This window comes from Xenopus laevis, chromosome 8L (genome assembly GCF_017654675.1).
Source record: "Xenopus laevis strain J_2021 chromosome 8L, Xenopus_laevis_v10.1, whole genome shotgun sequence".
NCBI lineage: Eukaryota > Metazoa > Chordata > Amphibia > Anura > Pipidae > Xenopus > Xenopus laevis.
Window position 1 is genome coordinate 114,303,774 of NC_054385.1, and position 121,414 is coordinate 114,425,187.

The 121,414-nt window shown below is 39.9% G+C and overlaps 4 protein-coding genes across 5 annotated transcripts; all 4 read left to right on the plus strand.

Annotated features, from left to right (window-relative positions):
- The first annotated feature begins 7,925 nt into the window (after positions 1–7,925).
- Positions 7,926–21,040, plus strand: LOC121397175 (embryonic protein UVS.2-like). The gene is made up of 14 exons (XM_041573428.1): positions 7,926–7,994; positions 8,209–8,236; positions 8,809–8,868; positions 9,989–10,048; positions 10,752–10,886; positions 11,012–11,129; positions 12,053–12,231; positions 13,451–13,532; positions 14,743–14,867; positions 15,414–15,529; positions 15,822–16,047; positions 17,650–17,768; positions 20,446–20,665; positions 20,838–21,040. The coding sequence occupies exons 1-14, from the start codon at positions 7,926–7,928 to the stop codon at positions 20,843–20,845; spliced, it is 1,545 nt and encodes a 514-aa protein (XP_041429362.1). The 3' UTR covers positions 20,846–21,040.
- A 20,490-nt stretch (positions 21,041–41,530) lies between these two features.
- Positions 41,531–62,118, plus strand: LOC121397312 (embryonic protein UVS.2-like). Its single transcript, XM_041573931.1, has 13 exons — positions 41,531–41,683; positions 41,899–41,926; positions 52,476–52,535; positions 53,665–53,724; positions 54,431–54,565; positions 54,691–54,808; positions 55,735–55,913; positions 57,122–57,203; positions 59,347–59,471; positions 60,017–60,132; positions 60,425–60,650; positions 61,678–61,796; positions 62,062–62,118. The coding sequence occupies exons 1-13, from the start codon at positions 41,615–41,617 to the stop codon at positions 62,116–62,118; spliced, it is 1,374 nt and encodes a 457-aa protein (XP_041429865.1). The 5' UTR covers positions 41,531–41,614.
- Positions 62,119–74,484: 12,366 nt separating this feature from the next.
- On the plus strand, positions 74,485–86,702 carry astl3a.1.L (astacin-like metallo-endopeptidase 3 gene a1 L homeolog). 2 transcript variants are annotated; one of them, NM_001087752.1, is given in 14 exon segments: positions 74,485–74,589; positions 74,805–74,832; positions 75,099–75,158; positions 76,902–76,961; positions 77,715–77,849; positions 77,975–78,092; positions 79,030–79,208; positions 80,567–80,648; positions 81,878–82,002; positions 82,938–83,053; positions 83,326–83,551; positions 84,634–84,752; positions 86,096–86,315; positions 86,488–86,702. In NM_001087752.1, coding segments are annotated over 14 exon segments (1,545 nt in total). In that variant the 5' UTR covers positions 74,485–74,520; the 3' UTR covers positions 86,496–86,702.
- Positions 86,703–96,021: 9,319 nt separating this feature from the next.
- Positions 96,022–107,258, plus strand: LOC108705791 (embryonic protein UVS.2-like). Its single transcript, XM_041573429.1, has 14 exons — positions 96,022–96,090; positions 96,307–96,334; positions 96,603–96,662; positions 98,417–98,476; positions 99,230–99,364; positions 99,495–99,612; positions 100,125–100,303; positions 101,523–101,604; positions 102,838–102,962; positions 103,508–103,623; positions 103,901–104,126; positions 105,221–105,339; positions 106,625–106,844; positions 107,018–107,258. The coding sequence occupies exons 1-14, from the start codon at positions 96,022–96,024 to the stop codon at positions 107,023–107,025; spliced, it is 1,545 nt and encodes a 514-aa protein (XP_041429363.1). The 3' UTR covers positions 107,026–107,258.
- The last annotated feature ends 14,156 nt before the right edge of the window (positions 107,259–121,414 follow it).

Below are 121,414 nucleotides of genomic sequence, written 5' to 3' on the forward strand. Positions count from 1 at the left end.
GCGGAGTTGCGCTAGCGTTGATTCGCTATATAAAGCGAAGTTACGCTAGCGAAGGCTAATTTGCATACGGCGCGAAATTCAAATTTCAATGGAGGAATACGTATCTGCACTACAAATGCCTAGAAAACCTTCAAATCAGCAAATAAAAATTTTATTTTGCCCTACACATGTGCCCACTGTCTAGGTAAGTTGCCATGAGTCAGGAAATGTAGGGGGAGGAAGGGGAGCCCCAAAAAATTTTCGATCTTTTTCAGCCTATCAGCCATCATGTAGAAAACACGCCAGCGTTTTTTGGGACTTAGAAAAAATTTGACTTTTTTTTAAACAATCCCTATCTACTCTATTGCGCTTCGCCGGGTCTGAGGTGGCGAAGGAAGTCTAGCGTAAAAGGTAGCGTTCAGTACACTGCGCAAGTTAGTGAATTTGCGTAGTTTCGTCGCTATCGAAAATTCGCCTGGTGTAAGGTTGCGAAGTAACACTAGCGAAACTACGCCAGCGTTCGTTAGTGAATTTGCGCAGTAGCGAAAATGCCAAACGCTAGCGAATTAACGCTAGCGTTCGGCGCTTCGCGGCTTAGTGAATTTGCCCCTCAGGGAGAGACAGATGCGTAGTAAGATGTGCAGGGCCACCATCATAGGGAAACTGGGGGAGATAGTTGTTCTGGGCTGACAACTTCTATATGTTAAGGGTGGCCCAGCCATGCTGCATTTCCTGCATTAGCCGAGCCCCACTTGACCTGCTGAAGTAGGAGCTGAGTTGCGCTGAAGTAGGAGCGGAGTTGAGTCAAAGAAGCAGCTGAGTTGCACTGAAGCAGTAGCTGAGTTGCGTCGGAGAAGCAGCCGAGTTGAGACAAAGTCGGAAACCGAGCCATGTCGAACACCAATTTTTTATAAAACCTTTTTTGCACTACAAATAAGATATGTGCAGTGTGCCTGGAAATCCGTTCATGTTTTTTTGGTTTTTTTCAACTTTCTGTTTATTGAAGTTAACACACAACTTGACAGAATGCAGTGTTTTGTCCTGTTTATACATACATCAATAAAAACTTTACTGAGATACATTCTCGCCTATCTCATTATTTCACATGTACAAACCTATTTATGTGTTAACAAATTTGCAATATTTCCTTATAAAGGGGGAGAAGGAGAGGGGAAAAAGGTGGGGGGGTGGGGTTGAGTGAGACCTTTCGGTGGTTGAGGTATTATATTTGTCTTAGTAACAATCCTTCTCTATAGAGCCAAATATTCCATACGTCCTCAAATTTACTAAGCCTATTATTCAGTAAAGCAGTAAGCGTCTCCATTGCAATAGACCACCATAATTTGTTTCGGATTTCCTGCATCGTTGGAGGGGGGCCCTTCCATCTTTTAGCTATTAAACCTCTTGTGATTAGGCAGAATTGAACACATAGTTTATGTACATTGTATGTCATTTGTTCGGGTTTAGGTAATAAAAGAGCTAACCAAGGGTCAAGTGGCATTAATGTCGCCAAAGTGTCATGTATTGTTTTAAATACGTCCTACCATAACCTGTAAATTGTAGGGCATGTCCACCACATGTGCATTTCATCTGCTACCTCCCCACATCCCCTTGGGCATAGATCAGAAGAATTAAACCATTTATGCAACTTCTTGGGAGTCAGAGCTGAGTTAATAATACCTGTCATGATATATCTTATACGCATTCTCTTTAATGTAGGTATTTATAGAAGCTTTTGCCATTACCCTGTGAATATTCTCCCATTCCTCTATTTCTAGGGGCTCCCCTAGTCTTTGTTCCCATTTAAGCATAGTAGTTGTTTTCCCCTGTGTACATGTGGCTTCTACAAGACCAGAATATAAAATACTGATTTTATGTTTGTGTAAAGGATTATTGCATAAAGATTCGAACTGTTCATGTTTTTTGTCAAACTATAGTCCAGCCCCCCACCAGTCTGAGGGGCCGTGTATCGACCTGTTTACAAACATTGTAGATATACACAGATTCTCTTTATTAAAGGAGTCCCAAACCAAACCCCTCTCCAATGACCCTCCCTTCTAGTTGCACAGCGCAGTTCTCAGGTGTATCTTACACCACTATGGAGCATTACCTGTTGAAACTGATCCAGGCCTGGCTTCAACTGTGTATGCTCCATGTCAGCAGTTGCACAGAAGTGGATAATTGAGATGGTTCCAATCAAGCAGGCTGTGCCTTTTATAGTCAGGGATAGGGACATGTGTCAGAGTAACAGGTGTTGCAGGGAGTTGGTTCATCAGAGGGGACCTGGAGTTGGGGGGGGTGTTTTCAGAGCTTGTGGTCGCCATCTTCGAGTCATCTTTAATAAAGCGCCCTATTGGCACATGTGCAGTTGGAACAGTCTTCCTATTCTTACCGACTGCACATGCGCCAAAAGTGGAGGACCAGAAGAAATCCAAAGACCCAAAGATGGCGCCCACGAGTACAATGGACGTATATGTTGCAGCAAATACATTACACTACACAAGCCAAGGGAACCTTAATAAAATGAAATAGAGTTGTTGTATTGCCCTACACATGAGCCCAGTGTATAGTTTATGTGCCATATGTTAGGAATATAGGGGGGAAGCCGGTTACCCCAAAAAAAATTACGTTCTTCTGCCGCCTATCACCCTGAAAAAAGGAAAAGACGCCAGCATTTTTTGGGACTTAGAAAAATTGTCAACTAAATTTTTAGGAAGTCCTATCGACTCTGTTTCACTTCGCCTGGACTGAGGTGGCGAAGTCAAGTCTGGCGCAAGAGGTAACGTTTAGTAAAATCCGCATCTTAGTGAATTTGTGCAGTTACGTCCCTTCGCCAGAGCGCAACTTCGCCTGCCGATTGAGTGCGAATGAGCGCCAGCTTCAGTCTCTATAGTAAATTTGCCCGATAGACTCTAAAACATAGTTCAAAAATTTGAAACAAGTCGCATGAGAAAAGACCCATAGACTTTAGTGCGTTTTGCAATTTCTTTGCCATTTCACAAATTTCCGGTAAAGTGAAATGGGTGAAATTCGACCATTGCTATGATGCTATTTATTATTTTGCCATAAATGTATATAGTATGCCCGATGCTTTTACATTTCCTATCTGATTCCCCATTTGTCTCTGTGAGGGGGCTGCCATATTTGTGTAGCAGTAGTCTGATAGCATTAGAAACGTACCGATTGGCAAAACAGTCGGGTTTAGGAATTTCGAGTAACAATGATTTACAAAAGCATCCCTATTAGGAAAATGATCAATATGACCTATAGCTAATGTATATGATTATAAATTACACTGGGCTGTGCATTGGTGAATAAATACACCTTGTATATCACTTTAAGCTGTACAAATTTAGACGACTGTAATTAAGAGAAAGGCATTCAAGCATTATTCACCTGCCTATAAACACCTGCAGTGTCACAGTAGAATACCTTCTTTAAGGGGTTATTTATTAAGGTTTGAATTGTATTTTTTTGAATTTTTGGTCAAAATTCAGATTTTCAGGTTAAAAAAAAACTTGAAGTTTTTTTTAAAAAAAAAATAGCTCAAAGTTATTGAGATTTGTTATACCCCAGCACTGGAAAAATCTTGAATCTGAAAATATACCATCTAAAACCTGTTGAGGTCATGTCAGTGGAAGAAGGTCCCTTGAACCATTTAAATAACCATGATATTCAAGTTTTTTTTCATATGGTTTTGCCTGAAAACTCAAATAATGCAAGAGATTCAAGTTTTTTTTCAGCAGAAAACTCGATTATTTTTCGGTTTTCGGGTTTTGCAAATCGAATTCGCATAATCGAGTTTTTAACATTCAAATTTTTTCTTGAATAAAAAACTATTCCAGTTGTGAGTTCAATAGAGTTGATTCAAGTGCGGTCAAGATATACTCTAAGGAGCAGATTTATCAAAGGTCAAGGTTGAATGAGAAAAATTCTAATTTCTATTTTTTGTGTACTTCGACTAGGGAATAGTCCTAATTGGAATTTAAAAAAAATAAAACATTTAAATATCGAAATTTATCATGTGCTGTCTCTTTAAAATTTTGACTTCGAACATTCGCCATCTGCCGAATTGCTGTTTTAGCCTATGGGGGACCTCCTAGAACCCATTTGTAGTCAATTGTTTAACTTTGAATCAGATTCGATCAAATGCGCTATTCCTTCGATTTGTACTATTCGAATTCGGACGAATACGGACCTATTTGACTAAAAAAATTGTTGACTTCATTTCAGTTGGTCTTTTTCGAATTTCGAAAGTTTTTTCAATTCAAAATTCGAAACCCTTGATAAATATGCCCCTAACATTTCGACCTCTGATAAATAAGCGCCTAACTGTGGCAAATGCAGCAAATTGAATTAGACAGACAAGGGGAATTGTGTAAATAAAATGAAATGAGTAGCACTAATTCTGTCCCAAGGTAATGAAGCATGATATCATGATTAGTGATGGGCGAATCACGAAGTCTATAGGCAACTAAAACATTTTCATGTGTGAGGCAGGGCAACCAATTTTTTTGTGTCACACAACAAATTTTTTCATCCATTGGAGTTTATGGGCATCGTTTTTTCAGCGAAACAAAACAAAACAATGTCGCTCAAGACTACTCATGATCAATTTGCATACATTTTTGAATCACTTTCTATTTTTTTATAAAATTGTGGCTAAATTACATGATGTCAATTTGTTTTTTTAAAATTTGAGTTTTCCAAACTTGCATATTTTAAAATTCAAGCATTTTTATATTTCCGGTGTATGGAATCTCTTATCTTGAAACCCGTTATCCAGAAAGCTCCGTATTACAGGAAGGCTGTCTCCCATAGACTCAATTTTAATCAAATAATTACAGATTTAAAAAAAAAATTGATTCTCTTGCTCTGTGATAATAAAACAATGAACTTTCTTTGACCCCAGCTAAGATATAATTCACCCTTCTTGGAAGCAAAGCTAACCTATTGGGTTTAATTCATGTTTGATTTTTAAGAAGACTTGTCATGGGAAAACATGTTTTTTTCAAAAAGTATCAGTTAATAGTGCTGCTCCAGCAGAATTCTGCACTAAAAACAGATTTTTTATATTTAATTTTGAAACCTGACAATGGGACTAGACTACAGTGTCAGTTTCCCAGCTGCCCCAGTCATGTGATTTGTGCCAGCACTTTAGGGTGGAACTTCTTTCTGGCAGGCTGTTATTTCTCCTACTTAATGTGAATCAGTCTCAGTGGGACTTGGCTTTTACTATAAAGTGTTGTTCTTAGATCTACCAGGCAGCTGTTATCTTGTGTTAGGGAGCTGCTATCTGGTTACCTTCCCATTGTTCTTTTGTTAGGCTGCTACTTGCAGTACAGTGGTAAAGAGTGACTGAAGTTTATCAGAGCACAAGTCACATAACTGGGGGCAGCTGGAAAACTGACAATATGTCCAGCCCCATGTCAGATTTCAAAATGAAATTAAACAAAATCTGTTTGCTCTTTTGAAAAATGGATTTCAGTGCAGAATTCTGCTGGAGCAGCACTATTAACTGAAGCGTTTTGAAAAAAAACCAACACATTTTCCCATGACAGTATCCCTTTAAGGAGATCCAAATTACAGAACAGACCCTTGGAATATATAGATTTTACTCTGCCATTGTTTCTGAGAATAAATGCAAGCCAGTTTTTCTGGTTCAAGTTTTAATAAATATGCCGGCAAATGTGAAAAAACTATATAATTTAGTGAACGTTTTTATTTCCTGATCAAATTTGTTTAAAAAATCAAAATGACTAAATTTGCCTCTCAGTGGAAAATGTTTTTGTATGTTCTAGCTTTGCACACTTTCCTTCATGCATTGAACATTGCAGGTGATTTCTTCAGGTTCTAAAGAATATTTTTATCAAGTACGCTCTAAAAGTGAAAATTATAAGAAACCAGAATTTCATCACTATTGTACTCAACTGGCCATAACAAATCTGACATACACACATACCATGGTTAGAATGGATAAATATTCCAGAGTCAGAGAAGCTTACCCAATAAGCAAAATAATTGCAACTGTGTCCCACCAACAACCAATATTTCATTTGCATTTCCTGGGGCTTGCCAATGACTTTCATAAAATCATATTTTTTTATAATTTAACAGCCCTGCAGATTGAGTAGATTCTATATCTAATATCTATGCAACCTTGTGGTTAGGCAGGAGACTTACTCCATTCCACATGGCTGCTTAGCAAATATCTCATGTTCTAAATCTTAAAATAATCTGGGAACAACATTTTGTTTTAGCCAGACCATATGGTATGTAAATTCTTGTGTCTCACAGTGAGGAAACTAGTTATGAGAAATAAGGAAAAATAAGCTCCTTGCACTACTGTACTGTTATATTGCCTGAAGTTGTATATATAAATTAAGGTTTATGTTTAGTATTTGTAGAAGACACCCCTCTTCGAACTCCTTTTTGTAGGGGTGGGACAGATGGGAAAACCCAGATAATACCAATCATCAAATGATATAAAAGGTTATGGGAATGACTGGTAAAAGGGAAGAGAACAGAAGAGAAAGTGGTTGAAACATTGGGAATTGGAAAGATAAATTCAAAGTAGAAGAGAATAGAACAATAAAGAAAAAGAAAACGGCTAAGAGAGGGAAGGGAAGAACGTAAGAGAAATAGAAAGGTGACAAGAACGAGCATAGACCAGGAAAAAGAAAGGGTAGAATGGAAAAGGTAAAAAAAAAGAGAAGAAAAAACATACTTGCAAATGTAGTGCAAATTAGCATTCCCTTTTAAATCTGCTTCACTTTTTATAACAAAGTGAGCTCATTTTTAGTTTTTATCTAAATTGTGATTTCCATTAAAGGAGAAGGAAAGTCATCCTGCACAAATGTTAGGCACCCCCAAGTGATTGTATTGACTTACCTGAACTGAATCCGGGCCAGTGCTCCTATCAAAAGAAAACTGCACCAGCCCGGGGTTATACCAGTGAGCACCACGGAGCGATCTTCTTTCGGCTTCTTCTTGCTTCAAATTTTCCTGGGCAAACGCATGTGCAGTTAAATGAAATAGCCAACTTCTTAGCTAAAGTTTGGCTTTTGGTTCTACTGAGCATGGACAGCCGCGCGAAGAAAGAGGAAGAGGATGGCTCTGTGGTGCTCACTGGTATGACCTTGGGCCGGTGCCATTTTCTGCTTATAGGAGCACCGGCCCGGGGTAAGTCAATACAATCACTTGGGGGTGCCTAACATTTGGCACCCCCAAGTGCAGGATGACTTTCCTTCTCCTTTAAAGAGAGTAGAGACCTGGAAATGTTCCCATGAATATAGTGCTGCCTGTGTAGATGTCCCCCCCTCCTGCCCCCTACCCTTCTGATAACTTGTGCATCTGAATGTGCCACAGGCTGCCCTGTATTTACTACCTGCCTAAAGCATAAAAATCTGGTGCAAGGTGCAGAGCAAGACCCTGGACAGAAGTGCTCCCTGAAGGAGCATTAAGTGGAGGGCTTTTATGCCCCTTAGTGATCTTGCACAAATGACCCCCCTTATGGCTGCTATTTTGCTGTTTACTAAGATGGTAAACATATCACACACACCAACGTGTAGGAATTTGTATGGTAGTGAAGCACCATGTACTTCCACATCTCTATATTACACCAAGATTCAGTGAAATTCAAGCTTTGATATTTATCAAACTTCAGGATACAATTAGGAAGTTTCATGTGGATTTCCCATTGTCCTTTCTGTGACTAAGTAGATAAAACGCAGGTATGGCTCGTTAGTAAAGACCATCATTATCTCACTTACCCTCCCAAAGCCAGTCAATTGATTATAACATCTACAACTGCCAGAACAAGACCCGTTAGGCACACTTTCACATCTCTTTCTGGATTGGCTGGGCTCAGGTATAAAAAGTGACTCTAATGTTGCATTGGGACACAGTCGCAGAGAGAAGGAGAAATATACCGATACATCTTTAAGATGGATGTAAAAATATCAGCCATTCTGCTGGCCTGCATTATACAATATGCTGTGAGCTCACCTATACAGGTAAACACTGATCTAAGGAACCATCAGAATAATTTTCATTATGTTTAGCCCCTTGTTTTTGAACAGCTTGGAGGTTTGTTATAAATAGGAGTAACTGGAAGTAGAATCAACATGTTTTTAAATTAACAGCTAGAAGAATATTAACAACCAAATATTAAAATAATTCAATACATAACCTGAAAAAAATGTAAAAGTGTGTGATATTTTTTTCTAGGTTTTCTACTCAGGTGCTAAAATACTTGGTAAGTAAAATGTTTTTTCTTTTCATTTTAAAGACGTTTTTCATCTAAATGACAACACCATTTATCTTTAAATGCATGTGAGTAGCTTTTGCTGAAATTAAATGGAGGATAAAACCTGAAACAAACAAAGTGATATTGCCCCATTAATAACCCAGCACTTTTATCTGCTATGCTACACTTCATTTCATTATTACCTCATTTTATAGTTACATTTCATTATAATACACAAAAGCCATGAATATCTTGTAAATGATATCCTTATAAACGGTGAGTTCTGATGTCATCAGTTATAAACGGTGAGTTCTGATGTCATTTCTGTCACATGACTCACTGAAATTTGTGTATTATAATAAATAAAGTACCCCCAGTTGTAAAATATGAGGATATTAGAAGTTACCTTGGAGTTCCTCGGAAGTCGTGTTTTTATATGGCCTTCGGCCTCGTGTTTTTATATGGTCATGAAACTCCTCGGTAACTTGTAATATCCTTATATTTTACAATAGGGGGTACTTTATTCACTATATTAATTTGTGCGTCTCTTTCTTCAGCTAACCATGTCTTCTTGTTTTCAGCTGAAGAAGATGCAATTGCCAAGGAGGACATTCTCAAAGCAATAGAAAAAGCAGATCCAGGTACTAAGTTCTGACTTACTAATAGTAGCCAATGACTAGGAAATATAATGTACAGTGTTAGAGTTCCCTATCCAGTGTTCTAACACCTCTCAGATTACATGTGTTTGGATAGTTTCACAGCAGCACAAGTGGGACATTAAATAAAAACAATTCTAGTACATTGTTTACTCTAAAGAGGATAATGTTGGGTGATTTGTTCTGGCCACCACAGGTCATCAAGCAAAAAACAGTGGTGGCCATGATGCCTTGGTCCTCCTATTCACCACTTCCTAAAGGAATCTATGGGAAATGCTATTCCTGAGGCACATGTAGTGATGCCACAAAAACTCTACCAAAAACACTCATTTCTTGAATGCTCAGTATTTTATTTGAAAATGTGCCTGCTTTTAGTAGGATTTTTGTTCATAAATAGGCATTATATGCTACTGAACACAACAGTCCAGGTTAATTTTTAGACTGCTTATCCCCAACCAGTGGCTGGTTGGGTTTGTCAACCCATTGGATGTTGCTCCCAGTGGCCTCAAATCAGGTGCTTATTTTTGAATTCCAGACTTGGAGGCAAATTTTGGTTATAGGCTGCCAGTCCACATAGGGGCTACCAATAGCAAATTAATCTATATCTGGTAATTCCATAAACATTATGTTGCTCTCCAACTTATTTTTACATTTAAATGTGGCTCATGGGTAAAGAAAAGGTTGGCCAACCCCTGGTTTAGAAAATAAAAGATGGCTAAACACAGCAAAGTCAAGTATAGACTATGTATGATGCAAAGAAAACCAGGTTTTCTACTTGGAAAATGATATAGACAATATATAAATAGCTTGTTAATTGAATTAAAAATGTTTATGTGTGGAGCTACTGTCCATTCAGGTGACACCAGGTGGAGTAATATTCAGCCTATCTTCCTGTAGGCCAATAAGCCTAAGAAAACTGGTCCCAAGTAAACTGATCTGGACTTGTGGACATTTACACCAACAATACTGCAATTTTGGATCTCAGTTTATTGTAGCAAATAGAGCAGAACCTCATTCTGCTTAAATATAAATGTTTTGATATGAAATCCCGTTGGACAGCAAATATGTGCCAGTAAAGTACGATTACATTACAATTTACTTGCAGGAAGTGTGAAGACACAGGACTCCATGGACATACTCAGTCAGATATTAGAGGCAAACAAAGGTAATCAGTCAAACAACATTATTGGTTTGAATCAACGTGTTTAATTAATATAGTTAGTTAGTGATATTTCTGTTTCTATGTAATATTAAAGGAGAACTAAACCCTAAAAATTAATATGGTAAAAATGCCATATTTTATATACTGAACTGATTGCATCAGCCTAAAGTTTCAGCTTGTCAATAGCAGCAATGATCCAGGATTTCAAACTTGTCACAGGGGTCACCATCTTGGAAAGTGTCTGTGACACTCACATGCTCAGTGGTCTCTGAGCAGCTGTTGAGAAGCTAAGCTTAGGGGTTGTTGCAAATTATCCAGCAGAAAATTAGGTTGGTTTGTAATATAAGCTGATGCTACAGGGCTGTTATTAAATTCTTATGCTAGTTGCACTGGTTTCTGTGCTGCCATGTAGTGATTATCTGCATTAATTACTAATCAGCCTTATATTGTGACATTTCTATTCTATATGTACTGTATATTGTGAGTGGGTCCCTAAGCTCAGTAAGTGACAGCAGCACAGAGCATGTGCAGTGAATCAGCAGAAAAGAAGATGGGGAGCTACTGGGGCATTTTTGGATACACAGATCTTTACTGTTAAAGGGCAGTGGTTGCCTTGGACTGATCCAGAAGCCCAAAAGAGTCATTTCTGCCATTCACTATGCATTTTGATACCAGTAATTTTTATTTGTTTTATTTTTATATCCAGGTATTAAGCTGCAAACCCAAGAAGGAGACATTATTCAAAAACAAGGTCGTAGCGCCATAAATGATGCAAGATTCCTTTGGCCTAAGTCTGCCGATGGGATTGTCCCTGTGCCTTACAACCTCTCCTACAGCTATAGTAAGTTACTTCTTCTGTGTTAGGCGATAGTACGTTTTTTCTTCAATGGTATACCAACCTCTATTATAATATCCTTCTTCATGTTCTGGATTGTTCACTCATGCATAATTTAAATTCTGTCTCAGATGCGGATCAGTTAGCTCTCTTTAAGAAGGCCATTCAGGAGTTTGAAGCCTTAACCTGTGTGAGATTTGTACCTTGGACAACAGAAGTCAATTTTCTCAACATCATGTCTAATGGCGGGTAGGTTTGGGAACAATTCAGTATATAAATTACAGTATATAGGGATAATCATTGTAGGGGCAGTAAGCCTGATAAGCCAATTGGTCATACATGGTACTGTCCACACCAGATCCAACTTACTGTATATTTTCACAGCCTAGATAAAATAAATCTGTGCTATCATAACTATTCCCTATGGTTTAGTAAAAGTTTGTAGGAAATTCTGATCAAATGAGTGTTAAGTTGAGTGTCTAGGTCAAGCTAATTCTTATGTTTGCAGGGTAATAAAATGAACAAGACCATCATAGTTAATAGTTGTGTTAAAAAAGGTCCATCAAGCAGGGCCGGGCCAAGGGGTACGCAGAGTAGGCATGTGCCTTGGGTGCAAAGCTGGGGGGGGCGCCAGGCACGTACCTCCTCTGTCACCTACCACATTGTCCCATCACATCTTTTCCTGTGTAAATGCGCTTCTGCGCACACCGATTCGCACTTCCACGCATGCGCGCACATTGATGCACGCCAGCATCAACTCTTGCATGCTTGCAGAATTACCAGTACACGCAAGCGCATGCTCAGCCGGCGCCGGGCCAGCAAAGTTGCCTAGGGCGCCGGTCGGGTCTGGCCCGAGTCTGCCATCAAGCAACCCCTCCAAATGAACCCCAGTGAACATACTGTATATACACATACTTATACATACTCTGACTTATATTAACTATTTATACCAATATCTATACTAATTGAAGATTTTAGTATCACTATAGCCTTTGATATTATGTCCGTCCAAAAAACCATCCAAGTTACTATTAAAGGCATTTATAGAATCTTCCATCACAACATCACCCGGCAGGGCATTCCACAACCTCACTGCCCTCAATAACCAGTTTGCATACTTAGCACTTACAACTAAATCATGTTTTTCTATTGTGGCTGGTTGTTTTTTCTAGTTGTGGATCTTTTATTGGGAAAAATGGAGGAGCTCAGAGATTGGAGTTGGATGCAAATGGCTGCATGAATATGGGGATCATCCAGCATGAACTGAACCATGCCCTGGGCTTCTACCATGAGCAGAACAGAAGCGACCGGGATGACTATGTCATTATACATACTGAGAATATCATACCAGGTAAAACAGTGCAGAGAAAATATGTATTTATGTGTTTATTGTGCAAACTAATAACATGCTGCTCTTTAATGATCAAGTGTTGTAATTCATGTAGATGGAGGCATCACTATTTATGATCACCTTGCAGCATCTTTTCAGATTTCAGAATCCAAGAATTTCCCTCTTAACTGTTCTCCATTCTACTGCCAAACAGTTGGCTCATTTGGAACTTTTCATTACCCATGAAGGTGCATTTAAAGGGCCAGTATACCCTCTTTTTGCCTATCTTGTGTTATTTTTTGCACTAAACAGGGCATCATTTGAAACTAACTAAAGTCATATTTTACTTTGTGATCCTTATGGATAAACCTCTCCCTTACCCCAGACACAGCCTTTGTAGATAATGCTTATGAAACAGAGGCTTCTCAGTGGACTGATGATTTGTTTGATTTTGCTAACTGGGATCAGGAAGTATAATTTAACTTTAGTTTCATTAATTTCATTTAAAAATGCTGCTCTGTTTAAAGAAATAAATGAAAAAACATAGATATTCCCTAATTAAACAGTAGGCACTAGCCCTATTAATTAAATCTATGTTAAAAAAAGGGGGTTATGGAGTCCCTTTAATATATTTCGTCAAAACATTTGCATCCATTATAACAGGACTGCAATTGCACTTACAGTCATAAAGTAGGCGTAGAGACCACAGACAGAAACCGGCACATTTCTGGGCACATGTAGCCTCCTGCCCTGCAGGTTGAATTGCCTCAGGTTTCTGCACTACAAAATGGAGCACAGAGACCTGTGTGTGTGTCCCATGAATACAGTGTTGCCTATGTTCAGTAGTGCTGTATCTAGAAGGGGAAGGGAGAGGGAGACATGAAGGTGTCTCACCTCCTAGCTGTATTGAGTGACACACAAGTTAAGGAAAACCAGTGGGAGAAGGCCATAATGGAGTCCTATATTTACTGTCTGCCCTATGGCAAGGGGGTAAGATTGAGGCTGCCATGAGCCTGCTGGCACTGAATCCAATGGGTGCAGAGCACAGTCAGACCCCGGACATCACAAAACAGATTACAATATGGCCAGATTGCTGAGATCCTAATGAGAATTTGTCAAAACCTTTTTTATTACAGCTGTTTTGATTGTAGGAACCCAAGCACAGATTGGTAGGCAGAAGCAATTTTTAATAAGTCTGATTCATTATCCTTATAATAGTCTGATATTTACTGGTTTGCAGACTTTCTCAAAATGTTCGACAAACTCAACACCAATAACCTTGGGATTGAATATGACTACGCTTCAGTGATGCATTACTCACGGTAAGACTGACTGTGGTCTCACCTCTAGATGCCTTTGTGCCTCTCTCATGCGCATTATGCTTTACAGTTATAACAAGCACTGCTAAGGTACCAAAAGATCAATTATGGTTTCCAGATCCATCACTGCTGAAGCTTCTCTGATGCTCAAAGCAAATGGACAACTGACAAAGTCGGCAGCTTATTGGCCAGTGTACGGGGCCCCCTGACGGCCTTCCCCGACTGATATCTGCTTGAAAATCAGCCATATGAAGATTTCCAAAGGATCGAGGACTGCATCATGAACTGATGTGGTCCTCAATCCAACAGAAATTTTAAAGCTACCCACCTCCACCACCGACATTCCTGGCTTTGTGATCCAATCTTTGGGCCCTGATCAGATCAGTCTGATATTGCCCACCAAAGGTGAACATATCAGTGCAAGATCTGCTCATTTGCCCCTCCCCCTACTGTGAAACACCATTGTTAATTCATAAGGGATCCGCTCGGCGCCCATGCGTAACGGCATCGTTCGGCACGCATGCGCAGGCGGCACTGCGCAGCGCTGGAATTATTTTTTCTCAAATCCCAATATCTGGAGAGGGGGTCTGGCCCGGGAAGGTTTTTTTTCTTGGTGTCTGCCGAGCCAGTCCAACATTGTTTGGCAATCTCACCAAACAAGCAGATCTACCCATGTATGGCCACCTTTAGTCAAAGGAATATTTATGAAAGAGTGAATTTAGAGACCGGCAAAGTGAAATTCTGCCACTCTCCTTTGGCATTTTGAAAGGCCTTTTTATCAAAGGGTGAACTTTCATTTTCACTCACTGATAAATACTCTTTTAAAAAAAATATTTTTTATCTATTTATCCAGTTTTTATTTTTACACTGAACTGTTCCGTTAGTTTGGCTTCTAGCTGTGGCCTTAGCAAACAACCAATTTGTTTTGCTAGCAAATTAGTTAGTTCTTTGCTAGTTGCTTAGCAAATAAACAACCAGCATGAATCTACCAAAAGTTTTTTACTGGAGGCTTGTGCAGGTGGTTGCTGAAGCTGTGTGATAATCATTGACTGTGCCATCACTTTTATGTACATAATGCTTGGCATCTAAATGAATTGTTTGATTCTCTTATGCTCATCATTTCATTGTAACACAGTGTTTTTTTCCCATAATCCTTTACAAATGAATGGCATGCTAAAATAAATAACAAGATCTATTTTTATTTGTCCTTCAGTTATCACTATAGTATCAACGGAGATATCACCATTGAGCCCAAGCCTGATCCAAATGTTCCCATTGGACAAAGGGATGGACTTAGTATTCTGGACATTTCTAAGATTAACAAACTATATGAGTGTAGTAAGTGCCCACGACATACCAGTTCTGTAAAATCAGAACATACATATGTGTTCAAATGTATTAATTTGGAAAAATTAGAAATCTCGTCCAGACTGTACCAATTTGTTAGAAGGAATTAGAATGAATAGAATAATTATGAGCACATTAAATGGAATAAATGGAAAATCGATGGCGGTCTAAATGGTGATGTATGTGAGAAATGTTTAGATTTCTAAGGTGAGATAACATTTAAAATTGATTTAAAATTGTTATATCCTGTTGCAATAAATGCGTAGAAATCTATTTACTTTAAATGATTATATAAAATACTAGCTGTAGGGTTATCAGTTTGGATTTTTAAAGAATTCCATTAACTAGTTCTAGACTATATGAGTGCAGTGTGTTCCCACAACATACCAGTTTTGTAGAACCAGAAAAAGTCAATGTATCTCTCCAAATGTATTGAACTTAAAAAAAAATTAAATCCAGATGTTAACAAGTTAAGGAATTAGAATGAATATAATTGATTTGTGAAGAATTTCATTCAATATTTCTACTTCCTTTTAGATGTGTGCTCCAATCTGCTCCCTTACTCCAATGGGATGATGATTTCAGCCAACTACCCCTCTGCCTACCCTAATAATGCCAACTGTGTTTGGTTGATTAGAACTCCATCTGGCCAGGTAAAGAGCCACAACTGCCAACAATTGTGAAACTGTCTATATGATTTAAATGTCGATTGAACACCCTACTGGATTATTTACTAACACTGGTGTAAATATGAATCAGTGAACATTACAATCAAATCAGATTTTTGCTTTCATTACCTGTTTAAATACCTTGTAGACTATCCCTATGAGTGTGCTTAGTTGCCACATTCTCTTGAATATGTTTTTATAAACAGCAATATTATTAATATATTATTTTATTCCCAAACTAGCTAGCTTTCCCTTATTCTCATGATTTTATTTGTAGGTGACCCTGCAATTCCAAGCCTTTGATATCCAGTCATCTTCGGGCTGCGTCTCTGACTACATTAAGATCTATGATGGTCCTACTAAGGCATTCCCTGTGTTAGTAAACAGGGCATGTGGTACAGGACTGATCCCTCTACAGATTGCCTCCACTAACCAGATGCTGGTTGAGTTTGTCAGTGATAGAGCAGTTACTGGGACCGGCTTCAAAGCAACATATGGATCAAGTATGTAGGCAGTAATTCCTTTCAATTACCGTTTCCCTCACTTGAAGTAGAACATTGTACCTGGAATGTAAATATTATATTATTATTATATTATTCTTTACCGAGACCAACATTTACACACCAGCAATAATATTCCACAATAACTCACACTGTTCTTCACAGCCAGGCATTCACAGAACAGTTCAACACTTAGGGGCAGATGTATGAAGGGTCGAATATCGAGGGTTAATTAACCCTCGATATTCGACTAGGAACTAAAATCCTTCGACTTCGAATATTTAAGTCGAAGGATTTAGCGCAAATGCTGCGATCGAACAATCGAAGGATTATTCCTTCGATCGAACGAGTAAATCCTTCGAATCGAACGATTCGAAGGATTTTAATACAACGATCGAAGGAATATCCTTCGATCAAAAAAACGTAGGCAAGCCTATGGGGACCTTCCCCATAGGCTAACATTGACTTCGGTAGCTTTTAGCTGCCGAAGTAGGGGGTCGAAGTTTTTTTTAAAGAGACAGTACTTCGACTATCGAATGGTCGAATAGTCGAACGATTTTTAGTTCGAATCGTTCGATTCGTAGTCGTAGTCGAAGGTCGAAGTAGCCCATTCGATGGTCGAAGTAGCCCAAAAAACACTTCGAAATTCGAAGTTTTTTTACTTCGAATCCTTCACTCGAGCTTCATGAATCGGCCCCTAACAGTAGTTGCACAATTTTGGCTTATTGCTCACAACCAGTAACGGGCAACTTTGACCAGTTTAGCTTCATCAACAATTCAAGAAATGGTGAAAAATTCACCAAATGCATTAACTTCAATGGGTGACATTTTTTTTTGACGAGCAACACTTTTTTTTTCTCTTATTGTAGTCTATGGGCAAAAAACATTTGCTCATCACTACTCACAACCCCTTCACTAGTTCTCTCCCCATCCTTGCGACCAGCCTCCAATCACTACAAGGAACCTGTTGACATATTTTCCTTTACAGGGCTGAGCTCAGGACACCAGAATTGCCAGACACTTTCGATGGATCCCAACACCTTCTTAATCTCTCCTAAAACACTCCAGGGACTACCACTACCTAACCATCTAGACTTAAACCCTACTTGTGGGGTTCTCACTGGGCACTGCTCACTAGTCCGATCAGTCTCACATTACTTAATGTGATATAACACAGCTATGGTCGCTAGACTTTACACTTCGTACTCTGGTGCTGGTTGATCTCTTCCCATGGTGTCCTGTCTCCTCTTATACCCTTCTAGCTCCACCATTTCAGATCCTTCTAGCTGTTTCCCCTGCTGGTTGAACACTAAAATGACAACAGAAATATATTTAACTCTACACTACATCTAGTGGTCAAATATAATAATTACACCAAAATAACTTTTGTGATTTCTTACAGAAAATCTCATCATTTTAAGGACAGTTAAGAAGGTTATTGCCATGGTATACTACATTCCATACATATACCACCTTGTCAGTGGTGCAACAAATACACTTTATTTAGAAGCAACAATAAGTGATATGCAAACAGCAAATCTAAAAACATCTGTTTTATCTGTACTATTTCTAAATATGAACTTGATTGTCTTCCCTGTTTTGCAGTTCAGTGTGGTGGAGCTTTCTATTCCTCACCCAAGACTTTCACATCTCCGAATTACCCTGGAAACTATACAGCGAGCACAAACTGCACCTGGACAATCACAGCTCCCGCTGGATTCAAGGTAAGACAATGCAAATGAGACATGTTGCAGTTGGTTGCAGCGGTCACATGAGAACTGTGATTATTTGTGGTAGATGGAAAGTGTTTTTAAGTGTTTACAGATGTAAACTGCTTGAATCTTTTATGAAATGAACCTTTCATTTTGGAGAGGTTTTCAATTAACAAAAAGGAAAATATGAAAGAAATGGGAAAAGAAGCTTTAAGCAATTGGTTTTTTATATGTAGTTTTCATGTGTAGTACATTTTAACAACTTCTTCAACCTAAAGGATATTAAGTTCTTCACTTTAACTGGCCTTAGCAGGGAACACAAATTTAATCAATAAGTGTCACGAATCGGCACCCAAAATCCAGAACCAATGCTAAGCTCCCCTGGTCTCAGCTCTTGCTTCTGCCTTTAACAGCCGCCTTTCACCTTGGGAGAAGCCCTCGGCTAATTGGATGCCGCCAGGTCTTATAAAGAGGGGAGCTAAGCTAAGGGTTCTGGACGAGCAGAGGGGCACGATCGTTAGCAAAGTCTTTTTGGGCAGAAGGTCACAATACAAGGAGCAGACAGAAAACGTAGTCAAACCAGGCCGGGTCGGTGCAGGCAGAATTTGTGCGAAGTCAGACAGGCAAGTTTCAAAACCAGGATATCAATCACAGGACAGGTTATGGATTTCGGAATAGTAGGATAACAGGCAGAGGTCAGGAACACAGAAGTCAGCATAGTCAGGCAGGCAGGGTCAGAACAGGAATCATAACACAGAATGAATCTAAATAGCACCCAGGAACTCACACAAGATGAACCTAACAACGGGCAGTGAGAAAATCTAAAAGGTCCCTTTAACTAGTTTAAATTTCGCGCCACTTGGTGTGATGACATCATCACGCCGGCGACGTTACAAATAAGTCAAGGAGATGCGCGTCATAGAAGAGTCGGCAGCCAAGCAGGAAAGATCAATACGGCGGGCGTCCCCACCGGCCCACTAGACCACCAGAGTCCTCACAATAAGTTAATATTCAACAGACTATTAAAAGTACAAACGAACTGCTGAACAATACACTAAAAATATGAAAACCTCTGAAGCCTGTAATAATTTGAGTTTTTTTGGACAATTACTAGAGAAAAAACCCCGAAAACCTCTAAAAGTCTGAATGATGGCTTTTACTTTCCTAAGTTTTGTATTATAGTTTTTCATTGTTTATAAATCTCGAGTTTTAGAGAAACAAAAAAAAAACCACACATTTTTAGAGAAAAGTTCAGATACGTAAAAAAAAAGAAATCTGAATGTTAGTAAATAGTAGGGATGTAGCGAACGGCGGAAAAAATGTTCGCGAACATATTCGCGAACTTGCGTCAAAAATGCGAACGTCGCGAACCCCATAGACTTCAATGGGAAGGCGAATTTTCAAAGCTAGAAAAGACATTTCTGGCCAGAAAAATGATTTTAAAGTTGTTTAAAGGGTGCAACGACCTGGACAGTGGCATGCCAGAGGGGGATCAAGGGCAAAAATGTATCTGAAAAATACATTGTTGACACAGCGCTGCGTTTTGTGCTGTAAAGGGCAGAAATCACACTACGTCACTCAGGTGATGTTTCTGGACACGGAATGTGAAAAAGCTCACACAGCTAGGTGGCACTTGGTTAAAGACTGGGCAAACAATGCCTGCAAGGGCAACGTATACACTACAGCAGTGGATACGGAATATATTATTGCTGCTTGAAAAACGTCACTCAGGTGGTGTTTCTGGAGACGGTATTATTATTGATATTTAGACAGAATGTGAACAAGCTCACACAGCTAGGTGGCAGTTGTTTGAAGAACACACTGGGCAAACAATGCCTGCAAGTGCACTACTATTGGTGCACTACTATGAAGAACAGCAAACAGCACTGGACACGTTAAAGAACAGTAAGATAAGTAAAATAAAAAATATATATATGTATATTAAAAAAAAAAAATTACTCTGGTTGGTGCTGAACTACTAGGAGCAGCACACCAGTCCCACTCCCCAACACAGCTAGACTAATAGCACTGGGCTCTTATAGTAGCAAAGTAAAAAAACAAAAAAGAAAATAAAAGCAGTCCTTACAAGGACTATTGGGTTACAGGCAGCAGTCAGCAGATGAGAGATCAGCAGCAGAACAGCTGCCCACAGCAGCTACACACAGAGCACTGTAGTAGAAGGTAGATTACTAGCCAGCAAAGCTACCTAACCTAAAATGTCCCTCAAATCCCTGCAGAGTTCTGTCCCTCCAATACAGAGCAGTATCAAGTCGATTACTAGCCAGCAAAGTTACTATCAACTGTCCCTCAAATCACTAACAGCTCTCTCCCTACACTAGCTCTTCCAAGCACACACAGGCAGAATGAAAAAACGCTGCAGGGCTTCAGTTTATATATGGAAGGGGAGTGGTCCAGGGGGTGTGGGGGTGGTCCAGGAGGGAGAGCTTCCTGATTGGCTGCCATGTATCTGCTGGTCTGGGATTTTTGAGAGGTCAAAAATAAGCGCCAGCTAAGGCGAACCCAAATTGGCGAACGTTGCGCGACGTTCGCGAACATTCGGCGGACGCGAACGGTCGATGTTCACGCGAATTAGTTCGCGGGCGAACAGTCCGCGACATCCCTAGTAAATAGGCCCCATAGCATATGTTATATAACCTCTGATGTGTCTGCATTTACCATTCCTGAACAGGTATCACTGCGCATCACTGACTTTGAACTTGAGATCGGAGCTTCGTGCAGATATGACTATCTAAACATTTACAATTCAACTCTTGGTGCTGTCATGGGCCCATACTGTGGCCCCATAAATTTCCATTCTGCTATTGTTTCCAAATCAAATTCCATGATGATCACGATGAACAGCGACTTCTCGAAGCAATATAAAGGCTTCAGCGCTACCTATACTTTTGGTGAGTTTTCTGATTTGTGATAAATGGACCCAGACGGTACTTCAGCAATGATTGAAAAAATTATAAAATCTTAAATCCTATACAAAGGTGGGGGGAATATCATTTGTAATGATAATCATTTGCAGAAACACAAACTTTCACAAAATAATACATATTGATTTTTTTTCTACAGTGAGGTAAAGAGAATGGAAACGAAGGAATTCATTGTTACTGAACAAGGAGAGATGGGCGTCTGCGGTATCTTGTCCACATTAAATTAAATAAGTGGGAAGACTCTACAAGAAATTATACAGTTAATCATTTTTGGGAAGGGTTGTTGCTGTGTGATGATATAATTATGTTTGAGGAATTTTAACAAGACTAAATAAACCATGATTTTGTAAATATTTTGAGTAGCCATTGTCATTCTACCACTCATAAACAAGGGTACTAATTGATTGAGGTTGAATATCCATTGTAGTTCAGCATTTTGGACCCAAGTACAACAACAACACAGCAGTTTAGGTAAAAAAAAAACATGTCCATGGTGTTCATCCTTTTTGTCTAAATAAAACCAGCCTAACTGCTAGATTATCCTGAGGAAGGCAAAAAACAAACAAACATCTGAAGCCCTCAAAGGAAGGAAAATGCCTTACCAACTCCAGAACCTGGATTAGCTTTGTCTTTGATTTCAATAACTCAGTATTTCTTGAAACAATCAAATGTATCTGCCAGTAGAACAACTTCAGGGAGAGAATTCCACAACTTCACAGTTTTCACTCTAAACAAACCACTTTTCACACCTTGAGATGAAACCTCCTTACTTGTAATCTCATTGCATGCCCTCATGTCTGTTGGAAGGCCTTACTGGTAAAAAAAAGCATCAGAAAGTTTTTTGGATGATCCCCTTATGTATTTAGTTATAACATCTCCCCTTAAGCACATTTTCTCCAGTGGAAACAACCTCAACTTGGCCAGCTATTCTGTATAACTGAGACCTTCCATACTCTTAACCAGTTCAGTTGCTTGTTTGGGGTTTCTCTATTTCAGTAATGTCCCTGTGAACTCCAGTACTTATAGGAGGTGACTGACCTTCTCCACCCATGAATCTATACCCTTTTAGTACAGGACAATACCTTGCTGGGCTGTTTTTTTTGCTGCTGATCGGCATTGCTTGCTATATGTTTAATATCTATAACCAGGGATGAGCGAATTTGTTTGCTACGTTTCGCCGCAGAAATGAAGCCCATAGACTTCAATGGGAGAAACAAAATGATGCACGTCAAAAAAAAAAAAATGATGCCCATAAACTTTAATGCGTTTCGGCGAAGCAAAACGAGTCAAATTCGCCCATCCCTATCCATAAGTACCATATCATAAAAACGGGACAGTCATGATTTTGACAGCTCAGCCCACAGTCCCCGGTTTCTTACTGAAATGTCCCGAAAAGATACAAAGTTTCTGAAACAATTAAAATAAGAGGCTTTTTGGCAGAGAGCCCAGCATACTCAGCAGCTGCACTTTGATACTTTTGTAACAATTTAGAATAAGCAAAGAAACAATTGTAACTATTTAAGATAATTGCAGGTCTCTTGGGAGAACTGAAATTAGCAGCTTAAAGGGCAATTCGCTTTCATTAGCAAAACTATTAGAACACATAAAACATTGCATTAAATTTCCAGAAATATGTTCAGACTGTTATAACTGCCAAATTTTGTAAAATTGACACGTTAATTGGGGGGTGTGGCCATAAAATGGGTGCGGCCAAAAATTTGCTGTGTTGCGCTCAGCACAAGTTTTTGTTCCTTTTATTGTTTTTGAAATGTTGGGAGGTATGAGTACATCCAGGTCCTTCTCCATCAAGGATGTTTATAAATGAATGCAATTAAGTGGCAATTAAGTTTGTTCTTACCATGTGCTTTTTCACATCTTTTGTCCTGTAATGTTTCCCTGGGAAAAATTCTAAGAGAGAAGGAAATGTCTGGCAAAAGGTCCCATGTGTCACTGTATTACAGAAATACAGGTACAGGTATAGGATCTGTTACCCGGAAACCCATTATCTGGACAGCTCCGTGTTAAGGAAAGGCTATCCCCCATACAGTTCTAATGAAATAATTAAATTTTTTTAAAATGATTTCCTTATTATCTGTAATAAGAAAACAGTTGGAGGCAAAACCAGCCTATTGGGTTTCATTAATGTAGACTTAAGATATGGAGATCCAAATTACAGAAAGACCCCTTATCCAGAAAACCCTAGGTGCCGAGCATTCTGGGTAACAGGTCCCATACCTGTATATATACTGTAGGTATATTGTTGAACTATAACAAAAAAATGTTTGGATTCAACATTTTTGTTATTTCACAGCATAGATTTTCTATGGAACATTATAAATTGTCTTCCCTGTGTCTCAGGGTTAATTTTGTTCTATAGTTTGAATTCAGCTGAAGTTACCTAGCAGTACATGATAGTAATAGAGAAATGATTCCCTCTGTATAAAATATACATTTCTTTGGCAAAAAACAGACAAAGTATGTGTTTAACTTTTATTAATGTGAAAGTGTGACATTAGAAAGTGCGACTTTACTCGTAAAGTGTGCGAATCAGAAATCTGTAAATAAAACAAAGGCATGAAAGGATTATTCAGGTGCCCACAGACACATGTATTGTTACAGGTAATATACACAGTATATCAATATATTGTAGCAAATGCAAGTGCAGCCGGAGCCCACGTAATTCTGTAAGTAGAGAGTAAATAAGATAAAAGCATTGCACTTTACATTATACAATAATAAGTTATATCATTTAGGAAGAAAGGCTCATTCCTTATACCACAGTCCTTTATTCATGGGGTCCCAACATTGTTTAATACCCATATCAAGTCCCTGGGAAGTCAAATAAACTAGTTTCTGATCTCTTATCTGGAAAGCCGTTATCCAGACGGCTCCATATTACAGGAAGGCCATCTCTCATAGGGGCAGATTCACTAAAGGGCGACGTGGCTGTCGATAGCGAAAGTTCGCTAGAAATCCAACCTGCAGGGACACCGGCAATTCACTAACAGGCGCAGGCAACAATTCGCTAGCGAAAGAGACCGTCGCAAGCGTTCGTTCGCATGCTATCGCCAGGCGACTTTTCCCTATGGGGAATGGTCGTTGCTCCGCTAATTACATAGTAACATAGTAACATAGTAAGTAAGGTTGAAAAAAGACACATGTCCATCGAGTTCAACCTTTTTTTTTTTTTTATTAACTACCTATCTGCCAGTTGATCCAGAGGAAGGCAAAAAACCCATCTGAAGCCTCTCCAATTTGCCTCAGAGGGGGAAAAATTCCTTCCTGACTCCAATCGGACTAGTCCCTGGATCAACTTGTACTATGAGCTATCTCCCATAACCCTGTATTCCCTCACTTACTAAACACCATCCAACCCCTTCTTAAAGCTATCTAATGTATCAGCCTGTACAACTGATTCAGGGAGAGAATTCCACATCTTCACAGCTCTCACTGTAAAAAACCCCTTCCGAATATTTAGGTGGAACCTCTTTTCTTCTAATCGGAATGGGTGACCTTGTGTCAGCTGGAAAGACCTACTGGTAAATAAAGCATTAGAGAGATTATTATATGATCCCCTTATATATTTATAAGTGATAATATCCCTGCGGATTTTACTGATCGTTACCTCTTTCGCCACAGTTTCCTTCGCCACTTTAGACCAGGCGAACTGCTGAAACGAAGCTACATCTTCCTCAATCTGACGTCAGTGACATCATATCCTGTACTCCGAAAAGTCGTAAAAAGTGTAAAAAATGCTGGTGACTTTTCTATTTTTAAAGCCTTCAAAAGTCCGAACTATTAAAGATTTTTATGTGATTTTTTTTTTTTAACACATTTGATGGGCCTGCCACATATATTTTAGGGTGGGCTCATGTGAAGGGCATTAGAGGAGCTTTTATGTCTTTATTAAGCTCCCTTGGACATTTGTAATAAAAAGTGGCCACTTCAAGCATTTACACCTACACCTGTAAAAAAGACGTGTATACGGTTTTTATGCGCCTCCCCTATTCAAATTGACCTAAGCGTAAGATTACTAGCGAATTTTCACTAGGCAGAATGAACGCTAGTAAATCTTTACTATGAAATGGTCGCACTGAAGAAGTATCACTAGCGAAAAGTGCCCAGGACGCAATTTTGTATTTTAGTGAATTAGCGGAGTGGTAACGAATTTGTACCTGGAGAAGTGGTGCAAAGTGTGCGACGTGTGCGAAGTGGTTGCTGGCTATAATTCGCCCTTTAGTGAATCTGTCCCATAGACTCTGTTTTAAACAAATAATCTACATTTTTAAAAATGATTCCTTTTAATCTGTAATAACAATACTTTGTACTTATTCCTAACTAAAATGTAATAAAAAGCAATCCCACTGGGTTTGTTTAATGTTTAAATAATTTTTTAGTACACTTTGGGGGGTATTTACTAAAACTCAGCTTTTTCTCACTATGGGGCAAATTCACTAAGCGCCGAAGCGCCGAACGCTAGCGTTACTTCGCTAGCGTTTGGCATTTTCGTTACTGCGCAAATTCACTAACGAACACTGGCGTAGATTCGCTAGTGTTAATTCGCACCCTTACGCCTGGCGAATTATCACTACGGACGTAACTACGCAAATTCACTAACGCGCGCAGTGTACTGAACGCTACCTTTTACGCTAGACTTCCTTCGCCACCTCAGACCAGGCGAAGCGCAGTAGAGTAGATAGGGATTGCTTCAAAAAAAGTTCAAATTTTTTCTAAGTCCCAAAAAACGCTGGCGTGTTTTCTACATTATGGGTGATAGGCTGAAAAAGATCGCAAATTTTTTTGGGGCTCCCCTCCTTCCCCCCTACATTTCCTGAATCATGACAACTTACCTAGACAGTGGGCACATGTGTAGGGCAAAATAAAATTTTTATTTGATGTTTTGAAGGTTTTCTAGGCATTTGTAGTGCTGATACGTATTCCTCCATTGAAATTTGAATTTGGCGCCGTATGCAAATTAACCATCGCTAGCGTAACTTCTCTTCGCTTAGCGAATCAACGCTAGCACAACTTCGCAACCTTACGCTACCCCTGAGTGCAACTTCGGATTTTAGTGAATTTGCGAAGCGCTGGCGAAACTACGTCTGGCGAAGTGTGGCAAAGTGCGGCGAAGTTACGCCTGACGCAACTACGAATCTTAGTGAATTTGCCCCTATATGTTAAACCAAACTCCCAAACCTGAATCCCCTTAATTTACCAATAAATCTGAAAGACGTGCAGGAAAAAGTCATGACAAAATCATGCATTAAAATGAATCATGCAACTCGTTTTGATGCCCGAAAAACGCTACATTTCGATTTAATGCCTGAAAAATGTGACATTTTCAGATTATCGACTGAAAACCAGCCCTTTAAAGTATTGCTCCCTTGTTCTGAGCAGGAGGATAGGTGAGAAACTCTCAGATGTCAGAGGTTCTTAAACAAGCACTGTCAAACATTTCATGGTTATACTCACGGAGAACTTTCAGCACTGTGGAGACACGTTAGGTTAAAGATACACCTTTAAGGCTAGTGGTCCAGACCCCCTCCAGTGGAAATGTTCTGGGAGTAGAATACTAAACCTTAATCCCTTTTAGTTCTGTGGTCCCTTCACTCAAGGGAAAGCTTTCTTCAGCTATCAATCCTTAGGTGGAGCATAGGGCTACTCTTTATAAGTCTCATTATCTTAAATACCTACAATGTACTGTGATAGAGCTAGTCCTATATCTGACTAAACCTAAATCACAGGGTCCCTGATCCCCAATTTCTCAGAAGGGGTTGGCCCTTTAGGGCCGAACTCTTTACTGGACCTTGTCGACACTAGGCTCCCCAGCAGACGTCCACCTCAGCCAGAAGATGGAGGCCAAAGAGGATGATCTGGGGTTTCCAAATCATTACATTGAAGTGTAACAGGAAATGGTCATACCTCCCTGGGCCAATAGGGAAATGACTATACCACCCAGGTAACTATGGATACAGGTTCTGGGAGTTATCAGCATGGGAATTTCCAAACTATTAGGGGATTTCCAAGCTATGAGGAAATGAATCCTATGAATCTCTACATTCGCCATCTGCTGAATTGCTGTTTTAGCCTATGGGGGACCTCCTAGAACCTATTTGGAGTACATTTTTTAGGGGAAAAACTTTGAATCAAATTCGATCAAATGCGCTATTCCTTCGATTTGTACTATTCAAATTCGGACCTAGTCGATGAAAACAGACCTACCGTATTCAACCTAAAAAATTTTTGACTTCATTTCAGTTGGTCTTTTTGAATTCGAAAGTTTTTTCAATTCGAAATTCGAACCCTTGATAAATATGCCCCTAACATTCGACCTTTGATAAATAAGCGCCTAACTGTGGCAAATGCAGCAAATTGAATTAGACAGACAAGGGGAATTCTGTAAATAAAATGAAATGAGTAGCACTAATTCTGTCCCAAGGTAATGAAGCATGATATCATGATTAGTGATGGGCGAATCACGAAGTCTATAGGCAACTAAAACATTTTCATGTGTGAGTCAGGGCAACCAATTTTTTTGTGTCACACAACAAATTTTTTCAGCCATTGGAGTTTATGGGCATCATTTTTGCAGCAAAACAAAACAATGTCGCTCATCACTAATCATGATCACTTTGCATACATTTTTGAATCACTTTTATTTTTTATACAATTGTGGCTAAATTACATGATGTCAAATTTAAAATTCGAGTTTTCCAAACTTGCATATTTTAAAATTCAAGCATTTTTATATTTCCGGTACAGGTGTATGGAATCTGTTATCTTGAAACCCGTTATCCAGAAAGCTCCGTATTACAGGAAGGCTGTCTCCCACACAATTTTAATCAAATAATTACAAATTTTAAAAAAAAATGATTCTCTTGCTCTGTGATAATAAAACAATGGCCTTTCTTTGACCCCAGCTAAGATATAATTCAACCTTCTTGAAAGCAAAACTAACCTATTGGGTTTAATTCATGTTTGATTTTTTAGAAGACTTAAAGGGATACTGTCATGGGAAAACATGTTTTTTTTTCAAAATGCATCAGTTAATAGTTCTGTTCCAGCAGAAATCTGCACTAAAATACATTTCTCAATTTTTTCTCAATTTTTTTATATTTAATTTTGAAACCTGACATGGGACTAGACATAGTGTCAGTTTCCCAGCTGCCCCAGTCATGTGACTTGTGACTTGGAACTACTTTCTGGCAGGCTGTTATTTCTCCTACTTAATGTGAATCAGTCCCAGTGGGACTTGGCTTTTACTATAAAGTGTTGTTCTTAGGGTTAGCTCACACGTGGCGATGCATTTTCCATAGTCGCCCAGAAGTTGCCTCCGTGTGAGGCAACTTCGGGCGACTATGGAAAACGCATCACCGCGTGTGCTTTAGCGCAGGCGCCTTTTCATTATAGCCTATAAGAAAACACGCTGAGGCAGTTCAGGGAGATTCTCGCTCAGAATACGAAGCGATTAGTCGCCAGGCGACAATGTCTCCCTGAATCTCCTTGTGTGAACTAACCCTTAGATCTACCAGGCAGCTGTTATCTTGTGTTAGGGAGCTGCTATCTGGTTACCTTCCCATTGTTCTTTTGTTAGGCTGCTACTTGCAGTACAGAGGTAAAGAGTGACTGAAGTTTATCAGAGCACGTCACATGACTGGGGGCAGCTGGGAAACTGACAATATATAACAATATATAACTGACAGTGCCATGTCAGATTTCAAAATTAAATAAAACAAAATCTGTTTGCTCTTTTGAAAAATGGTTTTCAGTGCAGAATTCTGCTGGAGCAGCACTATTAACTGATGCGTTTTGAAAAAAACATGTTTTCTCATGCCAGTATCCCTTTAAGGAGATCCAAATTACAGAACGGACCCTTGGAACATGTAGATTTTTCTCTGCAATTGTTTCTATCTGAGAATAAATGCAAGCCAGTTTTTCTGGTTCAAGTTTTAATAAATATGATGGCAAATGTGAAAAAATTATATAATTTAATAAACTTTTTTATTTCCTGATTAAATTTGTTTCAAAACTCAAAATGACTAAATTTGCCTCGCAGTGGAAACTTTTTGTTTGTATGCTCTAGCTTTCAAACACTTTCCTTCATGCATTGAACATTATAGGTGGCTTCTTCAGGTTCTAAAGAACATTTTTATCAAGTACGCTCTAAAAGTGAAAATTATAGGAAACCAGAATTTACTGGCCATAACAAATCTGGCATACACACATACCATGGTTAGAATGGATAAATATTCCAAAATCAGAGAAGTTTACCCAATAAGCAAAATAATTGCAACTGTGTCCCACCAGATGATCTCCCACCAACAACCAATATTTCATTTGCATTTCCTGGGGCTTGCCAATGCCTTTCATAAAATCACATTTTTTTTAATAATTTAAGTTAGGCAGGAAACATACTCCATTCCACGTGGCTGCTTAGCAAATATCTCATGTTCTAAATCTTAAAATAATCTGGGAACAACATTTTGTTTTAGCCAGACCATATGGTATGTAAATTCTTGCGTCTCACAGTGAGGAAACTAGTTATGAGAAATAAGGAAAAATAAGCTCCTTGCACTACTGTACGGTTATATTTCCTGAAGTTGTATATATAAATTAAGGTGTATGTTTAGTATTTGTAGCAGACACCCCCCTTCGAACTCCTTTTTGTAGGGGTGGTGACAATAAAATAATGATATTAACAATAGAAAATTGAGAACACCCTATTCCATGACGGGTAATGGCTGGTATTTAGGACTATTAATATAAATTAAAGATCAAGACCCCTTGTCCTGGTACATACAAAGGCCAGACCTAAGGCAGATAAGGGGGAAGGGAAGGCTGATGATAGTGGTCTCAGGTGATCATACAATGACATGCTGACCAAAGGTCAAGACTCTGCAGACAGAAGTCAAATAATAGGTAGATACAGAAGTGTTGCTTCAGAACTGCAAACACCCATCCTGTCTCAAACTAGAAGACATATATTTTATGGTTTGTGTATATTGGAATCAGGGAAACATAAAATGATGTAACAGGTATTGCAATATTTACTATAGTAAGCTTACATGTCTTCTAATATAGAAGGAGGGCTTTTGACCATGTATGGTATTTCCATGTACCATTTGCTCTTATGGTAAATGCTCTGTAAAGGTATAAAAGCTTGTTGTAAGAGGAGTGTCTTTGGGAAGTTCTCCTGTCACACTTAAGTACTATGCTGTGGTGTGGTTGTGACAACTTCCTAGGCAAAACTCTTTTCAAAAGCCTTTTCTCTGAGTTTTGCTTTTATAAACGAGGTCTTGGTATACAAAATACCAACATTATATGGTGACCCAGACGTGATAGTAAGCCAGTGATCCAAGAGGGACACTGATGAAAGTATAAGCCGGTTGTTAAACGACTGATGAAGTGAGCCAGTGGTCTAAAGAGACTTTAATGTAAGTAATCCTGCAGAAGACTCCATGAAGTGAGTATACATGTTTTCTTCTTTCTTTCTTCTTTGTTTCTTGTTTTGTCAACTGTTGTTTGCTTTTCATGATAAGAGTAGGCTTTTTTCCTTACTTTTTTTTTTTTGTTCTTTATATGTATCTTATTCCTTATCATGAAAAGGTTGACTAGTCTAAAAACATCTTGAAATAGAAATTACACGTGTTTGCTGATTGATGAATGAAAAGGATCCTTGATTGTTGTATTGTATGCTTGAGGTTGAAACTGGATTCCACTCCCAGAATCAGCCTGGTGTGTGAATAAATGTAGTATAATTTGTAATTTGTGTGACATCGCCCATAAGGGATTCGTGGCTCTTTCACAGAGTCTGTTCGCAGTTCAGGAATTCTCTGCGTTTCCTGCTTAGAGGGCGACCTAACAGGCCAGAGTTTGGAAAACTAGGTTTTCTAAAGGGAATTCTTTTAGTGGGTGGAGTGTGAAAACCATTTTCCTGCAGGTGACTTGAGTCTATATATATGTTTGTCTCCCCTGTCTGAGTCTATATGTATGTTTGTTTCCCCTGTCTGTTTTTATAAACTAATGTAATAATAGCTTGCTGCTATATTTTTTGAATTCTTACATTGTATATAGGTTGTAGCTTATGTGTATCTGCATGTCTGAAACAGGACTTGACTTGACTGGACTTGACGGTTATATGAATTTGATGTGTCTGTAATGAATACATACTGTTTTTGTTCTCTTTAATGTTATGAGCTTTAATAGGGACCAATTGTAATATTTGTTCTCTGTGTCTGTAACTAACATTGTCTTCTTTGTTATTATTCTCATAGTAATTGTAGTTCTCTTGTGTATTTCTCTTTATAAATGAGTTACTCATGAATAAAGATAATACACTTCAATTGTCTCTTTAAGTGTTCTCAAACTAACTTTACTTTTATTTTGTCTTTATGGATTAAATTGGTAACTCTTTTTCTATTTGAAATTAAGTATTATTTGTTATCTGACAAAACTAAGTTCCAATGGGTTATAACATCTAAAACATCCTCCTAGCTATTATAGAGGAGTGCTCTAAGTTTTAAAGCCCTTGTTAAGTGTAACAGCAGAAGGGATAAGTGGGACAGAATTCTGAGTATTCCTGGCCAGAAAACTATAGTATTCTTCCCTTTAGAACTTGAAAGGCTGTTATAACAGACAAAGCATAAGTGTAAGGACAAAAATATTTTACTATACACATTGCATGCCATTAGATCTAGCAGGCTTATGCCAACCAATAAAAAGTTGATACCTCCCACATATGCTTTAGCTGAGCCATTACATCTATTCTCTGCTCCTTGCTCATCAAGCCATTACCCAAATCCTTAATATGGATGCTCAAGAGCAATTAAATGCCATCTTAAATATGCCTATTGGCAACCTTAGAGTGGCACAGGGTTACACAGTCTCAGAACTTTTGGTTCCACAGACAATGCAGCCCCCAGTAAGCCCTAGTAATGAAGATTCTTATTGGGCTAATGTTTTAGTACACCTTAAGCTTACTAAAAGTAGTAATTCTGCTGAATATTCTGAAAGCAAAAGTCCTGACGACCAAATAAATCATGGTCATGGTCAAACACCAAGGCACCCTAACACTGAAGTCCGAAGACTTAATGGTGCATCAATTTTACAACACCCTTTTAGAGGAAATCTTGTTCATTGTAGGAACAATTACAGGAAAAATTTTACCTGCTGGAACTGTAATAAACCAGGGCATTTGTTCCAAGAATGTCGTAAACGTAAACACCAGTTCAATGCTAACTCCAATTCCCACAATTCTCAGTTGCATAATATTTCAAATACTTAACTTTTCTCACTGTTTTGTAACTTCCTGTCTGCCTGTCAATTGGCTGGGTCAGGATCTTTTAACTAAAGCTAATGTTATTTTTGACTTTGCCATTTCATATTCATCTGTATTTTTGTTTCTGCTTCTCCTAACGCTGGAACGTTTGACCCACATGAAGGTAAACTTGATGCAGTTTGGACACATACCCGATTTACTCTTTGGTACAGGTTAACTTTTTTGATTATTCTTCAGATATGAATCTATTGTTTCATGTGTTTGTTATTAAATATTGTTGTGCTGCAGTTGCAACTTAACAAGAGGGGAGTATTGTATTGTGGGTTCTGCTGTGTGGGTTCTGCTTTTGTTACTATTTTTTATTTAATACATTTTCAGTTCATGAGAGTGCAGCATATGTGCTTGTGCCGCTGCTGCAGTAGAGAAAAAATCATCTATGCTAAATGTGTTACTAGAGGGGATTTGTTAAATGTATTTCCTAGTAATGATTGATCCCCATTTGTTCTGTTATAAGAAAGAAACATCACAGGTTGTATTTGTCAGTTTACACAATGACATTTTCCCCAGACACGGTATTCCCCAGTTCATTGTCTTAGACAATGGAAGTCATAAAAAGAACCTATTAGTAGTAGTAATAGTATTTGCAAATTACACTGATATTAAGTGGAGTTATGTGTCTTTGTACCATCCCACTTCCAGCAGCACAATTACTGGCAGTATTTGGTTGGATTTACTCCCAGCTGCCCTGTCAATTCTCTGCAACAATCCTATCAGGTGTTGTGGACTTTTCTCCATTTGAATTAACCACAAAAAAAACAAACGTCCTTCACACATCATAAATATACAATGACTTCTCATTACTGACAGTTTGTACAGCTTCATTATAACACACTTGGTTACTCAGGTCAGTATTTCGAGAGAGCAGCAGATATTGTCACATTTTCTTTTTGTTTCCAGGTTGATGATCTGATTTACAAGCAAAACTACATCAGTAGCTGTTGAGATTATCCACTATATCTCAATCCTTTTTAAATAGACCAGCGATCATTGATCACAGCACACATTGAAGGAAATTCTGCATGCATACAAAGAGCAGTTTGCCATTCAGATCTGTGATATTGGATCCATGGACTGATTATGAACTCTTAAAACTGTACAAGACTACTGTATTATTTCTTCATATGCCTATCCACAGCCATGATGAACGGATGGACTGATACTGAAGCGGGTTATTTTTAGTTTTAGTTTCATACAGTATTGAATATGTTATAGTTAAATTGTGTGAAAAAGAAAAAATGGAAGTGTGATAATGAAGTGGTTTCTCTGTATGTTTACTTATAGATCAGTCATAAAAACAACAAAGGTAAAATTGTGTTCATAGCTGTGAATATAGAGGTTATCCAAATAAATAAAAAGCCATATAGACAAGGTTTTAGAGATGCAACAATAAGTATAATATTTCTAAAGAAGGGTTTAGTTATTTCAGATGATTAGATAATGTTTACAGCTGGTTAAACAACTTAATTGGAAGTTTCTTTAGGTCTATCCTAATAGTCCTAGTATTGGTACTTAGTCTATATTTACTTGTAAGTATTATGCTTCAGGTCATAAGTTACTGTATCTCCTCCCCAGTTTCTGAGCTCATTTGATCTGCATATATAAGGTAAAGCTTATATTAGTTGGATATGGGGGAGGTTTGAAGAGAAAGGAAAAAAAAAAGACCTTCTGTTTAAAAGTTGCATTATGATCTTTATTATATATTATCATTAGAATCATTAGAATTATGTTTTGTTCATATGCAAATATTTTAAAGTATCATATGCTTAGAATGATATATATATGTTATATATATGTTATAAATGTTGCACCTATATACTTACATATATACTCATTATTGTTAGTTTTACTTGTTACCAACATCACTTGACCAAGACATTTCCTGGAGCAGGAAGTACAGTTCGACCCCTATCTCACTGCTCTATTTCATAACCAGTTTTCAGCTGCACTTCTGTACTTGTACTACCAAAGTAAAGAACTATAGCTCAAAAGCCACTGTCTTAATTATAACAAGCCTCCCTCGTTCTCAGGGGCCCCCTCTTACCCATATGCTAATATGAGGCGTACAGAGACGCCTCAAGAGGGGAATGACAATAAAATAATGATATTAACAATAGAATATTGAGAACACCCTATTCCATGACGGGTAATGGCTGGTATTTAGGACTATTAATATAAATTAAAGATCAAGACCCCTTGTCCTGGTACATACAAAGGCCAGACCTAAGGCAGATAAGGGGGTGTAACGATCGCCGCCCGGAGCAGGCCCAGGAGCTCCGGGCGGCGCGTCCATCTTCGCCGGCGTCGCTCCCAAAATGGCGGCGCCCATGGCCGCCACGTGGGTAGCGGCGCCGGGCGATGACGTCAGCGCGCCGACGTCGGCGCAAGAGCGTCAATGACGTCAGAATGGCGCCAAATTTGAAAATAAAAACTCCAACTAGACGCCAGAATGGCGCCCAAGAATAGGATTACTTTCCTGAAGCATATCCTGGGTTCCCTGTGTGCCTTATTGCCTAATATTGTTCCTGCCTTGTATCCTGACCCTTTGCCTGGACTTTGGACTTTGATTGTATTCTGCCTGCCTGTGAACTCTTGCCTGATCCTGACTATTCTCCGTTTAACCCTTTGGATACCGCGACCTTGTTCCCTCAAGAGGGCTTCCTCCTTGATCCAGACAACCTCCCTGGAGGGAGCTCCCGGCTCCCTGACATTATTCTTGGGCCATGGATCCTTCTGAGGAAGCCACACCTCATGTCGGACGAGCGCTCCGCGGACTGGCATCCCGCATGGAGGACTACGAAAACCAGCAGGTTCGCATTGGGCAAGCACTCGATGTCCTGCTGGCTCAAGTGCCTTCTGCGTCCTCCACTGCTCCACCTACTGGGGATCCCCCCATGGCGGCAGCCCCCACGAACACAAGCTACCCGACAGGTGAGCCTCGCATTCCACCTCCCCCTCGTTTCAGTGGGGACCCACAAGCCTGCAGGGGATTTGCCACGCAATGCCAAATTCAATTTGAGTTCCAACCCACACAGTTTCCAAGCGAGCGTTCCAAGGTGGGGTATGTGATGTCTCGATTGGAAGGCAAGCCACTGGAGTGGGCAACGTCTCTTTGGGAGAAGAATTCCCCGCTGACTTTTGATGTTAAAGACTTTCTCCAATCTTTTCGTATAGTCTTTGATGCTCCAGGTCGGGTTACGAACGCCCCTGCCCGTCTCTTGCAGCTCCGGCAAGGAAGCCGCAGTGTCAATGAGTATGCTATAGACTTCCGAACACTGATGGCGGAGACTTCCTGGTGTGATGACGCTTACAAGGCTGTATACTACCAAGGCCTATCCATCCGCATCAAAGATGATCTCGTCTCCAGAGAGACTCCTGACACCCTGGAAGGGTTGATCGCTCTATCCGTTAAGGTGGACACTCGTCTCAGAGAGCACCAGGTGGAGAGAGAGCGCAGTAGACGATTTTCTCCCATGTTGGCCCCTCGCTTTCAAAGGCCGATTCTGCAAACACCCGCTGTTCCTGTGACCCATGTGTCGACGTCTCCCTTGGAGGAACCCATGCAAGTAGGAAAGACTCGCCTCTCCGAGCAGGAAAGACTCCGAAGACGTATGGCAGGTCTCTGTTTATACTGTGGTGGGCATTCCCATTTTGCCAACGCCTGTCCTGCCAAAGCCAAGAGTTTTGTACCCCAAGGTATGTCTCAGGTTTCTTATGTAGGGGGCATCACTCGAGGTTCTCTGGAGAAGTATCAAGAAAATTCACGCAGGCTTCTCCTTCCTTTGCAGATTCACCTGGCAAGTAAGTCTATCTTCGAAAGGGCCTTCCTCGACTCCGGAGCGGATGGCAATTTCATGGATGCCTTTTTGCCGAACGCATGAAGATTCCTCTGCTTCCATTGTCTTCTCCCCTGCGAATCACTGCCATAGATGACAAACCCCTGGAGTTTGAATTCGTCACAAAGTTCACGGCGGAACTATCTGTACAAGTTGGGGCGCTGCATCAAGAAAAACTTTCATTCTTCATCATCCCCTGTCCTTCTACTCCAGTGATATTGGGTCTTCCATGGTTACGTCTGCATAACCCCACCATAGACTGGTCCACTGGGCAGATCTCTCGTTGGAGTTTATTTTGCCTGCAACATTGCCTTCCGCCAAAACCCCTCGAGAAGGTGAATGTCTCCTCTGCGGAATTAAAGACTTTGCCCTCCACTTACAAGGGATTTTCCGATGTGTTTTGTAAAAGTCTGCAGAGTTCCTTCCCCCACATCGCTCCTACGACTGTCCGGTTGAACTCCTGCCTGGAGCTATGCCCCCCAGAGGGCGCACCTACCCTCTCTCTCCTGCAGAGACTACCGCTATGAAGGAGTACATCCAAGAAAATCTCCAGCGGGGGTTTATCCGCCCTTCTACCTCTCCTGCAGGGGCTGGGTTCTTCTTCGTGGAGAAGAAGGACGGAGGCCTTCGGCCTTGTATAGACTATCGGGGTCTGAATAAGATCACCGTGAAAAACAGATACCCTCTGCCCCTGATTGCCGAGCTCTTTGACCAGCTGAAAGGGGCCAAGATTTTCTCCAAGTTGGATCTCCGGGGGGCCTACAACCTCATTCGCATCCGGGAGGGTGACGAATGGAAGACGGCATTCAACACTCGGGATGGGCACTATGAATATCTCGTTATGCCCTTCGGCCTATGCAATGCCCCTGCCGTCTTCCAGGAGTTTGTGAATGATGTGTTCCGAGATCTCCTAGGAAGGTTCGTAGTCGTATACTTGGACGACATCCTGATCTTTTCCAAGGACCTTGAAAGTCATCGCTCCCAGGTGAAGGAGGTACTCTCTCGTCTGAGGAAGAACTCTCTCTTCGCCAAGTTGGAGAAGTGTGTTTTCGAGGTATCCAAGATCCCCTTCCTAGGATACATTATCTCTCCAGAGGGATTTGAGATGGACCCCGTGAAAGTGTCGGCCATCCAGGAGTGGCCTCTCCCACTGAGTACCAAAGCAATCCAGAGATTCATCGGATTTGCTAATTATTATCGACAGTTCATCCGGGGGTTCTCTTCCCGCATTGCACCTATCCTGGCCCTCATCCGAAAAGGGGGTAAACCCAGCCTGTGGCCTCCATCTGCCTATAGAAGCCTTTCAGTCCTTGAAAGAGGCCTTCACGTCCGCTCCTGTTCTTCGACATCCCCAATCCTGCCCTACCTTCTGCATCGAAGTTGATGCTTCTGAAGTCGGAGCCGGAGCTATCCTGTCTCAGAGACATTCCTCTGATGGAAAATTGCACCCCTGTGCGTTTTTCTCCAAGAAGTTCTCATCCGCAGAGCAGAACTATGGACGTCGGGAATCGAGAACTCTTGGCAGTCAAGCTTGCCCTTGAAGAATGGCGTCACCTCCTGGAGGGTTCTGAAATTCCTGTCCAGATTTTCACTGATCACAAGAATCTGGAGTTCATACAGTCCCTCAAGAGGCTAAATCCCAGACAAGCCAGGTGGGCCCTTTTCTTTCCCGATTTAACTTTGTTTTGACTTATCGCCCAGGTTCCAAAAATCTGAAGGCCGACGCCTTGTCTCGTAGCTTCACTCCGGTGGACCGTGACCCTGAGAGACAGGAACCAATCATTCCACCAGTCAAGATCATTGCCTCTCTGTATCCCCAATTTGCCGACCAGATTCTGGCTGGGCAGTCCTCGGCTCCTCCAGATACTCCGATTGGCATGGCCTTCGTCCCTCTAGAAACTTCGCCTGGCCATCCTGCAACAACCCACTGCTCCAGGCAAGCTGGACATCCTGGTTCGGCTAAGACCCTTGAACTCTTGAGGCGCCTAGTCTGGTGGCCTGATATCCGCAAGGATGTAAAGGACTTTGTGGCTGCTTGTAATGTCTGCGCCACTTCTAAGCCTAGCCATTCCCGCCCCAGTGGGTTGTTACAGCCTTTGCCGGTACCCTCTCGTCCATGGACGCACCTCTCTATGGACTTTATTGTCGAACTTCCTCCCTCCGGTGGGAATACTGTGATCTGGGTTGTTATTGATCGCTTCTCCAAAATGGCCCATTTCATCCCTCTGAAGAAGTTGCCCTCTGCGGTGGAGTTGTCCCAGCTTTTATCCAGTACATCTTCCGCCTGCATGGTTTCCCCGGTGGAGATCGTCTCCGATAGAGGCACCCAGTTTACTGCAAGTTCTGGCGTTCCTTATGCAAAGACCTGGGAATTGTTCTTCAGTTTTCATCTGCATACCACCCGCAAACGAATGGGGCAGCCTGAACGTGTCAACCAAGCCCTGGAGCAGTTCCTGAAGGAACCACGTATCCCTCTGCCAGGCATGACTGGTCTGATCTCCTCCCATGGGCGGAATTCGCTCATAATAATGCTTGTCATTCCTCTACAGGAAGGTCTCCGTTCATGTCGGTGTATGGTCAGCATCCTCAAGCTTTTCCCCAAGACTTTGTGCTATCTGAACGTCCCGGAACCGCTGACGACTCCGCAGCCCATATGTCTGCTATTTGGGCTGCGACCAAGTTTGAACCTAGAGAGAGTGCTCTTGTTCATAAGACTTTCGCGGATCGTCGTCGAAGATCCTCTCCTCTCTACAAGGTGGGTGATAATGTCTGGCTCTCTTCCAGGAATATCCGGTGAAGATACCATCTCCCAAGTTGGGTCCAAAATTCGTGGGACCATTTCCCATCTTGGAGATAATCAACCTGTGGCTGTCAGACTCCAGCTTCCACCAGAGATGAGAATCCCCAACGTGTTCCACGTGTCTCTGGTGAAACCCGCCAATCACCAACCGGTTCTCTGGCGGTCAGTCTCCTCCTCCTGCCATCTCAGTGGGAGGGTCAACTCGAGTACGAGGTGGAGAAAATCCTAGACTCCAGAATCTCCAGAGGTCCCTTCAGTACCTCATTCAGTGGAAGGGCTTTGGCCCTGAAGAATGCTCCTGGGAAGGACACCGTGATGTTCACGCTCCTCGTCTGGTGAGGGAGTTCACATTCCAAGTTTCCCCAGAAGCCAAGTCCTGGTGGTCCAGAGGGCCCCCCGTGAGGGGGGGGGTACTGTAACGATCGCCGCCCGGAGCAGGCCCAGGAGCTCCGGGCGGCGCGTCCATCTTCGCCGGCGTCGCTCCCAAAATGGCGGCGCCCATGGCCGCCACGTGGGTAGCGGCGCCGGGCCGATGACGTCAGCGCGCCGACGTCGGCGCAAAGAGCGTCAATGACGTCAGAATGGCGCCAAATTTGAAATAAAAACTCCAACTAGACGCCAGAATGGCGCCCAAGAATAGGATTACTTTCCTGAAGCATATCCTGGGTTCCCTGTGTGCCTTATTGCCTAATATTGTTCCTGCCTTGTATCCTGACCCTTTGCCTGGACTTTGGACTTTGATTGTATTCTGCCTGCCTGTGAACTCTTGCCTGATCCTGACTATTCTCCGTTTAACCCTTTGGATACCGCGACCTTGTTCCCTCAAGAGGGCTTCCTCCTTGATCCAGACAACCTCCCTGGAGGGAGCTCCCGGCTCCCTGACAGGGGGAAGGGAAGGCTGATGATAGTGGTCTCAGGTGATCATACAATGACATGCTGACCAAAGGTCAAGACTCTGCAGACAGAAGTCAAATAATAGGTAGATACAGAAGTGTTGCTTCAGAACTGCAAACACCCATCCTGTCTCAAACTAGAAGACATAAATTTTAAGGTTTGTGTATATTGGAATCAGGGAAACATAAAATGATGTAACAGGTATTTCAATATTTACTATAGTAAGCTTACATGCCTTCTAATATAGAAGGAGGGCTTTTGACCATGTATGGTATTTCCGTGTACCATTTGCGCTTATGGTAAATGCTCTGTAAAGGTATAAAAGCTTGTTGTAAGAGGAGTGTCTTTGGGAAGTTCTCCTGTCACACTTAAGTACTATGCTGTGGTGTGGTTGTGACAACTTCCTAGGCAAAACTCTTGTCTTGTTTGTCTTTGTCTAATAAATAACCTCACTTATTTGAATAGCCTTTTCTCTGAGTTTTGCTTTTATAAACGAGGTCTTGGTATACAAAATACCAACAGTGGGACAGATGGGAAAACCCAGATAATACCAATCATCAAATGATATAAAAGGTTATGGGAATGACTGGTAAAAGGGAAGAGAACAGAAGAGAAAGTGGTTGAAACATTGGGAATTGGAAAGATAAATGCAAAGTAGAAGAGAATAGAACAATAAAGAAAAAGAAAATGGCTAAGAGAGGGAAGGGAAGAATGTAAAAGAGGGAAGGGAAGAACGTAAGAGAAATAGAAAGGTGTCAAGAACGAGCATAGACCAGGAAAAAGAAAGGGTAGAATGGAAAAGGTAAAAAAAAAGAGAAGAAAAAACATACTTGCAAATGTAGTGCAAATTAGCATTCCCTTTTAAATCTGCTTCACTTTTTATTACAAAGTGAGCTCATTTTTAGTTTTTATCTAAATTGTGATTTCCATTAAAGGAGAAGGAAAGTCATCCTGCACAAATGTTAGGCACCCCCAAGTGATTGTATTGACTTACCTGAACTGAATCCGGGCCGGTGCTCCTATCAACAGAAAACTGCACCAGCCCGGGGTTATACCAGTGAGCACCACGGAGCGATCTTCTTTCGGCTTCTTCTTGCTTCAAATTTCCCTGGGCAAACGCATGCGCAGTTGAATGAAATAGCCAACTTCTCAGCTAAAGTTTGGCTTTTGGTTCTACTGAGCATGGACAGCCGCGCGAAGAAAGCGGAAGAGGATGGCTCCGTGGTGCTCACTGGTATGACCTTGGGCCGGTGCCGTTTTTTGCTGATAGGAGCACCGGCCCGGGGTAAGTCAATACAATCACTTGGGGGTGCCTAACATTTGGCACCCCCAAGTGCAGGATGACTTTCCTTCTCCTTTAAAGAGAGTAGAGACGTGGGGATGTTCCCATGAATATAGTGCTGCCTGTGTAGATGTCTCCCCCTCCTGCCCCCTACCCTTCCGATAACTTGTGCATCTGAATGTGCCAGTGGCCACAGGCTGCCCTGTATTTACTACCTGCCTAAAGCATAAAAATCTGGTGCAAGGTGCAGAGCAAGACCCTGGACAGAAGTGCTCCCTGAAGGAGCATTAAGTGGAGGGCTTTTGTGCCCCTTAGTGATCTTGCACAAATGACCCCCTTATCGCTGCTATTTTGCTGTTTACTAAGATGGTAAACATATCACACACACCAATGTGTAGGAATTTGTATGGTAGTGAAGCACCATGTACTACCACATCTCTATATTACACCAAAATTCAGGGAAATTCAAGCTTTGATATTTATCAAACTTCAGGATACAATTAGGAAGTTTCATGTGGATTTCCCATTGTCCTTTCTGTGACTAAGTAGATAAAACGCAGGTATGGCTCGTTAGTAAAGACCATCATTATCTCACTTACCCTCCCAAAGCCAGTCAATTGATTATAACATCTACAACTGCCAGAACAAGACCCTAAGGCACACTTTCACATCTCTTTCTGGATTGGCTGGGCTCAGGTATAAAAAGTGGCTCTAATGTTGCATTGGGACACAGTCGCAGAGAGAAGGAGAAATATACCGATACCTTAAGATGGATGTAAAAATATCAGCCATTCTGCTGGCCTGCATTATACAATATGCTGTGAGCTCACCTATACAGGTAAACACTGATCTAAGGAACCATCAGAATAATTTTCATTATGTTTAGCCCCTTGTTTTTGAACAGCTTGGATTTTTGTTATAAATAGGAGTAACTGGAAGTAGAATCAACATGTTTTTAAATTAACAGCTAGAAGAATATTAACAACCAAATATTAAAATAATTCTATACATAACCTGAAAAAAATTTAAAACTGTGTGTTATTTTTTTTATAGGTTTTCTTCTCAGGTGCTAAAATACTTGGTAAGTAAAATGTTTTTTCATTTCATTTTAAAGACATTTTTCATCTAAATAACAACACCATGTATCTTTAAATGCATGTGAGTAGCTTTTGCTGAAATTAAATTGAGTAAAAACCTGAAACAAAAAAAGTGATATTGCCCCATTAATAACCCAGCCCTTTTATCTGCTATGCTACTTTATTTCATTATTATCTCATGTTATAGTTACATTTCATTATTCATTTGTGCTTCTCTTTCTTCAGCTAACCATGTCTTCTTGTTTTCAGCTGAAGAAGAGGCAATGGCCAAGGAGGACATTCTCAAAGCAATAGAAAAAGCAGATCCAGGTACTAAATTCTGACTTACTCATAGTAGCCAATGACTAGGAAATATAATGTACAGTGTTAGAGTTCCCTATTCAGTGTTCTAACACCTCTCAGATTACATGTGTTTGGATAGTTTCACAGCAGCACAAGTGGGACATTAACCCTTTAAGTGCCACAGAACGTAGAATCTACGTTCTGTGGATCAAAGGACCAAAGTGCCACAGATCGTAGATTCTACGTTCTGCAGCACTTCCGGGTTTGCGAGCGGAGGAGCGGCTGTTAGAGCCGCTCGCTCCGCTCCTTCACGATCCCCTGCCCCTAGACAACGAGCAGAGCAGGGGATCGTGTGGCCCCTGGGGTGCGATCGCCCAGGGGCCCCAAAGCAGCAGCAGGGACGCGTTTCCTATGCGTCCTGCTGCTGCCTGCGCTGCACTTCCGCCCAGCTCCGCCCCCCACATGGCTGATGACCGTTGGAGCTGCAGATCTGCTGCGTGGAGCCCTCTCTCATCGATCTGAGGCATCTACCCCAGGTAAGTGTAACATTTACACACACAAAAACACACAAACACACCAACACACACTTATTACAGTAATATACACTTACATTCACACTTACACACACTCACACATAGATTTTTGGGGATTGGGGGGGGTCACACACACTCACAGCACCCATGTACACTTGCACACGCGCACACGCGCAAATAACATGCAATTTACCCGTTGTGCACACGCATATGTACATATATGGCTTTTTTTTTTTTTTCTTATCGCATCGTCTCTTTTTGGGCTAAAAAAAATGTTTTATTGCCGTTCCAAATAGCGTATTCGCTAACCGTACTGTGCAATAGCTTTTGTATGTTATTTTGGTGGTTATATTGCAATTTTGGGTATTTTGGTGCATTTTTAGCCATTTTATTGAATTTTTAGCCATTTTATTGCATTTTCAGCTCTGCATTTGTGTTATTCACTTGTTTCTGTCCGTATAATCGATTTGGCCCAGCTAAAATATTCAAACGGTAATTCTGGTGGCCGATTACACTAGTGTGAAAAAAAAAAGCATTGATTTTTGTGGTTTTATTAGTTTTTGGTGATTTATTTGCATTTCACACTGTTCTGTGTTATTTTGTTTTGCCTATGTAAATTTTATCTACTATATATCCATTTGTGGGTCTCTGTGCGCCACATAGTTTGGTATATCTATGCATATTGGGCATCAAAGTGTTCAGTAGACGCCTGTCGTTCATATTTAGGATGTTTTATGCTGAAACGTTACGAAATGTGGGGCACATAATGGGGTAAAATTCAAGCTTTGTGACGATTTTCAGAAATTTGATAAAAACCGTTATGTTCAGCATTGCTTTGCAGTTTGGCAGTTTGCAGTAGAAACACTTATTTACCCATTTTGGATTCGTCAGAATGTGTACTTTCTGAAAATATATGGTTTTCTGGGGTCTCTGTACTGTTAGGGGGGTCTAATGTCGCATATTACACACACCAGGTGCTTATATTGCAGCAGCCAGCGCGTCAGCTGTGAAAATGTCTATACATATTGTCATTTGGGGGTCTCTGTGCGCCACATACTTTGGTATATCTATGCATATTGGGCATCAAAGTGTTCAGTAGACCCCTGGCGCTCATATTTAGGATGTTTTATGCTGATAAGCTACGAAATGTGGCGCATATAATGGGGTAAAATTCAAGCTTTGTGACGATTTTCAGAAATTTCATAAAAACCGTTATGTTCAGCATTGCTTTGCAGTTTGGCAGTTTGCAGTAGAAACACTTATTTACCCATATTGGATTCGTCAAAATGTGTACTTTCTGAAAATATATGGTTTTCTGGGGTCTCTGTGCTGTTAGGTGGTCTAATGTCGCATAATACACACACCGGGTGGTTATATTGCAGCAGCCAGCGCGTCAGCCGTGAAAATGTCTATACATATTGTCATTTGGGGGTCTCTGTGCGCCACATAGTTTGGTATATCTATGCATATTGGGCATCAAAGTGTTCAGTAGACCCCATGCGCTCATATTTAGGATGTTTTATGCTGATAAGTTACGAAATGTGGGGCATATAATGGGGTAAAATTCAAGCTTTGTGACGATGTTCAGAAATTTGATAAAAACCGTTACGTTCAGCATTGCTTTGCAGTTTGACAGTTTGCAGTAGGAACACATATTTACCTATATTGGATTCGTCAAAATGTGTACTTTCTGAAAATATATGGTTTTCTGGGGTCTCTGTACTGTTAGGGGGGTCTAATGTCGCATATTACACACACCAGGTGCTTGTATTGCAGCAGCCAGCGCGCATCAGCCGTGAAAATGTATACACTATTGTCATTTGGGGGTCTCTGTGCGCCACATAGTTTGGTATATCTATGCATATTGGGCATCAAAGTGTTTAGTAGACCCCTGGCGTTCATATTCAGGATGTTTTATGCTGATAAGTTACGAAATGTGGGGCATATAATGGGGTAAAATTCAAGCTTTGTGACGATTTTCAGAAATTTGATAAAAACCGTTACGTTCAGCATTGCTTTGCAGTTTGACAGTTTGCAGTAGGAACACATATTTACCCATATTGGATTCGTCAGAATGTGTACTTTCCGAAAATATATGGTTTTCTGGGGTCTCTGTACTGTTAGGGGGGTCTAATGTCGCATATTACACACACCGGGTGCTTATATTGCAGCAGCCAGCGCGCGTCAGCCGTGAAAATGTATACACTATTGTCATTTGGGGGTCTCTGTGCGCCACATAGTTTGGTATATTTATGCATATTGGGCATCAAAGTGTTTAGTAGACCCCTGGCGTTCATATTCAGGATGTTTTATGCTGATAAGTTACGAAATGTGGGGCATATAATGGGGTAAAATTCAAGCTTTGTGAGGATTTTCAGAAATTTGATAAAAAACCGTTATGTTCAGCATTGCTTTGCAGTTTGGCAGTTTGCAGTAGAAACACTTATTTACCCATATTGGATTCGTCAGAATGTGTACTTTCTGAAAATATATGGTTTTCTGGGGTCTCTGTACTGTTAGGTGGTCTAATGTCGCATAATACACACACACCGGGTGGTTATATTGCTGCAGCCAGCGTGTCAGCCGTGAAAATGTCTATACATATTGTCATTTGGGGGTCTCTATGCGCCACATAGTTTGGTATATCTATGCATTTTGGGCATCAAAGTGTTCAGTAGACCCCTGGCGCTCATATTTAGGATGTTTTATGCTGATAAGTTACGAAATGTGGGGCATATAATGGGATAAAATTCAAGCTTTGTGACGATTTTCAGAAATTTGATAAAAACTGTTACGTTCAGCATTGTTTTGCAGTTTGACAGTTTGCAGTAGGAACACATATTTACCCATATTCGATTCGTCAGAATGTATACTTTCTGAAAATATATGGTTTTCTGGGGTCTCTGTACTGTTAGGGGGGGTCTAATGTCGCATATTACACACACCGGGTGCTTATATTGCAGCAGCCAGCGTGTGTCAGCCGTGAAAATGTATATACACTTTTGTCATTTGGGGGTCTCTGTGCGCCACATAGTTTGGTATATCTATGCATATTGGGCATCAAAGTGTTTAGTAGACCCCTGGCGTTCATATTCAGGATGATTTATGCTGATAAGTTACGAAATGTGGGGCATATAATGGGGTAAAATTCAAGCTTTGTGACGATTTTCAGAAATTTGATAAAAACCGTTACGTTCAGCATTGCTTTGCAGTTTGACAGTTTGCAGTAGGAACACATATTTACCCATATTGGATTCGTCAGAATGTGTACTTTCCGAAAATATATGGTTTTCTGGGGTCTCTGTACTGTTAGGGGGGTCTAATGTCGCATATTACACACACCGGGTGCTTATATTGCAGCAGCCAGCGCGCGTCAGCCGTGGAAAATGTATACACTATTGTCATTTGGGGGTCTCTGTGCGCCACATAGTTTGGTATATCTATGGCATATTGGGCATCAAAGTGTTTAGTAGACCCCTGGCGTTCATTATTCAGGATGTTTTAGGCTGATAAGTTACGAAATGTGGGGCATATAATGGGGTAAAATTCAAGCTTTGTGACGATTTTCAGAAATTTGATAAAAACCGTTATGTTCAGCATTGCTTTGCAGTTTGGCAGTTTGCAGTAGAAACGCTTATTTACCCATATTGGATTCGTCAGAATGTGTACTTTCTGAAAATATATGGTTTTCTGGGGTCTCTGTACTGTTAGGTGGTCTAATGTCGCATAATACACACACCGGGTGGTTATATTGCAGCAGCCAGCGCGTCAGCCGTGAAAATGTCTATACATATTGTCATTTGGGGGTCTCTGTGCCCCACATAGTTTGGTATATCTATGCACATTGGGCATCAAACTGTTTAGTAGACCCCTATGTTTATATTTATGATGCTTTATGCTGGTAATGATACATGGACGATACGATGCTGGAAAGTTGAAGCTTTGAGGCAATTTTCAGAATATTTTACCAAAACCGCCAAATTTGGCAAAGCCTTGCGACTCAGTAGTTTGGGGCAGAAAGGCATGGGTACCCATTTTAGATTCTGTATAATGTGTACTTTCCAAAAATATATGGGTTTGGGGGGTAAACATATATTTCTGTGTTTTTACCCCACAAAAATGCAGTCAATGTGTTGATTTTTCATTAGCTGAAGTTACCCACAGGACTATTTGTATGCGCTAACTTCATTTTGGGGCCTCTAACTGCCATATACTTTGGTAAACCTATGCACAGTGGGCACCAAACTGTTTGGAGGACCCCTGGCAATCATATTTAGGGTGTTTTTTTTTGGTGCGTAACGATACATGGGTGATATGGTGCTGAGAAGTTGAAGCTTTGAGGCAATTTTCAGATATTTCACCAAAACCGACAATTGTGGGAAAGCCTTGCGACTCAGTAGTTTGGAGCAGAAAGGCATGGGTATCCATTTTAGATTCTGTAGAATGTGTACTTTCCAAAAATATATGGGTTTGGGGGGTAAACATATATTTCTGTGTTTTTACCCCACAAAAATGCAGTCAATGTGTTGATTTTTCATTAGATGAAGTTACCCACAGGACTATTTGTATGCGCTAACTTCATTTTGAGGCCTCTAACTGCCAGATACTTTGGTAAACCTATGAACAATGGCTACCAAACTGTTTGGAGGAACCCTGGCAATCATATTTAGGGTGTTTTTTCTTGGTGCGTAACGATACATGGGTGATATGGTGCTGAGAAGTTGAAGCTTTGAGGCAATTTTCAGATATTTCACCAAAACCGACAATTGTGGGAAAGCCTTGCGACTCAGTAGTTTGGAACAGAAAGGCATGGGTACCCATTTTAGATTCTGTAGAATGTGTACTTTCCAAAAATATATGGGTTTTGGGGGGTAAACATATATTTCTGTGTTTTTACCCCACAAAAATGCAGTCAATGTGTTGATTTTTCATTAGATGAAGTTACCCACAGGACTATTTGTATGCGCTAACTTCATTTTGAGGCCTCTAAATGCCAGATACTTTGGTAAACCTATGAACAATGGCCACCAAACTGTTTGGAGGAACCCTGGCAATCATATTTAGGGTGCTTTTTCTTGGTGCGTAACGATACATGGGTGATATGGGGCTGAGAAGTTGAAGCTTTGAGGCAATTTTCAGATATTTCACCAAAACCGACAATTGTGGGAAAGCCTTGCGACTCAGTAGTTTGGAGCAGAAAGGCATGGGTACCCATTTTAGATCTGGTAGAATGTGTACTTTCCAAAAATATATGGGTTTTGGGGGGTAAACATATATTTCTGTGTTTTTACCCCACAAAAATGCAGTCAATGTGTTGATTTTTCATTAGCTGAAGTTACCCACTGGACTTTTTGTATGCACTAACTTCATTTTGGGGCCTCTAACTGCCATATACTTTGGTAAACCTATACACAGTGGGCACCAAACTGTTTGGAGGACCCCTGGCAATCATATTTAGGGTGTTTTTTTTTTGGTGCGTAACGATACATGGGTGATATGGTGCTGAGAAGTTGAAGCTTTGAGGCAATTTTCAGATATTTCACCAAAACCGACAATTGTGGGAATGCCTTGCGACTCAGTAGTTTGGAGCAGAAAGGCATGGGTACCCATTTTAGATTCTGTAGAATGTGTTCTTTCCAAAAATATATGGGTTTGGGGGGTAAACATATATTTCTGTGTTTTTACCCCACAAAAATGCAGTCAATGTGTTGATTTCTCATTAGATGAAGTTACCCACAGGACTATTTGTATGCGCTAACTTCATTTTGAGGCCTCTAACTGCCAGATACTTTGGTAAACCTATGAACAATGGCTACCAAACTGTTTGGAGGAACCCTGGCAATCATATTTAGGGTGTTTTTTCTTGGTGCGTAACGATACATGGGTGATATGGTGCTGAGAAGTTGAAGCTTTGAGGCAATTTTCAGATATTTCACCAAAACCGACAATTGTGGGAAGGCCTTGCGACTCAGTAGTTTGGAGCAGAAAGGCATGGGTACCCATTTTAGATTCGGTAGAATGTGTATTTCCAAAAATATATGGGTTTTGGGGGGTAAACATATATTTCTGTGTTTTTACCCCACAAAAATGCAGTCAATGTGTTGATTTTTCATTAGCTGAAGTTACTCACGGGACTGTTTGTATGCGCTAACTTCATTTTGGGGCCTCTAAATGCCAGATACTTTGGTAAACTTATGAACAATGGCCACCAAAATGTTCAGAGGAACCCTGGCAATCATATTTAGGGTGCTTTTTCTTAGTACGTAATGATACATGGGTGATATGGTGCTGGGAAGTTGAAGCTTTGAGGCAATTTTCAGATATTTCACCAAAACCAACAATTTTGGGAAAGCCTTGTGACTCAATAGTTTGGAGCAGAAAGGCATGGGTACCCATTTTAAATTCTGTACAATGTGTTCTTTCCAAAAATATATGGGTTTGGGGGGTAAACATATATTTCTGTGTTTTTACCCCACAAAAAATGCAGTCAATGTTTTGATTTCTCAGTAGCTGAAGTAAAGTCCTGAACAATTTGGATGCGCTAACTTCATATTGGGGCCTCTAAATGCCAGATACTTTGGTAAACTTATGAACAATGGCCACCAAAATGTTCAGAGGAACCCTGGCAATCATATTTAGGGTGCTTTTTCTTAGTACGTAATGATACATGGGTGATATGGTGCTGGGAAGTTGAAGCTTTGAGGCAATTTTCAGATATTTCACCAAAACCGACAATTGTGGGAAAGCCTTGCGACTCAGTAGTTTGGAACAGAAAGGCATGGGTACCCATTTTAGATTCTGTAGAATGTGTACTTTCCAAAAATATATGGGTTTTGGGGGGTAAACATATATTTCTGTGTTTTTACCCCACAAAAATGCAGTCAATGTGTTGATTTTTCATTAGATGAAGTTACCCACAGGACTATTTGTATGCGCTAACTTCATTTTGAGGCCTCTAAATGCCAGATACTTTGGTAAACCTATGAACAATGGCCACCAAACTGTTTGGAGGAACCCTGGCAATCATATTTAGGGTGCTTTTTCTTGGTGCGTAACGATACATGGGTGATATGGGGCTGAGAAGTTGAAGCTTTGAGGCAATTTTCAGATATTTCACCAAAACCGACAATTGTGGGAAAGCCTTGCGACTCAGTAGTTTGGAGCAGAAAGGCATGGGTACCCATTTTAGATCTGGTAGAATGTGTACTTTCCAAAAATATATGGGTTTTGGGGGGTAAACATATATTTCTGTGTTTTTACCCCACAAAAATGCAGTCAATGTGTTGATTTTTCATTAGCTGAAGTTACCCACTGGACTTTTTGTATGCACTAACTTCATTTTGGGGCCTCTAACTGCCATATACTTTGGTAAACCTATACACAGTGGGCACCAAACTGTTTGGAGGACCCCTGGCAATCATATTTAGGGTGTTTTTTTTTTGGTGCGTAACGATACATGGGTGATATGGTGCTGAGAAGTTGAAGCTTTGAGGCAATTTTCAGATATTTCACCAAAACCGACAATTGTGGGAATGCCTTGCGACTCAGTAGTTTGGAGCAGAAAGGCATGGGTACCCATTTTAGATTCTGTAGAATGTGTTCTTTCCAAAAATATATGGGTTTGGGGGGTAAACATATATTTCTGTGTTTTTACCCCACAAAAATGCAGTCAATGTGTTGATTTCTCATTAGATGAAGTTACCCACAGGACTATTTGTATGCGCTAACTTCATTTTGAGGCCTCTAACTGCCAGATACTTTGGTAAACCTATGAACAATGGCTACCAAACTGTTTGGAGGAACCCTGGCAATCATATTTAGGGTGTTTTTTCTTGGTGCGTAACGATACATGGGTGATATGGTGCTGAGAAGTTGAAGCTTTGAGGCAATTTTCAGATATTTCACCAAAACCGACAATTGTGGGAAGGCCTTGCGACTCAGTAGTTTGGAGCAGAAAGGCATGGGTACCCATTTTAGATTCGGTAGAATGTGTATTTCCAAAAATATATGGGTTTTGGGGGGTAAACATATATTTCTGTGTTTTTACCCCACAAAAATGCAGTCAATGTGTTGATTTTTCATTAGCTGAAGTTACTCACGGGACTGTTTGTATGCGCTAACTTCATTTTGGGGCCTCTAAATGCCAGATACTTTGGTAAACTTATGAACAATGGCCACCAAAATGTTCAGAGGAACCCTGGCAATCATATTTAGGGTGCTTTTTCTTAGTACGTAATGATACATGGGTGATATGGTGCTGGGAAGTTGAAGCTTTGAGGCAATTTTCAGATATTTCACCAAAACCAACAATTTTGGGAAAGCCTTGTGACTCAATAGTTTGGAGCAGAAAGGCATGGGTACCCATTTTAAATTCTGTACAATGTGTTCTTTCCAAAAATATATGGGTTTGGGGGGTAAACATATATTTCTGTGTTTTTACCCCACAAAAAATGCAGTCAATGTTTTGATTTCTCAGTAGCTGAAGTAAAGTCCTGAACAATTTGGATGCGCTAACTTCATATTTGTGTCTCTAAATGCCAGATACTTTGGTAAACCTATGCATAATGGGTATCAACCTGTTCAGTGGACCCCTGGCAATCATATTTCAGGTGCTTTTTCATAGTATGTAATATAGTTTGGGATATGCGGAGCAGCAAAATAAAACCTTTGAAATGATTTTTCAAAATTTTGAATTTTATTTTGAAAAACCGCTATGTTCAGACAAGCTTTTCTGTTTGGTAGTTGGGAGTAGAGAGACATAGTTACCCATTTTGTAATCGGCAGAATGTGTGCTTTTCAAAAATGTATGGTTTTCTGGGGTAAACCTATGGTTTCAGGATTTTTTGCCTTGGAATCTAAAGCATGCCGTTTTCTGCCTTAGTGCTTTCAAAATTCAGTAATATACTGCCGGGAGTTTTTGCTGTACAGAAATCCTAAATCTCCCTAAAACTATACATATCTGGTATTGGCACGTTCGAGAGACATAAGGCTTTCCAAATACGTTGGATTTTCATCTGTAAAATGAAATATTTTTCTGGTATAAATTGATATACGATGAAAAATGGTAATTTTTCATTTTTTTTTGTTATTTAGCACTATAAATTTTTTTTCACAGGTGGAAATACATGAAAACTCAGGCAGATTTAGAAAGCTCAGTTTCTACCGAAAAAAACAATGTATAGTTTTCCTAGGTAAACTATAGGTTTCCCCTCAGAAAATGCCCCTAAAGTGAGAGAGCACAAAATGCTTAAAAACGGCTGGCATTTCGCGTAACCAAAATGTGAAATTCTGCTGGCACTTAAAGGGTTAAATAAAAACAATTCCAGTATTTTGTTTACTCTAAAGTGGATAATGTAAATAAATAAATACCTAATTTTATAGTTATATTGCATTATAATACACAAAAGCCATGAATATCTTGTAAATGATATCCTTATAAACGGTGAGTTCTGATGTCATTTCTGTCACATGACTCACTGAAATTTGTGTATTATAATAAATAAAGTACCCCCAGTTGTAAAATATGAGGATATTAGAAGTTACCTTGGAGTTCCTCGGAACTCGTGTTTTTATATGGCCTTCGGCCTCGTGTTTTTATATGGTCATGAAACTCCTCGGTAACTTGTAATATCCTTATATTTTACAATAGGGGGCACTTTATTTACTATATTAATTTGTGCGTCTCTTTCTTCAGCTAACCATGTCTTCTTGTTTTCAGCTGAAGAAGATGCAATGGCCAAGGAGGACATTCTCAAAGCAATAGAAAAAGCAGATCCAGGTACTAAGTTCTGACTTACTTATAGTAGCCGATGACTAGGAAATATAATGTACAGTGTTAGAGTTCCCTATCCAGTGTTCTAACACCTCTCAGATTACATGTGTTTGGATAGTTTCACAGCAGCACAAGTGGGACATTAAATAAAAACAATTCTAGTACATTGTTTACTCTAAAGAGGATAATGTTGGGTGATTTGTTCTGGCCACCACAGGTCATCAAGCAATAAACAGTGGTGGCCATGATGCCTTGGTCCTCATATTCACCACTTCCTAAAGGAATCTATGGGAAATGCTATTCCTGAGGCACATGTAGTGATGCCACAACAACTCTCCCACTAACACTCATTTCTTGAATGCTCAGTATTTTATTTGAAAATGTGCCTGCTTTTGGTAGGATTTTTGTTCATAAATAGGCATTATATGCTACTGAACACAACAGTTCAGGTTATTGCTTAGACTGGTTATCCCCAACCAGTGGCTCATGAGCAAAACGTTGTTCGTCAACCCATTGGATGGTGCTCCCAGTGGCCTCAAATCAGGTGCTTATTTTTGAATTCCAGACTTGGAGGCAAATTTTGGTTATAGGCTGGAAGTCCACATAGGGGCTACCAATAGCAAATTAATCTATATCTGGTAATTCCATAAACATTATGTTGCTCTCCAACTTATTTTTACATTTAAATGTGGCTCATGGGTAAAGAAAAGGTTGGCCAACCCCTGGTTTAGAAAATAAAAAATGGCTAAACACAGCAAAGTCAAGGATAGACTATGTATGATGCAAAGAAAAGCAGGTTTTCTACTTGGAAAATGATATGGACAAGATATAAATAGCTTGTTAATTGAATTAAAAATGTTTATGTGTGGAGCTACGGTCCATTCAGGTGACACCAGGTGGAGTAATATTCAGCCTGTCTTCCTGTAGGCCAATAAGCCTAAGAAAACTGGTCCCAAGTCAACTGATGTGGACTTGTGGACATTTACACCAACAATACTGCAATTTTATATCTCAGTTTATTGTAGCAAATAGAGCAAAACCTCATTCTGCTTAAATATAAATGTTTTGATATGAAATCCCGTTGCACAGCAAATATGTGCCAGTAAAGTACGATTACATTACAATTTTCTTGCAGGAAGCGTGAAGACACAGGACTCCATGGACATACTCAGTCAGATATTAGAGGCAAACAAAGGTAATCAGTCAAACAACATTATTGCTTTGAATCAACGTTTTTAATTAATATAGTTAGTTAGTGATATTTCTGTTTCTATGTTATATTAAAGGAGAACTAAACCCTAAAAATGAATATGGTAAAAATGCCATATGCATCAGCCTAAAGTTGCAGCTTGTCAATAGCAGCAATTATCCAGGATTTCAAACTTGTCACAGGGGGTCACCATCTTGAAAAGTGTCTGTGACACTCACATGCTCAGTGGGCTCTGAGCAGCTGTTGAGAAGCTAAGCTTAGGGGTTGTTGCAAATTATCCAGCAGAAAATGAGGTTGGTCTGTAATATAAACTGATGCTACAGGGCTGTTATTAAATTCTGATGCTAGTTGCACTGGTTTCTGTGCTGCCATGTAGTGATTATCTGCATTAATTACTAATCAGCCTTATATTGTGACTTTTCTATTCTATGTGTGAGTGGGTCCCTAAGCTCAGTAAGTGACAGCAGCACAGAGCATGTGCAGTGAATCAGCAGAAAAGAAGATGGGGAGCTACTGGGGCATTTCTACTGCTAAAGGGCTGTGGTTGCCTTGGACTGGTCCAGAAGCCCAAAACATAATGTACAACATTTCTGCCCCCTTCTTTAGTTAAGCTTTAGTTCTCCTTTAAGAGTCATTTCATTGCTTTTGGTCATTCACTATGCATTTTGATACCAGTAATTTTTATATCCAGGTATTAAGCTGCAAACCCAAGAAGGAGACATTATTCAAAAACAAGGTCGTAGCGCCATAAATGATGCAAGATTCCTTTGGCCTAAGTCTGCCGATGGGATTGTCCCTGTGCCTTACAACCTCTCCTACAGCTATAGTAAGTTACTTCTTCTGTGTTAGGCGATAGTAAGTTTTTTCTTCAATGGTATACCAACCTCTATTATAATTTCCTTCTTCATGTTCTGGATTGTTCACTCATGCATAATTTAAATTCTGTCTCAGATGCGGATCAGTTAGGTCTCTTTAAGAAGGCCATTCAGGAGTTTGAAGCCTTAACCTGTGTGAGATTTGTACCTTGGACAACAGAAGTCGATTTTCTCAACATCATGTCTAATGGCGGGTAGGTTTGGGAACAATTCAGTATATTACTAACAGTATATAGGGATAATCATTGTAGGGGCAGTAAGCCTGATAAGCCAATTGGTCATACATGGTACTGTCCACACCAGATCCAACTTCCTGTATATTTTCACAGCCTAGATAAAATAAATCTGTGCTATCATAACTATTCCCTATGGTTTAGTAAAAGTCTGTAGGAAATTCTGATCAAATGAGTGTTAAGTTGAGTGTCTAGGTCAAGCTTTTTCTTATGTTTGCAGGGTAATAAAATGAACAAGACCATCATAGTTAATAGTTGTGTTAAAAAAGGTCCATCAAGCAGGGCCGGACCAAGGGGTACGCAGAGTAGGCATGTGCCTAGGGTGCAAAGCTGGGGGGGGCGCCAGGCACGTACCTGCTCTGTCACCTACCACATTGTCCCATCGCATCTTTTCCTGTGTAAATGCGCTTCTGCGCATGCGTGCATGGTGACTCACGCTTCTGCGCATGCACGCACACCGATTCGCACTTCCACGCATGCACACACATCGATGCACGCCAGCATCAACTCTTGCATGCTTGCAGAATTACCAGTACACGCAAGCGCACGCCGGCGCCGGTCGGGTCTGGCCCGAGTCTGCCATCAAGCAACCCCTCCAAATGAACCCCAGTGAACATACTGAATATACACATACTTATACATACTCTGACTTATATTAACTATTTATACCAATATACTAATTGAAGATTTTAGTATCACTATAACCTTTGATATTATGTCCGTCCAAAAAACCATCCAAGTTACTCTTAAAGGCATTTATAGAATCTGCCATCACAACATCACCCGGCAGGGCATTCCACAACCTCACTGCCCTCAATAACCAGTTTGCATACTTAGCACTTACAACTAAATCATATTTTTCTGTTGTGGCTGGTTGTTTTTATTAGTTGTGGATCTTTAATTGGGAAAAATGGAGGATCTCAGAGATTGGAGTTGGATGCAAATGGGTGCATGATTATGGGGATCATCCAGCATGAACTGAACCATGCCCTGGGCTTCAACCATGAGCAGAACAGAAGCGACCGGGATGACTATGTCATTATACATACTGAGAATATCATACCAGGTAAAACAGTGCAGAGAAAATATGTATTTATGTGTTTATTGTGCAAACTAATAACATGCTGCTCTTTAATGATCAAGTGTTGTAATTCATGTACTGTAGATGGAGGCATCACTATTTATGATCACCTTGCAGCATCTTTTCAGATTTCAGAATCCAAGAATTTCCCTCTTAACTGTTCTCCATTCTACTGCCAAACAGTTGGCTCATCTGGAACTTTTCATTACCCATGAAGGTGCATTTAAAGGGCCAGTATACCCTCTTTTTGCCTATCTTGTGTTATTTTTTCACAAAACAGGGCATCATTTGAAACTAACTAAAGTCATATTTTACTTTGTGATCCCTATGAATACCCCAGACCCCAGACACAGCCTTTGTAGATAATGCTTATGAAACAGAGGCTTCTCAGTGGACTGATGATTTGTTTGATTTCGCTAACTGGGATCAGGAAGTATAATTTAACTTGAGTTTCATTAATTTCCTTGAAAAATGCTGCTCTGTTTAAAGAAATAAATTAAAAAACATAGATATTCCCTAATTAAACAGTAGGCACTAGCCCTATTAATTAAATCTATGTTAAAAAAAGGGGATTATTAGGTCCCTTTAATATATTTCGTCAAAACATTTGCATCCATTATAACAGGACTGCAATTGCACTTACAGTCATAAAGTAGGCGTAGAGACCACAGACAGAAACCGGCACATTTCTGGGCACATGTAGCCTCCTGCCCTGCAGGTTGAATTGCCTCAGGTTTCTGCACTACAAAATGGAGCACAGAGACCTGTGTGTGTGTCCCATGAATACAGTGTTGCCTATGTTCAGTAGTGCTGTATCTAGAAGGGGAAGGGAGAGGGAGACATGAAGGTGTCTCACCTCCTAGTTGTCTTGAGTGACACACAAGTTAAGGAAAACCAGTGGGAGAAGGCCATAATGGAGTCCTGTCTGCCCTACGGCAAGGGGGTAAGATCGAGGCTGCCATGAGCCTGCTGGCACTGAATCCAATGGGTGCAGAGCACAGTCAGACCCCAGACATCACAAAACAGATTACAATATGGCCAGATTGCTGAGATCCTAATGAAAACTCTTCAAAACAGTTTTTATTACAGCTGTTTTGATTGTAGGAACCCAAGCACAGATTGGTAGGCAGAAGCAATTTTTAATAAGTCTGATTCATTATCCTTATAATAGTCTGATATTTACTGGTTTGCAGACTTTCTCAAAATGTTCGAAAAATACAACACCAATAACCTTGGGATTGAATATGACTACGCTTCAGTGATGCATTACTCACGGTAAGACTGACTGTGGTCTCATTATGCATTAAGCATTATGCTTTACAGTTATTACAAGCACTGCTAAGGTACCAAAAGATCAATTATGGTTTCCAGATCCATCACTGCTGAAGCTTCTCTGATGCTCAAAGCAAATGGACAACTGACAAAGTCGGCAGCTTATTGGCCAGTGTACGGGGCCCCCTGACGGCCTTCCCCGACTGATATCTGCTTGAAAATCAGCCATATGAAGATTTCCAAAGGATCGAGGACTGCATCATGAACTGATGTGGTCCTCAATCCAACAGAAATTTTAAAGCTACCCACCTCCACCACCGACATTTAACTTTAGTTTCATTAATTTTATTGAAAAATGCTGCTCTGTTTAAAGAAATAAATTAAAAAACATAGATATTCCCTAATTAAACGGTAGGCACTAGCCCTATTAATTAAATCTCTGTTAAAAAAAGGGGATTATGGGGTCCCTTTAATATATTTCGTCAAAACATTTGCATCCATTATAACAGGACTGCAATTGCACTTACAGTCATAAAGTAGGCGTAGAGACCACAGACAGAAACCGGCACATTTCTGGGCACATGTAGCCTACCTGCCCTGCAGGTTGAATTGCCTCAGGTTTCTGCACTACAAAATGGAGCACAGAGACCTGTGTGTGTGTCCCATGAATACAGTGTTGCCTATGTTCAGTAGTGCTGTATCTAGAAGGGGAAGGGAGAGGGAGACATGAAGGTGTCTCACCTCCTAGCTGTATTGAGTGACACACAAGTTAAGGAAAACCAGTGGGAGAAGGCCATAATGGAGTCCTGTCTGCCCTACGGCAAGGGGGTAAGATCGAGGCTGCCATGAGCCTGCTGTTACTGAATCCAATGGGTGCAGAGCACAGTCAGACCCCAGACATCACAAAACAGATTACAATATGGCCAGATTGCTGAGATCCTAATGAGAATTCGTCAAAACCGTTTTTATTACAGCTGTTTTGATTGTAGGAACCCAAGCACAGATTGGTAGGCAGAAGCAATTTTTAATAAGTCTGATTCATTATCCTTATAATAGTCTGATATTTACTGGTTTGCAGACTTTCTCAAAATGTTCGACAAACTCAACACCGATATCCTTGGGATTGAATATGACTACGCTTCAGTGATGCATTACTCACGGTAAGACTGACTGTGGTTTCACCTCTAGATGCCTTTGTGCCTCTCTCATGCGCATTATGCTTTACAGTTATTACAAGCACTGCTAAGGTACCAAAAGATCAATTATGGTTTCCAGATCCATCACTGCTGAAGCTTCTCTGATGCTCAAAGCAAATGGACAACTGACAAAGTCGGCAGCTTATTGGCCAGTGTACGGGGCCCCCTGACGGCCTTCCCCGACTGATATCTGCTTGAAAATCAGCCATATGAAGATTTCCAAAGGATCGAGGACTGCATCATGAACTGATGTGGTCCTCAATCCAACAGAAATTTTAAAGCTACCCACCTCCACCACCGACATTCCTGGCTTTGTGATCCAATCTTTGGGCCCTGATCGGATCAGTCTGATATTGCCCACCAAAGGTGAACATATCAGTGCAAGATCTGTCTATTTGCCCCTCCCCCTACTGTGAAACATCATTGTTAATTCATAAGGGATCCGCTCGGCGCCCATGCGTAACGGCATCGTTCGGCACGCATGCGCAGGCGGCACTGCGCAGCGCTGGAATTGTTTTTTCTCAAATCCCAATATCTGGAGAGGGGGTCTGAAATATTTTCATTTTGCACAGTCTATCTATTTATCCAGTTTTTATTTTTACACTGAACTGTTCCGTTAGTTTGGCTTCTAGCTGTGGCCTTAGCAAACAACCAATCTGTTTTGCTAGCAAATTAGTTAGTTCTTTGCTAGTTGCTTAGCAAATAAACAACCAGCATGAATCTACCAAAAGTTTTTTTCTGGAGGCTTGTGCAGGTGGTTGCTGAAGCTGTGTGATAATCATTGACTGTGCCATCACTTTTATGTACATAATTCTTGGCATCTAAATGAATTGTTTGATTCTCTTATGCTCATCATTTCATTGTAACACAGTGTTTTTTTTCCCATAATCCCTTACAAATGAATGGCATGCTAAAATAAATAACAAGATCTATTTTTATTTGTCCTTCAGTTATCACTATAGTATCAACGGAGACATCACCATTGAGCCCAAGCCTGATCCAAATGTTCCCATTGGACAAAGGGATGGACTTAGTATTCTGGACATTTCTAAGATTAACAAACTATATGAGTGCAGTAAGTGCCCACGACATACCAGTTCTGTAGAATCAGAACATACATATGTGTTCAAATGTATTAATGTGGAAAAATTAGAAATCTCGTCCAGACTGTACCAATTTGTTAGAAGGAATTAGAATGAATATAATAATTATGAGCACATTAAATGGAATAAATGGAAAATCGATGGCGGTCTAAATGGTGATGTATGTGAGAAATGTTTAGATTTCTAAGGTGAGATAACATTTAAAATTGATTTAAAATTGTTATATCCTGTTGCAATAAATGCGTAGAAATCTATTTACTTTAAATGATTATATAAAATACTAGCTGTATGGTTATCAGTTTGGATTTTTAAAGAATTCCATTAACTAGTTCTAGACTATATGAGTGCAGTGAGTGCCCACAACATACCAGTTTTGTAGAACCAGAAAAAGTCAATGTATCTCTCCAAATGTATTGAACTTAAAACAAATTAAATCCAGATGTTAACAAGTTAAGAAATTAGAATGAATATAATTGATTTGTGAAGAATTTCATTCAATATTTCTACTTCCTTTTAGATGTGTGCTCCAATCTGCTCCCTTACTCCAATGGGATGATGATTTCAGCCAACTACCCCTCTGCCTACCCTAATAATGCCAACTGTGTTTGGTTGATTAGAACTCCATCTGGCCAGGTAAAGAGCCACAACTGCCAACAATTGTGAAACTGTCTATATGATTTAAATGTCGATTGAACACCCTACTGGATTATTTACTAACACTGGTGTAAATATGAATCAGTGAACATTACAATCAAATCAGATTTTTGCTTTCATTACCTGTTTAAATACCTTGTAGACTATCCCTATGAGTGTGCTTAGTTGCCACATTCTCTTGAATATGTTTTTATAAACAGCAATATTATTATTATATTATTTTATTCCCAAACTAGCTAGCTTTCCCATATTCTCATGCTTTTATTTGTAGGTGACCCTGCAATTCCAAGCCTTTGATATCCAGTCATCTTCGGGCTGCGTCTCTGACTACATTAAGATCTATGATGGTCCTACTAAGGCATTCCCTGTGTTAGTAAACAAGGCATGTGGTACAGGACTGATCCCTCTACAGATTGCCTCCACTAACCAGATGCTGGTTGAGTTTGTCAGTGATAGAGCAGTTACTGGGACCGGCTTCAAAGCAACATATGGCTCAAGTATGTAGGCAGTAATTCCTTCCAATTACCGTTTCCCTCACTAGAAGTAGAACATTGTACCTGGAATGTACATATTATATTATTATTATATTATTCTTTACCGAGACCAACATTTACACACCAGCAATAATATTCCACAATAACTCACACTGTTCTTCACAGCCAGGCATTCACAGAACAGTTCAACACTTACAGTAGTTACACAATTTCGGCTTATTGCTCACAACCAGTAACGGGCAACTTTGACCAGTTTAGCTTCATCAACAATTCATGAAATGGTGAAAAATTCACCAAATGCATTCAAAATTTGCTCATCACTACTCACAACCCCTTCAAGTGTTCTCTCCCCATCCTTGCCACCAGCCTCCAATCACTACAAGGAACCTGTTGACATATTTTCCTTTACAGGGCTGAGCTCAGGACACCAGAATTGCCAGACACTTTCCATGGATCCCAACACCTTCTTAATCTCTCCTAAAACACTCCAGGGACTACCACTACCTAACCATCTAGACTTAAACCCTACTGGTGGGGTTCTCACTGGGCACTGCTCACTAGTCTGATCAGTCTCACATTACTTAATGTGCTATAACACAGCTATGGTGGCTAGACTTTACACTACTTACTCTGGTGCTGGTTGATCTCTTCCCATGGTGTCCTGTCTCCTCTTATACCCTTCTAGCTCCACCATTTCAGATCCTTCTAGCTGTTTCCCCTGCTGGCTGAACACTAAAATGACAACAGAAATATATTTAACTCTACACTACATCTAGTGGTCAAATGTAATAATTACACCAAAATAACTTTTGTGATTTCTTAAAGAAAATCTCATAATTTTAAGGACAGTTAAGAAGGTTATTGCCATGGTATACTACATTCCATACATATACCACATTCTGTCAGTGGTGCAACAAATACACTTTATTTACAAGCAACAAAAAGTGATATGCAAACAGCAAACCTAAAAACATCTATTTTATCTGTACTATTTCTAAATATGAACCTGATTGTCTTCCCTGTTTTGCAGTTCAGTGTGGTGGAGCTTTCTATTCCTCACCCAAGACTTTCACATCTCCGAATTACCCTGGAAACTATACAGCTGGCACAAACTGCACCTGGACAATCACAGCTCCCACTGGATTCAAGGTAAGACAATGCAAATGAGACATGTTGCAGTTGGTTGCAGCGGTGACATGGGAACTGTGATTATTTGTGGTAGATGGAAAGTGTTTTTAAGTGTTTACAGCTGTAAACTGCTTGAATCTTTTATGAAATGAACCTTTCATTTTGGAGAGCTTTTCAAACTACAAAAAGGAAAATATGAAAGAAATGGGAAAAGAAGCTTTAAGCAATTGGTTTGCTTATGTCGTTTTCATGTATAGTACACTTTACCAACTTCTTCAACCTAAAGGAGATCAAGTTCTTCACTTCAACTGGGCTTAGCAGGGAACACAAATTTAATCAATAAGTGTCAGGAATCGGCACCCAAAATCCAGAACCAATGCTAAGCTCCCTGGTCTCAGCTCTTGCTTCCGCCTTTAAAGGAGAAGGAAAGGTTAAAACTAAGTAAGCCTTATCAGAAAGGTCCATCTAAATATACCAGTAAACCCCCAAAGTGGTGCTGCTCTGAGTCCTCTGTCAAAAGAAACACAGCATTTCTTTCCTTCTATTGTGTACTCATGGGCTTCTGTATCAGACTTCCTGCCTTCAGCTTAAACCTCATTGCCCTGGGCAAGAGCATGCTCAGTTTGCTCCTCTTCCCCCTCCCCCTCCCTTCTCTACTGTAATCTGAGCCCAGAGCAGGGAGAGACTCAGGCAGGAAGTGATGTCACACCATGTTAATACTGCAGCTCCTATTCTAAACAAACAGAGTTTCTAGAGCTTTTTACTCAGGTATGGTAAAACATTATACAGAATAAATATAGCATTCTAGCTTGCACTATTGCAGCTAATCTATTGGCAATAAAATGCCTCCATAGCTTTCCTTCTCCTTTAACAGCCGCCTTTCACCTTGGGAGGAGCCCTCGGCTAATTGGATGCTGCCAGGTCTTATAAAGAGGGGAGCCAAGCTAAGGGTTCTGGACGAGCAGAGGGGCACGATCGTTAGCAAAGTCTTTTTGGGCAGAAGGTCACAATACAAGGAGCAGACAGAAAACGTAGTCAAACCAGGCCGGGTCGGTGCAGGCAGAATTTGTGCGAAGTCAGACAGGCAAGTTTCAAAACCAGGATATCAATCAGAAGAGTCAAGCCAGGCACAGGACAGGTTATGGATTTCGGAATAGTAGGATAACAAGCAGAGGTCAGGAACACAGAAGTCAGCATAGTCAGGCAGGCAGGATCAGAACAGGAATCATAACACAGAATGAATCTAAATAGCACCCAGGAACTCACACAAGATGAACCAAACAACGGGCAGTGAGAAAATCTAAAAGGTCCCTTTAACTAGTTTAAATTTCGCGCCACTTGGTGTGATGACATCATCACGCCGGTGACGTTACAAATAAGTCAAGGAGATGCGCGTCATAGAAGAGTCGGCAGCCAAGCAGGAAAGATCAATACGGCGGGCGTCCCCACCGGCCCACTAGACCACCAGAGTCCTCACAATAAGTTAATATTCAACAGACTATTAAAAGTACGAACGAACTGCTGAACAATACACTAAAAATATGAAAACCTCTGAAGCCTGTAATAATTTGAGTTTTTTTGGACAATTACTAGAGAAAAACCCCCGAAAACCTCTAAAAGTCTGAATGATGGCTTTTACTTTCCTAAGTTTTGTATTATAGTTTTTCATTGTTTATAAATCTCGAGTTTTAGAGAAACAAAAAAAAAAACACACATTTTTAGAGAAAAGTTCAGATACGTAAAAAAAAAGAAATCTGAATGTTAGTAAATAGGCCCCATAGCATTTGTTATATAACCTCTGATGTGTCTGCATTTACCATTCCTGAACAGGTATCACTGCGCATCACTGACTTTGAACTTGAGATCGGAGCTTCGTGCAGATATGACTATCTAAACATTTACAATTCAACTCTTGGTGCTGTCATGGGCCCATACTGTGGCCCCATAGATTTCCATTCTGCTATTGTTTCCAAATCAAATTCCATGATGATCACGATGAACAGCGACTTCTCGAAGCAATATAAAGGCTTCAGCGCTACCTATACTTTTGGTGAGTTTTCTGATTTGTGATAAATGGACCCAGACGGTACTTCAGCAATGATTGAAAAAATTATAAAATCTTGAGTCCTATACAAAGGTGGGGGGAATATCATTTGTAATGATAATCATTTGCAGAAACACAAACTTTCACAAAATAATACATATTGATTTTTTTCTACAGTGAGGTAAAGAGAATGGAAACGAAGGAATTCATTGTTACTGAACAAGGAGAGATGGGCGTCTGTGGTATCTTGTCCACATTAAATTAAATAAATGTGAAGGATCTACAAGAAATTATACAGTTAATCATTTTTGGGAAGGGTTGTTGCTGTGTGATGATATAATTATGTTTGAGGAATTTTAACAAGACTAAATAAACCATGATTTTGTAAATATTTTAGTAGCCATTGTCATTCTACCACTCATAAACAAGGGTACTAATTGATTGAGGTTGAATATCCATTGTAGTTCAGCATTTTGGCAGACCCAAGTACAACAACAACACAGCAGTTTAGGTAAAAAAAAAGGACATGTCCATGGTGTTCATCCTTCCTAACTGCTAGATTGTCCTGAGGAAGGCAAAAAAAAAAAACATCTGAAGCCCTCAAAGGAAGGAAAATGCCTTACCAACTCCAGAACCTGGATCAGCTTTGTCTTTGATTTCTTTTGACTCAGTATTTCTTGAAACAATCAAATGTATCTGCCAGTAGAACAACTTCAGGGAGAGAATTCCACAACTTCACAGTTTTCACTCTAAACAAACCACTTTTCACACCTTGAGATGAAGCCGCCTTACTTGTAATCTCATTGCATGCCCTCATGTCGGTTGGAAGGTCTTAGGGTAAGGCCACATGAGGAGATTCGGGGAGATTTTGTCGCCTGGCGACTAATCGCCTCGTCTTTTGCACGACTATATCCCCGAACTGCCTCTGCGTTTTTAGTGCAGGCGACTTTTCATTCTAGCCTATGGGGAAAAACGCTGAGGCAGTTCGGGGAGATAGTCGCGCAAAAGACGAGGCGATTAGTCGCCAGGCGACAAAATCTCCCCGAATCTCCTCGTGTGGCCTTACCCTTACTGGTATGAAAAGCATCAGAAAGTTTTTTGGATGATCCCCTTATGTATTTAGTTATAACATCTCCCCTTAAGCACATTTTCTCCAGTGGAAACAACCTCAACTTGGCCAGCTATTCTGTATAACTGAGACCTTCCATACTCTTAACCAGCTCAGTTGTTTGCTTGGGTTTTCTCTATTTCAGTAATGAACTCCAGTACTTATAGGAGGTGACTGACCTTCTCCACCCATGAATCTATATCCTTTTTAGTACAGGACAATACCTTGCTGGGCTTTTTTTTTTGCTGCTGATTGGCATTGCTTGCTATATGTTTATTATCTATAAGCAGTAATGATGCCCATAGACTTCAATGGGAGAAACAAAATGATGCACGTCAAAAAAAAAATGACGCCCATAAACTTTAATGCGTTTCGGCGAATTTTTGGCGAAGCAAAACGAATCAAATTCGCCCATCCCTATCCATAAGTTTTCTGCGGGACAGTCATGATTTTGACAGCTCAGCCCACAGTCCCCGGTTTCTTACTGAAATCTCCCGAAAAGATACAAAGTTTCTGAAACAATTAAAATAAGAGGCTTTTTGGCAGAGAGCCCAGAACACTCAGCAGCTGCAGTTGGATACTTTTGTAACAATTTAGAATGAGGAAAGAAACAATTGTAACTATTTAAGATAATTGCAGGTCTCTTGGGAGAACTGAAATTAGCAGCTTAAAGGGCAATTCACTTTCATTAGCAAAACTATTATAACACATAAAACATTGCACTAAAACTCCCAGAAATGTATTCAGACTTTCATAACTGCCAAATTTTGTAAAACTGATATGTTAATTGGGGGGTGTGGTCATAAAATGGGTGCGGCCAAAAAATATGCTGTGTTGCGCTCAGCACAAGTTTTTGTTCCTTTTATTGTTTTTGAAATGTTGGGAGGTATGAGTACATCCAGGTTCTTCTCCATCAAGGATGTTTATAAATTAACTGCAATTAAGTGGCAATTAAGTTTGTTCTTACCATGTGCTTTTTCACATCTTTTGCCCTGTAATGTTTCCCTGGGAAAAATTCTAAGAGAGAAGGAAATGTCTGGCAAAAGGTCCATGTGTCACTGTATTACAGAAATCATTTGTGAGGAGCGCAGAGGTTCTGGTATTGGGAGTGTGACTGAAGGGAAATATTTGTATCTCCCACAATTGTCACATATTGCTGTTACTAAATATGTGCTAAATACAGGCACAGGTATAGGATCTGTTACCCGGAAACCCATTATCTGGACAGCTCCGTGTTAAGGAAAGGCCATCTCCCATACAGTTCTGATGAAATAATTACATTTTTTTAAAATGATTTCCTTATTCTCTGTAGTAAGAAAACAGTTGGAAGCAAAACCAGCCTATTGGGTGTCATTAATGTTTTTACGTAGACTTAAGATATGGAGATCCGAATTACAGAAAGACCCCTTATCCAGAAAAACCTAGTTGCCGAGCATTCCGGGTAACAGGTCCCATACCTTTATATATACTGTAGGTATATTGTTGAACTATAACAAAAAAATGTTTGGATTCAACATTTTTGTTATTTCACAGCATAGATTTTCTATGGAACATTATAAATTGTCTTCCTTGAGTCTCAGGGTTAATTTTGTTCTATAGTTTGAATTCAGCTGAAGTTACCTAGCAGTACATGATAGTAATAGAGAAATGATTCCCTCTGCATAAAATATACATTTCCTTGGCATAAACAGACAAAGTATGTGTTTAACTTTTATTAAGTTGAAAGTGCGTCATTAGAAAGTGCGACTTTACTTGTAAAGTGTGCGAATCAGAATTCTGTAAATAAAACAAAGGCATAAAAGGATTATTCAGGTGCCCACAGACACATGTAGTGTTACAGGTAATATACACAGTATATAAATATATTGTAGCAAATGCAAGTGCAGCCGGAGCCCACGTAATTCTGTAAGTAGAGAGTAAATAAGATAAAAGCATTACACTTTACATTATACAATAATAAGTTATATCATTTAGGAAGAAAGGCTCATTCCTTATACCACAGTCCTTTATTCATGGGGTCCCAACATTGTTTAATACCCATATCAAGTCCCTGGGAAGTCAAATAAACTAGTTCCTGATCCCTTATCTGGAAACCCGTTATCCAGATGGCTCCAAATTACAGGAAGGCCATCTCTCATAGGGGCAGATTCACTAAAGGGCGACGTGGCTGTCGCTAGCGAAAGTTCGCTAGAAATCCAATCCGCAGGGACACCGGCAATTCACTAAAAGGCGCAGGCAACAATTCGCTAGCGAAAGAGACCGTCGCAAGCGTTTCATTCGCATGCTATCGCCTGGCGACTTTTCCCTATGGCGAATGGTCGTTCCTCCGCTAATTCACTGCGGATTTTACTGATCGTTACCTCTTTCGCCACAGTTTCCTTCGCCACTTTAGACCAGACGAACTGCTGAAACGAAGTTACAGCTTCCTCAATCTGACTTCAGTGACATCATATCCTGTACTCCGAAAAGTCATAAAAAGTGTAAAAAATGCTGGCGACTTTTCTGTTTTTAAAGCCTTCAAAACTATTAAAGATTTTTGTGTGATTTTTTTTTAACACATTTGATGGGCCTGCCACATATATTTTAGGGTGGGCTCATGTGAAGGGCATTAGAGGAGCTTTTATGTCTTTATTAAGCTCCCTTGGACATTTGTAATAAAAAGTGGCCACTTCAAGCATTTACACCTACACCTGTAAAAAAGACATGTATACGGTTTTTATGCGCCTCCCCTATTCAAATTGACCTAAGCGTAAGATTACTAGCGAATTTTCGCTAGGCAGAATGAAGGCTAGTAAATCTTTACTATGAAATGGTCGCACTGAAGAAGTATCGCTAGCGAAAAGTGCCCAGGACGCAATTTTGTATTTTAGTGAATTAGCGGAGTGGTAACGAATTTGTACCTGGAGAAGTGGTGCAAAGTGTGCGACGTGTGCGAAGTGGTTGCTGGCTATAACGCGCCCTTTAGTGAATCTGTCCCATAGACTCTGTTTTAAACAAATAATCTACATTTTTAAAAATGATTCCTTTTAATCTGTAATAACAATATTTTGTACTTATTCCTAACTAAAATGCAATAAAAAGCAATCCCACTGGGTTTGTTTAATGTTTAAATAATTTTTTAGTAGACTTAGGGGGGTATTTACTAAAACTCAACTTTTTTCTCACTATATGTTAAACCAAACTGCCAAACCTGAATCCCCATAATTAACCAATAAATCTGAAAGACGTGCAGGAAAAAGTCGTGACAAAATCATGCATCCAACTGAATCATGCAACTCGTTTTGATGCCCGAAAAACGCTACGTTTTAATGCCTGAAAAATGTGACATTTTCATATTATCAACTGAAAACCCAGCCCTTTATAGTATTGCTCCCTTGTTCTGAGCAGGATAGGTGAGAAACTCTCAGATGTCAGAGGTTCTTAAACAAGCACTGTCACACATTTCATGGTTATACTCACGGAGAACTTTCAGCACTGTGGAGACACGTTAGGTTAAAGATACACCTTTAAGGCTAGTGGTCCAGACCCCCTCCAGTGGAAATGTTCTGGGAGTAGGGATGTAGCGAACGTCGGAAAAAATGTTCGCGAACTTCCGGACAAAAATGCGAACGGTTCGCGAACGTCGCGAACCCCATAGATTTCAATGGGAAGGCGAATTTTAAAAGCTAGAAAAGACATTTCTGGCCAGAAAAATGATTTTAAAGTTGTTTAAAGGGTGCAACGACCTGGACAGTGGCATGCCAGAGGGGGATCAAGGGCAAAAATGTTTCTGAAAAATACATTGTTGACACAGCGCTGCGTTTTGTGCTGTAAAGGGCAGAAATCACACTACGTCACTCAGGTGATGTTTCTGGACACGGAATGTGAAAAAGCTCACACAGCTAGGTGGCACTTGGTTAAAGACTGGGCAAACAATGCCTGCAAGGGCAACGTATACAGTAGTGGATACGGAATATATTATTGCTGCTGTAAAAACATCACTCAGGTGATGTTTACGGACACGGAATTATTATTGTTATTATTTAGACAGAATGTGAACAAGCTCACACAGCTAGGTGGCCGTTGTTTGAAAATGAAGAACACACTGGACAAACAAATTGAAACAATGCCTGCAAGGTCAACGTATACACTACAGCAGTGGATACGGAATATATTATTGCTGCTTGAAAAATGTCACTCAGGTGGTGTTTCTGGAGACGGTATTATTATTGATATTTAGACAGAATGTGAACAAGCTCACACAGCTAGCTGGCCGTTGTTTGAAGAACACACTGGGCAAATAATGCCTTCAAGTGCACTACTATTGGTGCACTACTATGAAGAACAGCAAACAGCACTGGACACGTTAAAGAACAGTGAGATAAGTAAAATAAAAAAATATATATATATATTAAAAAAAAAAATTACTCTGGTTGGTGCTGAACTACTAGGAGCAGCACACCAGTCCCACTCCCCACCCCAACACAGCTAGACTAATAGCACTGGGCTCTTATAGTAGCAAAGTAAAAAAACAAAAAAGAAAATAAAAGCAGTCCTTACAAGGACTATTGGGTTACAGGCAGCAGTCAGCAGATGAGAGATCAGCAGCAGTGCCCACAGCAGCTACCTACAGAGCACTGCAGTAGAAGGTAGATTACTAGCCAGCAAAGCTACCTAACCTAAAATGTCCCTCAAATCCCTGCAGAGTTATGTCCCTACAATACAGAGCAGTATCAAGTAGATTACTAGCCAGCAAAGTTACTATCAACTGTCCCTCAAATCACTAACAGCTCTCTCCCTACACTAGCTCTTCCAAGCACACACAGGCAGAATGAAAAAAACGCTGCAGGGCTTCAGTTTATATATGGAAGGGGAGTGGTCCAGGGGGTGTGGGGATGGTCCAGGAGGGAGAGCTTCCTGATTGGCTGCCATGTATCTGCTGGTCTGGGGTGAGAGGTCAAAAATAAGCGCCAGCTATGGCGAACCCAAATTGGCGAACGTCGCGCGACATCCCTATCTGGGAGTAGAATACTAAACCTTAATCCCTTAGTTCTGTGGTCCCTTCACTCAAGGGAAAGCTTTCTTCAGCTATCAATCCTTAGGTGGAGCATAGGGCTACTCTTTATAAGTCTCACTATCTTAAATACCTAGAATGTACTGTGATAGAGCTAGTCCTATATCTGACTAAACCTCAATCACAGGGTCCCTGTTCCCCAATTTCTCAGAAGGGGTTGGCCCTTTATGGCCGAACTCTTTACTGGACCTTGTCGACACTAGGCTCCCCAGCAGACGTCCACCTCAGCCAGAAGATGGAGGCCAAAGAGGATGATCTGGGGTTTCCAAATCATTACATTGAAGTGTAACAGGAAATGGTCATACCTCCCTGGGCCAATAGGGAAATGACTATACCACCCAGGTAACTATGGATACAGGTTCTTGGAGTTATCAGCTTGGGAATTAGGGGATTTCCAAGCTATGAGGAAATGAATCCTATGAATCTCTACATTCGCCATCTGCTGAATTGCTGTTTTAGCCTATGGGGGACCTCCTAGAACCTATTTGGAGTACATTTTTTAGGGGGAAAACTTTGAATCAAATTCGATCAAATGCGCTATTCCTTCGATTTGTACTATTCAAATTCGGACTAATACGGACCTATTCGATGAAAACAGACCTATTCGACCTAAAAAAATTTTGACTTCATTTCAGTTGGTCTTTTTGAATTCGAATTTCGAAAGTTTTTTCAATTCGAAATTCGAACCCTTGATAAATATGCCCCTAACATTCGACCTTTGATAAATAAGCGCCTAACTGTGGCAAATGCAGCAAATTGAATTAGACAGACAAGGGGAATTCTGTAAATAAAATGAAATGAGTAGCACTAATTCTGTCCCAAGGTAATGAAGCATGATATCAGGATTAGTGATGGGCGAATCACGAAGTCTATAGGCAACTAAAACATTTTCATGTGTGAGGCAGGGCAACCAATTTTTTTGTGTCACACAACAAATGTTTTCAGCCATTGGAGTTTATGGGCATCGTTTTTCCAGCGAAACAAAACAAAACAATGTCGCTCATCAATAATCATGATCACTTTGCATACATTTTTGAATCATTTTATTTTTTATACAATTGTGGCTAAATTACATGATGTCAATTTTTTTTTAAAATTCGAGTTTTCCAAACTTGCAAATACATTTCTCAATTTTTTCTCAATTTTTTTATATTTAATTTTGAAACCTGACATGGGACTAGACATAGTGTCAGTTTCCCAGCTGCCCCAGTCATGTGACTTGTGCCAGCACTTTAGGATGGAACTACTTTCTGGCAGGCTGTTATTTCTCCTACTTAATGTGAATCAGTCCCAGTGGGACTTGGCTTTTACTATAAAGTGTTGTTCTTAGGGTTAGTTCACACGCGGCGATGCATTTTCCATAGTCGCCCAGAAGTTGCCTCCGTGTGAGGCAACTTCGGGCGACTATGGAAAATGCATCACCGCGTGTGCTTTACCGCAGGCGACTTTTCATTATAGCCTATGAGAAAACACGCTGAGGCAGTTCAGGGAGATTGTCGCTCAGAAGACGAAGCGATTAGTCGCCAGGCGACAAAATCTCCCTGAATCTCCTTGTGTGAACTAACCCTTAGATCAGAGGTCCCCAACCAGTAGCTCGTGAGCAACATGTTGCTCTCCTACCCCTTGGATGTTGCTCACAGTGGCCTCAAAGCAGGGGCTTATTTTTTGAAATTCCAGGCTTAAAGGCAAGTTTTGGCTGTATAAAACCATGTGTACTGCCAAACTGAGCCTCAATGTAGGTTGGCAATCCACATAGAGGCTCCAAATTGGCCAATCACAGCACTTATTTGGCACCCCAAGAACATTTTTCATGTTAGTGTTGCTCCCCAACTCCTTTTACTTCTGAATGTTGCCCATAGGTTCAAAAGGTTGGGGATCCCTGCCTTAGATCTACCAGGCAGCTGTTATCTTGTGTTAGGGAGCTGCTATCTGGTTACCTTCCCATTGTTCTTTTGTTAGGCTGCTACTTGCAGTACAGAGGTAAAGAGTGACTTAAGTTTATCAGAGCACAAGTCACATGACTGGGGGCAGCTGGGAAACTGACAATATATAACAATATATAACTGACAGTCCCATGTCAGATTTCAAAATTAAATAAAACAAAATCTGTTTGCTCTTTTGAAAAATGGTTTTCAGTGCAGGAGCAGCACTATTAACTGATGCGTTTTGAAAATAACATGTTTTCTCATGCCAGTATCCCTTTAAGGAGATCCAAATTACAGAACGGACCTTTGGAACATGTAGATTTTTCTCTGCAATTGTTTCTATCTAAGAATAAATGCAAGCCAGTTTTTCTGGTTCAAGTTTTATTAAATATGATGGCAAATGTGAAAAAATGATATTATTTAATAAACTTTTTTATTTCCTGATCAAATTTGTTTCAAAACTCAAAATGAATAAATTTGCCTCGCAGTGGAAACTTTTTGTTTGTATGCTCTAGCTTTGCACACTTTCCTTCATGCATTGAACATTATAGGTGGCTTCTTCAGGTTCTAAAGAACATTTTTATCAAGTACGCTCTAAAAGTGAAAATTATAGGAAACCAGAATTTACTGGCCATAACAAATCTGACATACACACATACCATGGTTAGAATGGATAAATATTCCAAAGTCAGAGAAGTTTACCCAATAAGCAAAATAATTGCAGCTGTGTCCCACCAGATGACCTCCCACCAACAACCAATATTTCATTTGTATTTCCTGGGGCTTGCCAATGCCTTTCATAAAATCAAAATTTTTTAATAATTTAAGTTAGGCAGGAAACATAGTCCATTCCACGTGGCTGCTTAGCAAATATCTCATGTTCTAAATCTTAAAATAATCTGGGAACAACATTTTGTTTTAGCCAGACCATATGGTATGTAAATTCTTTCTTCTCACAGTGAGGAAACTAGTTATGAGAAATAAGGAAAAATAAGCTCCTTGCACTACTGTACTGTTATATTGCCTGAAGTTGTATATATAAATTAAGGTGTATGTTTAGTATTTGTAGAAGACACCCCTCTTTGAACTCCTTTTTGTAGGGGTGGGACAGATGGGAAAACCCAGATAATACCAATCATCAAATGATATAAAAGGTTATGGGAATGACTGGTAAAAGAGAAGAGAACAGAAGAGAAAGTGGTTGAAACATTGGGAATTGGAAAGATAAATGCAAAGTAGAAGAGAATAGAACAATAAAGAAAAAGAAAACGGCTAAGAGAGGGAAGGGAAGAACGTAAGAGAAATAGAAAGGGGACAAGAACGAGCATAGACCAGGAAAAAGAAAGGGTAGAATGGAAAAGGCAAAAAAAAAGAGAAGAAAAAACATACTTGCAAATGTAGTGCAAATTAGCATTCCCTTTTAAATCTGCTTCACTTTTTATTACAAAGTGAGCTCATTTTTAGTTTTTATCTAAATTGTGATTTCCATTAAAGGAGAAGGAAAGTCATCCTGCACAAATGTTAGGTACCCCCAGGTGATTGTATTGACTTACCTGAACTGAATCCGGACCGGTGCTCCTATCAGCAGAAAACTGCACCAGCCCGGGGTTATACCAGTGAGCACCACGGAACGATCCTCTTTCGGCTTCTTCTTGCTTCAAATTTCCCTGGGCAAACGCATGTGCAGTTGAATGAAATAGCCAACTTCTTAGCTTAAGTTTGGCTTTTGGTTCTACTGAGCATGGACAGCCGCGCGAAGAAAGCGGAAGAGGATGGCTCCGTGGTGCTCACTGGTATGACCCTGGGCCGGTGCCGTTTTTTGCTGATAGGAGCACCGGCCCGGGGTAAGTCAATACAATCACTTGGGGGGTGCCTAACATTTGGCACCCCCAAGTGCAGGATGACTTTCCTTCTCCTTTAAAGAGAGTAGAGACGTGGGGATGTTCCCATGAATATAGTGCTGCCTGTGTAGATGTCCCCCCTCCTGCCCCCTACCCTTCTGATAACTTGTGCATCTGAATGTGCCAGTGGCCACAGGCGACCCTGTATTTACTACCTGCCTAAAGCATAAAAATCTGGTGCAAGGTGCAGAGCAAGACCCTGGACAGAAGTGCTCCCTGAAGGAGCATTAAGTAGAGGGCTTTTGTGCCCCTTAGTGATCTTGCACAAATGACCCCCTTATGGCTGCTATTTTGCTGTTTACTAAGATGGTAAACATATCACACAGACCAACGTGTAGGAATTTGTATGGTAGTGAAGCACCATGTACTTCCACATCTCTATATTACACCAAAATTCGGTGAAATCCAAGCTTTGATATTTATCAAAACTTCAGGATACAATTAGGAAGTTTCATATGGATTTCCCATTGTCCTGTCTGTGACTAAGTAGATAAAACGCAGGTATGGCTCGTTAGTAAAGACCATCATTATCTCACTTACCCTCCCAAAGCCAGTCAATTGATTATAACATCTACAACTGCCAGAACAAGACCCGTTAGGCACACTTTCACATCTCTTTCTGGATTGGCTGGGCTCAGGTATAAAAAGTGACTCTAATATTGCATTGGGACACAGTCGCAGAGAGAAGGAGAAATATACCGATACATCTTTAAGATGGATGTAAAAATATCAGCCATTCTGCTGGCCTGCATTATACAATATGCTGTGAGCTCACCTATACAGGTAAAAACTGATCTAAGGAACCATCAGAATAATTTTCATTATGTTAAGCCCCTTGTTTTTGAACAGTTTGGAGGTTTGTTATAAATAGGAGTAACTGGAAGTAGAATCAACATGTTTTTAAATTAACAGCTAGAAGAATATTAACAACTAAATATTAAAATAATTCTATACATAACCTGAAAAAAATTTAAAACTGTGTGTTATTTTTTTTCTAGGTTTTCTACTCAGGTACTGAAATACTTGGTAAGTAAAATGTTTTTTCTTTTCATTTTAAAGACATTTTTCATCTAAATAACAACACCATGTATCTTTAAATGCATGTGAGTAGCTTTTGCTGAAATTAAATGGAGGATAAAACCTGAAACAAAAAAAGTGATATTGCCCCATTAATAACCCAGCCCTTTTATCTGCTATGCTACTTCATTTCATTATTACCTCATGTTATAGTTACATTTCATTATTCATTTGTGCTTCTCTTTCTTCAGCTAACCATGTCTTCTTGTTTTCAGCTGAAGAAGATGCAGTGGCCAAGGAGGACATTCTCAAAGCAATACAAAAAGCAGATCCAGGTACTAAATTCTGACTTACTAATAGTAGCCAATGACTAGGAAATATAATGTACAGTGTTAGAGTTCCCAATCCAGTGTTCTAACACCTCTCAGAATACATGTGTTTGGATAGTTTCACAGCAGCACAAGTGGGACATTAAATAAAAACAATTCCAGTACATTGTTTACTCTAAAGTGGATAATGTAAATAAATAAATACCTCATTTTATAGTTATATTTCATTATAATACACAAAAGCCATGAATATCTTGTAAATGATATCCTTATAAACGGTGAGTTCTGATGTCATCAGTTATAAACGGTGAGTTCTGATGTCATTTCTGTCACATGACTCACTGAAATTTGTGTATTATAATAAATAAAGTACCCCAGTTGTAAAATATGAGGATATTAGAAGTTACCTCGGAGTTCCATGACCTGTATAAAAACACTTGGCCTTCGGCCTCGTGTTTTTATATGCTCATGAAACTCCTCGGTAACTTGTAATATCCTTATATTTTACAATAGGGGGTACTTTATTCACTATATTAATTTGTGCTTCTCTTTCTTCAGCTAACCATGTCTTCTTGTTTTCAGCTGAGGAAGATGCAATGGCCAAGGTGGACATTCTCAAAGCAATAGAAAAAGCAGATCCAGGTACTAAGTTCTGACTTGCTTATAGTAGCCAATGACTAGGAAATATAATGTACAGTGTTAGAGTTCCCTATCCAGTGTTCTAACACCTCTCAGATTACATGTGTTTGGATAGTTTCACAGCAGCACAAGTGGGACATTAAATAAAAACAATTTCAGTACATTGTTTACTCTAAAGTGGATAATGTTGGGTGATTTGTTCTGGCCATCAAGCAAAAAACAGTGGTGGCCATGATGCCTTGGTCCTCCTATTCACCACTTCCTAAAGGAATCTATGGGAAATGCTATTCCTGAGGCACATGTAGTGATGCCACAAAAACTCTCCCACTAACACTCATTTCTTGAATGCTCAGTATTTTATTTGAAAATGTGCCTGCTTTTAGTAGGATTTTTGTTCATAAATAGGCATTATATGCTACTGAACAGAACAGTCCAGGTTATTGCTTAGACTGGTTATCCCCAACCAGTGGCTCATGAGCAAAACGCTGTTCGTCAACCCATTGGATGCTGCTCCCAGTGGCCTCAAATCAGGTGCTTATTTTTGAATTCCAGACTTGGAGGCAAATTTTGGTTATAGGCTGCCAGTCCACAAAGGGGCTACCAATAGCAAATTAATCTATATCTGGTAATTCCATAAACATTATGTTGCTCTCCAACTTATTTTTACATTTAAATGTGGCTCATGGGTAAAGAAAAGGTTGGCCAACCCCTGGCTTAGAAAATAAAAGATGGCTAAACACAGCAAAGTCAAGTATAGACTATGTAAACCAGGTTTTCTACTTGGAAAATTATATGGACAAGATATAAATAGCGTGTTAATTGAATTAAAAATGTTTATGTGTGGAGCTACTGTCCATTCAGGTGACACCAGGTGGAGTAATATTCAGCCTATCTTCCTGTAGGCCAATAAGCCTAAGAAAACTGGTCCCAAGTCAACTGATGTGGACTTGTGGACATTTACACCAACAATACTGCAATTTTGGATCTCAGTTTATTGTAGCAAATAGAGCAAAACCTCATTCTGCTTAAATATAAATGTTTTGATATGAAATCCCGTTGCACAGCAAATATGGGCCAGTAAAGTACGATTACATTACAATTTACTTGCAGGAAGCGTGAAGACACAGGACTCCATGGACATACTCAGTCAGATATTAGAGGCAAACAAAGGTAATCAGTCAAACAACATTATTGGTTTGAATCAACGTTTTTAATTAATATAGTTAGTTAGTGATATTTCTGTTTCTATGTTATATTAAAGGAGAACTAAACCCTAAAAATGAATATGGTAAAAATGCCATATTTTATGAAATGACCTTATTGCATCAGCCTAAAGTTTCAGCTTCTCAATAGCAGCAATTATCCAGGATTTCAAACTTGTCACAGGGGGTCACCATCTTGGAAAGTGTCTGTGACACTCACATGCTGTGTGGTCTCTGAGCAGCTGTTGAGAAGCTAAGTTTAGGGGTTGTTGCAAATTATCCAGCAGAAAATGAGGTTGGTCTGTAATATAAGATGATGCTACAGGGCTGTTATTAAATTCTGATGCTAGTTGCACTGGTTTCTGTGCTGCCATGTAGTAATTATCTGTATTAATTACTAATCAGCCTTATATTGTGACATTTCTATTCTATGTGTACTGTATATTGTGAGTGGGTCCCTAAGCTCAGTAAGTGACAGCAGCACAGAGCATGTGTAGTGAATCAGCAGAAAAGAATATGGGGAGCTACTGGGGCATTTTTACTGCTAAAGGGCTGTGGTTGCCTTGGACTGGTCCAGAAGCCCAAAACAATAATGTACAACATTTCTGCCCCCTTCTTTAGTTAAGCTTTAGTTCTCCTTTAAGAGTCATTTCATTGCTTTTGGTCATTCACTATGCATTTTGATACCAGTAATTTTTATTTGTTTTATTTTTATATCCAGGTATTAAGCTGCAAACCCAAGAAGGAGACATTATTCAAAAACAAGGTCGTAGCGCCATAAATGATGCAAGATTCCTTTGGCCTAAGTCTGCCGATGGGATTGTCCCTGTGCCTTACAACCTCTCCTACAGCTATAGTAAGTTACTTCTTCTGTGTTAGGCGATAGTAAGTTTTTTCTTCAATGGTATACCAACCTCTATTGTAATTTCCTTCTTCATGTTCTGGATTGTTCACTCATGCATAATTTAAATTCTGTCTCAGATGCGGATCAGTTAGCTCTCTTTAAGAAGGCCATTCAGGAGTTTGAAGCCTTAACCTGTGTGAGATTTGTACCTTGGACAACAGAAGTCAATTTTCTCAACATCATGTCTAATGGCGGGTAGGTTTGGGAACAATTCAGTATATTACTAACAGTATATAGGGATAATCATTGTAGGGGCAGTAAGACTGATAAGCCAATTGGTCATACATGGTACTGTCCACACCAGATCCAACTTCCTGTATATTTTCACAGCCTAGATAAAATAAATCTGTGCTATCATAACTATTCCCTATGGTTTAGTAAAAGTTTGTAGGAAATTCTGATCAAATGAGTGTTAAGTTGAGTGTCTAGGTCAAGCTAATTCTTATGTTTGCAGGGTAATAAAATGAACAAGACCATCATAGTTAATAGTTGTGTTAAAAAAGGTCCATCAAGCAGGGCCGGGCCAAGGCGTACGCAGAGTAGGCATGTGCCTAGGGTGCAAAGCTGGGGGGGGGCGCCAGGCACGTACCTGCTCTGTCACCTACCACATTGTCCCATTGCATCTTTTCCTGTGTAAATGCGCTTCTGCGCATGCGTGCATGGTGACTCACGCTTCTGCGCATGCACGCACACCGATTCGCACTTCCACGCATGCGCGCACATCGATGCACGCCAGCATCAACTCGCGCATGCTTGCAGAATTACCAGTACACGCAAGCGCATGCTCAGCCGGCGCCAGTCGGGTCTGGGCCGAGTCTGCCATCAAGCAACCCCCTCCAAATGAACCCCAGTGAACATATATACACATACTTACAGTATACATACTCTGACATATATAAACTATTTATACCAATATCTATACTAATTGAAGATTTTAGTATCACTATAGCCTTTGATATTATGTCCCTCCAAAAAACCATCCAAGTTACTCTTAAAGGCATTTATAGAATCTGCCATCACAACATCACCCGGCAGGGCATTCCACAAGCTCACTGCCCTCAATAACCAGTTTGCATACTTAGCACTTACAACTAAATCATATTTTTCTATTGTGGCTGGTTGTTTTTTCTAGTTGTGGATCTTTAATTGGGAAAAATGGAGGAGCTCAGAGATTGGAGTTGGATGCAAATGGCTGCATGAATATGGGGATCATCCAGCATGAACTGAACCATGCCCTGGGCTTCTACCATGAACAGAACAGAAGCGACCGGGATGACTATGTCATTATACATACTGAGAATATCATACCAGGTAAAACAGTGCAGAGAAAATATGTATTTATGTGTTTATTGTGCAAACTAATAACATGCTGCTCTTTAATGATCAAGTGTTGTAATTCATGTAGATGGAGGCATCACTATTTATGATCACCTTGCAGCATCTTTTCAGATTTCAGAATCCAAGAATTTCCCTCTTAACTGTTCTCCATTCTACTGCCAAACAGTTGGCTCATTTGGAACTTTTCATTACCCATGAAGGTGCATTTAAAGGGCCAGTATACACTCTTTTTGCCTATCTTGTGTTATTTTTGCACAAAACAGGGCATCATTTGAAACTAACTAAAGTCATCGATAAAGCATAAAGGTGAATCAATCACAGCTCCAAGCAGTAGTTTTAAACTGCAAAATATTTATTAGCAGTGTTTGCGCACTACATGTTTCGGGCAGAGCCCTTTTTTTGCACAAAACAGGGCATCATTTGAAACTAACTAAAGTCATATTTTACTTTGTGATCCCTATGAATAAACCTCTCCCTTACCTCAGACACAGCCTTTGTAGATAATGCTTATGAAACAGAGGCTTCTCAATGGACTGATGATTTGTTTGATTTCGCTAACTGGGATCAGGAAGTATAATTTAACTTGAGTTTCATTAATTTCCTTGAAAAATGCTGCTCTGTTTAAAGAAATAAATTAAAAAACATAGATATTCCCTAATTAAATGGTAGGCACTAGCCCTATTAATTAAATCTATGTTAAAAAAAGGGGGTTATTGGGTCCCTTTAATATATTTCGTCAAAACATTTGCATCCATTATAACAGGACTGCAATTTCACTTACAGTCATAAAGTAGGCGTAGAGACCACAGACAGAAACCGGCACATTTCTGGGCACATGTAGCCTCCTGCCCTGCAGGTTGAATTGCCTCAGGTTTCTGCACTACAAAATGGAGCACAGAGACCTGTGTGTGTGTCCCATGAATACAGTGTTGCCTATGTTCAGTAGTGCTGTATCTAGAAGGGGAAGGGAGAGGGAGACATGAAGGTGTCTCACCTCCTAGCTGTCTTGAGTGACACACAAGTTAAGGAAAACCAGTGGGAGAAGGCCATAATGGAGTCCTGTCTGCCCTACGGCAAGGGGGTAAGATTGAGGCTGCCATGAGCCTGCTGGCACTGAATCCAATGGGTGCAGAGCACAGTCAGACCCCAGACATCACAAAACAGATTACAATATGGCCAGATTGCTGAGATCCTAATGAAAACTCTTCAAAACAGTTTTTATTACAGCTGTTTTGATTGTAGGAACCCAAGCACAGATTGGTAGGCAGAAGCAATTTTTAATAAGTCTGATTCATTATCCTTATAATAGTCTGATATTTACTGGTTTGCAGACTTTCTCAAAATGTTCGAAAAATACAACACCAATAACCTTGGGATTGAATATGACTACGCTTCAGTGATGCATTACTCACGGTAAGACTGACTGTGGTCTCACCTCTAGATGCCTTTGTGCCTCTCTCATGCACATTATGCTTTACAGTTATAACAAGCACTGCTAAGGTACCAAAAGATCAATTATGGTTTCCAGATCCATCACTGCTGAAGCTTCTCTGATGCTCAAAGCAAATGGACAACTGACAAAGTCGGCAGCTTATTGGCCAGTGTACGGGGGCCCCCTGACGGCCTTCCCCGACTGATATCTGCTTGAAAATCAGCCATATGAAGATTTCCAAAGGATCGAGGACTGCATCATGAACTGATGTGGTCCTCAATCCAACAGAAATTTTAAACCTACCCACCTCCACCACCGACATTCCTGGCTTTGTGATCCAATCTTTGGGCCCTGATCGGATCAGTCTGATATTGCCCACCAAAGGTGAACATATCAGTGCAAGATCTGCTCATTGCCCCCCCCCTACTGTGAAACACCAGTTCATTGTTAATTCATAAGGGATTCGCTCGGCACCCATGCGTAACGGCATAGTTCGGCACGCAAGCGCAGGCAGCACTGCGCAGCGCTGGAATTTTTTTTTTCAAATCCCAATATCTGGAGAGGGGGTCTGGCCCGGGAAGGTTTTTTTTCTTGGTGTCTGCCGAGCCAGTCCGACATTGTTTGGCAATCTCACCAAACAAGCAGATCTACCCATGTATGGCCACCTTTAGTCAAAGGAATATTTATGAAAGAGTGAATTTAGAGACCGGCAAAGTGAAATTCTGCCACTCTCCTTTCATTTGGCATTTTGAAAGGCCTTTTTATCAAAGGGTGATCTTTCATTTTCACCCACTGATAAATAATCTTTTAAAAAAAATATTTTCATTTTGCACAGTCTATCTATTTATCCAGTTTTTATTTTTACACTGAACTGTTCCGTTAGTTTGGCTTCTAGCTGTGGCCTTAGCAAACAACCAATTTGTTTTGCTAGCAAATTAGTTAGTTTTTTGCTAGTTGCTTAGCAAATAAACAACCAGCATGAATCTACTAAAAGTTTTTTCTGGAGTCTTGTGCAGGTGGTTGCTGAAGCTGTGTGATAATCATTGACTGTGCCATCACTTTTATGTACATAATGCTTGGCATCTAAATGAATTGTTTGATTCTCTTATGCTCATCATTTCATTGTAAAAAAGTGTTTTTTTCCATAATCCTTTACAAATGAATGGCATGCTAAAATAAATAACAAGATCTATTTTTATTTGTCCTTCAGTTATCACTATAGTATCAACGGAGACATCACCATTGAGCCCAAGCCTGATCCAAATGTTCCCATTGGACAAAGGGATGGACTTAGTATTCTGGACATTTCTAAGATTAACAAACTATATGAGTGCAGTAAGTGCCCACGACATACCAGTTCTGTAGAATCAGAATCATACATATGTCTTCAAATGTATTAATTTGAAAAAATTAGAAATCTCGTCCAGACTGTACCAATTTGTTAGAAGGAATTAGAATGAATAGAATAATTATGAGCACTTTAGATGGAATAAATGGAAAACTGATGGAGGTCTGAATGGTAATGTATGTGAGTGCTATGTAGATTCCCAAGGGGAAATACCATTTCAACTCTGAGAATTGTTATATCCTGTTGCAATATATATACTTAGAAATCAATTTAATTTAAATGATTATATTAAATACTATCTGTAGTGTTAACTGTTTAGATTTAATATTTCTACAGAATATACGAGTACAGTAAGTGCCCACAACATGCCACTTTTGTAGAATCAGAAAATGTTAGTTTATTTGTGCAAAATCGACATATTTCTCCAAATGTATTGAACTTGAACAAAATTGAAATTATCCAGATGTTACCAAGATGTAAAAGGAATTAGAATTAATATAATAATTATGAACACATTAAATGGAATAAATGGAAAATCGATGGCAGTCTAAATGGTGATGTATGTGAGAAATGTTTCGATTTTTAAGGTGAGATAACATTTGTATTCTCAGAGATTTAAAATTATTATATCCTGTTGCAATAAATGCATAGAAATCTATTTACTTTAAATGATTATATAAAATACTAGCTGTAGGGTTATCAGTTTGGATTTTTAAAGAATTCCATTAACTAGTTCTAGACTATATGAGTGCAGTGACTGCCCACAACATACCAGTTTTGTAGAACCAGAAAAAGTCAATGTATCTCTCCAAATGTATTGAACTTAAAAAAAAATTAAATCCAGATGTTAACAAGTTAAGGAATTAGAATGAATATAATTGATTTGTGAAGAATTTCATTCAATATTTCTACTTCCTTTTAGATGTGTGCTCCAATTTGCTCCCTTACTCCAATGGGATGATGATTTCAGCCAACTACCCCTCTGCCTACCCTAATAATGCCAACTGTGTTTGGTTGATTAGAACTCCATCTGGCCAGGTAAAGAGCCACAACTGCCAACAATTGTGAAACTGTCTATATGATTTAAATGTCGATTGAACACCCTACTGGATTATTTACTAACACTGGTGTAAATATGAATCAGTGAACATTACAATCAAATCAGATTTTTGCTTTCATTACCTGTTTAAATACCTTGTAGACTATCCCTATAGTCCCTTAGTTGCCACATTCTCTTGAATATGTTTTTATTATATTATTTTATTCCCAAACTAGCTAGCTTCCCCTTATTCTCATGATTTTATTTGTAGGTGACCCTGCAATTCCAAGCCTTTGATATCCAGTCATCTTCGGGCTGCGTCTCTGACTACATTAAGATCTATGATGGTCCTACTAAGGCATTCCCTGTGTTAGTAAACAAGGCATGTGGTACAGGACTGATCCCTCTACAGATTGCCTCCACTAACCAGATGCTGGTTGAGTTTGTCAGTGATAGAGCAGTTACTGGGACCGGCTTCAAAGCAACATATGGCTCAAGTATGTAGGCAGTAATTCCTTCCAATTACCGTTTCCCTCACTAGAAGTAGAACATTGTACCTGGAATATACATATTATATTATTATTATATTATTCTTTACCGAGACCAACATTTTCACACCAGCAATAATATTCCACAATAACTCACACTGTTCTTCACAGCCAGGCATTCACAGAACAGTTCAACACTTACAGTAGTTACACAATTTCGGCTTATTGCTCACAACCAGTAACGGGCAACTTTGACCAGTTTAGCTTCATCAACAATTCATGAAATGGTGAAAAATTCACCAAATGCATTAACTTCAATGGGTGACATTTTTTTTGACGAGCAACACTTATTTTTTCTCTCATTGTAGTCTATGGGCAAAAAAATTTGCTCATCACTACTCACAACCCCTTCAAGTGTTCTCTCCCAATCCTTGCCACCAGCCTCCAATCACTACAAGGAACCTGTTGACATATTTTCCTTTACAGGGCTGAGCTCAGGACACCAGAATTGCCAGACACTTTTGATGGATCCCAACACCTTCTTAATCTCTCCTAAAACACTCCAGGGACTACCACTACCTAACCATCTAGACTTGTGGGGTTCTCACTGGGCACTGCTCACTAGTCTGATCAGTCTCACGTTACTTAATGTGCTATAACACAGCTATGATGGCTAGACTTTACACTACTTACTCTGGTGCTGGTTGATCTCTTCCCATGGTGTCCTGTCTCCTCTTATATCCTTCTAGCTCCACCATTTCAGATCCTTCTAGCTGTTTCCCCTGCTGGCTGAACACTAAAATGACAACAGAAATATATTTAAACTCTACACTACATCTAGTGGTCAAATGTAATAATTACAACAAAATAACTTGTGATTTCTTACAGAAAATCTCATAATTTTAAGGATAGTTAAGAAGGTTATTGCCATGGTATACTACATTCCATACATATACCACATTTTCAGTGGTGCAACAAATACACTTTATTTAGAAGCAACAATAAGTGATATGCAAACAGCAAATCTAAAAACATCTGTTTTATCTGTACTATTTCTAAATATGAACCTGATTGTCTTCCCTGTTTTGCAGTTCAGTGTGGTGGAGCTTTCTATTCCTCACCCAAGACTTTCACATCTCCGAATTACCCTGGAAACTATACAACTAACACAAACTGCACCTGGACAATCACAGCTCCCGCTGGATTCAAGGTAAGACAATGCAAATGAGACATGTTGCAGTTGGTTGCAGCGGTGACATGGGAACTGTGATTATTTGTGGTAGATGGAAAGTGTTTTTAAGTGTTTACAGCTGTAAACTGCTGGAATCTTTTATGAAATGAACCTTTCATTTTGGAGAGGTTTTCAAACGACAATAAGGAAAATATGAAAGAAATGGGAAAAGAAGCTTTAAGCAATTGGTTTGCTTATGTAGTTTTCATATGTAATACACTTTAACAACTTCTTCAACATAAAGGAGATTAAGTTCTTCACTGTAACTGGGCTTAGCAGGGAACACAAATTTAATCAATAAGTGTCACGAATCGGCACCCAAAATCCAGAACCAATGCTAAGCTCCCTGGTCTCAGCTCTTGCTTCCGCCTTTAACAGCCGCCTTTCACCTTGGGAGGAGCCCTCGGCTAATTGGATGCCGCCAGGTCTTATAAAGAGGGGAGCCAAGCTAAGGGTTCTGGATGAGCAGAGGGGCACGATCGTTAGCAAAGTCTTTTTGGGCAGAAGGTCACAATACAAGGAGCAGACAGAAAACTTAGTCAAACCAGGCCGGGTTGGTGCAGGCAGAATTTGTGCGAAGTCAGACAGGCAAGTTTTTTAAAACCAGGATATTAATCAGAAGAGTCAAGCCAGGCACAGGACAGGTTATGGATTTTGGAATAGTAGGATAACAGGCAGAGGTCAGGAACACAGAAGTCAGCATAGTCAGGCAGGCAGGATCAGAACAGGAATCATAACACAGAATGAATCAAAATAGCACCCAGGAACTCACACAACGGGCAGTGAGAAAATCTAAAAGGTCCCTTTAACTAGTTTAAATTTTGCGCCACTTGGTGTGATGACATCATCACGCCGGCGACGTTACGCATAAGTCAAGGAGATGCGCGCCATAGAAGAGTCGGCAGCCAAGCAGGAAAGATCAATACGGCGGGCGTCCCCACCGGCCCACTAGACCACCAGAGTCCTCACAATAAGTTAATATTCAACAGACTATTAAAAGTACGAACGAACTGCTGAACAATACACTAAAAATATGAAAACCTCTGAAGCCTGTAATAATTTGAGTTTTTTTGGACAATTACTAGCGGAAACCCCCCGAAAACCTCTAAAAGTCTGAATGATGGCTTTTACTTTCCTAAGTTTTGTATTATAGTTTTTCATTGTTTATAAATCTCGAGTTTTAGAGAAACAAAAAAAAAACACACATTTTGTAGAGAAAAGTTCAGATACGTAAAAAAAAAGAAATCTGAATGTTAGTAAATAGGCCCCATAGCATATGTTATATAACCTCTGATGTGTCTGCATTTACCATTCCTGAACAGGTATCACTGCGCATCACTGACTTTGAACTTGAGATCGGAGCTTCGTGCAGATATGACTATCTAAACATTTACAATTCAACTCTTGGTGTTGTCATGGGCCCATACTGTGGCCCCATAGATTTCCATTCTGCTATTGTTTCCAAATCAAATTCCATGATGATCACGATGAACAGCGACTTCTCGAAGCAATATAAAGGCTTCAGCGCTACCTATACTTTTGGTGAGTTTTCTGATTTGTGATAAATGGACCCAGACGGTACTTCAGCAATGATTGAAACAATTATAAAATCTTAAATCCTATACAAAGGTGGGGGGAATATCATTTGTAATGATAATCATTTGCAGAAACACAAACTTTCACAAAATAATACATATTGATTTTTTTTCTACAGTGAGGTAAAGAGAATGGAAACGAAGGAATTCATTGTTACTGAACAAGGAGAGATGGGCGTCTGCAGTATCTTGTCCACATTAAATTAAATAAATGTGAAGGATCTACAAGAAATTATACAGTTTATCATTTTTGGGAAGGGTTGTTGCTGTGTGATGATATAATTATGTTTGAGGAATTTTAACAAGACTAAATAAACCATGATTTTGTAAATATTTTAGTAGCCATTGTCATTCTACCACTCATAAACAAGGGTATTAATTGATTGAGGTTGAATATCCATTGTAGTTCAGCATTTTGGCAGACCCAAGTACAACAACAACACAGCAGTTTAGGTAAAAAAAAGACATGTCCATGGTGTTCATCCTTTTTGTCTAAATAAAACCAGCCTAACTGCTAGATTATCCTGAGGAAGGCAAAAAGAAAAAAAAAACATCTGAAGCCCTCAAAGGAAGGAAAAATGCCTTACCAACTCCAGAACCTGGATTAGCTTTGTCTTTGATTTCAATAACTCAGTATTTCTTGAAACAATCAAATGTATCTGCCAGTAGAACAACTTCAGGGAGAGAATTCCACAACTTCACAGTTCTCATTCTAAACAAACCACTTTTCACACCTTGAGATGAAACCTCGTTACTTGTAATCTCATTGCATGCCCTCATGTCTGTTGGAAGGTCTTAGGGTAAGGCCACATGAGGAGATTCGGGGAGATTTTGTCGCCTGGCGACTAATCGCCTCGTCTTTTGCGCGACTATATCCCCGAACTTCCTCTGCGTTTTTAGCGCAGGCGACTTTTCATTCTAGCCTATGGGGAAAAACGCTGAGGCAGTTCGGGGAGATAGTCGCGCAAAAGACGAGGCGATTAGTCGCCAGGCGACAAAATCTTCCCGAATCTCCTCGTGTGGCCTTACCCTTACTGGTAAGAAAAGCATCAGAAAGTTTTTTGGATGATCCCCTTATGTATTTAGTTATAACATCTCCCCTTAAGCACATTTTCTCCAGTGGAAACAACCTCAACTTGGCCAGCTATTCAGCATAACTGAGACCTTCCATACTCTTAACCAGTTCAGTTGCTTGTTTGGAGTTTCTCTATTTCAGTAATGAACTCCAGTACTTATAGGAGGTGACTGACCTTCTCCACCCATGAATCTATACCCTTTTTAGTACAGGACAATACTTTGCTGGGCTTTTTTTATTTTGCTGCTGATCGGCATTGCTTGCTATATGTTTATTATCTATAACCAGGGATGAGCGAATTTGTTTGCTAAGTTTTGCGCGCAGAAATGATGCCCATAGACTTCAATGGGAGAAAAAAAATGATGCACGTCAAAAAAAATTTGACGCCCATAAACTTTAATACACTTCGGCGAATTTTTGGCGAAGCAAAACTAGTCAAATTCGCCCATCCCTATCCACAAGTACCCATACCTTGAAAACGGGACAGTCATGATTTTGACAGCTCAGCCCACAGTCCCCAGTTTCTTACTGAAATGTCCCGAAAAGATACAAAGTTTCTGAAACAATTAAAATAAGAGGCTTTTTGGCAGAGAGCCCAGCATACTCAGCAGCTGCACTTGGATACTTTTGTAACAATTTAGAATAAGCAAAGAAACAATTGTAACTATTTAAGATAATTGCAGGTCTTTTGGGAGAACTGAAATAAGCAGCTTAAAGGGCAATTCACTTTCATTAGCAAAACTATTATAACACATAAAACATTGCACTAAAACTCCCAGAAATGTGTTCAGACTTTCATAACTGCCAAATTTTGTAAAATTGACACGTTAATTGGGGGGTGTGGCCATAAAATGGGTGCGGCCAAAAAATTTCCTGTGTTGCGCTCAGCACAAGTTTTTGTTCCTTTTATTGTTTTTCAAATGTTGGGAGGTATGAGTACCTCAAGGTCCTTCTCCATCAAGGATGTTTATAAATTAACTGCAATTAAGTGGCAATTAAGTTTGTTCTTACCATTTGCTTTTTCACATCTTTTGCCCTGTAATGTTTCCCTGGGAAAAATTCTAAGAGAGAAGGAAATGTCTGGCAAAAGGTCCATGTGTCACTGTATTACAGAAATACAGGTACAGGTATAGGATCTGTTACCCGGAAACCCATTATCTGGACAGCTCCGTGTTAAGGAAAGGCTATCCCCCATACAGTTCTAATGAAATAATTAAATTTTTTTAAAATGATTTCCTTATTCTCTGTAGTAAGAAAACAGTTGGAGGCAAAACCAGCCTATTGGGCGTCATTAATGTAGACTTAAGATATGGAGATCCAAATTACAGAAAGACCCCTTATCCAGAAAAACCTAGGTGCCGAGCATTCTGGGTAACAGGTCCCATACCTGTATATATAGGTATATTGTTGAACTATAACAAAAAAATGTTTGGATTCAACATTTTTGTTATTTCACAGCATAGATTTTCTATGGAACATTATAAATTGTCTTCCTTGAGTCTCAGGGTTAATTTTGTTCTATAGTTTGAATTCAGCTGAAGTTACCTAGCAGTACATGATAGTAATAGAGAAATGATTCCCTCTGCATAAAATATACATTTCTTTGGCATAAACAGACAAAGTATGTGTTTAACTTTTATTAAGGTGAAAGTGCGTCATTAGAAAGTGCGACTTTACTCGTAAAGTGTGCGAATCAGAAATCTGTAAATAAAACAAAGGCATAAAAAAGGATTATTCAGGTGCCCACAGACACATGTATTGTTACAGGTAATATACACAGTATATCAATATATTGTAGCAAATGCAAGTGCAGCCGGAGCCCACGTAATTCTGTAAATAGAGAGTAAATAAGATAAAAGCATTGCACTTTACATTATACAGTAATAAGTTATATCATTTAGGAAGAAAGGTTCATTCCTTATACCACAGTCCTTTATTCATGGGGTCCCGACATTGTTTAATACCCATATCAGGTCCCTGGGAAGACGAATAAAATAGTTTCTGATCCCTTATCTGGAAAGCCGTTATCCAGACGGCTCCAAATTACAGAAAGGGCGACGTGGCTGTCGCTAGCGAAAGTTCGCTAGAAATCCAATCCGCAGGGACACCAGCAATTCACTAACAGGCGCAGGCAACAATTCGCTAGCGAAAGAGACCGTCGCTAGCGTTCGTTCGCATGCTATCGCCAGGCGACTTTTCCCTATGGCGAATGGTCGTTGCTCCGCTAATTACATAGTAACATAGTAACATAGTAAGTAAGGTTGAAAAAAGACACATGTCCATCGAGTTCAACCTTTTTTTTTTTTTTTATTAACTACCTATCTGCCAGTTGATACAGAGGAAGGCAAAAAACCCATCTGAAGCCTCTCCAATTTGCCTTAGAGGGGGAAAAATTCCTTCCTGACTCCAAAATGGCAATCAGACTATTCCCTGGATCAACTTGTACTATGAGCTATTTCCCATAACCCTGTATTCCCTCACTTGCTAAACACCATCCAACCCCTTCTTAAAGCTATCTAATGTATCAGCCTGTACCACTGATTCAGGGAGAGAATTCCACATCTTCACAGCTCTCACTGTAACAAACCCCTTCCGAATATTTAGGCAGAACCTCTTTTCTTCTAATCGGAATGGGTGACCTCGTGTCAGATGGAAAGACCTACAGGTAAATAAATCATTAGAGAGATTATTATATGATCCCCTTACATATTTATAAGTGATAAAATCACTGCAGATTTTACTGATCGTTACCTCTTTCGCCACAGTTTCCTTCGCCACTTTAGACCAGGCGAACTGCTGAAACGAAGCTACATCTTCCTCAATCTGACGTCAGTGACATCATATCCTGTACTCCGAAAAGTCGTAAAAAGTGTAAAAAATGCTGGCGACTTTTCTATTTTTAAAGCCTTCAAAAGTCCGAACTATTAAAGATTTTTGTGTGATATTTTTTAACACATTTGATGGGCCTGCCACATATATTTTAGGGTGGGCTCATGTGAAGGGCATTAGAGGAGCTTTTATGTCTTTATTAAGCTCCCTTGGACATTTGTAATAAAAAGTGGCCACTTCAAGCATTTACACCTACACCTGTAAAAAAGACGTGTATACGGTTTTTATTCAAATTGACCTATGCGTAAGATTACTAGCTAGGCAGAATGAAGGCTAGTAAATCTTTACTATGAAATGGTCGCACTGAAGAAGTATCGCTAGCGAAAAGTGCCCAGGACGCAATTTTGTATTTTAGTGAATTAGCGGAGTGGTAACGAATTTGCACTTGGCGAAGTGGTGCAAAGTGTGCGACGTGTGCGAAGTGGTTGCTGGCTATAACTCGCCCTTTAGTGAATCTGTCCCATAGACTCTGTTTTAAACAAATAATCTACATTTTTTAAAAATGATTCCTTTTAATCTGTAATAACAATACTTTGTACTTAATCCTAACTAAAATGTAATAAAAAGCAATCCCACTAGGTTTGTTTAATGTTTAAATAAATTTTTTAGTAGACTTAGGGGGGTATTTACTAAAACTCAATTTTTTTCTCACTATATGTTAAACCAAACTCCCAAACCTGAATCCCCTTAATTTACCAATAAATCTGAAAGACGTGCAGGAAAAAGTCGTGACAAAATCATGCATCAAACTGAATCATGCAACTCGTTTCGATGCCCGAAAAACGCTACATTTTCGATTTAATGCCTGAAAAATGTGACATTTTCGGATTATCGACTGAAAACCAGCCCTTTAAAGTATTGCTCCCTTGTTCTGAGCAGGAGGATAGGTGAGAAACTCTCAGATGTCAGAGGTTCTTAAACAAGCACTGTCACACATTTCATGGTTATACTCACGGAGAACTTTCAGCACTGTGGAGACACGTTCGGTTAAAGATACACCTTTAAGGCTAGTGGTCCAGACCCCCTCCAGTGGAAATGTTCTGGGAGTAGAATACTAAACCTTAATCCCTTTTAGTTCTGTGGTCCCTTCACTCAAGGGAAAGCTTTCTTCAGCTATCGATCCTTAGGTGGAGCATAGGGCTACTCTTTATAAGTCTCACTATCTTAAATACCTAGAATGTACTGTGATAGAGCTAGTCCTATATCTGACTAAACCTAAATCACAGGGTCCCTGTTCCCCAATTTCTCAGAAGGGGTTGGCCCTTTATGGCCGAACTCTTTACTGGACCTTGTCGACACTAGGCTCCCCAGCAGACGTCCACCTCATTACTTAGAAGTGTAACAGGAAATGGTCATACCTCCCTTGGCCAATAGGGAAATGACTATACCACCCAGGTAACTATGGATACAGGTTCTGGGAGTTATCAGCATGGGAATTTCCAAACTATTAGGGGATTTCCAAGCTATGAGGAAATGAATCCTATGAATCTCTACATTCGCCATCTGCTGAATTGCTGTTTTAGCCTATGGGGGACCTCCTAGAACCTATTTGGAGTACATTTTTTAGGGGGAAAACTTTGAATCAAATTCGATCAAATGCGCTATTCCTTCGATTTGTACTATTCGAATTCGGACCTATTCGATGAAAACAGACCTATTCGACCTAAAAAAATTTTTGACTTCATTTCAGTTGGTCTTTTTGAATTCGAATTTCGAAAGTTTTTTCAATTCGAAATTCGAACCCTTGATAAATATACCCCTAACATTCGACCTTTGATAAATAAGCGCCTAACTGTGGCAAATGCAGCAAATTGAATTAGACAGACAAGGGGAATTCTGTAAATAAAATGAAATGAGTAGCACTAATTCTGTCCCAAGGTAATGAAGCATGATATCAGGATTAGTGATGGGCGAATCACGAAGTCTGTAGGCAACTAAAACATTTTCATGTGTGAGGCAGGGCAACCAATTTTTTTGTGTCACACAACAAATTTTTTCAGCCATTGGAGTTTATGGGCATCATTTTTGCAGCGAAACAAAACAATGTTGCTTATCACTAATCATGATCACTTTGCATACATTTTTTAATCACTTTTATTTTTTATAAAATTGTGGCTAAATTACATGATGTCAATTTTTTTTTTTAAAATTCAAGTTTTCCAAACTTGCATATTTTAAAATTCAAGCATTTTTATATTTCCGGTACAGGTGTATGGAATCTGTTATCGTGAAACCCGTTATCCAGAAAGCTCCGTATTACAGGAAGGCTGTCTCCCACAGACTCAATTTTAATCAAATAATTACAAATTTAAAAAAAACATGATTCTCTTGCTCTGTGATAATAAAACAATGGCCTTTCTTTGACCCCAGCTAAGATATAATTCACCCTTCTTGGAAGCAAAACTAACCTATTGGGTTTAATTCATGTTTGATTTTTTAGAAGACTTAAAGGGATACTGTCATGGGAAAACATGTTTTTTTTTCAAAATGCATCAGTTAATAGTGCTGTTCCAGCAGAAATCTGCACTAATATACATTTCTCGATTTTTTCTAAATTTTTTTATATTTAATTTTGAAACCTGACATGGGACTAGACATAGTGTCAGTTTCTCAGTTGCCCCAGTCATGTGACTTGTGCCAGCACTTTAGGATGGAACTACTTTCTGGCAGGTTGTTATTTCTCCTACTTAATGTGAATCAGTCCCAGTGGGACTTGGCTTTTACTATAAAGTGTTGTTCTTAGGGTTAGTTCACACGCGGCAATGCATTTTCCATAGTCGCCCAGAAGTTGCCTCCGTGTGAGGCAACTTCGGGCGACTATGGAAAACGCATCACCGCGTGTGCTTTAGCGCAGGCGACTTTTCATTATAGCCTATGAGAAAACACGCTGAGGCAGTTCAGGGAGATTCTCGCTCAGAATACGAAGCGATTAGTCACCAGGCGACAAAATCTCCCCGAATCTCCTTGTGTGAACTAACCCTTAGATCTACCAGGGAGCTGTTATCTTGTGTTAGGGAGCTGCCATCTGGTTACCTTCCCATTGTTCTTTTGTTAGGCTGCTACTTGCAGTACAGAGGTAAAGAGTGACTGAAGTTTATCAGAGCACAAGTCACATGACTGGGGGCAGCTGGGAAACTGACAATATATAACAATATATAACTGACAGTCCCATGTCAGATTTCAAAATTAAATAAAACAAAATCTGTTTGCTCTTTTGAAAAATGGTTTTCAGTGCAGAATTCTGCTGGAGCAGCACTATTAACTGATGCATTTTGAAACAAACATGTTTTCTCATGCCAGTATCCCTTTAAGGAGATCCAAATTACAGAACGGACCCTTGGAACATATAGATTTTTCTCGGCAATTGTTTCTATCTGAGAATAAATGCAAGCCAGTTTTTCTGGTTCAAGTTTTAATAAATATGATGGCAAATGTGAAAAAATTATATAAATTAATAAACTTTTTTATTTCCTGATCAAATTTGTTTCAAAAATCAAAAATTTGCCTCGCAGTGGAAACTCTTTGTTTGTATGCTCTAGCTTTGCACACTTTCCTTCATGCATTGAACATTATAGGTGGCTTCTTCAGGTTCTAAAGAACATTTTTATCAAGCTCGCTCTAAAAGTGAAAATTATAGGAAACCAGAATTTACTGGCCATAACAAATCTGACATACACACATACCATGGTTAGAATGGATAAATATTCCAAAGTCAGAGAAGTTTACCCAATAAGCAAAATAATTGCAACTGTGTCCCACCAGATGATCTCCCACCAACAACCAATATTTCATTTGCATTTCCTGGGGCTTGCCAATGCCTTTCATAAAATCACATATTTTTTTATAATTTAACAGCCCTGCAGATTGAGTAGATTCTATATCTAATATCTATGCAACCTTGTGGTTAGGCAGGAGACTTACTCCATTCCACATGGCTGCTTAGCAAATATCTCATGTTCTAAATCTTAAAATAATCTGGGAACAACATTTTGTTTTAGCCAGACCATATGGTATGTAAATTCTTGCGTCTCACAGTGAGGAAACTAGTTATGAGAAATAAGGAAAAATAAGCTCCTTGCACTACTGTACTGTTATATTGCCTGAAGTTGTATATGTAAATTAAGGTGTATGTTTAGTATTTGTAGAAGACACCACTCTTTGAACTCCTTTTTGTAGGGGTGGGACAGATAATACCCAGATAATACCAATCATCAAATGATATAAAAGGTTATGGGAATGACTGGTAAAAGGGAAGAGAACAGAAGAGAAAGTGGTTGAAACATTGGGAATTGGAAAGATAAATGCAAAGTAGAAGAGAATAGAACAATAAAGAAAAAGAAAACGGCTAAGAGAGGGAAGGGAAGAACGTAAGAGAAATAGAAAGGGGACAAGAAAGAGCATAGACCAGGAAAAAGAAAGGGTAGAATGGAAAAGGTAAAAAAAAAAAGAGAAGAAAAAACATACTTGCAAATGTAGTGCAAATTAGCATTCCCTTTTAAATCTGCTTCACTTTTTATTACAAAGTGAGCTCATTTTTAGTTTTTATCTAAATTGTGATTTCCATTAAAGGAGAAGGAAAGTCATCCTGCACAAATGTTAGGCACCCCCAAGTGATTGTATTGACTTACCTGAATCCGGACCGGTGCTCCTATCAGCAGAAAACTGCACCAGCCCGGGGTTATACCAGTGAGCACCACGGAGCGATCTTCTTTCGGCTTCTTCTTGCTTTAAATTTCCCTGGGCAAACGCATGTGCAGTTGAATGAAATAGCCAACTTCTTAACTAAAGTTTGGCTTTTGGTTCTACTGAGCATGGACAGCCGCGCGAAGAAAGCGGAAGACGGAAGAGGATGGCTCCGTGGTGCTCACTGGTATGACCTTAGGCCGGTGCCGTTTTCTGCTGATAGGAGCACCGGCCCGGGGTAAGTCAATACAATCACTTGGGGGTGCCTAACATTTGGCACCCCAAGTGCAGGATGACTTTCCTTCTCCTTTAAAGAGAGTAGAGACGTGGGGTTGTCCCCATGAATATAGTGCTGCCTGTGTAGATGTCCCCCCTCCTGCCCCCTACCCTTCCGATAACTTGTGCATCTGAATGTGCCAGTGGCCACAGGCTGCCCTGTATTTACTACCTGCCTAAAGCATAAAAATCTGGTGCAAGGTGCAGAGCAAGACCCTGGACAGAAGTGCTCCCTGAAGGAGCATTAAGTAGAGGGCTTTTGTGCCCCTTAGTGATCTTGCACAAATGATCCCCTTATGGCTGCTATTTTGCTGTTTACTAAGATGGTAAACATATCACACACACCAACGTGTAGGAATTTGTATGGTAGTGAAGCACCATGTACTTCCACATCTCTATATTACACCAAGATTCTGTGAAATCCAAGCTTTGATATTTATCAAACTTCAGGATACAATTGGGAAGTTTCATGTGGATTTCCCATTGTCCTTTCTGTGACTAAGTAGATAAAACGCACGTATGGCTTGTTAGTAAAGACCATCATTATCTCACTTACCCTCCCAAAGCCAGTCAATTTATTATAACATCTACAACTGCCAGAACAAGACCCGTTAGGCACACTTTCACATCTCTTTCTGGATTGGCTGGGCTCAGGTATAAAAAGTGACTCTAATGTTGCATTGAGACACAGTCGCAGAGAGAAGGAGAAATATACCGATACATCTTTAAGATGGATGTAAAAATATCAGCCATTCTGCTGGCCTGCATTATACAATATGCTGTGAGCTCACCTATACAGGTAAACACTGATCTAAGGAACCATCAGAATAATTTTCATTATGTTAAGACCCTTGTTTTTGAACAGCTGGGAGGTTTGTTATAAATAGGAGTAACTGGAAGTAGAATCAACATGTTTTTAAATTAACAGCTAGAAGAATATTAACAACCAAATATTAAAATAATTCTATACATAACCTGAAAAAAATTTAAAAGTGTGTGATATTTTTTTTTATAGGTTTTCTACTCAGGTGCTAAAATACTTGGTAAGTAAAATGTTTTTTCTTTTAATTTTAAAGACGTTTTTCATCTAAATGACAACACCATTTATCTTTAAATGCATGTGAGTAGCTATTGCTGAAATTAAATGGAGGATAAAACCTGAAACAAAAAAAGTGATATTGCCCCATTAATAACCCAGCCCTTTTATCTGCTATGCTACACTTTATTTCATTATTACCTCATGTTATAGTTACATTTCATTATTCATTTGTGCTTCTCTTTCTTCAGCTAACCATGTCTTCTTGTTTTCAGCTGAAGAAGATGCAATGGCCAAGGAGGACATTCTCAAAGCAATAGAAAAATCAGATCCAGGTACTAAATTCTGACTTACTAATAGTAGCCAATGACTAGTAAATATAATGTACAGTGTTAGAGTTCCCAATCCAGTGTTCTAACACCTCTCAGATTACATGTGTTTGGATAGTTTCACAGCAGCACAAGTGGGACATTAAATAAAAACAATTCCAGTACATTGTTTACTCTAAAGTGGATAATGTAAATAAATAAATACCTCATTTTATAGTTATATTTCATTATAATACACAAAAGCCATGAATATCCTGTAAATGATATCCTTATAAACGGTGAGTTCTGATGTCATCAGTTATAAACGGTGAGTTCTGATGTCATTTCTGTCACATGACTCACTGCAATTTGTGTATTATAATAAATAAAGTACCCCCAGTTGTAAAATATGAGGATATTAGAAGTTACCTCGGAGTTCCTCGGAACTCGTGTTTTTATATGGCCTTCGGCCTCGTGTTTTTATAGGGTCATGAAACTCCTCGGTAACGTGTGATATCCTTATATTTTACAATAGGGGGTACTTTATTCACTATATTAATTTGTGCTTCTCTTTCTTCAGCTAACCATGTCTTCTTGTTTTCAGCTGAGGAAGATGCAGTGGCCAAGGTGGACATTCTCAAAGCAATAGAAAAAGCAGATCCAGGTACTAAGTTCTGACTTACTAATAGTAGCCAATGACTAGGAAATATAATGTACAGTGTTAGAGTTCCCTATCCAGTGTTCTAACACCTCTCAGATTACATGTGTTTGGATAGTTTCACAGCAGCACAAGTGGGACATTAAATAAAAACAATTCCCCTACATTGTTTACTCTAAAGTGGATAATGTTGGGTGATTTGTTCTGGCCACCACAGGTCATCAAGCAAAAAACAGTGGTGGCCATGATGCCTTGGTCCTCCTATTCACCACTTTCTTAAGGAATCTATGGGAAATGCTATTCCTGAGGCACATGTAGTGATGCCACAAAAACTCTACCAAAAAAACTCATTTCTTGAATGCTCAGTATTTTATTTGAAAATGTGCCTGCTTTTAGTAGGATTTTTGTTCATAAATAGGCATTATATGCTACTGAACACAACAGTCCAGATTATTGCTTAGACTGCTTATCCCCAACCAGTGGCTCGTGAGCAAAACGTTGTTCGTCAACCCATTGGATGTTGCTCCCAGTGGCCTCAAATCAGGTGCTTATTTTTGAATTCCAGACTTGGAGGCAAATTTTGGTTATAGGCTGCCAGTCCACAAAAGGGCTACCAATAGCAAATTAATCTATATCTGGTAATTCCATAAACATTATGTTGCTCTCCAACTTATTTTTACATTTAAATGTGGCTCATGGGTAAAGAAAAGGTTGGCCAACCCCTGGCTTAGAAAATAAAAGATGGCTAAACACAGCAAAGTCAAGGATAGACTATGTAAACCAGGTTTTCTACTTGGAAAATGATATGGACAAGATATAAATAGCTTGTTAATTGAATTAAAAATGTTTATGTGTGGAGCTACTGTCCATTCAGGTGACACCAGGTGGAGTAATATTCAGCCTGTCTTCCTGTAGGCCAATAAGCCTAAGAAAACTGGTCCCAAGTCAACTGATGTGGACTTGTGGACATTTACACCAACAATACTGCAATTTTGGATCTCAGTTTATTGTAGCAAATAGAGCAAAACCTCATTCTGCTTAAATATAAATGTTTTGATATGAAATCCCGTTGCACAGCAAATATGGGCCAGTAAAGTACGATTACATTACAATTTACTTGCAGGAAGTGTGAAGACACAGGACTCCATGGACATACTCAGTCAGATATTAGAGGCAAACAAAGGTAATCAGTCAAACAACATTATTGGTTTGAATCAACGTTTTTAATTAATATAGTTAGTTAGTGATATTTCTGTTTCTATGTTATATTAAAGGAGAACTAAACCCTAAAAATGAATATGGTAAAAATGCCATATTTTATGAAATGACCTTATTGCATCAGCCTAAAGTTGCAGCTTCTCAATAGCAGCAATTATCCAGGATTTCAAACTTGTCACAGGGGGTCACCATCTTGGAAAGTGTCTGTGACACTCACATGCTGTGTGGTCTCTGAGCAGCTGTTGAGAAGCTAAGCTTAGGGCTCGTCACTAATTATCCAGCAGAAAATGAGGTTGGTCTGTAATATAAGCTGATGCTACAGGGCTGTTATTAAATTCTGATGCTAGTTGCACTGGTTTCTGTGCTGCCATGTAGTAATTATCTGTATTAATTACTAATCAGCCTTATATTGTGACATTTCTATTCTATGTGTACTGTATATTGTGAGTGGGTCCCTAAGCTCAGTAAGTGACAGCAGCACAGAGCATGTGCAGTGAATCAGCAGAAAAGAAGTTGAGGAACATACTCGGGCATTTTTACTGCTAAAGGGCTGTGGTTGCCTTGGACTGGTCCAGAAGCCCAAAACATAATGTACAACATTTCTGCCCCCTTCTTTAGTTAAGCTTTAGTTCTCCTTTAAGAGCCATTTCATTGCTTTTGGTCATTCACTATGCATTTTGATACCAGTAATTTTTATTTGTTTTATTTTTATATCCAGGTATTAAGCTGCAAACCCAAGAAGGAGACATTATCCAAAAACAAGGTCGTAGCGCCATAAATGATGCAAGATTCCTTTGGCCTAAGTCTGCCGATGGGATTGTCCCTGTGCCTTACAACCTCTCCTACAGCTACAGTATAGTAAGTTACTTCTTCTGTGTTAGGCGATAGTACGTTTTTTCTTCAATGGTATACCAACATCTATTATAATTTCCTTCTTCATGTTCTGGATTGTTCACTCATGCATAATTTAAATTCTGTCTCAGATGCGGATCAGTTAGGTCTCTTTAAGAAGGCCATTCAGGAGTTTGAAGCCTTAACCTGTGTGAGATTTGTACCTTGGACAACAGAAGTCAATTTTCTCAACATCATGTCTAATGGCGGGTAGGTTTGGGAACAATTCAGTATATTACTAACAGTATATAGGGATAATCACCGATTCGCACATCCACGCATGCGCGCACATCGATGCACGCCAGCATCAACTCACGCATGCTTGCAGAATTACCAGTACACGCAAGCGCATGCTCAGCCGGCGCCGGGCCAGCAAAGTTGCCTAAGGCGCCGGTCGGGTCTGGCCCGAGTCTGCCATCAAGCAACTCTTCCAAATGAACCCCAGTGAACATACTGTATATACACATACTTATACATACTCTGACTTATATTAACTATTTATACCAATATACTAATTGAAGATTTTAGTATCACTATAGCCTTTGATATTATGTCCGTCCAAAAAACCATCCAAGTTACTCTTAAAGGCATTTATAGAATCTTCCATCACAACATCACCCGGCAGGGCATTCCACAACCTCACTGCCCTCAATAACCAGTTTGCATACTTAGCGCTTACAACTAAATCATATTTTTCTATTGTGGCTGGTTGTTTTTTCTAGTTGTGGATCTTTAATTGGGAAAAATGGAGGAGCTCAGAGATTGGAGTTGGATGCAAATGGCTGCATGAATATGGGGATCATCCAGCATGAACTGAACCATGCCCTGGGCTTCTACCATGAACAGAACAGAAGCGACCGGGATGACTATGTCATTATACATACTGAGAATATCATACCAGGTAAAACAGTGCAGAGAAAATATGTATTTATGTGTTTATTGTGCAAACTAATAACATGCTGCTCTTTAATGATCAAGTGTTGTAATTCATGTAGATGGAGGCATCACTATTTATGATCACCTTGCAGCATCTTTTCAGATTTCAGAATCCAAGAATTTCCCTCTAAACTGTTCTCCATTCTACTGCCAAACAGTTGGCTCATTTGGAACTTTTCATTACCCATGAAGGTGCATTTAAAGGGCCAGTATACCCTCTTTTTGCCTATCTTGTGTTATTTTTTGCACAAAACAGGGCATCATTTGAAACTAACTAAAGTCATATTTTACTTTGTGATCCCTATGAATAAACCTCTCCGTTACCCCAGACACAGCCTTTGTAGATAATGCTTATGAAACAGAGGCTTCTCAGTGGACTGATGATTTGTTTGATTTCACTAACTGGGATCAGGAAGTATAATTTAACTTTAGTTTCATTAATTTCATTGAAAAATGCTGCTCTGTTTAAAGAAATAAATTAAAAAACATAGATATTTCCTAATTAAACGGTAGGCACCAGCCCTATTAATTAAATCTATGTTAAAAAAAGGGGGTTATGGAGTCCCTTTAATATATTTCGTCAAAACATTTGCATCCATTATAACAGGACTGCAATTGCACTTACAGTCATAAAGTAGGTGTAGAGACCACAGACAGAAACCGGCACATTTCTGGGCACATGTAGACTCCTGCCCTGCAGGTTGAATTGCCTGAGGTTTCTGCACTACAAAATGGAGTACAGAGACCTGTGTGTGTGTCCCATGAATACAGTGTTGCCTATGTTCAGTAGTGCTGTATCTAGAAGGGGAAGGGAGAGGGAAACATGAAGGTGTCTCACTTCCTAGCTGTATTGAGTGACACACAAGTTAAGGAAAACCAGTGGGAGAAGGCCATAATGGAGTCCTATATTTACTGTCTGCCCTACGGCAAGGGGGTAAGATCGAGGCTGCCATGAGCCTGCTGGCACTGAATCCAATGGGTGCAGAGCACAGGCAGACCCCGAACATCACAAAACAGATTACAATATGGCCAGATTGCTGAGATCCTAATGAGAATTCGTCAAAACCGTTTTTATTACAGCTGTTTTGATTGTAGGAACCCAAGCACAGATTGGTAGGCAGAAGCAATTTTTAATAAGTCTGATTCATTATCCTTATAATAGTCAGATATTTACTGGTTTGCAGACTTTCTCAAAATGTTCGACAAACTCAACACCAATAACCTTGGGATTGAATATGACTACTCTTCAGTGATGCATTACTCACGGTAAGACTGACTGTGGTCTCACCTCTAGATGCCTTTATGCCTCTCTCATGCGCATTATGCTTTACAGTTATAACAAGCACTGCTAAGGTACCAAAAGATCAATTATGGTTTCCAGATCCATCACTGATGAAGCTTCTCTGATGCTCAAAGCAAATGGACAACTGACAAAGTCGGCAGCTTATTGGCCAGTGTACGGGGCCCCCTGACGGCCTTCCCCGACTGATATCTGCTTGAAAATCAGCCATATGAAGATTTCCAAAGGATCGAGGACTGCATCATGAACTGATGTGGTCCTCAATCCAACAGAAATTTTAAACCTACCCACCTCCACCACCGACATTCCTGGCTTTGTGATCCAATCTTTGGGCCCTGATCGGATCAGTCTGATATTGCCCACCAAAGGTGAACATATCAGTGCAAGATCTGCTCATTTACCCCTCCCCCTACTGTGAAACACCAGTTCATTGTTAATTCATAAGGGATCCGCTCGGCGCCCATGCGTAACGGCATCGTTCGGCACGCATGCGCAGGCGGCACTGCGCAGCGCTGGAATTTTTTTTCTCAAATCCCAATATCTGGAGAGGGGGTCTGGCCCGGGAAGGTTTTTTTTCTTGGTGTCTGCCGAGCCAGTCCGACTTTGTTTGGCAATCTCACCAAACAAGCAGATCTACCCATGTATGGCCACCTTTAGTCAAAGGAATATTTATGAAAGAGTGAATTTAGAGACCGGCAAAGTGAAATTCTGCCACTCTCCTTTCATTTGGCATTTTGAAAGGCCTTTTTATCAAAGGGTGAACTTTCATTTTCACCCACTGATAAATACTCTTTTAAAAAAAATATTTTCATTTTGCACAGTCTATCTATTTATCCAGTTTTTATTTTTACACTGAACTGTTCCGTTAGTTTGGCTTCTAGCTGTGGCCTTAGCAAACAACCAATTTGTTTTGCTAGCAAATTAGTTAGTTCTTTGCTAGTTGCTTAGCAAATAAACAACCAGCATGAATCTACCAAAAGTTTTTTTCTGGAGGCTTGTGCAGGTGGTTGCTGAAGCTGTGTGATAATCATTGACTGTGCCATCACTTTTATGTACATAATGCTTGGCATCTAAATGAATTGTTTGATTCTCTTATGCTCATCATTTCATTGTAACACAGTGTTTTTTTTCCCATAATCCTTTACAAATGAATGGCATGCTAAAATAAATAACAAGATCTATTTTTATTTGTCCTTCAGTTATCACTATAGTATCAACGGAGACATCACCATTGAGCCCAAGCCTGATCCAAATGTTCCCATTGGACAAAGGGATGGACTTAGTATTCTGGACATTTCTAAGATTAACAAACTATATGAGTGCAGTAAGTGCCCACGACATACCAGTTCTGTAGAATCAGAACATACATATGTGTTCAAATGTATTAATTTGGAAAAATTAGAAATCTCGTCCAGACTGTACCAATTTGTTAGAAGGAATTAGAATGAATATAATAATTATGAGCACATTAAATGGAATAAATGGAAAATCGATGGCGGTCTAAATGGTGATGTATGTGAGAATGTTTAGATTTCTAAGGTGAGATAACATTTAAAATTGATTTAAAATTGTTATATCCTGTTGCAATAAATGCGTAGAAATCTATTTACTTTAAATGATTATATAAAATGCTAGCTGTAGGGTTATCAGTTTGGATTTTTAAAGAATTCCATTAACTAGTTCTAGACTATATGAGTGCAGTGAGTGCCCACAACTTACTAGTTTTGTAGAACCAGAAAAAGTCAATGTATCTCTCCAAATGTATTGAACTTAAAAAAAAATTAAATCCAGATGTTAACAAGTTAAGGAATTAGAATGAATATAATTGATTTGTGAAGAATTTCATTCAATATTTCTACTGCCTTTTAGATGTGTGCTCCAATTTGCTCCCTTACTCCAATGGGATGATGATTTCAGCCAACTACCCCTCTGCCTACCCTAATAATGCCAACTGTGTTTGGTTGATTAGAACTCCATCTGGCCAGGTAAAGAGCCACAACTGCCAACAGTTGTGAAACTGTCTATATGTTCTAAATGTCGATTGAACACCCTACTGGATTATTTAAAATATGAATCAGTGAACATTACAATCAAATCAGATTTTTGCTTTCATTACCTGTTTAAATACCTTGTAGACTATCCCTATAGTCCCTTAGTTGCCACATTCTCTTGAATATGTTTTTATAAACAGCAATATTAATATTATATTATTTTATTCCCAAACTAGCTAGCTTCCCCTTATTCTCATGATTTTATTTGTAGGTGACCCTGCAATTCCAAGCCTTTGATATCCAGTCATCTTCGGGCTGCGTCTCTGACTACATTAAGATCTATGATGGTCCTACTAAGGCATTCCCTGTGTTAGTAAACAGGGCATGTGGTACAGGACTGATTCCTCTACAGATTGCCTCCACTAACCAGATGCTGGTTGAGTTTGTCAGTGATAGAGCAGTTACTGGGACCGGCTTCAAAGCAACATATGGCTCAAGTATGTAGGCAGTAATTCCTTCCAATTACCGTTTCCCTCACTAGAAGTAGAACATTGTACCTGGAATGTACATATTATATTATTATTATATTATTCTTTACCGAGACCAACATTTACACACCAGCAATAATATTCCACAATAACTCACACTGTTCTTCACAGCCAGGCATTCACAGAACAGTTCAACACTTACAGTAGTTACACAATTTCGGCTTATTGCTCACAACCAGTAACGGGCAACTTTGACCAGTTTAGCTTCATCAACAATTCAAGAAATGGTGAAAAATTCACCAAATGCATTAACTTCAATGGGTGACTTTTTTTTTGACGAGCAACACTTTTTTTTTCTCTCATTGTAGTCTATGGGCAAAAAAATTTGCTCATCACTACTCACAACCCCTTCACTAGTTCTCTCCCCATCCTTGCCACCAGCCTCCAATCACTACAAGGAACCTGTTGACATATTTTCCTTTACAGGGCTGAGCTCAGGACACCAGAATTGCCAGACACTTTCGATGGATCCCAACACCTTCTTAATCTCTCCTAAAACACTCCAGGGACTACCACTACCTAACCATCTAGACTTAAACCCTACTTGTGGGGTTCTCACTGGGCACTGCTCACTAGTCTGATCAGTCTCACATTTCTTAATGTGATATAACACAGCTATGGTCGCTAGACTTTACACTTCGTACTCTGGTGCTGGTTGATCTCTTCCCATGGTGTCCTGTCTCCTCTTATACCCTTCTAGCTCCACCATTTCAGATCCTTCTAGCTGTTTCCCCTGCTGGTTGAACACTAAAATGACAACAGAAATATATTTAACTCTACACTACATCTAGTGGTCAAATATAATAATTACACCAAAATAACTTTTGTGATTTCTTACAGAAAATCTCATAATTTTAAGGACAGTTAAAAAGGTTATTGCCATGGTATACTACATTCCATACATATACCACCTTGTCAGTGGTGCAACAAATACACTTTATTTAGAAGCAACAATAAGTGATATGCAAACAGCAAATCTAAAAACATCTGTTTTATCTGTACTATTTCTAAATATGAACCTGATTGTCTTCCCTGTTTTGCAGTTCAGTGTGGTGGAGCTTTCTATTCCTCACCCAAGACTTTCACATCTCCGAATTACCCTGGAAACTATACAGCGAGCACAAACTGCACCTGGACAATCACAGCTCCCACTGGATTCAAGGTAAGACAATGCAAATGAGACATGTTGCAGTTGGTTGCAGCGGTCACATGAGAACTGTGATTATTTGTGGTAGATGGAAAGTGTTTTTAAGTGTTTACAGATGTAAACTGCTTGAATCTTTTATGAAATTAACCTTTCATTTTGGAGAGGTTTTCAATTAACAAAAAGGAAAATATGAAAGAAATGGGAAAAGAAGCTTTAAGCAATTGGTTTTTTATATGTAGTTTTCATGTGTAGTACATTTTAACAACTTCTTCAACCTAAAGGAGATTAAGTTCTTCACTTTAACTGGCCTTAGCAGGGAACGCAAATTTAATCAATAAGTGTCAGGAATCGGCACCCAAAATCCAGAACCAATGCTAAGCTCCCCTGGTCTCAGCTCTTGCTTCCGCCTTTAACAGCCGCCTTTCACCTTGGGAGGAGCCCTCGGCTAATTGGATGCCGCCAGGTCTTATAAAGAGGGGAGCCAAGCTAAGGGTTCTGGATGAGCAGAGGGGCACGATCGTTAGCAAAGTCTTTTTGGGCAGAAGGTCACAATACAAGGAGCAGACAGAAAACGTAGTCAAACCAGGCCGGGTCGGTGAAGGCAGAATTTGTGCGAAGTCAGACAGGCAAGTTTCAAAACCAGGATATCAATCAGAAGAGTCAAGCCAGACACAGGACAGATTACAGATTTCAGAATAGTAGGATAACAGGCAGAGGTCAGGAACACAGAAGTCAGCATAGTCAGGCAGGCAGGGTCAGAACAGGAATCATAACACAGAATGAATCTAAATAGCACCCAGGAACTCACACAAGATGAACCAAACAACGGGCAGTGAGAAAATCTAAAAGGTCCCTTTAGCTCGCCATAGAAGAGTCGGCAGCCAAGCAGGAAAGATCAATACGGCGGGCGTCCCCACCGGCCCACTAGATCACCAGAGTCCTCACAATAAGTTAATATTCAACAGACTATTAAAAGTACGAACGAACTGCTGAACAATACACTAAAAATATGAAAACCTCTGAAGCCTGTAATAATTTGAGTTTTTTTGGACAATTACTAGAGAAAAAAACCCCGAAAACCTCTAAAAGTCTGAATGATGGCTTTTACATTCCTAAGTTTTGTATTATAGTTTTTCATTGTTTATAAATCTCGAGTTTTAGAGAAACAAAAAAAAAAACACACATTTTGTAGAGAAAAGTTCAGATACGTAAAAAAAAAGAAATCTGAATGTTAGTAAATAGGCCCCATAGCATTTGTTATATAAACTCTGATGTGTCTGCATTTACCATTCCTGAACAGGTATCACTGCGCATCACTGACTTTGAACTTGAGATCGGAGCTTCGTGCAGATATGACTATCTAAACATTTACAATTCAACTCTTGGTGCTGTCATGGGCCCATACTGTGGCCCCATAGATTTCCATTCTGCTATTGTTTCCAAATCAAATTCCATGATGATCACGATGAACAGCGACTTCTCGAAGCAATATAAAGGCTTCAGCGCTACCTATACTTTTGGTGAGTTTTCTGATTTGTGATAAATGGACCCAGACGGTACTTCAGCAATGATTAAAAAAATTATAAAATCTTGAGTCCTATACAAAGGTGGGGGGGAATATCATTTGTAATGACAATCATTTGCAGAAACACAAACTTTCACAAAATAATACATATTGATTTTTTTTCTACAGTGAGGTAAAGAGAATGGAAACGAAGGAATTCATTGTTACTGAACAAGGAGAGCGTCTGCAGTATCTTGTCCACATTAAATGAAATAAGTGGGAAGGCTCTACAAGAAATTATACAGTTAATCATTTTTGGGAAGGGTTGTTGCTGTGTGATGATATAATTATGTTTGAGGAATTTTAACAAGACTAAATAAACCATGATTTTGTAAATATTTTAGTAGCCATTGTCATTCTACCACTCATAAACAAGGGTACTAATTGATTGATGTTGAACAGTGGTCCCCAACCAGTAGCTCGTGAGCAACATGTTGCTCTCCAGCCCCTTGGATGTTGCTCCCAGTGGCCTCAAAGCAGGTGCTTATTTTTGAGTTCCTAGCTTGGAGGCAAGTTTTGTTTGTATAAAAACCAGATGTACTGCCAAACAGAACCTCAATGTAGGGTGACAATCCACATAGGGGCTACTAAATGGCCAATCACACCATTTATTTGGCACCCCAAGAACATTTTTCATGGTAGTGTTGCTCCCCAACTCCTTTTACTTCTGAATGTTGCTCACGGGTTCACAAGGTTGGGGATCCCTGATGTTGAATATCCATTGTAGTTCAGCATTTTGGACCCAAGTACAACAGCAACACAGCAGTTTAGGTAAAAAAAAGGACATGTCCATGGTGTTCACCCTTTTTGTCTAAATAAAACCAGCCTAACTGCTAGATTATCCTGAGGAAGGCAAAAAAAAAAAAAAAAAAACTTCTGAAGCCCTCAAAGGAAGGAAAAATACCTTACCAACTCCAGAACCTGGATTAGCTTTGTCTTTGATTTCAATAACTCAGTATTTCTTGAAACAATCAAATGTATCTGTCAGTAGAACAACTTCAGGGAGAGAATTCCACAACTTCACAGTTCTCACTCTAAACAAACCACTTTTCACACCTTGAGATGAAGCCGCCTTACTTGTAATCTCATTGCATGCCCTCATGTCTGTTGGAAGGTCTTAGGGTAAGGCCACATGAGGAGATTCGGGGAGATTTTGTTGCCTGGCGACTAATCGCCTTGTCTTTTGTGCGACTATATCCCCGAACTGCCTCTGCGTTTTTAGCGCAGGCGACTTTTTATTCTAGCCTATGGGGAAAAACGCTGAGGCAGTTCGGGGAGATAGTCGCGCAAAAGACGAGGCGATTTGTCGCCAGGCGACAAAATCTCCCCGAATCTCCTCGTGTGGCCTTACCCTTACTGGTAAGAAAAGCATCAGAAAGTTTTTTGGATGATCCCCTTATGTATTTATTTATAACATCTCCCCTTAAGCACATTTTCTCCAGTGGAAACAACCTCAACTTGGCCAGCTATTCTGTATAACTGAGACCTTCCATACTCTTAACCAGTTCAGTTGCTTGCTTGGGTTTTCTCTATTTCAGTAATGAACTCCAGTACTTATAGGAGGTGACTGACCTTCTCCACCCATGAATCTATACCCTTTTTAGTACAGGACAATACCTTGATGGGCTTTTTTTTTTTGCTGCTGATCGGCATTGCTTGCTATATGTTTATTATCTATAAGCAGTAATGATGCCCATAGACTTCAATGGGAGAAACAAAATGATGCACGTCAAAAAAAAACTTGACGCCCGCTTTTTCCCATCTTTTGCCCTGTAATGTTTCCCTGGGAAAAATTCTAAGAGAGAAGGAAATGTCTGGCAAAAGGTCCCATGTGTCACTGTATTACAGAAATCATTTGTGAGGAGCGCAGAGGTTCTGGTATTGGGAGTGTGACTGAAGGGAAATATTTGTATCTCCCACAATTGTCACATATTGCTGTTACTATTCTCTTTGTGGCGTAAAATATATTCTCATTTTTATAAACACTGCAAATGTGCTAAAAACAGATACAGGTATAGGATCTGTTACCCGGAAACCCATTATCTGGACAGCTCCGTGTTAAGGAAAGGCCATCTCCCATACAGTTCTAATGAAATAATTACATTTTTTTAAAAATTATTTCCTTTTTCTCTGTAGTAAGAAAACAGCTGGAGGCAAAACCAGCCTATTGGGTGTCATCAATGTTTACATTATTTTTAAGTAGACTTAAGATATGGAGATCCAAATTACAGAAAGACCCCTTATCCAGAAAACCCTAGGTGCGGAGCATTCTGGGTAACAGGTCCCTTACCTGTATATCCAGTTATATTGTTGAACTATAACAAAAACATTTTTGGATTCAACATTTGTGTTATTTCACAGCATAGATTTTCTATGGAACATTATAAATTGTCTTCCTTGTGTCTCAGGGTTAATTTTGTTCTATAGTTTGAATTCAGCTGAAGTTACCTAGCAGTACATGAAATAGAGAAATGATGCCCCCCTGCGTAAAATATACATTTCTTTGGCAAAAAACAAAGTATGTGTTTAACTTTTATTAATGTGAAAGTGTGACATTAGAAAGTGCGCCTTTACTCGTAAAGTGTGCGAATCAGAAATCTGTAAATAAAACAAAGGCATGAAAGGATTATTCAGGTGCCCACAGACACATGTATTGTTACAGGTAATATACACAGTATATCAATATATTGTAGCAAATGCAAGTGCAGCCGGAGCCCACGTAATTCTGTAAGTAGAGAGTAAATAAGATAAAAGCATTGCACTTTACATTATACAGTAATAAGTTATATCATTTAGGAAGAAAGGTTCATTCCTTATACCGCAGTCCTTTATTCATGGGGTCCCAACATTGTTTAATACCCATATCAGGTCCCTGGGAAGTCAAATAAACTAGTTTCTGATCCCTTATCTGGAAAGCCGTTATCCAGACGGCTCCAAATTACAGGAAGGCCATCTCTCATAGGGGCAGATTCACTAAAGGGCGACGTGGCTGTCGCTAGCGAAAGTTCGCTAGAAATCCAATCCGCAGGGACACCGGAAATTCACTAACAGGCGCAGGCAACAATTCGCTAGCGAAAGAGACCGTCGCTAGCGTTCGTTCGCATGCTATCGGCAGGCGACTTTTCGGACCTGTCCCTGGATCAACTTGTACTATGAGCTATTTCCCATACCCCTGTATTCCCTCACTTGCTAAACACCATCCAACCCCTTCTTAAAGCTATCTAATGTATCAGCCTGTACAACTGATTCAGGGAGACAATTACACATCTTCACAGCTCTCACTGTAAAAAACCCCTTCCGAATATTTAGGCGGAACCTCTTTTCTTCTAATCGGAATGGGTGACCTCGTATCAGCTGGAAAGACCTACTGGTAAATAAATCATTAGAGAGATTATTATATGATCCCCTTATATATTTATAAGTGATAAAATCACTGCGGATTTTACTGATCGTTACCTCTTTCGCCACAGTTTCCTTCGCCACTTTAGACCAGGCGAACTGCTGAAACTAAGTTACATCTTCCTCAATCTGACGTCAGTGACATCATATCCTGTACTCCGAAAAGTCGTTACAAGTGTAAAAAATGCTGGCGACTTTTCTATTTTTAAAGCCTTCAAAACTATTAAAGATTATTAAAGATTTTTGTGTGATTTTTTTTAACACATTTGATGAGCCTGCCACATATATTTTAGGGTGGGCTCATGTGAAGGGCATTAGAGGAGCTTTTATGTCTTTATTAAGCTCCCTTGGACATTTGTAATAAAAAGTGGCCACTTCAAGCATTTACACCTACACCTGTAAAAAAGACGTGTATACGGTTTTTATTCAAATTGACCTATGCGTAAGATTACTAGGCAGAATGAAGGCTAGTAAATCTTTACTATGAAATGTGTTTAAAATATTTTATTTGATTTTCATATTAAACAAATGAAATCAAAATGACAACAAATGTTATGCAGATGAAGAAAATATGTTGCAAAGGAGACAATGGCATGATATTATCAAAACTATATCATTCATGAAAAATAACAAAAAACAAACTAAAAATTAACTAAGCCAGTGGATGCACAAGTAATAAAAAAAAGAAAAAGCCCATTTATCATTTGGAGTGTCAGATAGGTCATCTAACTATTGAAGAAAGCGCATTATTTGATCGCCAGTATTGGAGTTACAGATTTCAAAATAAGGAGACCAAACCAGCCTAAAAGAATCTTTGGAAATACTTCCTTTAGTTTTAGTTATTAAGGCTTCTTGCCAACTAAGCTGATTCATATAAGAGATGATGTCCGATAATGAGGGGGGTTCCTTTTGTAACCAGAAATTAAATAAAGCTTTCCTAGAAGCAGCTAGAAAAAAGGAAGTCAATAATTTACTCTCATGGGAGATAATATTTGACTTAGGATTTGCAGAAAGCATATTAATATCTAGATGCAGTAAAGCAATACACAGAGATAATTTTTATCTTCAGTCTAGAATTCAAAAAATTAGTAACTTTCCTCCAAAAAAGGTTAATTTTTGGACAGGACCATAAATAATGAAAAATTATTAGTCTCGTCACATTTAGGACAAAATGATATAGGACTATTAGAGGTACTTTTAGCAAACATTTTCCCATATCCTAAATGAATAAGCTTAAAGTGTTGTATTCTCCAACTCTCTGCCAAAATTAATTTATTACAAGTATTAATAGATTTCACCAAATCTGAGGAGAGACACTTGACATTGTAAAAACTCAGTCCATTTAATGGACGATTTAGATAATGGATGTGAGTCTGTACCATAAATATTCCAAAATTTTTTAGATAAAGAGTTAATTGAAATCAAACAGGGGAGTTCCAAAAATTCTGCCAAATCATCTGCTAGCTTGTGGTCAGCTAAAATCAAATTGTTTTTATCATGCAGTAGAGAAAGACCGCATTGACAAGCTAAGTAATAATATCTATCAGATTCATTAAGCTTGTACTCATTTTTGAGTTTTGACCAAGACAATAAAGTTTTCTTATGTGGATCAAATAAGTCTTTAACTAAGACTAGTAAATTTCTCTTAGCAGAAAATAGAAAGGAATCAGATTTTTGATAATCTGAGGGTTTAAGTAAGAGCTTTGCTGGCATGAAAGGGGTTTCTGTATAACTATACCCATGTTGAGAGAATAAATGTTTCCACACAAAAATAGAATCACGATAAAGAGGATTCCTTTTAACCCTTTAAGTGCCACAGAACGTAGAATCTACGTTCTGTGGAAAAGTAACTTGAAATGCCACAGAACGTAGATTCTACGTTCTGCAGCACTTCCGGGTTCTGGAGCGGAGGAGCGGCTGTTAGAGCCGCTCGCTCCGTTCCGCTTCGATCCCCTGCCCCTAGGCAACGAGCAGAGCAGGGGATCGAGTGGCCCCTGGGGCGCGATCGCCCAGGGGCCCAAAAACAGCAGCAGGCACGTGTTCCTTACGTGTCCTGCTGCTGCAGCCTGCACTGCGCCATCCAGCTCCGCCCCCACAGCACAGAGACACGCAGATCGTCGCAGATGTCTTCCTGGGACCCCTCCACATCGTGTGCAACAGTCTTCAGCGACTTTTTCAGGTTAGTGCAACAATTACACACACAAACACACCAACACACACTTATTACAGTAATACACACTTAGATTCACACTTACACACACTTACACATACATTTTTGGGGATTGGGGGGGTCACTTACACTCACTGCACTTACACACACGTGCACACGCACACACGCGCACATAACATGTAATTTACCATTTGTGCACACGCACACGCACATACATGGCATTGTGGCTTTTTTTTTTTTTTTCTTATTGCATCGTCTCTTTTTTTTGCTGAAAAAAATGTTTTATTGCCATTACGAATAGCGTATTCGCTAACCGTACTGTGCAATATCTTTTGTATGTTATTTCGGTGATTATATTGCAATTTTGGGTATTTTGGTGCATTTTTAGCCATTTTATTGAATTTTTAGCCATTTTATTGCATTTTCAGCTCTGCATATGTTGTGTTCACTTGTTTCTAGCCGTATAACCTGTTTGGCCCAGCTAAAATATTCAAACTGTGATTCTGATGGCCGATAACACTATTCTGGAAAAAAAACATTGATTTTTGTGGTTTTATTGGATTTTTTTTCATTTCACTCTTTACTGCCTTATTTTGTTTTGCCTTGTAAATTTTATCTACTATATATCCATTTGGGGGTCTCTGTGCGCCACATAGTTTGGTATATCTATGCATATTGGGCATCAAAGTGTTCAGTAGACCCCTGGCGTTCATATTTAGGATGTTTTATGCTGATACGTTACGAAATGTGGGGCATATAATGGGGTAAAATTCAAGCTTTGTGACGATTTTCAGAAATTTGATAAAAACCGTTATGTTCAGCATTGCTTTGCAGTTTGGCATTTTGTAGTAGAAATACTTATTTACCCATATTGGATTCGTCAGAATGTGTACTTTCTGAAAATATATGGTTTTCTGGGGTCTCTGTACTGTTAGGGGGGTCTAATGTCGCATAATACACACACCAGGTGCTCATATTGCAGCAGCCAGCGCGTCAGCCGTGAAAATGTATATACACTATTGTCATTTGGTGGTCTCTGTGCGCCACATAGTTTGGTATATCTATGCATATTGAGCATCAAAGTGTTCAGTAGACCCCTGGCGTTCATATTTAGGATGTTTTATGCTGATACGTTACGAAACGTGGAGCATATAATGGAGTAAAATTCAAGCTTTGTGACGATTTTCAGAAATTTGATAAAAACCGTTATGTTCAGCATTGCTTTGCAGTTTGGCAGTTTGTAGTAGAAACACTTATTTACCCATATTGGATTCGTCAGAATGTGTACTTTCTGAAAATATCTGGTTTTCTGGGGTCTCTGTACTGTTAGGGGGTCTAATGTCGCATAATACACACACCAGGTGCTTATATTGCAGCAGCCAGCGCGTCAGCCGTGAAAATGTATATACACTATTGTCATTTGGGGGTCTCTATGCGCCACATAGTTTGGTATATCTATGCATATTGGGCATCAAAGTGTTCAGTAGACCCCTGGCGTTCATATTTAGGATGTTTTATGCTGATACGTTACGAAATGTGGAGCATATAATGGGGTAAAATTCAAGCTTTGTGACGATTTTCAGAAATTTGATAAAAACCGTTATGTTCAGCATTGCTTTGCAGTTTGGCAGTTTGTAGTAGAAACACTTATTTACCCATATTGGATTCGTCAGAATGTGTACTTTCTGAAAATATATGGTTTTCTGGGGTCTCTGTACTGTTAGGGAGGTCTAATGTCGCATAATACACACACCAGGTGCTTATATTGCAGCAGCCAGCCCGTCAGCCGTGAAAATGTATATACACTATTGTCATTTGGGGGTCTCTATGCGCCACATAGTTTGGTATATCTATGCATATTGGGCATCAAAGTGTTCAGTAGACCCCTGGCGTTCATATTTAGGATGTTTTATGCTGATTCGTTACGAAATGTGGGGCATATAATGGGGTAAAATTCAAGCTTTGTGACGATTTTCAGAAATTTGATAAAAACCGTTATGTTCAGCATTGCTTTGCAGTTTGGCAGTTTGTAGTAGAAACACTTATTTACCCATATTGGATTCGTCAGAATGTGTACTTTCTGAAAATATCTGGTTTTCTGGGGTCTCTGTACTGTTAGGGGGGTCTAATGTCGCATAATACACACACCAGGTGCTTATATTGCAGCAGCCAGCGCGTCAGCCGTGAAAATGTATATACACTATTGTCATTTGGGGGTCTCTGTGCGCCACATAGTTTGGTATATCTATGCATATTGGGCATCAAAGTGTTCAGTAGACCCCTGGCGTTCATATTTAGGATGTTTTATGCTGATACGTTACGAAACGTGGAGCATATAATGGAGTAAAATTCAAGCTTTGTGACGATTTTCAGAAATTTGATAAAAACCGTTATGTTCAGCATTGCTTTGCAGTTTGGCAGTTTGTAGTAGAAACACTTATTTACCCATATTGGATTCGTCAGAATGTGTACTTTCTGAAAATATATGGTTTTCTGTGGTCTCTGTACTGTTAGGGGGTCTAATGTCGCATAATACACACACCAGGTGCTTATATTGCAGCAGCCAGCGCGTCAGCCGTGAAAATGTATATACAGTATTGTCATTTGGGGGTCTCTGTGCGCCACATAGTTTGGTATATCTATGCATATTGGGCATCAAAGTGTTCAGTAGACCCCTGGCGTTCATATTTAGGATGTTTTATGCTGATAAGTTACGAAATGTGGGGCATATAATGGGGTAAAATTCAAGCTTTGTGATGATTTTCAGAAATTTGATAAAAACCGTTATGTTCAGCATTGCTTTGCAGTTTGGCAGTTTGTAGTAGAAACACTTATTTACCCATATTGGATTCGTCAGAATGTGTACTTTCTGAAAATATATGGTTTTCTGGGGTCTCTGTACTGTTAGGTGGTCTAATGTCGCATAATACACACACCGGGTGGTTATATTGCAGCAGCTAGCGCGTCAGCCGTGAAAATGTCTATACATATTGTCATTTGGGGGTCTCTGTGCGCCACATAGTTTGGTATATCTATGCACATTGGGCATCAAACTATTTAGTAGACCCGTATGTTTATATTTAGGATGCTTTATGCTGGTAATGATACATGGACAATACGATGCTGGAAAGTTGAAGCTTTGAGGCAATTTTCAGATATTTCACCAAAACCGCCAAATTTGGCAAAGCCTTGCGACTCAGTAGTTTGGAGCAGAAAAGCATGGGTACCCATTTTAGATTCTGTAGAATGTGTACTTTCCAAAAATGTATGGGTTTGGGGGGTAAACATATATTTCTGTGTTTTTACCCCACAAAAATGCAGACTATGTGCTGATTTTTCATTAGCTGAAGTTACCCACAGGACAATTTGTATGTGCTAACTTCATTTTGGGGCCTCTAAATGCCATATACTTTGGTAAACCTATGCGCAGTGGGCACCAAACTGTTTAGAGGACCCCTGGCAATCACAATTTGGGTGCTTTTTTGTGATACGTAATGATACATGGGCGATATGATGCTGGAAAGTTGAAGCTTTGAGGCAATTTTCAGATATTTCACCAAAACCGACAACTTTGGGAAAGCCTTGCGACTCAGTAGTTTGGAGCAATAAGGCATGGGTACCCATTTTAGATTCTGTAGAATGTGTACTTTCCAAAAATGTATGGGTTTGGGGGGTAAACATATATTTCTGTGTTTTTACCCCACAAAAATGCAGTTAATGTGTTGATCTTTCATTAGCTGGTTACCCACAGGACTATTTGTATGCACTAACTTCATTTTGAGGCCTCTAAATGCCAGATACTTTGGTAAACCTATGAACAATGGCCACCAAACTGTTCGGAGGAACCCTGGCAATCATATTTAGGGTGCTTTTTCTTAGTACGTAATGATACATGGGTGATATAGTGCTGGGAAGTTGAAGCTTTGAGGCAATTTTCAGATATTTCACCAAAACCGACAACTTTGGGAAAGCCTTGCGACTCAGTAGTTTGGAGCAGAAAGGCATGGGTACCCATTTTAGATTCAGTAGAATGTGTACTTTCCAAAAATATATGGGTTTTGGGGGTAAACATATATTTCTGTGTTTTTACCCCACAAAAATGCAGTCAATGTGTTGATTTTTCATTAGCTGAAGTTACCCACGGGACTGTTTGTATGCGCTAACTTCATTTTGGGGCCTCTAAATGCCAGATACTTTGGTAAACCTAGGAACAATGGCCACCAAACTGTTTGGAGGAACCCTGGCAATCATATTTAGGGTGCTTTATCTTGGTGCGTAACGATACATGGGCGATATGGTGCTGAGAAGTTGAAGCTTTGAGGCAATTTTCAGATATTTCACCAAAACCGACAATTGTGGGAAAGCCTTGCGACTCAGTAGTTTGGAGCAGAAAGGCATGGGTACCCATTTTAGATTCTGTAGAATGTGTACTTTCCAAAAATATATGGGTTTGGGGGGTAAACATATATTTCTGTGTTTTTACCCCACAAAAATGCAGTCAATGTGTTGATTTTTCATTAGCTGATATATTATTCAAATTGCAGGTGAGTGATTGCTCACCAAAGTTAATCACATCTCAAAGGAGATAATTAACTGATTAAAATACAACTGTCACTTAAATTAAAGTGCACTTAAATATGGAGTGTGAGAATTGTCTGAACAGAAACCAGGTCTGGGGATACTGAGCAAAGTACCCCATCTATTGCCCACTGGTCAGCAAATTCTTTCAACCGACCAGTAAACACTGCTTGGGTGTACTCTGCTCGGATGCGGGAACGCACCAGCACTCGGAACAAGACCTCTGCTGGCAGAGGATTCCCACTTTCCAAACATTGCTTTCTAGATTTATGGATGACTAATTTAGCTAAAGCCAGGAGCAAGTTGGAGAGAAGGTCTTTCTCTTTATTGTCCCGGGATACTGGGCGTCCAAAAATATAAACATGAGGGGAAAAGTGTAACCAGAACTGCAGGTAAAGCTTCCTCAAAAGAGCCAATAGAGGTTGCAGTCTGGCACACGTAAAATAAGCATGAAACACAGACTCTCCTTTGCCACAGAATGGACAAGCAGCTGGGGAGTCTGTAAAACGAGCTAAATACTCTCCCGTGCTCAATGCACCATGCAGCACTTTCCAACTCAAGTCTCCAGTTGGTCTAGGCACCAAACTGGAATAAAGAGCTTGCCACTGAGGTCTTTCACCCTCATTAAGCACACGTCTCCAGATGGTATCATATCGGGAGATGAGGGCAAGGAAGTGTACAGTGTGAAGCATTAGAGAGTACAACAGCTTTCTTGTTATATCATGAAAGCGTGTCAATGGAAAATTCTCCAACTGGCTCAAGTTGGGGGAAGGAGGTGCTTGGGGGAATTGACGGGTTTTAGGTGCTATTATTATGTCTGGAGGTGAGGAGTTCCAAGGTGGACGTGGCTCTCCAGCATGTAAAACTCCATCAATGAAGGTGTGAGAATCAGGAGAGATTGTGTCCTTGATTTCCTTGAGAAGACGGTGTGGAACCCTAGTGGTGAGGAATCCCATGCGTTGCATAACTGCTTGAGAGTCCACCCAATCTGATTTCTCAAAATCCAGGAGATCTCCAACTCTGGTTAACCGAGCCTGGCAAAGGCGACGTCGGATGCTGATGGATTCTAACATCCTAGTCTTAAAAGATGGATTGTAAAGTAGGGGCTCATTTAGAATGTCTTCCCCTTCAATGGCTCCTTGCCTTAACACGGATACCATGCTCCAGGTTTTTAGCGTGTCTTGGTAGTAAGCAGGCAGGGTTGAAAGGTTTCTTAGGAAACCCTCAGGTTCAAATATAAACAATTGCCGGTCATATCCCATATTTCGTACCTGGCGATAAAAACTCGATGCTAGAGTACACCACTGTGGAGAAGGATCTGTATACAAGTATCTCTGTATTTGCTGGAGACGGAAGGTGTGCACTTGAGAACGTATACACACGACTCCCTGCCCTCCCTCTTTCAACGGGAGGCTTGAGACACCTGCAGAAACCCAATGCTTTCCTATCCAGAGAAAGTCCAGTAACCTTCTCTGGATCTTAGCAATGAATTCTTGGGTTGGGCTAAGACATATCAGCCGGTACCAGATCTGAGAGGCCACCAGCTGATTAATCACCAAAGCTCTCCCCCTCATAGAAAGTACTTTAGCAAAACCCTTCCACTTTCCAAGGCGCGTTAGAACACACTCCTCAAGTTCAATGAAATTCTGTGAGACAGGATACTCCTCAGCTGATAGGTAGACGCCTAAATATTTAATGATTTGACTCTCCCACGAGATGTCACGAAAAGCAGGAGGCAGGAAATCTACCTTTAGAGAACCCTCCAGAAGGCCTGAGCTCTTGGACCAGTTGATCCGGGCAGATGAGGCAGCAGCGTAGACTCCTTGACACTCTTGTGCCCGCTCAAGATCAACTAGGTCCTGGGCCACAAGAATTACATCATCAGCGTAGGCTGAGAGAACCACCCTCATGTCAGGTTCTTTGAGCACCAGTCCCGTGAGCCTTTTCCTTAAGAGACACAGGAAGGGCTCAATGGCCAGTGAGTACAGTTGTCCCGACAAGGGGCATCCTTGCCGAACTCCTCGTCCAAAGGCCAGAGGTGAAGTCAGAGACCAGTTGATTTTTAACTAAACACTCTGCAGAGGCATACATTGTTTTCAGGTAGCCCACAAACTGTGGGCCAAAGCTATAGGCTTGCAGAGTGCCTATAAGATATTGGTGATCCACCCTGTCAAATGCCTTCTCTTGATCCAGAGAGAGAAAAGCAAGAGATAGACCAGTCCTTCTCGCAAAATGTAGTAAGTCTCGGATTAAAAAGACATTATCAAAAATTGTCCGACCGGGGACTGTATAGGACTGGTCAGGGTGAATCACCTCTGCCAGCACAGATTTGAGCCTAAGTGAGATAGCTTTGGCCACGATCTTATAGTCTGTGCTAAGCAGTGAGACTGGTCTCCAGTTCTTAATAAGACGGAGATCCCCCTTCTTAGGAAGTATTGATAACACTGCTCGACGACACGAAAGTGGCAACTCACCTTTCTTGAAGGCCTCAGTTAGGACCCTATGGAAATCAGGGCCCAGAGTATCCCAAAAGAACTGGAAGAACTCTATGGTCAGTCCGTCAAGCCCAGGAGATTTATTGTGGGGCATTAAACGGAGTGCTTGAGAGAGTTCATCTAGAGTGATTGGTGTTTCCAACCTCTCTTTTCTCCTCTCACTGACCACTGGAAGCCCATCCCATAGCTCCTCACAGGCATCTGGAGAGATGGGATCTGGAGAAAAAAGGTTTTGATAGAAGGACCGGGCTCTGTCCCTGATAGCCTCCGGATCCTCAAGGGGGGTTCCATCCTCCGCAAAAAGGCATGTGATTTGTTTTCGGTTCCCCTTCTTCTTCTCCAGAGCATAGAAGAATCGGGAACCACGATCCATATCACAAAGTAACTGCATCCGGCTTCGCACAAAGGCACCACGAGCCTGTCGTTGTTCCATGTTACGCAGCGCTTCTTTCCTTTCTAGATATTCACACTGAAGGGCTTGGTCTTCAGAGCCTGATAGCCTTTGCTCAAGATCAAGCACCTCCCCATTCAGTGCCTCAATCTCTGCATTGCGCTGCCCGCTCACACTTTTGGTATACTCTTGACACAAGAGCTTTAGGTGAACCTTGCCTACATCCCACCACTGGTTCAATGTGGCAAATTCATCCTGAAAGGCCCTCCAGCCTCTCCATGTATCCCGGACTGACTTTGCAAAACCCTCATCTTCTAATAAACTGTTGTTAAAGTGCCAGTAAGCAGCTTTTGGCAGAGATGGTGTGATTGACATTCTCAGGGATACACAATTGTGGTCTGAGAATGGTGCCAATCTAATGGTGCTCGACTGGGCTCGTGACATGAGATGGCTCGATATATATATCCTATCAATCCGGGATTGAGAAACATGACCATCTCTCACCCTGACATAGGTAAAAGCAACCGTCTCTGGATTCTGTTCTCTCCAGACATCAACCAAGGAGAAATTAGCAATTAGTTCTCGCAAAACGGACTCAGACGAGTCTCTTTTCTTGGGTACATTGCGATCTCGAGCATCAAGGGTGTAATTAAAATCACCCCCTATAATCAAGGCTTCATCAGAGTCAATTGTCTCCATGTAGGCTGACAAACTTTCAAAGAACCGTGCCCTCTCTGGTCCGGTAGTAGGAGCATACACATTCATTAGATTATATGTTCTACCTGACTCCCGGACCCGAAGATGCAATAGACGGCCAGGGATGACAGAGGTAGCATTCAGGACCTCTGGCTGGAAGGAATCTGAGAAAAGGGTCACCACCCCGCATGATGTCCAAGTGAGGTGATTAAAAAAGACCCTTCCCTTCCACTCCAGATTCCAGCTTGCTTCAAGCTCTGGAGTGGTGTGGGTCTCTTGGAGGAAACTCACAGAGTACCCTCCTTGACGAAGAAAGGAGAGTACCTGAAACATTCGGAAAGGATTCCGACAGCCATTAGTATTAAGTGTGCTTATACTCAAGGCCATTACTGAGTCTTAGGAAGTGCTTTAACCTTCATCAAGGTCTGATGAGACAAACATTTTTTGTGAAACTTCATTATACGGAGATATTCCGCTGTTCCATAGTTCTTGGCCTCTTTTATGACCTTAATGTATTGTCTCACAGAATTGATAACTAAAGGCAAATCATGCCACTTCTCCAGAGCCATGTGCATCTTCTTCTCTAATTTAACACCAAGGGTGCTCTCAAGAAACTTTTTGAGTTCCTCAGCAGGGATGATTGGGGTAGAAGGATTTGCCACTCCTATGTCAACCTCCTCTTCGATGTTCCCCTCATCCATGAGCTCTTCCTGGCTAAGGGATTGATAATCTCCCCTTTCCACTAGAGCTTTGAGAATCTCTCCACAAGTTGTTACAGGAAAAGTATCAGAATCACT

Coding starts and splice junctions, on each gene's coding strand:
- astl3a.1.L (XM_041571932.1), top strand. CDS start 75,749: ATGGCCAAGGTGGACATTCTCAAAGCAATAGAAAAAGCAGATCCAG. Junction 79,209..80,566: donor TACTGAGAATATCATACCAG/GTAAAACAGTGC, acceptor ACTGGTTTGCAG/ACTTTCTCAAAATGTTCGAA. Junction 80,649..81,877: donor TCAGTGATGCATTACTCACG/GTAAGACTGACT, acceptor TTTGTCCTTCAG/TTATCACTATAGTATCAACG.
- LOC121397175 (XM_041573428.1), top strand. CDS start 7,926: ATGGATGTAAAAATATCAGCCATTCTGCTGGCCTGCATTATACAATAT. Junction 14,868..15,413: donor TAACAAACTATATGAGTGTA/GTAAGTGCCCAC, acceptor ACTTCCTTTTAG/ATGTGTGCTCCAATCTGCTC. Junction 17,769..20,445: donor CAGCTCCCGCTGGATTCAAG/GTAAGACAATGC, acceptor ATTCCTGAACAG/GTATCACTGCGCATCACTGA.
- LOC121397312 (XM_041573931.1), top strand. CDS start 41,615: ATGGATGTAAAAATATCAGCCATTCTGCTGGCCTGCATTATACAATAT. Junction 57,204..59,346: donor TCAGTGATGCATTACTCACG/GTAAGACTGACT, acceptor TTTGTCCTTCAG/TTATCACTATAGTATCAACG. Junction 61,797..62,061: donor CAGCTCCCACTGGATTCAAG/GTAAGACAATGC, acceptor TTCAACCTAAAG/GAGATCAAGTTCTTCACTTC.
- LOC108705791 (XM_041573429.1), top strand. CDS start 96,022: ATGGATGTAAAAATATCAGCCATTCTGCTGGCCTGCATTATACAATAT. Junction 96,091..96,306: donor CTGTGAGCTCACCTATACAG/GTAAACACTGAT, acceptor TTTTTTTTATAG/GTTTTCTACTCAGGTGCTAA. Junction 99,365..99,494: donor CAACCTCTCCTACAGCTACA/GTATAGTAAGTT, acceptor ATTCTGTCTCAG/ATGCGGATCAGTTAGGTCTC.